This window comes from Vipera berus (genome assembly GCF_964194415.1).
Source record: "Vipera berus genome assembly, chromosome: 5".
Taxonomy (NCBI): Eukaryota; Metazoa; Chordata; class Lepidosauria; order Squamata; family Viperidae; genus Vipera; species Vipera berus.
This window is the reverse complement of record NC_138207.1, coordinates 59,957,428-60,101,606: the sequence shown is the minus strand read 5'-3', so window position 1 is coordinate 60,101,606 and position 144,179 is coordinate 59,957,428. Positions and strand designations below refer to the sequence as shown.

Genomic DNA, 144,179 nt, shown 5'->3' with positions numbered 1-144,179 from the left:
AAACCAGAGTTAAAGGCACAACTTTTGTTTTCTACAAATTCAAAATGAGTGGAGTCCCACTAAATAGTGTGCACTTATAATGAAATGAAATTTTAATTAACAACTGCGATGATTCTTCAGAAATGTATTTTTCTTCATGTGGTACCTAAGAATTTTATCATTGATATGTCCACTGCATTGCCTGGCCTATCTGAAAAATAAAGAAGTTAAAGTGTCTTTGAAGAAGAGTTGAGCTTGATGAGCAAGTTAATATCTAAGGCATAAAATGTTAATAATCACTAGTTGATTGCATGCTATTAATATTTACTATTGCCCAAAGATGTTAGATTCTGTTTTCCTGGTATACTGCCTTTGTTTGCCCTATGTCTCACCCATGCCATGAATGATAGTTCAATATTTGTTGAATAAAGTATTTTTTTCCACAGTATTTCTTAGTAAACAAGTTTTTTGCTTTATTTTTAAAAAATGTCTAGTACAGCAGCTGGGAAATAACAACTGTGTATTATTTCATCTCTGCAGCCACTGCTGTTAACGTTATATCCTTATGTGCTCCTTAAAAGACCTTGCTCTCTAACTTGACAGAATGATATATTGGGCCAGCCTGATAGACTGGTCATTTTTCAAGAAAGAAAACTTCAGGGACATAAACCACATTATAATTAAAGACCAATGACATCTAATAATGAATTTATAAAACAATTGCTTTAATAACCACCAGAGGAAGGAAGGAAAGAGTTTGAACTAAATGGGAACCATTTGTGGGGAATAAATAATTTTAATGAATATGTTTTATTGGAGAAGACAGTATGAGTACGCTTTGAAAAATATTTCCAAAGTACATGATGTGAAGCAAAGTTTAACGCATCATGTGCAGTCAAACCTTTTATAAACAAAAGTGTAGCCTAAACTAAATCTTCATTTATTTTCAATGCAGGTTTATTTCCTTTAAATAATGCTTCGTTTTATGCCTAGCTTTTGATGAGGTATATCAGACATGAAACACAACCAGATAAGGTGATTCTATTTTATAGTGAAGCTACATTAACAGAATCTTGCAAGTCTGAAAGTAAAATTGTCTCCCCATGACCTTTTCAGCCTGAGAAACTAAGTAGGGTCTCTTCTGGGCCTCTTCCCTTGCCCACTATCCAAATGGAGCTGTTAATTATCTGAGCATTCTCTAGCTAGCAGCAGGTCTTCTGCCCTTCTCCTAAGGACCTTTCACATACTATTGCAGACAAAGACGACCTATTTCATCAGCAATGTCCCACTACCTAGAAAAAAGGGGGCAGGGGTTAAACGGGTGGAAGCAGGGAGAGTAGCATTTAAGATACATCAGCAACAATCACATTTCATATCTTGCTAATTTATAATATTGTTGTATTCTGCAGTGAAGTGGAGGACTTTATCAAGTTGGAGAAAGTTCAAAGGATTTTTTTAAAAAAAATGGCAATATGCCACAATGGATTTCAAGAAATTGTTACATTAAATTTAATCAAGATTAATTAGGGAGTATGTTGACCATTTCAAATATGGAAATGTATTTTCAAAAACACCTTTTCAATTGCTATTCTAAGTTTGCACAATATTTTGTTTTTGGAAAAATGTAGGTGAAAAATTTCCTTTAAGACTTGATATGTCATTTTGAGGGAGATTGATGGTTTACTCCAAATTACATCAACTAGAGTATATGTGCTTAAGCTTATCCCACTAACATCAAAGGGAAAAAAATCAATATGCAGAGCAAGGTACCATTTTAATCCATCTTGAGCCTGCCTTCCAAGCTTTATGAATGCAAGTGATTTCAAATTTTCAAATACCTGATCTTATTATAGGTTCATTTGAAGTCAGAAGCCAAGATTATTTCAGTGTCAAGCTTGTCAGGTTATGTCAACTTACCATCACCTTTTGAGTTACAATCAATGGAAGCTGTAGTTGTTCATTAACTCCACAGTATAAGCTTGAAAAATCAAAGTTTTTCAAACAATGGACTTTTAAAAAATCATTTTAAGAACAGTAAGGACTAAAAATTTCTATCCCAGGGTAATTGCATTGTGTTCTAATTCCTGATGAAGAGATCTGCCATACTGTTTTAGATCAAGGTAACATGATGGCTACCAGATCTGGACGGCTAACATTGAGACTATTATTAGATGGCAGCAGAAATGCAAACCTTTCTTGCCATCTGCTGGATAAGTAGTTGTTTGGGTTTTGGCAATCCAAATATGAAAAGCAAAAAGAAATAAATGTGCACTGCTAAAGACTCCATTATGTGTTGCATTAATTCATTCTATAGTAGATTCCCTTAACTTTTTCTTTAATACTTTAATATATCTTTGCTCTGAAGATGTACTTTAAAATACATTTTCCTATTAATAAACTGCTTTACCTATTATCCACAAAAAATTTAACATCTCTGAAATAGTTTAAATTTGTCCAACCTTATCTAAATTGTGTTGCATTACTCTTCCAACATTTTAACTCTCAACACAAACATTTACTTAGTAATCCATGCTTATATCTATTTCTGTTATTGTAAATATATTGCAAATAATTTTCCTATTTTAGTATATTACCCCAGATTAAGGGATTATAGGGTCATAAAAAGGGAGGTTTTTAAATTTTACTATCACAGAGATTGTGTGTACTTGCTTTTAATATGCATTTTGTATGCATATTTTTATTCAGAAGTTGAAGAAAACTAAATTTTGAAGTAAAACTGTGCTTCCGTTTAAAATAGGTCATGTTGTAAACTTCCCCTGCATTCCTGTTGATTGTGTGCAAATCAAAGTGCACTGTTTGCCAGCTTAGATCCCCATGTCAGTAAAATGTTGTTTTGGAGCAGGGGCAGAAATCTGTGAAACAACTTTGTATAATCACAGTAATTTTTAAAAGAGAGGAGGAAAGTAATATTCATTATTGGTCACAAGAAAAATCAATGTTTTATGTTAGTCTTCTCAAAGGTCAAAAAGTATTAGGCAAGTTCTGTGTTCTAAGAAGCTGAAAAATTTATGTGAATTCAGAATTGATGAAACAAATGTAGAATTTGAGGGTTTTTTAAAAGCTTATTCTAAAGACAAAATTAAGGTCAAATGAGAGATAATGATTCACAAGGACAATATAAACAGAAATTATTTTTCCAACTAAGGCAGTTGAATAGCATCTTTTTAAATTATTGTCAAAATGTCTTCCAGTTAAAAATGTGTAGTGACACTGAGGTTTATCAGTTTCCTAGGTTTTATTAAAGCCAAATAATCATATTCAGATACTAATGGAGTTAGAAAAACACATCTAGAAAATGTATGATTCCCAAGATTCTGGAGACTTCATTACCATAGGTTATTTCAACCCTCAGTTTGCTGAAAAGAGTGACCAGAACAATTGGAAAGAAATCTAGATAACCTGGTTCCAATTTAATTCCAGAGAGAGGATTCAGCTTCTGAGACTAGCCATGTGGTAGTACTGTAATGGCCAAAGAGGGTCTTAATCCAAAGGTCCTATGTATGTGATATGCAATGTGTAGCCACACCACACATCTTAGTTAGACTGCTGCAATATATTCTTCATGCAACAGCTTTATGATAAGCTTTTGGAAACTTTAATTCTTCAAAGTATGGCAGCCAGTGGCGTAGCGTGGGGGGTGCAGGGAGGGCCAGCCGCACCGGGCGCAACATCTGGGGGGGCGCGCTCGCACTCGCAGCTCTCTGCCCCTGCCTGGCTCACTCACTCTCTCTCACTGCAGTGCTGGCTGTGCGAATCCGATCCGAGCCGCCAGGTTGCCGCCCACTGTGGAGGGGGTGTGTGCCAGGCGTGCGGTGCGGGTTAGGGAGCGCAAATTACTTGCCTTGCCCCGGGTGCTGACAACCCACGCTACGCCACTGATGGCAGCTAGGCTCTTAGCTAGTGTACAGGATTGGGATCACATTGTTCCTATGATCACCAGCTACTTTCCAGGTAAAATTTAGGCTCCTTCAACTTTAAAGTGTTTAGACAGTGATTAAATGAAAAAAAACACTCATGTCAGCATGAAAATTTATGAATGTCTAAACCTGTTTCTGTTTCCATCTACTTGACAAGTGGGAAAGGATGTTTTCCTATGTGTCTCCCAAGCTGTAGAACACATTTTCATAGAAGGTCCTTTGATTACATTCATTCAACGTTTATAAAACAAATCAAGTCTTCCTCTTCACCCACACCTTCTGAATTAGTGATATTTTAACTGCAATTTCAATTGGATTTGTTAAAATTGTTTTGCACTTATTTTGTTTCTTAGTCTCCTTGACTACTAAGGGGATGGAAAAGTGCAATACAAACTATTAAATATATTCTATGAAAATCCAATAATAAAATAAAGAGTGCTCTTTCTGATGAATTACACAAGCAAGTTTACAATATTGTTTAGAACCAAGTTCCTAAAATTGACCATAGAGTCCCACAGTGTAGTTTCCACAGATCAGATTAATTACTTGGAAGAAAACCATCAAAATTGCAACAAGATATAAAAGTTCATTACCCTGATGTGATCTTGTGAGTTAATGGTTGAAAGGCTTTACCCTGTAGAGATGTGTACTGTATTTTCTTCTTAGAACAAGTCAATAGTAATCTGTAAATCTATATTTGTTTGTCTGTATAAAGTTATGGGGGGGGGGTGTCTGAGGCACAGAAATGTTATTACTGGGTCAGTACTTCAAATGTAGCATACATTGACTGCATGAAAATCATTACCATTTAATGTGGATCTTTGTGGAAACCTAGTTTGAGATGGTGGGAGGCAGAATTTGCTGGCATTGATAGGTGCCTGAAGACATAGGTGAAATGTCACAGCCATAAGGATCTTGGAATAGAAGCCTGAGGTCCAACCATCTTATTCCTCAATGGAAACTTTAATCCTCAGAAAGTAATCAAGAGCAATATGCTTTCTTTAGAATTTCAAGCCCACTTTTTTTTTTGAGAAAAACTCTCTTAAAAGTAGAGGTAATTCACATATTAACTTCTGTAAGTTATCAATTTTCTGATGGAAGATTAAAAATTCTGAAAGGTACTAAGCTGGGGCACATCATTACAATTCCATCATCAACAGCTGAAGAGATATATAGTAATGGCCTTTTATTTATCTTTTTGTAACTGTATTTTAGTCTAAAATCAGTTATATCTGGAGTTAGAAAAATATTTTTGAGGTTCTTGACATTTTCAAATGAGGACTCTTATCAGTTCAAAACCAGTTCCAGATCTTGAGGGTCCCAGATTGTTGGAACTGCCCTTAATCGCATTCAGGAAATTTAATTAATTCAAGATACGGTCGTCCGTGTTCTTATGGGTGAGATCCATTACTGTAATGTCACACTGGTACTATGGGACGGTTTTTGAATGCAATTCAAAATTTTGGTTATTACTTAAAAATCCTATACAGTTAAGCACCTAGCTATTTTTGAGACTCCCTTGCTGGGAGAAAGTTCCTGTTCAACATCCACAATGAGAGAGCTCCTGCTGAGTGTCCCTGCCTATTAAGATGTTCAGTGGAAGGAGAGGCATGAAAGTCAGCTTCCTCTTTGGGACAATGCTATGGAGATTCTCAACCATCCAGGTCATATTTGTGCCATAGGTGCTTTTCCAAAAGGCCATTGGACTTTCTTGGTATTTTCCCTTGAAAATGTTTTGCTTTTCCTCAGTTCTGAAGTCTGTGGGACTTCCCTTCTTATAGAACAGCTTGCCCTAGAGGCAACCATGTCCCTTTTCTTAAAGCCTTCCAAAATAGGTGAAGGTCTAGATATTTAGTAAGGCGTGGTAAAGCTGATGTAATCAGCAGTGGGATTCAAATATGTGAACAACCCATTCTCTGTGTGGATGCCACTTCCGGAAGTCCATTCTGGGCCTGAGCAACAAAAAATTAGCTACCGGTCCTGCCAAACTTGTGTGAACTGGCTGAATCCCACCACTAAATGTTTTTAGTTTAGTTTATTAATATTTCTATACCGCCCTTCTCCTGAAGGACTCAGGGCGGTGAACAGGGCAAGAATAAAATGCAAAGTTACAAATATTAAAAGAAGATTAAATAGTTGCCCATTAAAAAAAACAATTGATACAATACATTTATAAAAACCCCAAAAATACAGCAATAAAAACCCCACCAATCCCCCATCAGGCCAGGCCGGCTTGTTCGAATAAAAATGTTTTTAGATCGCGGCGAAAGGAGCGAAGATCGGGCGCCATCCGGAGCTCTACCGGTAACTGATTCCATGTAATGCCTTGAACATCAGACCAGTATTTAATGAAATTACAATTATTTATTGGGGTCATTTTATAGCATATTATTTTATTATGAATTGTGAAGTGTGTATGGCTGGCTGTAAACTGTTAAGGGTCAAAAGGAATTGAAGCAATAAAAGTTGCATAAATGCTACAAACTCTCAGCTTTTTTTTTAACTAAATGAGCAAACAATACACATAACATATAGGGAAGCCTGGAGGAAGGAATGAGCAATTTAATTCATTTCCTTTTTGTGTAATTTTTGGAGATGAGGGATTATTTCTTGCTCCATATCTGGCACTGATTAAATTATGCTTTCTGCAAGGTCCAATTGGTAGCAGGGAATGCTAATTAGGTCACAGTGCTCATAATGTTTCAAGATGATCCAGGGTTTAGAGTTCAATCTGATTTGGATAGACTGGAAATGGTCTGTCTGTCTTTGTGTGTGTGTGTCTGTGTCTGTGTGTGTGTGTGTGTGTGTGAGAGAGAGAGACAGACAGACAGACAGACAGACAGACAGACAGACAGACAGACAGACAGAGACAGACAGACAGACAGATAGATATGGAAACAAAATGTATATGCTGCTAATCTCATTGGAGAAACTCTAGGCAGGAATGACTTTTGTGCATGTTATATCAGATGTGAAAAAGTAAGATAATCAGCTGGCAATGGCTAAACACAGCTGCTTGTCTCTCACCTGCTTTATTTCTTGCTGAGGGGCAAAAATAATTTAGAAACCAGTCCAAATCTCCATGAAATCCAAACAAGATTGTACAACCTTTCTCTGTTCCTTCCTCCTTTTCCAAGAATCTGTTATTAATCCACATAGACTTCATCCTCATGTGCAAACAAGCTGAAATGAATTCTAATACATTTGCTCACATTTATTATTGTTTTTTACAACTGCCTTTCCCTTTCCTCTTGATAACCTCTTACTCAAGATAGGGATCTGTCAGTTGCATTCAGACTGGAAATGTCTACAGAAATCCTGTACATCAATGGGGAAATGCTCCGCAGAAAAAAGACATTTCAAAAATTTGGACTCTGTCTTGTTTCATTTGATAAGTCAGTACTGGGATGGGTGTGGTGAGATGTTGATATGCATTCAAAACAATGTAAATAGTTTAGGTGTAACTTAATGAAAGCTGAGTTAAATTTAATCAAAGGGTGGGAATTGGCATGCTTTTTTTAAAAAAAATGGCACATCAGGGGATGTTAAACCATCAGCCAATAAGCTTAATTTATTTTGGCAACCTAACCTTGTCACATTTTGTTTCTGCCATTTGGGCAAACAATAACTCTGGATTGTACTGCCAAATAAGAGATTTAAGGTGTTACATTTTGCCACTCTGTGTATAACTGGGCTTCAAGTTTCAAACAGTACACACAGACAAAGGCAGACATATACCAAGGCAGAGATGACAAGTACGGCATAAGGCAAACCCTCTGTTTCTTCAGGATAAGTCTCCTGATGACATGAAGCTTTAATTGCCATTCAACTAGACCAGTGTTTCTGAATCTCAGAAATTTTAACATGTGTGGATTTTCCCAGCCTTTTCACTCTTGGTTTTTACTACTGAAAATGAAAGCAATAGTATGTTAAATCATTTTAAAATTTCAAAAGACTTCTCATGGAGGCCATATATTTGCATTTGAATAAAAGCTTTCTATTCTTGCTTTTGGGCTGTTGTATGTGATTTGCAGGAGAATATACTGTACCCCGTACCAAAGGCTCTTTTCAATCCTCATAGTGACAATAGTCTCAAGTTGTCCACAAAAGCTTTTGTGATTGGCAGCAATGATTGACTAAAACTTGAATTATGAGATTTCATATTTTAGAAGAGGCTACACTATTTCAACTGCACCTTGAAGTAATTGATTATATTTGTCTGGAATTTGCTCTTTGATGAATAAGGAGAACAGGTCTGCCTTATTTGGTGAGTACGTAAATTTGGACAAAGAACTATGAATATCTGAGGCTTAAAGCAAGAATGAAATCAGAGATACTAAATCAGCAAGCTAATCGGGAGTTAGCGTGGAGTTAGACTTCACTGCAATCAGGATCTAACTTAGTCTTCACCTTCCTCCAGATTTTTAATAGAAAAATCATAATAGAAATGAAAGCAAGGGAAAGCAAACATTATTTTATCCTTTTTTATACCCCACATACACAAAGGTAGAACCAGCCTTCTTCAAGAACCAGCCTGATTAAATCACTTTGGAACTGTCATGCCTTTTAGGAGGGACAAAATGACAAAAGTTGTGGTTCTAAAGAAAAGAATCCTTTTAACCACTGTGCTGTGCAACATGATATGTTCGCTTGCAGTTGTTCTGAACAGACAAAGTAGGCACAGTTTTGTGTTGGATTTCATGTCTATGTGTGCCTTTAACAAATTTTACAGAATTGACCAAAACTCTCAAACCATCAGAAACTTGGATAAATAGCATTGATTAGATAGTATGAGATTAGGCTGTTATGAATAGATGCAATCAACACCTCAACATTATATGATTTTAATAAGTTTTAGTTTATATTCTTTGGTATTTTCAAGTCCCTAGCTGCTTTTAAGCTGCAGGAAAGTGCTTTCAGGGCAAGTTTCAACTGAGACCACTATAGTTGGTGATCTATCCTGAAAGCAAAACAAAACACTGACTCTTTGTATTGTATTTCTTACACCTTTTGCCCTGAGCAACACATTATCTATCCAGACTGCAGTAATGTTTTGGCACTGTCCTCCCACCAGTTGATTTAGTACTCTAAGATGTTAATAATTAAACTGCTGGTTTTATATTAACGGAGGCCCTGGCTTGGTCTTTCAGCTTTATTAAATGCCTCTTTTTTTGAATAGCTTCATAAAAGTGATAGATGCCCTTTCTTTGCATGCCAACCACCAAGTAGCGTTATGTTTTATATTTCTTGGGCAAGACAAAGCTCTCTCTGTTTAAATATAGAAGTATAACACTGATAAGGCTAAGTAAGATGATTTCTATGAAATCACCCAGACCGGACTCTGTTAAGATAAGCAAGCTAAAGGAGTAAGAGAAAGAATGCAGAACCAGACTCTTCTGTCTTCATTACCTTATGATGAACAGGGCAGAGAACATGAAAATAAATAGGCTTGAGGCCAAAGATATAAACGGTCAGGCCTATTCATGATAACAAGATGAGAAGCTGCCGGCATTCGGCAAAGTGGTTTAATAGTGTTGTGAATTAATGGCTGAGTATGAACTTTGCTTTTAAAACCTGGGGGGGGGGGGAAAGACTTTCTTCTTGGGCAGAGATTTTTAAAACAATGCATACACAGATTCATAAAGAGCTTTGGTGTCAATCATAATTCTTCTGCTAAAGGGAAGACTGACCCTGTCTAGTGAGCATAACTGCTGAACAATTATGAGGTGGGAGAAAAAGAAAAAACACACACACACAAACTTGTATTCTGCTCTGCAACACTTGCTTTAATGACCTTTATCATTCTTCAAATCTTTTCTTATATCTCAGCGGCCTTTCAGCCAAAGTGTAAAGAAGCAAACACAGAGCTGAAATACTATTGTGGCATTTCTTTGTGGCACAGATATGCTCCTTTACAGATCTTGCATAGAATTTGAGAGCAGGCTTGTTTTGTCAAGTTCTTATTAACTGTTGGATTATCAACTGGCAGCCTGGACTTGAATTCCAGACCTTCGGCATCCAATCCTTCTACTCTTCTCCACCCTTCCTCACAGATTCCATTTCTCCTATTGCTGAGCTGTCATCTTTGATCAGCTGAGCAGTGGTAAAAGTTGTAAGGAGAGAGATGAAAAGGAAAAAATATGTCTCCCTTTCTCGTGCTCCTCTTCCGCTAGTCAACAATTTTACCGCTATAAAACGTGAAACTTGCAGTATATGGAAACTGTATATGCTGTTGTTGTTTTTTTCAAAAGCCAACTTCCTATGCCACAAAATTAAAAGTCCAAATAAATGATGTACAAAGTGCCAGCAAAAAAAGTTTCTTCCTTCAAGGCAGCATTTATATACCGATATATGAGTAAGCATCAGAGGAAATGATGTATGGGAAAACCTGTTTTAGTGGAGCCAATGATTTCCTAGGGCCTAAATATTACTCATTACCCCTCAATATTAACAAAGGCCAGAAATATAGTATTTTTCTAGTAATTAAAGTGTCGATCAAGGTTCAACAGCTTTGGAGGAATCGTGACATTTTCAAAAGTAAGCTAAAATAGATTAATGAAAATAGTTTCTTTACTGAGAAATATTCAGGAAATATTTGGGAGCATTAACTATCATATAACCCATGCAGTGTGACTTTTCTGTTGCAATGAGGTCCCACTTGAGATCTAAATGGTTTTCACTTTGATGCCTGCTCAGAAGGTCTTGAAAATTTGTCTCTTTCTTCTGCCAGGCCTTGGGGTGCAATGGATGTTTCAGATTGAAGATTGCTATCTTCAAAATGTTTGTAATTTTTTGATTATTTGTTATTGAATTTTTATTTATTTTATTTATTTGTCATTTTTATCTTTTTTTTTATTACTATGCAAGCCACCCAGAGTTGGTTGGAGTTGGGCAGCATCTAACATTGACTAAAGATGGTTACTAAACATGAATTGTTGACTTACTCTGATATATCAAGGAGAAAGTAGAATAAAAACAAGAGAACAACTAGCAGTAGAAGGCTATTGGACTCAGCTACATACAACAATACAAAAGATTTTAAAGACTCACATACAATTGAAACCAGAGACTTTTCTCTTCAGATTGATGGATAAGCAACTGTAAAAAAATTGCGGAACTTTGTTTTCATATATGATGACTGCAGAGAGATTATTATATGCATAAAGATGAAAATATTTGACTTTACCCACAAGGAATAATGGATAGTGAAAATGATGGAACTTGCTGGGATGGCTAATTAGAGATAGGACATTATCTCAATGTAATGATGATTGAAAACACCATATTGTCTTTTTGCAGAAAACAGAAAAAATCCTGTTATTATATATAGTTTGGAAAATTACAATAAGTATAACAAATTATAAAGAAAGTATAAGCAATACTATAACCAGCATGTATGCTTATAACTGCTGTAAAAGAAAATCGGAAATAATTTCTTTATAATTCCTTTTTATTTTTCTTGATTTCTGCATCTTTATTATTGGTCTTTACTTCTTTCATTTATCCTCTTTTTTATTCTAAATATTAGTTCTTGTTAGTTTTTATGTATATATTAAAAGTTTTTAATAAAAAATAAAAATTGACTAAAATAACTAAAGAAATAGTCCTGTATAGCACATGTAAAGGTAAACATTAATATAATATATAATATATTCAATTCAATACAATGCAATATAAATAGGTTGGAAGGCATTATATCTAAAATGCATTTAAATACTAACTAAATTCCATGAATGCAGTGGGATTTTTTTTTTACTAAAGAGGCATAGTATAGGATGTTCTGTAAATCTGTCCACTCAGAGTTTGAAATCCAGATAATAGTATAATAAGCTCCATGCTGACAAGTGTGACTAAATTATTATGCTGAAATATTACACCGCATGTAACACATTGGCACATGAGATTTTGCTGCTGTGGAATGAGTTAACTCACACATTCTTTTCCTGAAAGGTTACTTCTATTTATAATAGAAGCATTATATACAACTTCAGGTTAACATTTCATTTCATTTTATCTTATTTTCTGTCAATTTTAAATATGTTCAGACCGGTTCCAAGAATTAAAACTTTTCATCCATTAAATATTTATTTTTAAAAAGCCTATACTATATTAAGTACATTTTCCTTTCTCCTCAAAGGAATAACACTTTATAATATTTACATGAAGTTATATTAATTGAAAGAACACGTCATATTCAGTTTTCTTAGCCTAATACTAAACTAATACTAATACTAAACTCATACAGGCAGTCCTTGACTTATAACAGTTCACTTTGTGACCGTTCAAACTTAAAATGGCACTGAAAAAAGTGACTTATGACCGTTTTTCACACTTACAAATGATGCAGCATCCCGATATTCACGTGACCAAAATTCAGAGGCTTGGCGACTGTCTCATACTTACAATGGTTGCAAAGTGCCAGGCTAATGTGATCCCCTTTTGTGATCAATGTGGAAGCCACATTCACTGATCAGCCATGTAATTAACAATGATTCACTTAACAATTGTGGCAAAAAAGGTCATAAAATGGGACAAAATTCACTTAGCAACTGTCTTACTTAGCAACAGAAATTTGGGCACAACAGTAGTGATAAGTCAAGAACTACTTGTAGTTGTTTCACAAGTAGGTACAACTTCTTGCTTTCCATGAGATCCTCATGACTCAATCTTTTCCTTACTCATTCAATTTTATTTTCTATTGTTTTCACTTCCTGGTTATTTTCTCTTCCAAGCAAGTATATTTACTAATATAATTAAAGACTTTATCATTCTCAGAGTCAGGTGAGATACATTTGTTTGAAAAATGTTCATTTTTTTCCTTCCTACATAAAGTATATTTCTTTCTTCAACCATCCAGTGTTTATAACCATTCTAACATCAAGATTTTGAAATTGCATCTTCTCTGGGAGTCGTCCTCCTCTGGGACTGGTCTTCCCCCCATGTTTCTCCATGTCACCACAATATTTCAGTCTGGTATGATGTTCCTTTGCTCACCTGTCCATTCAATTATCTAGATCCCAAAGAACTTGTGTTTTTTTAAAATAATAAGAATAATGTGGGAAGCAAACTCTTATTAAGTCTTTGTTGTGTCTTTGTGTGAAGGGTGTCACTTTATACTCTTAGCAAATACAACAGGGAAGACAGGAAGCTGCAAATGTGAAGCAAGGACTGTTGTTGGTTTGGCATTCTTCATCCACTAAAATGGCCAGAGTTGGTGGCACAGAGTTCAGAAAATGAGTTGAAATACATTGAAATCAATAAAAGAGAATATTGTAGCTTAGGGCTGAACCGTCCTTGGTGCTCTCTGAGCTTGATGATTTTCTTGCAGATGTTTCATTACTAGTGCATTGATGATATTACCTAGTTTGGTAATGAAACATCTGCAAGAAAACCACCAATCTCAGACAGCACCAAGAACCCGACACACATTGAAATAGCACACTGACTTTATAGATTCTTGAAAGAGTGCACAGAATAGCAACAAAAATGATTAGGAGACTGAACACTAAAACAGATACAGAACGGTTGCTGGAATTGGGTATATCTAGCTTAATGAAAAGAAAAACTAAAGGTGTGAGGACTTCCCTGGATGCTTCCCCAGAGACTAGTCCAGATGTCAGCTCAGAGGAAGATGAACCAGTTCCAGGCATGTCTGGAAGGGAATTGGTCAATAGTTCCAAGCAGCATCTGAGAGGGTATTGGTTGAAGCAGAGTTGCAGCAGGATAGCCCTGAGGCTTCAGGTGGGGAAAGCATGCAGCTGCAGCCATCAATGAGGAAGAGGAACTGCCTTCTGCACCTGATCCAAGAACACATAGGCAGGAGCAGAGAAGATCAGCCAGATTACTCGTGAGAAGAAAGCCTCGCCATTCTTGATGGGCTGAACCAGAAGCTGGCTATTTAGCACAGCAAACAGATGAAAGCAATGCTGGGAACAACGTGTTCATTTCCTAGCTGTGTGTTTTCTTATCGTTGTGATTCTTGCCTTGCTTTGGATTGACACTGTGACTTAACTTGGATTGTGCCTTATGAACTCTGGACTTTTCTTGCCTCATGAACCCTTTTGTATTGTGGATTTAATTTTTCCTGGTGGGTTTGTTTTGGTTGGGAAACTTTCAAGTGCCTTGTGGACTCACTGGCCATTGCTCAGTGGACTAGCATTGGTCTGCTTTGGCTGGACATAATTGGGATTTTGGGTGAAGGGAGTTGCAGAGGGAATATTAATAAACCCACTACACTACAGTTACATGAATGTGTGAACAGGACAGCACAAGGAATGGCATGATAGCAGTGTTCTAATATCTAAGGTGTTGCCACAAAGAAAAAGGGGGTCAACTTATTATCCAAAGCACCTGAAGGCAGGACAGGAAGCAATGTATGGAAACTAATCAAGGAGAGTAACAGCCTAGAACTAAGGAGAAATTTTCTGACAGTTAAAACAATCAATGGAACAACCTGCCTCCAGAAGTTGTGAATGCTCCAACACTGGAAGTTTTTAAGAAGCGATTGGACAACTATTTGCCTGAAATGGTATATATCTTCCTGTTGAGCAGAGGGTAGACTAGAAGATCTCCAAGGTGCCTTCCAAACTTTGTTATTTTGTTATTTCAATTAATATTTCAAAGACTTAGATTATAGATGAGCTGATTGACAAGATATATCTGGCATTTCCTTGCTAGCCAAATGTAGGAAAGGGAATATATTAATAACGAAGGCGTTACTTAAGCTAAATAACAAGCATTAAAGCACTACCAAAGAATACAAATAATAGTAGGCACCTGCCATATCATTTTAGGATCTAAATCATGAAGGGAGAGGCAGAATTTAAACCATAAAATGGTTCCCTTCATAAAACAAATTATTTGGAGGAAGCATTATTTAATTAGCACTGTTTTAGGATTAGTTAATTTTAGTTTTTAACTTTTAACTATTAAAAGATTTTGCCATTTGTTTTCGATATAAAGTTTTAAATTATTGGTTGTATTTGAACACAGTTATATTGCAATATATTGTACAACAGTATTATTACTTTATAATTACTATGTATTGTAAATATAGTTAAAACTACATGATTGCTAGGAAGTAGATGATATATATAATTTGCTCTTTTGAGATTCTGTGTATGAACATGACCAATTCCTCCCCTCTCTTTTTCAGAAGTTTAATTATGCAAGGATACAATTCTAATTACAGAATTAGGCATTTTCCAAGATGGCACTTGTCAATGACATATGTGAACTGGAAGACTGCTAGCAATAAAATTTTCCTGTAATAGTTAACAACATTTATATATTACTGGTGTATATGTGTAATGAAATAGAGGAAGAAGAATATTATAAATAGATTTTGAAGTTATAATGCTATGGGAATATAACCATTTTACTTACAAAAAGGGGAAATCATTAGAGTGACTTATCCTCAGAGGGAAAATGTGGCCCTGCTTCCAGTTAATTGAGATGCAAGCCAAAAATCAAATAATTTTAGCTTCCTAGTTCTAAGAGATCACTTCTATGGCTTCTGAGAATTTGGCAAGAATAGAAATAGGGGGCCAGAGGTTTATCATAAATCATTATGATGAAATTTAAATTGAATGTACTTAAAGAAATAAAATTTACAGTAAATCTTGATTTTATGGATAAATAAAGGGGACCCTGTTAAAGTCAAATGTCATTAAAGCTATTTTCTTATAATTTTACATATTTTGCATGCATGAAATGCAGGAATATTATACTGTACAGTCTAATTTGGATAAAGACCACTTTGTAACAAAGAAGTACAAATTCAGATATTGTTTGCTGCATCTGAAGTCCTCCAAATAGTGGTGTACAAATCACGTTTTTTCTGCATTGATAAAAATTGTGAACTAGGCCAAATTCCTGAAGTTGATAGAAATGGTTCAAAATATATTGTCCATCAAATTTATTTACTTCCTTGAAATTAGAACTACACATTTCAAGTGTTATGCAATGTGAAAAATTAACTGAAAAAGAAAATACACACACGTTTCTTAAAATCATTTCTGAAATTGTAGTGTATTTGGCATACAATACCTTTATATGAGTTCAATGTACCCAATCAATGTGAAGTAAGGTAACACAGGAAACAACACATGATTGAAACCACCATTCACCAAGTAGGATTCTTTCCTTACTTTCCATCAATACAAAAATAAACATTTTTCATACATGGTCAGATAATAGAACACATATTTCTTTTAGTGTTGGAGACAAGAAATATATTGTTTTAGAAAATTCATCAATTAAAATATCAAAGGAGAGAACCAACAATGTTTGAAGTTTTATTCTAATCATTCCATTCCTACTATTATTGTCCCCAGCGAAAAGTTTGTATCAAATAATCATAATCCAATATGTCTTCTCCCAAAACTATCTGCCTGCCTCACATGTTCCCACAGGAAAGGCATGTTCCAGGTTCTTTCTTTTAAAACTTATCATCTTAGGGAACCTAAGAAGAGTTCCTTTACCATGGGTGCTCCTGTCTTCTGGAATATGCCTCCTCTCTTGTGTCCTTTCAATATATGACAGGCTGCAACTCTTCTTCTCTTTAGGACAGGGGTCTTCAAACTTGGTCCTTTTACGACTTGTGGACTTCAACTCCCAGAATTCCTCAGCCAGGCATGCTGGCTGAGGAATTCTGGGAGTTGAAGTCCACAAGTCATAAAAGGACCAAGTTTGAAGACCCCTGCTCTAGGAAAACTGTTAAGACCTGGCTTTCCCCCCAGGTTTAATTAATTTTCCCCAAACTTAATTGAATGGGATTTCCCCTTGTGATTGGGGTCACAACAAGACCATTCCAGAAAGCAACAAAAGAGAGGTATGGGGGGGCAATGAGTTAGCTGCATCAAACTACCTCAAATTGACATCTGCATGCCAAGACTACATTCATTTGTCTGAACAAATAACAAAGAGGTAATGAGAAGGAAGGACTCACTGGAGAAGAGCCTAATGCTGGGAAAGGTTGAGGGCAAGAGAAGAAGGGGACGACAGAGAATGAGGTGGCTGGATGGAGTCACTGAAGCAGTAGGCGTGAGCTTAAATGGACTCCAGAAGATGGTAGAGGACAGGAAGGCCTGGGGGAACGTTGTCCATGGGGTCGCGATGGGTCGGACACGACTTCGCAAGTAACAACAAAAGCAGCACAGAAAACAGGAACAAATGTAAAACCCAAAATCAACAAACAGCCCTGAAAAGAAATACAAAATCTCTCATGCATCTCTTTATATTGGTGGTTGCAGTTGTCCTAGGGTTTTTTTTTATAGGCCTCTTGAGTTCTGGTCTGATAGACGAAATCTGTTTATTAACCCCCTTTTTTTCTCTGATTAAATCCAGTCATAACTCCCTGGAGATAGAAACATCTAACTTACCACATTTTATCTGCTATTACCACATTCCCATCTAATGCATTTATCCTATTACCTAGCCTAGTAATGGAATGTCTGCTAAAAAGAAAAAAACCAAATTCATCAACACCAAATACCAAATATATCTTAAACCTAAAAAAAAGGTTGAACATGCAGAGAACATATCATAAACCTTTTGAAAAGGTCACCAAGCCTATTTGCACTTAAAGCTTCAGGCCTGGTGTGGGGGTGGGTGGACTGGGGAGAAATAGATTAACATGCCAAGGATATCAGCATGCACATTATGTGCAAATGCAATAATATGAAAAGTTCCAAGTTGGCTTTTCCAGATGGTTCCTTTACGTCTTCCCTAAATCTAATTTGGCTTATGATCAGACTGGCAATATATAAATGAATCAAATAATAGCAGTGACTGATTGATGGGAGATGCTGATGTTCAAATACTTTACCGCTGAATATTTCTAACTCTTGATTGTAGTTATTTTGCATTTCACATCCCCTGAGGTATATGAGCAATATTTTTTCCAACAATCATGATGCATTATGCTAAAGTAGAACCTCAGAAATAGGGAAAGGGTAATTTATATGCAATCTATTGGCAGTTGAGTACCCACCCCTTATATAAATCATACCTAACTTTCTGGAACAGATCTCATGCTAATCTTCAGCCACCATAATATTCTTTTATTCTCCTACCAATATTTTTTTTCTTTCCTCTCAAGTAAAGGCAAATAATAATTTGGACGGAAACTATAGTAGAACCAAAACAGATATAGCAAGACACAAATGTTCAGTTGTCAAAGCCCATTTTAAAAAGCTAAGATATGTTTCTACAAATTTCTCTGCAAATTCTGTGACTCCAAAATATCTGGTTCATAACAAGTATGGGGGAAGTTGGTATAGAGACCTCTGGTGGGTTAGTCTCAGCGAATTACTTGCATTATTGCATTAAAGGGATTCCAATTTGAAAGCTGAGGGTTAAAACAGTGCGACAACTGCAATATATCTCCTACAAACAATTTGTGTTTTCTTCCTCATATTAGCTTCTGAGTGATTTAAATAGTTTTTAACTTTCCTGGAACCTTTAAAGTTTAACTTGGAAGTCTCTTGTGGAGAAAGAATACGGCTAAGCACATAACATATAAATATGACACTTAAGAGAAAACTAGAGAAATGGGGACATAGGCAGTGATTTACTAATGGGCACCATTTGGAAAAAGAAAAGATATTTAAATAAAGTAATTAATTTCACAATGCATCTGATGATTGTGGACTGAGGTGATAGTGGGTAACGAGAAGCAAAATAAAATTTTGGTTGAACTAGGTTGCCAAGCAGGAAATAAGGGGCACTCCTATCAAATGAACTGAAAACAATGTGGGATCTGGAACATGCCCACGGTAAGGATGTGAGTCACAATTACATGAGAGATATTTGTTTTTATTATACAATCTTGTGTTGAATATGGAAGTGATTTTCTGTCATTTTTCCCTCCGCTTTTTTGTGCTACTTGTCTTGAAAGAGTGCACACTAATGGAAATAACAAACTAAATCATTTCTCATCTCTCTGGCTATACACATTGGAAATAAAGATTAAAAAATTGGATAAAATCTTAAACTATTTATACCATCAATATCATAGATATAGGCAACATCTTCCCATCGTCCTGTGCGCTCCCACAGGGAGGGCCTTCTCAGGGTACCGCCGGTTAATGAATGCCGATGGGTTATTCCCAGGGGAAGGGCGTTCTCTGTGGGTGCGCCTGCCCTATGGAACCAACTACCTACAGAACTTAGGACTGTCCCCGACCTTCGCTCATTTCGCCGGGACCTGAAAACTTGGCTCTTCGAGCTGTTTGGCCCAGACTGAGGGGTTTTTAATTTTAATTGGGTTTTAGATTTACTTGGGGCTTGAATTTAATTAATTGTTTTAATTGATTTTAATTTTTGTATTTTATGGTTTTAATTATTATTTATTTATTTATTTTATTTATTTGATTTATATACCGCCTTTCTCCTGAAGGACTCAGGGCGGTGTACAGGGCAATAAAATAAGAATACATTAGTTAAATAATTTTAAAACCCAAATCCATCAGGCCAGGCCGGCTTGTTCGAATAGATAAGTTTTTAGATCACGCCGGAAGGAGCGGAGGGTGGGGGCCATCTGGAGTTCAGCTGGTAAGCGGTTCCAAAGGATTGGTGCACCCACCGAGAATGCTCTCCCCCTGGGGGTCACCAGCCGACATTCTCTGACCGGTGGTACCCTGAGGAGGCCCTCTCTGTGGGAACGTACAGGACGGAGGGACGTTGATGCCGGCAGTAGGTGCTCCCATAGGTAATCCGGACCCATGCCATGTAGGGCTTTGTATGTCATCACCAGCACCTTGAATTTCACTCGGAAGGCAACTGGAAGCCAGTGCAGCTCACGGAGCAGTGGTGTAATATGGGAGTATCGGGAGACCCCCAAAAGAACTTGTGCAGCTGCACTCTGTACCAGCTGAAGCTTCCGAGATGTTCTCAAGTTCAGCCCCATGTAAAGAGCGTTGCAGTAGTCTAGACGAGAGGTCACAAGTGCATGGGTGACTGTACGCAAGGCATCCAGGTCCAGATAGGGTCGCAACTGGCGCACCAGACGAACCTGGGCGAAGGCCCCTCTAGTCACAGCTCCTATATGATCTTCTAAGGAGAGCTGTGAATCTAAGAGGACACCCAGATTGCGAGCCTTATCTACGGGGGGTAATAACTCGCCCCCAATATTGAGAGATGGAATAATCTGAATTTCCTGACATGCCGGTATGTACAGCCATTCAGTCTTGTCCGGGTTGAGTTGAAGCCTGTTCCTCCCCATCCAGACCCGGACCGCTTCCAGGCAACGGGACATCACATCGAGGGCATCACTGGTGTGGTTTGGGGTCGAGATGAAAAGCTGGGTGTAAACCGCCCTGAGTCCTATGGGAATAGGGTGGTATACAAATTCAATAAATAAATAATAAATAAATAAACATGGTAAACATTTGTCACAAATCCCTCCAAGAAATCAAATGGTGCATCAGTGAGAGCTACTAATTGAATATCAGTTAGAATTAAACTGCAAGTCTACAGCTAATTATAAAAAGCTAAATGTCATACAGCATTGAAAAGAAAGAGCAAATATTAATGTATGGAGAGAAGAATTGAAATCTGGCTTGTATCATAAATTTGAATATTATTCTAATGTGCTGTTAGGTCATTTCAAAATAACCCTCCCAGTATTTTCTATTTTACTGATTTTGTCTATATTTTTCCATAATTAATACATTTTTCTATTCAATTATAAGACTACTTAAAACACTTTTTCCCTGTGCAACTATATCTAAAAATACTTCCTATTTTTGCTTATTTCCCTTCATGCACTCAAATCCCAGCATTTAAAAGAAAGTTTTAAAAGGTTATGTAGACTTCTTGGCATAGCTTCCAAACTATCATTTTCATCTAAATTTCTTTTTTTTAAAAAAAGAATGATGCGCACTTCTTGCTTCCATTCAATGTTAAGATTTTGCCATATTTATAGGGCTAAATGAAACTGATCTGTATTAAAACTTTTTATTATATGACTCTTGCTTGATTGGGATCATTTGGAGCACAAGAAGGAACCTGACATACCAGCATTCAGGATAAGAAATGGGCATTTTAAAGAAAAGGATAACAGTTTTTTAAAAAATAAAAGATTTCAACACCCCTTTCAATTGAAAAAAGTAAAGATATAAAAATCAATCGAAACCTATCTCTGAAATAGAGGTTGTTGTTGTTTTTAGTTGCGAAGTCGTGTCCGACCCATCGCGACCCCAAGGACAATGTTCCTCCAGGCCTTCCTGTCCTCTACCATCTTCTGGAGTCCATTTAAGCTCACGACTACTGCTTCAGTGACTCCATCCAGCCACCTCATTCTCTGTCGTCCCCTTCTTCTCTTGCCCTCAACCTTTCCCAGCATTAGGCTCTTCTCCAGTGAGTCCTTCCTTCTCATTAGGTGGCCAAAGTATTTGACTTTCAGCTTCAGGATCTGGCCTTCTAAAGAGCAGTCAGGGTTGATCTCCTCTAGGATTGACTAGTTTGAATGCCTTGCAGTCCAAGGGACTCGCAGGAGTCTTCTCCAGCACCATAGTTCAAAGGCCTCAATTCTTTGGCACTCAGCCTTTCTTATGGTCCAACTTTCGCTGCCATACATTGCAACTGGGAAGACCATAGCCTTGACTATACACACTTTTGTTGACAGGGTGATGTCTCTGCTTTTTAGTGTGCTGTCTAGATTTGCCATGGCTTTCCTCCTCAGGAGCAAGCGTCTTTTAATTTCTTGGCTGCAGTCTCCATCTGCAGTGATCTTGGAGTCCAGGAAAATAAAATCTGTCACTACCTCCATTTCTTCCAAATCTATTTGCCAGGAATTGAGAGGACCAGATGCCATGATCTTGGTTTTCTTAATGTTAAGTTTCAAGCCAACTTTTGCACCAAGCTAGTTCAACTGAATACACATTTATTTCATGCTCTCTACAATAATCTGAATTACTAATGGTCAAAGCAAATCAACAGTAGATAAGAGTCAATGGAATTCAAGGTGAGCTGGGCTTAGATCTCTTGTGGGTGCAAAGGGACTCGAGACTGATGACATGCTTTATCCCTACCTCAGGTTCAGCCTAATCCTCTCTTACCTCAGGGCTTTCAGCAATCTCAGCTGGCTGCTACCATCCCCAGGGGGGATGGATCACATGACCACGGATACATTGCAACAGCTGTAACTCTGGAAGCTGGGCATAAGTATTACTTGTTCAGCCTTGTCGTAATTTCAAATTGTCACTGAATAAATGTTAATTATCTGCAAACATAACATGTAAGCTTTAGTCTCACCTTAGGCATGAAATCCAGCTAGGTGAAAGAACCATGGTGGCACAATGGTAAGAATGCAGTATTGCAGGATAACTCACTGCTCACTGTCAGGAGTTTGATTCTGACCGGCTCAGGGTTGACTCAGTCTTCCATCTTTCCAAGGTCAGTAAAATGTGGACCCAGATTGTTGAGGGCAATAGGCTGACTCTGAAAACCGCTTAGAGAGTGCTGTAAAACACTATGAAGCGGTATATAAGTCTAAGTGCTATGGCTAGGTGACTTTGGGCCAAGTTATTCAATCTCAGTCCAACCCCCTCACAATATTGTTGTTGTGGAGAAAATAGGAGGAGAAAGGGGTGTTATGTATGTTCACTCCCTTAAGTTATTTAGAAACTAATAAAGGTGGGATAAAAAACCTAATGGATAAATAAATAAATAAGATTGATGCATTTGTTGCTCAAAATTAACTTCATTGCCATGAATCAAAGTATGCAATCATTAATTATCCTTCATTTTCTAAATCCAATATAAACAGAACTACCAAGTGTAGGAAACAGTTTTCTAATGCCACATATTCTTACCTAAAAATCGTAAAAAAATTACTTAAATAACTGTCTGAGGAAGACAAAATATCAATATATTTATAATGCTGGAACCCTACACACATATACACACAGTTGCAACACTTGTGTTGATTGGGAGAGTGTCTTTGTCTTGTCAGTTAACTACATGTAACCTAAGTGCTGTACTGTAATTTAAAAATATTTTAATTGTTCATTCCCTGTGTGAAAACTATTTTTGAAAGCAAGGATTCATCCCCATCCCCTGCCTCAGTAATGATGAGCTTATTTTGTAATATCAGCATAAACATGTAGTGGTTTCTGTGTAAATCTCCACAGGGAAATAAAATTACTGTACATTGAATTCTAACCCCAGTGAAAATTCCCTAAGAGACAGAGAGACAGGAAGTATTGTAGCAGAGACGCATTTACAGTATAATTAAGGATTCATTGGGTTTTAGCTATAGTAGTTCATAAAATGAGCAAAAAGTATTATATCACACCAGGTGGATTGGGAATTCTAAAGGAACAAAGTAGAATTGTACATAGGAATGATGTAATGTAGAAGCTGTAGTTTCTGAGGACACAATACACAGAAAAGAAATACTCCCAGTTCCTAACAGACAAAGTCAAGTCATATTTTTAAGCTTTGTTTCCCTCTGAAGTGTAAGATCTTACTTGGCATCTGACTAAGAATCATGATAACAGGTTTTAATGAAGAATTATTTTCAGATCATCAGACACCCAGTTGGTCTTGTGCAATGGTGGGATTCAAATATGTGAACAACTGGTTCTATGTGTGGATGCCACTTCCGGAAGTCCATTCTGGCCTGGGCAACCAAAAACTAGCTACCAGTTCTGCTGAAGTGGTGCGAACTGGCTGAATCCCACTACTGGTCTTGTGGTTAAGGCACCAGGCTAGAAATTGGAAGCTCTAGTCCTCCTTAAGCATGAAAGCTCCTGTGTGACTCTCTCTCTCTCTCTCAGCCCACTAAGTTGATCCAAAAAAAGTACACCTTGCACTTGTGCAAAAAGCACCAGGAAAAAAAGTCAGATCTTCCTTCAAACATCATTCATAATTAATGTTTATTTGATTTTATGCTAAGTAAGGCAAGGGTTTAAAAATGTTATTAAATAACAAGCTGCTTCACTATGCCCAGTCTTCCCAATCCAATCAATAAGTTATTAATAAACTCAATAAATAGGATGTATCTCTGAGGATGTAATTGCAGTAGCCGATCAATAAAGCCAATCTAAAATAACCTAAAAAAAAGCATAACCCCCCAAGACTGAAACAGTCCGTGTGAAAGTGCTGCTTCTATTGGATACCCACCCAATGTCTGTCATGAAGGAAATTCCTGACTTCTTAAAAAAATTGCTTTTGTTAGAAACCAAGAAAACTAGACCATCCCAAAGAAAGCAGCTTATCTTAATCCTTTTCAGCCAGAATTCAGATATGGGCATGGGATGGAGATGGCACTGGTTGATCTTGTAGTTTTGGTCATGATGTGGAGAGAGCTAGCATATTTGTTTTGCTCCTCTTAGATTCCACAGTATCCTTCTAAATTCCGTACAAGTTAGGGATCAGGGGCACTATGTTTTCCTGAGTTATTTCAGAAGGAGGAAGGAGAGAAGAGCAGACGAGAGGGGAGGGGATGCACAACTCCAACAGTTTGTGGTAAGTGGCTTCCATTTGCTGCCATTTTAGATGTTCTTTGGATACCACTGAAGATTAGCCTTTCTTGAAGATTGCGTAGGAAAAAAGGATGTCCATCACCACAAATATAGAGGCTGTTTTTGTGGTAGAAGCCATAATAGTTCCTTCAGTGCTATGAACAGTTTAACTTTTCAAATAACTTTCCAAACACTGAAACACAAGATAGTAGCTATTTTATTTATTTTAAATTAAAAAAGGCTCAAAATCAGGCTTCATACCGCTAAAAAGCTGGAAGCTATCTGAGTAAACATAGTTCTAACTTTTTCTGAAAATATATCTGCTCTTTTTTTTACTGCACAAAGATTATTCATTAATAAACACACTAATAACAACTTGCCTTATTGTCCCTCATGAAAATCTGTATCTCTCTCTACTTTATAACAATCATTGCTGTTTTTTTCTTTTAAACTGTTATTTAGTTTTATTGCATTTTGTTTTATTTAGGGATTTGTTGTGATGTATCTCGCCTGCGGTTAGTAACAATTGCAACAAATAAATCAGAAAATACTATTTCTGCTACTGCTAGTGTCCCCATTATTATTTTTGTGGGTGCTGGAATTCTTAGGTATACTTTTCTTCATCAGGTTCCTCTTCTTAAATAACTTTTTATATTTTAAAAAATTAAATTAATAGGATGCTTTTCCCAGCAAGGCTTTAATTCCAATTTTCTATTTCTAGAAAGTAAAATAGTGATTAATTGTAACTCAATGGTTTCTTTGCCAGTCTGCCCAACAACAAAGATAATGAGGTGTGCTAAGAAACATCTTGAAGATAATGTGATAGAAAGCAGAATTCTGATCACATGTAATTTATATCTCACCTTTCATTCATGAACTCAGGCAGTATACACAGTACTGCTTCCTACAATTTATTCCCACAACAACCTAGTGAAGAAGACTGGGCTGAGTCAAAGTGGCCTGGTGGGCTTAAATGACTCATGGTGCACTAGCATTTGTGTATTCATAGTCCAACAATTTAACTGTTAAATCACACTGGATCTGATTAGTGCTTTGTAAATAATCGTAATTTCCCATGTCAACCATTTTGTGAATGGGCAAAGGCAGCCACGGTTTGAGAAGACCTACAGCACATCAAAATTTCAAATAGGCTCACCACCTCAAAAGCTTGGGGACCATTGTACTACTGGATCATCATGGCCTATCCAGAGAAAGTTCAGTCATCTCCAAATGCAATCATTGTTGAGCATGTGCTATAACATGCTCTTGAATTATTCTGCTGAAACTGCAGTTTGCCAAAAATTGCCAGCTAGAACAGTAAGAATTCATTTGATATGATATGCAGATAATTTATTGTCTGCAAATCATTTAAGATATAGACACAAATCTGCAATGTTTTCTATATGTAATTTTCTATAATATAAGCAAGCTGTGGAAAGCTGTGAAGTACTCCTCTGAAATTGTCTTTTGAAGGAAAGGAATTTAGTCTCTATATTTAAAAAGGTCCACATTATTTGTTCTTTGCTTGTTAGATTTATCTGAATGCCTGAAACCAAATTCTGTGAGGATGCTTCTGTAAGCCTCCAGAGGGCTTACATAATTTACATAATAAACCATGAATCAGAATAAAATGAATTTAAGTAGGCACCGGGAAAAATGACTAAAATATGGAATTATAGAAAATGGTGTTGCTGTATACTAGTGTTTCTCAGCTTTGGCAGATTCAAGATGTATGCTGGCTGGTGAATTCTGGGTCTTAAAATCCACATCTTAAACTTGCTGGGATTGAGAAACACTACTGTATACAATTAATCTCCAATGATCCTTTGGTAGAGCAATGTTTTCACCTCTTCCAGAGTGCTGTGAACTTGTGTGCTGCTCTTAAATCTCACCATAAAATCATAGGACACTCCTGTGCTTGTGGAAATGTTAGGAGGGCCTCAAGCAAACTAACATGTCTTGACAAGGAAAACTGCACTGTTCTCTTTACCTCTATCAAAAGAACTGTGTTGCTTCACAGAGATCTAAAACTGCTTGCTATTTTTTACATATGGTACTTTTACTGTCTATAATCTTCCTTCCTTCCTTCCTCCCTTCCTTCCTTCCTTCCTTCCTTCCTTCCTCCCTTCCTTCCTTCCTTCCTCCCTCCCTCCCTCCCTCCCTTCCTTTCTTCCTTCCTTCCTTCTCTTTCTCCTTTCCCTTCCTTTTTGCAAATCTCTAATTTCTTTTACTGATGATTCGCATAAAATGATTATTTTACAACTATCATGTCATCTCTAACTTCTCCTTTTTATGGGAAGTTACTGAAACTGTAGATAGGATACAACTATGGACCACCCTAGAAAAAGCAGATTATTTGAATCTTTTTCAGTCAGAATTCAGATTCAGCCATGAAATGAAAATGGCCTTGGTTATTTTTGTGAGTTATTTTTGTCATGATCTGGAGGGAAGTAGTACGTTTGTCTTGCTCCTCTTAGACTACAGCAGCGGTCCTTAAAATTGGCCACAGTAACTTCTGCGTTACCTAATGGTTAGAGATCAGAGGCATTATGTTACCCTGAATTATTTCAGAGAGTTTTGACAGATGACATGATACAGTCAGATTTATTGATTGATAATTGTGTAGATAATTTGGTTTAAATAAATTGTTTTTATGTTATTATTTTTTACAATATTTCAATTGATGTATGTGACCCACCAAAAGTCCTTTTGATAGTAGTAGAGTTTATCAATCAAATACATGGACCATTGTGATGGAGGGAGATGGAAGAGAAATTAAAGACAAAGTTCCCCTAACTCAAGCAGAAACAAAAAAGGAAGATTTCTAAACCATGAACTTGCTTCTTTATGGAAAGCACAATCCTGTCCAAAACCACATCTGGAATCAATGTTTCAGAGAGGCCAAGATATTAATGGATGAATAGCAACTCTGTCTTGCTAGAGTTTAATATGAGATTGCTACTCCCAGTCCAAACCTTTACCGCTCCAGTCATTGTTATAGTATTTCCACAACATCTCCAATCTAGTCTGGGGTGGATATATACAATGATATCTCACATCAAGCCAACACACTATTAAATAATATGGACAGTACTCTATAATATAGAGATTACAATTCATTGGAATAACCATGAGTAACTTGCTCTTCTCTTTGTTACCAACTGGAACCATTCATTCAATACAACACTTCATCATAAATCATAAGGTGCAACACTAAGTCATAGAGTACTAACTAAACAAACAACATAAATCATACTAGGATACTAAAAAAATAATATAAATTGTAAGATACAAGCAGCAAAGCTATAGTCATAAGAAGATAAGGATAGGTAATAGGAAAGATGAGGAGTATCATAGTAATACAGCTTTACTAATTATTTTGACAGTGTTGTAGGAATTAGTTGTTAAGCAGAGTGACAGCATGGGGGGAAAAACCAACCTTGACTGGATCCTGTCAAGTATGGCTCAGTTGTGAGATATAGCCTTTTCAAGAGAGGACACAGGCTTTTTTCACTCCTTCAAAGAAGCAAAGGAAATTTCTACTAACAAAAAATTAATAAGCCCCAGTTATCACTCCACTTAGCTCTGTTGGCTGTGCTCAATTGGCCTCTGACTCTTAGCAAGCTTGGTGACTTTATCTATAAAGAATGGCTTAAAAAAAATCAGAGGACCCTGCAGGATTCTTATCCTCCTTTGGGTCAATATAACAGAGAACATAGGAGGAACATAGACTTTTTACCATGTAGCTATGAATATGAAGATAGGCAAATGCCAGTCATGTTCATTTCTGGTTTTGCACAGTGCTGCTTTTGGAGTCTTTCCATACACTTCATCCTCTCTGCTCCTCTAAAAACCAGGCAGTCACTTGGAATTTTTTCTTAGTAACTCCATACCCATGCAGTGGTTCAAAAATTTGCAATCTGGTTAGAAAATAATCTGACCATCCAAAGGACAGATGATGACATTCTCCATTTCCAGATTATATTCCAATCACTGTGCAGATCTGAAATAACCACAGAATAATTAAAAATAAAAGAATTCCTCTGTTTATGTAACTAAGGTTATACATAGCCTTCTAAATAGCTGTTCCACAAAAATCTTGCAAGCTAAAATACCAGTTTACTTATGGATTTAGCCTGTCATTCCTAAATTTCACAGAAAAGCTTATTCTGCAGAGATACATGTGGAATATAGTGTGCTTCAAATTTTGTAAATAATATTTCTGCTTCAGGACCAAAAAATACCCTATGACCAATTTTCTGTCACATGCCCAGTATCAAAAATCATTCTTTCTAGTGCTACTTGCATTTTGGATCCCTTTTAGTACCATACACCTTAATTTTTAATCTGAACAAAGAATACAATACTTCTATCTTAAAATATATCTAAGTAGTAGTTACGCGGTGGCTCAGTGGGTTAGGACGCTGACCTTGTCGATCAGAAGGTCGGCAGTTTGGCAGGTCGAATCCCGAGTGCCGCGTAGCAGAGTGAGCGACTGTTACTCGTCCCAGCTTCTGCCAACCTAGCAGTTCGAAAGCACGTAAAAATGCAAGTAGAAAAATAGGGACCACTACAGTGGGAAGGTAACAGCGTTCCGTGCGCCTTTGGCATCTACCGTAGTCATGCCGGCCACATGACCACGGAGACGTCCTCGGACAAGTGCTGGCTCTTTGGCTTTGAAACGGAGATGAGCACCGGCCCCTAGAGTCGGAAACGACTAGCACACATGTGCGGGGGAAACTTTACCTTTACTTTTTAGTAGTTACTACTTTCTAGTAGTTCCACTAGCATCAGTTGAAATTGTACTTTCTTTTCATTTATCTTCAAGTGGTGAGTGAAAAGAGAGAGCATACTACTATTTCATATCTACACATAGCTTCAGTAAATAAAATAACAAAATGGCTCCAATGGTTAATGTTTTCCTTGCTATCTAGCTGTGTAACATTTTCATTCAGATTGTCAGCAGATGGAGTTTTGAAATGTGCTTCTGATTTTGAAAATTCAAAAGCAGCTTTGGAAGCTTCTTTTTAAAATGTGCTTTCTCTCACTTAGCTCTCATTTAGGAAAAATACTAAATGCTCACATGGTATTGAGGGGGAAAAGGTACGAATGCTGTACAATAAAAGTTAGCAAAATGTGCTATATATGGTGGGAACCTTTAAGGTGTTGTTGCTGCCTTGAAAATTTTCTCTATATCCTGCTACATGTCAGGACAATGTTTAATCCAACATGCTGAATCAAAAATTATATGTAGAAACTAAAGTCTGGGGGAGCCATTTTGGATTCTCCTTCAAGATAGCTTTCTACAGCCAAAAATAAAATGCTTAACAAGTTATGTAAGTGCTGGCAGTATTAAAACAGCTGGGTTGTTGAAATGATGATTTATTAAACCAATATATCTCCCAGCAGTAATTGGTCTCTTTCACCTGAGATGACTTGGACTTTTACCGTGTCATAGCTTACTGAAAACATTTAATCAGGTGCTTCAAGCAACAATTTACGTAAACTGAAGGAAAGAAAATATATACATTCTGGTGGAAAAGTAAATTTATTCTTATATGTCTCTGAAAACCTGGACTCCCCAAATCCTTGCTGTTATGGATTTTCATTACTTCTTTTCCTCTATTGGAAAGGTTGTGCAAACTGACATACACAATACAGATGTTCCATCCTTGATCAGTTCTTTAAGTGTGACTGGCATTGCTTTGAAGAAGTTTGTTGTTGAAGGTAGAATCAAGTCCTCACTTTTCAGTGGACAATGGACAGTGTTTTCTGTTTTCTGAAGTTGAGGTAATGTGAGAATCTGACAAGATTTATTATTGAAGTCTCATGAAAAATATTCCTCACTATCAGCAGAGATCAACTTGCTTTGGGGAAAAAATGTTATCTTTATTCTGCTGTAAAAAGCATCCAAAATGACATTTGGGGGAAAAAAATGTATAAAACAAAAGTTTGGTGAAAAGCCTAGAAAAAAAGAAAACAAAACCAGAAATCTTTATAACAGTGTTTGTCAACTTTAGCATGCTGGCTAGGGAATTCTGGGAGCTGAAGTCCAGACTTCTTAACGTGACCAAAATTGAGAAACATTGCCTTATAGTGAAATAGATGGCTACCATACTTTGGGCTTGAACTAGCAGCAGCCCCAATAGCATGACACATGGTGTAGGGCAGGGGTAGGCAACCTTGGCTCTTTTATGACTCATGGACTTCAACTCCCAGAATTCCTGAGTCAGCTGACTCAGGAATTCTGGGAGTTGAAGTCCATGAGTCATAAAAGAGCCAAGGTTGCCTATCCCTGGTGTAGGGTTTTGGGAGTTCTGGCTTCTCTACAACTGGAAGATGAGCAATTCCCTTGTTGCTTAAAGAGAAAAGGGTCCTGCTCAGGGCTGCCTAGAAACACTGGGGTGGATATGGGGCTTGTCTCTTTTCTCCCCTTTCTTGGGCCCATTATTTGTTAATGGCCTGGGAAGCTATATGTCTTTAGTTCAACGTGAAATAATTTAACTGAACCATGTCAGTTGTTTCCTTCATTTAAAAGAAATTTAAAATTTCATTTCTCTTTTTCCCATCTTCTTTTCTTGCTTGACTGTCTGAAACTAGGAAAATATGAATGGCTTTCATGGCAATAAGAATGAAGTTTTATAAAAACAGAAAAGAAAAAGAAAACCAAATAGGTATAGTGGCGAAGTTGCTGTGCTAACATTTAGCAGAGTGCATTTATTACTATTGCTTGCCCTCTGCTGCCCTCTGCTGGATTCTATATGCAAGAATTCTGTGATTATGTTTAAAAATCAATTTTTATTATTATAGAGATTAGGGGATTTCAATAAATGATTCACACAAATACAATAAAATTATGGTTAAAAGAAAAAGAGCAATATTTGTTTTCTACATACATTATTAAGAAGCTAATAAAAGACCAGTGCTATGCTAGTATCAGTTTGTTATGGAAATGTGGAATCTTTTAAAAATATCTTTACTAAGTAATATTGATTCAACTTTAAGTGTAATATTTTAACTACATTTTGGATTAAAACTGCCTACATAATTCTTATCTCTTTATTACTCTTTTATATGTGCAAACAAATCCAAAAGTTTCTTTCAGAACCAAGTTTGCAGTAGCAAGATCTATTAAAGTTTAACAGACGTTTTCCCCAATTTCTAGCTAGACTCATTTAATTTAATGGACTTTTTAAAATATAAAACCTATGAATCAGAAATTTGGTAGATTTGATTTTCATGAAAGAAACTACTATATCTGCAAATTTCATTTAATGCTACAGAAAAAGAAGGGAGGAGGGGAACCACCATTATTCTCCATTTTCTTTTTTAACAATTTTTTATATTATTTATTATTAGGGGGAAAAAGCAAAAAAACCAAAGTATATTCTTTGTATGTTCTATAAAGTGTAGCTTTCTTATGAACTAAGCAAGTCTAGCATATGTATGTATGCTGTACTATACAATTAATATTTAAGTTTATTTATCAAAGAAAATTAAGCATTTAAACATTTCTTAAATTTATTATTTAGCATGCATTAAAAAGCATTTAAAGTCTATTCCAAATTTCTAATTTCTAAAATAAAATTTTAAGTAACATGAAATGAACTAATTTTACTTTATAGTGAAGCCACATTAACAGAATCTTGCAAGTGTGAAAGTACAATTCTCCCCTCACCTTCTTTTAAAGCCCAAGAAAGTAGGGCTTTATCCTTAGTGTAAAGGATACTTATCCTTATCCTTATTCTTAGTAGAAGCCAGCCTTACTATTGTATAAGGTAGTTCTACTGACATAACGTCTAGGGTTGCTCGCCAAAACTGGAAAATAAAATGCTGCTTTTTTACTGAAGCAAATCATCAAAACAGCATGTCCTTAATGCAGTTAATTGATTTAGATTTCTCTTTGCTCATCTATTGATCAGGAAGGACAAGTTGTGATTGCCTACTTTTTTTATTGAAAAGTTTTACATTTTTTTAAAAAAAAACAAAACCCCTCCCAACCCCCTCCCCTCTCCCCAACCCTCCCCAACACCTCCCTCCCTTCCCCCTCCCCCCTCCCCGACTTCCCAGAGCTCAATACAGGGTATAAAAATACAAGCAATCATAGTCTACCTTATGCAAACAACAATAAGATATTAAATCTATCACACTTTAACTCTTATAAAATAACTACAAGCAATTTAAATATCACATCAATACTTATTCAAATGCTAGATGAAACTTTTTAGTCCCATATTTATTCTGGATATAATCAATCCATCTTCTCCACTCCACAATATATCTCTGTTGCGACTGGTCTTTCAAGTACGCTGAGATCTTTGCCATTTCCACCAGATTGGAAACTTTTAAAGTCCATTCTTCTATAGTCGGCAGTTCTTCCTTCTTCCAATATTGCGCTACTAAAAGTCTCGCTGCCGTAATTAAGTTCAACATCAGCTTAGTGTCCACAACAGTAGTATCAGTAATAATGCCCAGTAAAAACAGTTGCGGACAAAACTTTATCCTTTTCTTGAATATCTTTTGCATGTTCCACCAAATTTTAATCCAAAAAGCTTTAACCTTTTTACAGGTCCACCATATATGAAAATATGTTGCATCTTCACCGCCACACCTCCAACATTTGGGCTGGAAGTTCAGATACATACTTGCTAATTTTTTAGGATCTAAATGCCACCTATAAAACATTTTATAAAAGTTCTCTCTTAAGTTTTGAGCCTGCGTAAATTTTACATTTCTCACCCAAATCTTTTCCCAAGTATCCATTGTAATGACTTCTTAAAAATTCTGAGCCCACTTTATCATACAGTCTTTAACAAGTTCTGTCTCTGAATCAATTTCTATCAATGCAAGATATATCCTTTTAATATGTGCTTGACCTTGATCTCTAATTTGCTTTACCAGATTTTCATCAATCATTGAAAAACCAATTTTCTGGTCTTCCTTCCACCTGGCCTGTAATTGCCCATACTGAAACCAGGTTTGTACAATCTTTTCTTCTCTTAAAATATTATATGGCTTTAATTGCCATACATTCCTTTCCAAACTTAAAATTTCCTTATATGTAGTCACATCATGTTTAAACCCAACACTTATATTTTTTATTGCATGTTTCGGTATTGCCCATATAGGTATCTTATAATTTAACTTGTGTCTATACTTTTTCCAAACTCGCAACAGAGCATGCCTTAAAATATGTACCTTGAACACATTAGTCCTTCATTTCAAAAAAAGATTTAGGCAGTTTAGCATGACTTGGAGTACTTTTTAAAAAAAACCCTTTGTCCATTTGTACATCCAAAACACTGTTCCAGTCCCCCATAAAAATATAAGATTTATAATCCCACTGAGTAATCTTGCTGTGTAATAAACTATAAAAGTCTGCTTGTTGTTGATTAGGAGCATATAATCCAACCAGAAGCGTTTTCTTGCCTTCTATTAACAGTTCAATTATAACATATCTTCCTTGTTTATCTGCTTCAATTAACGCCGCTGTCAAGGTATTCTTAACATAAACAACCACTCCATTTTTCTTATCCATTGCGGAAGCAATAAATTGCGTACCCAGTCTTGAGTTTAACAAATACTTTTGATCCATAATTCTAATATGTGTTTCTTGTAAACAAATAACATCATTCTTAAATTGTTTTAAATATTGAAAAACTTTCTTTCTCTTCTGTGGTGAATTTAAGCCATTAACATTCCAGGTTAGAAACTTTGTCGCCATCTTTCACGACCTGAAGCTTTTGGAGCGTTTCTTCCAAAATCACCTGCACTCTCTTAGGTCGCGCTCCTCCCACAGCTTCACTATAAGTAAGTTTTGGAGGTGCCATCATGACTTTCTGCTGTTCTTGTTCTTGCTCTCATCTCATTCGTCTCGAAGCAGCACGTGTCATTCTCTGATCTCTAACCTCCTCCGATGATACTGAAATTTGATCCACTCCTGTAGCTTTCTTTCATCTGCGTTGTTCCTTCAGCACCTTGTAAATTCGCACTGCGTGATTGAGACTCTCCCTCACCATTCTTGTTTGTAGATTCCAAAAGTGGTATGGGGACTGCTTTTAAAACATTGCTATAAAAATCACGTGCCTGCAGCACTGTAATAAGACGATGTCTCGTGCCTTCATGCATCACCACCATACCCACTGGTATCTCCCATCTGAACTTAATATCACGTCGTCTTAATTCTTGTGCCAAAAAGGCAAATTCCTTTCTTCTCCTTAGGATTCTTGGAGGGATCTCTTTTAAAATCAAAACTTCTTGTTCAGCAATTGCAAATTTATTATTGTAAAAGGCTTGAATAACCTCATTTCTAATTGCTCTCTTTGTAAAATAAACCACCACATCTCTGGGTAATTTCCTTTGTCTTGCAATCCACGAGTTAACACGGAAAATTTTGTCTATATCCTCCATAATTGCGTCTGCTGATCGCCCCAAAACACCTTCCAAAGCCTCAGAAACTATTTTTTTCAAATTTTCTTTAGGATCCTCTTTTAAGCCTCTGATTCTCACAGCGAACTCCATCTCGTGGTACTGTACCAAGGTCAAATCGTCGTCAATTTTATCCACCACATTTTCAGTCTCTGTCATTTTTGCATCTAATCTGATATTATTTTGGCTGAGATCTTCCACTCTCTCGTCCAAGCGCTCTATACATACAGCCATGCCTTGAAATGCAAGTAAGATGTCTGCCCTTATTTCTGTTAACTTCTTATCCATAGGTTCTGTAAGCTTCTCATCCATAAGCTCAACTAATTGTTGCGATTGCTTTTTCATAGCCTCTTGCAAAACATCCTGCAAGTCTTTAACTGTAAAAGTTGGTACAGATGCAGGTGCAGGTGCAGAGGGGGGGCATTAAGGCTTGTAACGAAGATTGCTGCACCAGAGAAGCCCCCACACTTCTAGGAACTTTTGAAGATTTGGCAGCCATTTTCACCCACTATTGCCTGCTACGCACTTTCACTTTCATCAAACTCCACAAAATCCACCGAGTTAAAGATCATAAATTCACTTTCACCTGATTCTCCTGTATCGCTCTGCCTGCATCCAAGTTCTCTAAAGTTCTCTCTTGCTGGCAGGGATATTCTCAAAAGCCCGGAGCAGAGGCGCCCCGCAGTCCGGAGCAAACTCAGGCTTCGGGGGGGCTCAATCCTTCAGCCGCCAGAATTTTAGCTCTGGCGGCCCTGGAGAGCTCTACCCCTACCTGGGCGCTCACCCCCTCTTCTCCCGAGGAGCGGGCTTTCGAGCCGTCAAAACAGCTGATCGGCGCTGTTTTCGGCAGCTCTACGGAGGCAACAGGGCTGACAGCCAGAATGGCTGCCTGCGGCGAAGCCTTGCCACCCAGAAGCCGTGATTGCCTGCTTTATATCACCTCTATAAACTAGCAAATAAGGGAACATGCTTGTTCCAGTAGCTTCTTGGCAATTTAGAAAGCAGAACACTTATTTGGCATACATACAGCCATCCTGGAGTTATATTAGACTTGTAGCAGTTTAATTGTCATTCATCTTCAATGAATTTGAGAAGGAACAGCTATGCCACCAAGCAGGACTTTGGCAAAGATCTTCATCCTCTTTCAGTTAAATGACCATGAGGGCCCTAAATACAGCGGTACTTATTGATAACTTTTGGAATCAAGTAATCTACAAATGAGGGATAGAGAGTAAGGAAGATGAACCTGACAAAGATATGCAGGAACCATTACCTACTGTAGGTTAATAGAGCTGAACTCCAGAACATAGAGATAGATAGACATTGTGGGCTGTCCCCTGACACCACTGGATGACATTGCCAGGACTCATTGCCTTGGAAGAGTGAGGAAAATTCTCAGGGATGACTCACACCCTGGACGGTATCTCTTTACTCTCCTACCATCGGGTAGGAGATATAGGAGTATAGCCAGCCGCACCAACAGGCTGAAAAACAGCTTTTATCCGTGGGCTGTTAGGCTTTTGAATGAGAAATAACTTTTGTGAATTTTATGCAGAATTGACTTGGGAGGCCGGTGTGTGGTGTAGTTGGTTCACATGGTGTAGTAAGATGGAGGGTTTGTTGTCACTGTGTGTTGAGGGGTGGGAGCACAAAGGGAGGCTCAGCTAATCTCAATGTACACATAGTTGTACTTTGACAATAAAGGTTCATTTCATTTCATTTCAGATAGCATTTAGAAGCAGTTCAGACAGATGTTTCCATAGAATAGAATAGAATAGAATAGAATAGAATAGAATAGAATAGAATAGAATAGAATAGAATAGAATAGAATAGAGTAGAGTAGAGTAGAGTAGAGTAGAGTAGAGTAGAGTAGAGTAGAGTAGAGTAGAATAGAATAGAATAGAATAGAATAGAATAGAATGGAATGGAATGGAATGGAATGGAATGGAATGGAATGGAGGAGGGGAGGGGGGAGAGGAGAAGAGAAGAGAAGAGAAGAGAAGAGAGGAGGGGAGGGGAGGGGAGGGGAGGAGAAGAGAAGAGAAGAGAAGAGAAGAGAAGAGAAGAGAAGAGAAGAGAAGAGAAGAGAAGAGAAGAGAAGAGAAGAGAAGAGAAGAGAAGAGAAGAGAACCTTGGAGGTCTTCTAGTCCAACCTCCTGCACAGGAGACCCTATACCATTTCGGACAAATGGCTGTCCAGTATCTTCTTGAAAACCTCCAGTGATTAAGCACCCACAATTTCTGGAGGCAAGCTGTTCCATTGGTTAATTGTTCTCACTGTTAGGAAGTTTCTCCTTAATTTCAGGTTGCTTCTCTCCTTGATTAGTTTCCATCCATTGTTTCTTGTTGTGCCCTCTGATGCTTTGGAAAACAAATTGATCCCTTCCTCTTTTTTATATCAGCCCCTCAAATACTGGAATACAGCTATCAAATCACCCCCTACTCCTTTTTTTCCTAGACTGGACATAGCCAAATCCTGTAACAGTACTTCATAAGTTTTAGTCTCCAGACCTTTAATTGTCTTAGTTGCTCTTCTCTGCACATTTTACAAAGTCTCACAATCTTTTTTATAATGTTTTCTAATCACTGAACAGTAAGATGGAAGAGGAGAGAACAGAACAAGCAGCTTTGCAAGATTCTGATGTTCTAGAACAGGGCTATTCAACTGTTGGTACACATACCACCTGTGGTACATTAGCATGTGGCAGATGGTATGCAGCCCTGCCCAGCCAAGTGTAGTGGGGGACGGAACGAGCCAGTGCAGCACAGGACTTAATGTGAGAGAGTCCTCTGGAGTTGCAGAGTGGCTGGGGCGAGGCAAAGGGCCCAGGATCACCCGGAAGAGGGAAGAGGAGGAGGAGCGCAGAGACAGGAGAGGCTATAAAAGGAGGCAGTTTGGGCAGGAGAGGGAGAGAGAAAAAAAGAGGCAGCCTCGGGAGGAGGTGGAGTCAGCTGTAGCTACACTGAAGGGAAAGAAGGAGGAAGGTGGGGGGAGAGAAGAAAGGAGATCAAGCAGGCTGGCCATGAGCTGATCTACACCTTCTGTGGCTGCCATTTGTGCTGGCAGCAACAAACAGGCAAGAAACACAGCAGGGAAGTGTTGCCCTCCACGAGGAATGAAGAAAGGCAGCATCAGCTGGAGGGGAATGAGGGAGGGAGATGAAACTAAAAATAATGCAGATGAGATAAAAGAACAATTTTCTAAGCTAAATACAAATCCAGACAATGGCTACAAAGAAGAAACTAGTAACCCAGAAAACAGAAGGAAAATTAGAAGAAACAGATCCAAAGATGGAGGACCTAAGGGAAGGAAATAACAGACAGATACAGACAAATTAAAAATTAGAAGATGCAGTGATAACACGGGAAATGGGAAAGATATCTTACTTGTCAAGATCTCAGAACACATTTGAGGATAGGGAAGAAGAGCTGATCGAACGAATGATAAAGCTGTTAGGAGAAATGCTGAATATTGACAAACAAGAAATGAAAATTAAAACTGAAAGAGAAGGATGGAGGCTGTTTAATGAATATAAATGAGTTGAGTGTTCTTCCAAAAAGACTTCAATGAAATTTTCTTCCTCATTCTAAACAATATATACAAAAACAGAGGAAGAATTACTTGATGATTCAAATGTACTGACTTGGAAAAGTTATTTGGCAAAGGAAGAAAGCTAGAGTAATACTGAAGAAAATAGTTTTGACATATTAGATGTGATAGTATACTATTAAATAGATGTTTGAATATGGTTAAGAAAACAGATAACTGTTAGAAATAAAAGTATTATTATAATTAGAAGGGTGGGATTTGTAACTAGAATATTATAATTTGTTATGAGATGGGAAATATGAAAAATCTAAAAGAGTTTAAATAAGGAAAGCTTTTGGTTATCCAAATATAATTTATTATGAGAAAATTATATGTGATAGAGATATTTTGAACATTGATGGGAAATTATTTTTTTTAAAGCGGAAAAACAGGATATTGATTGAAGAAATGGATTTTAAGTGCAAATGCAATTGAGATATGTTCTGGCTAGAAAAGATATTATAAACTGACACTATCAATATTATGTATTATATCAGAAAAATGTGATGAAGATTTCTATATTTAATTGTATATGTAATAGTAGTAACAAGAATTGTATTTGCCCAGTGTGGAAAAATGCATACCACTGGAAGAAGAGAGGCTCAAGGAAGCACTGGATGGTGTAGTATTGGAACTAGACTGGGATGATTGTAAAATTAGAAAATCAAAAAAATATGCATAAAAAAAGACAGGAATTTAGGAAAAATGAACATGGCAAAAAAGTGAAGAAATGAATAAAAATACAATGATCCAGAAAGAGAAAATACAAGATTTCTCTCTCTGTGTGTGTTCTGTTTCAGCCTACGACTGGCCCTGTTTGTGTGTCAGGGACAACCTCTTTTTCCTTTTTATAGTCAATAGGCTGGAAAAACCCAACCCAAATTTATTTACAGTTCAAACAAAAAAGCAACAGAATATTTCCTTCAATAAATGAATCAAAATATCAAACAAGAGTCAACAAACAAGAGTTAAACAGAAGTAGCAAGAACAGACCAGGATTCTCTTTGAATGTCTCCAAATGGTTGCATTCAGCAACCAGCCCTGCCCATTCCTTCCCCTTTTATTATCAGTCCCAAGGCGTGGCTTCTCACTGCCTTCTCCTCCTCTCACTGAGTTGCCTCATTGATTTTCTCTGCTCTGCTCTGCTGGATTGCCTTCTGCTTCTAGCATTTCTGAACAGATTCAGCTGTGACTCTTCTGAGTCCAACACCTCGTACTCACACAGCTGAGCCTCATGAGGAACATGACTGGAGGGGCCAGGCTGAGAGTCCTGCAGTGCATCAGAGCCTCCCTCTGACACCAAAGGCTCTCCAACCCCCCCTCCTCCGCAGATTCATCGGACTCAGCTGCTGGGAGCACAGGCTGACACTGAATCACAACAGTGTGTGTGTCTGTGTGTGTGTGTGTGTGTGTGTGTGACAGATAAATTTAATCTAAAAAAGTGAAAGGTCCAATTGAAAGAAATCACAAAATATATCACATATCATTTTTTTCTCATACCCAGCAAGTGGTACATCTTGATAATCTTGTTTGGACTTGAACAAAAGCAAAATCAGGCCTGTTTACTTCTTGGATAGGAAATTTCTCAAGAACTATGAGGATTGTATGCCACAAGAGAGCTCAGTTTACTTCCATAATGATATGACATTCATTATTTCACCAAGAAACAAATTCTATCCAAGAAGACTTGTGACTTTACTCACTGAGAATTTTAATTTTAATTTTAATTGGGGTTTTTACTTTTTTTTCAGGGATTGATGTAATTTTTTAAATTGTTTTTAACTTTTGTATTTCTTGTTTTAAATACCCTGTAAACCGCCCTGAGTCCTTCGGGAAAGGGCAGTATATAAATCTAATAAAATAAATAAATAAATATTTACCAATAATAAGTTTAGGGCGTATCTATGTTGGCCGATTGCCTTGTAATGAATTATCGGCTACCAGCCATTTCTGGAGGGCAGAAACAAACTGAAATGGTCTTCTGCTCAACCACAGCTCACTGTGAATGTGAAATCAAAGCAGTTCATTAGCTGCCGGAGAAGTTAATGAGCCAAATCTTGGAAAATACAAGAAAGGGATTATTAATTTTAAAATTGCCTGCTGTACCTGAATATACGTTTAACTTGGTAAGGAACCCTTTTTGTTTCTTCAAAATGTACATACTGTATGTCTGGTAAGTCACAACCAAAGAAAAGAAAGCAATCAGCAATGACTTTTACGGCATGGAAAGTTGGAGGGCACAACAGCAGAGAAACTTTCTGTCAGAAAGTTATGGAAGCAAACAGTAAAAAGATGGGGAACGATAGACCCATGCTGCTCAGGAATTCAGGAAATTAAGTCCACAAGTCATAAAAGGGTGATCGTTCCCCATCCCTGGTCTAGACTGAACTTCTGAAACAGGCCAATCTGGATAGAATTTGCTGAAATTGATTTAGATCCAGTAGGCAACAGCACAGGAGGGAGCTATCTAAAGTGCAGTTCTGAAGCATCCACATGCTCCATCCATAACCGGCTGTCCTCCAGATACCTTGTGCATCAAATTTTATAATCTCTTAACAGTTCGACCAAATATTTGTAAATATTGCAGTCATGGTTATAGTTGAAGGTTTTGCCTACAAAACTGTATAAAAACCATTGTGGACAGTGATCATATTCTGTCTAGAATGCAGCTGGCAATGAGATGGTTTCTTTTTAGACTTTAAAAAAAACCCCACAATTCTTCATTAGAGGAATCATTGTATTTATAAAGGGAAAGATTCTGCTAAAGTCTGCACACGATTATCTTTCCTGAATTATGTTCTGTTTCCAGATTTTTCCCCTGTACATCCTTTCATTATCACGTTACACTCAAATTAACTGTAATTGGTTTTTTTAAAGGCTGTTGCTCCTATTTTCTGAAACCACATGCATCCTTCTTAAGGAGGAAGCTAAACCATTCATCAAGAAGTCAAAATATACCTTATTAGCTACATTCATTTATCCATACTGCTTGAATACACAATATACATGTGGTGTGTGTGTGTGTGTATAGAGAGAGAGAGAGAGAAAGAGAGAAAGAGAGTTTTCCAAACACAGGTTAGTACTTTGTTCTTTTTGCTTCTTTTCATCTTCCCTTTTCAGTCTGTTGTTGTGTTTTTCCAAACATTATATGTTACAGTTATTAGAGAGGCAAAACAAAGTTTTTTCTTGTTTGGATCATTTGTGTTGGCTTCCTTGAACTGAATACTGGCCTACACAATCTAAAGATGTATGAAGTTGCAAGGCATAATATATTGGGTATATACTAATTTGGCCGGCTTCCCACATCTTTCATGCATCTTCCACCATACAGCAGCTTCGTGCTTTAAACCAAAGCTTTATGTACTCTGATCTATATCAAAGGCTTTTATTCATTGAGAACATGGAGTGCAGTGTATATAGAAAGTTTCCTTATCATTCAGATAATTTTTATTTATGAAATTTATATGCTGCCCATCTTACCTGGATGCTGCATCTAATAAACATTGTTGTCGAAATTAAATGTAACATGTAAATGATACTGAGAAAGAATAACAAGGTGTCATTCCTGGTAGATTCTGACACCTTCTGTTTTATGAAGTCTGGATCACCAAAATGGTTTCCTGAATTATAAACTTAAAAAACAAGAGATGCAGATGAAAGTTTTTATTTTTTACCTCCTGAAAAATTTCCATCAAAGCATAGGATTCACTATAGATACTGATTTCAAGCAAATGCATACCATTCTAAAATAATTTTTCTTAGGCTAGGCCAGGGGTCGGCAACCTAAAAAAGAAAAAGAGCCACTGGGAACTGGTTCCATCACAAATTAAAAAAAGAGGGAGCCGCGTGCGTGTGTCCATGCACGCGCATGCGCAAAAAGGTTTTTTGCGCATGCGCGGACGCACGCGGCTGCCATTTTTTAAAAAATGAGATGGAACCGGTTCCCGGTTGCCCGACGGCGCCGCTCTTTGAGGAAGCTGCCGCGGCCCGTCTGCTAAGCTGCCGCTTTCGGCAGCTTCAGAGACGGGCCGCGGCAGCTTCCTGAAAGAGCGGCACCGCTGCCCCTTCGCGCGGAGGTACGCGCGCACCTCCCCAAAGGTTTGGGGAGGTGCGCGCGCAACTCCGGTCGTTCGGAGAGGTGCGCGCGCACCTCTCGGAATGGGCAGGGGCGCCGCTCTTTGAGGAAGCTGCCGCGGCCCGTCTGCTAAGCTGCCGCTTTCGGCAGCTTCAGAGACGGGCCGCGGCAGCTTCCTGAAAGAGCGGCACCGCTGCCCCTTCGCACGGAGGTACGCGCGCACCTCCCCCCATTCGGGGAGGTGCGCGTGCACCTCTCCAAACGGGCGGTGCCACTCTCCATTTGGAGAGGTGCGCGCGCACCACTGCCCGTTGGAAGAGGTGCGCGCGCACCGGGCGGCTGGGAGCCGCAAGAGACGGCTCAAAGAGCCGCATGCGGCTCCGGAGCCGCAGGTTGCCGACCTGTGGGCTAGGCAATATACAGTACATCTCCCACAAGAAACATATATATATATATATAGTTACCCAAAAAATTCTTTTTATTCTTCCCCCTTATCTTTCCTATACTACAGTAAATTAGGGGGGCAGCAACCTGAGATTCTCCCAAATGTTATGTTGTGTCGGCAGATTAGATGGGGAGTGGTTTTCCATCGGCGGGAAAACCCTGAGCCTGTTCTGTACCAGCCTGCTACCGGCCTTGCAGAAAGGCAACCCCTGTACAAACGGCAGAGGCTGGAATTCGTCTGCCAAATTTATTGCACAAACAAACAACAAAACATGAAACAAGATACCGGAGCTTTGATCCTCTATCGGAGCGGTTGCTTTCAGCAAACCAGCCCTTCCCCAAACACTCCCTTTATAAGAGTTCAGGGCGTGGCCTCTCTTTGCCTCCTTCCGAGAAGTCCCACAGCCTTTCTCTGCTTGCTCCTACTTGACTGCCTCCTGCGTCGGGCGTCCTTGAACAGGGCCAGCTGTGGGTCATCTTCATCCACACTGTCGGGCTCACACAGCTGGGTCTCCACCAAGTAAGAGGGGCCTGGCTGGGGGCTCTGCGGAGCCTCCAAGCCATCATCAGCAAGTTCTTCTTCAACACCCCCCTCCTCCCCCTCGTCTGAGACATCCGAGTCATCCGACCCAGCTGCCGAACCCACAGGCTGACCCTGAATCACAACACTATCCCGCACCGCAGGGCCCTTCCCCCGGGGCTGCCGATCCGGATGCGGTCGGGATGGGAATTGTTCATGAAAAGCAGTCACCAACGCAGGGGCATGAACGGCGGTCGCGTCTTCCCAGGTGAAGTCCTCTGGTCCGTAACCTTTCCACTCGATCAGGTACTGGAAACGACCTTTCAGCCAACGGGAATCCCTGATGCTGGCGACCTCGTACTCAGGGGTGCTGCCTCCATCACGAGGTCCTGATGGGGGAGGCTCCGCCCGGCGGAGTGGACAAGCCGGTTGCTCGGGGACCAACAGAGACCGATGAAAGACTGGGTGCACGCGCAGGGAACGTGGCAGAGTTAAGCGATAGGCGACCGGATTGATGACAGCCTCGACTGGGAACGGTCCTAAATATCGGTGATCTAACTTTCTCACCGGCCGTGTTGACGGTAGGTTCCTGGTGGACAGCCAGACCCGATCCCCCACCGATAGTGGAGGCGTATCCCGTCTTGACCGATCAGCAAACCTTTTGTAATCAGCCTTGGCCTTCTCTAACTGACGTCGCACCAATCGATGGATCGCCTGTAACTCTGCCATGAAGTCGTTCGCTGCCGGCTCCGGTGAGTCCACGGGAGAAAGGGGGAAAAACCAGGGGTGATAACCCACATTGGCCAAGAACGGTGTCATCTGTGTGGAGGTGTGCTGCGAATTGTTAAATGCAAACTCAGCTATGGCCAGATAGTCCACCCAATTGTTCTGCTGCAGATTGACGTAGCAGCGCAGATATTGTTCCAGGATACCGATGACCTTCTCGGTTCCCCCGTCAGTTTGAGGATGATGCGCGGACGAGAGGCAAATCTTGATATCCAACGCATGCATCAACTCCTGCCAGAAGCGGGCTGTAAACTGGGCCCCCCTATCGGAGACGACTCTATCAGGGAGGCCGTGCAGCCGATACACCTGCTGAATGAACATACGACTAGTGGCGCGGGCTGACGGTAAGCCGCGACAGGGGATGAAGTGCGCCATCTTGGTCAGCATGTCCACCACCACAAACACTGTCGTAAAACCAGAGGATGGGGGTAAATCCGTCAGAAAGTCCATGGACACAGCCCCCCAGGGTCTTTTGGGTGTTGGCAAGGGCTGCAGTAATCCAGGCGGGGCCCCTGTCGCTGACTTGGCCTGCCTGCATGGGATGCAGGAGGTGACATAGGACTGGACGTCGTGTCGGACTCGGGGCCACCAGAAGGTACGGGAGACCAGGTTCAGGGTCTTGAACAGGCCAAAATGCCCCGCTGCCGGGTTATCGTGACACTGGCTGAGGATGAGTCCCCTGAGTGGCCCTCCCGGAACATAGAGCCGGTCACGATAATACAAGAGTCCATCCGTGACTGTGCAAGGAGAACCTGGCCCCACCTCCTCCTTCCGCTGAGCCACCCACGCCTCCTGCTGCTGTGCCTCCCGGATCCGAGCCCGTATATCAACCGGCTCCCGTACCGCAGCAAAAGACTCGACGGGGATCACTGTCCTGGGCAGAAGCTTGTCTTCCACTCGGGAATATTCGGGCTTCCTGGACAGAGCATCCGCTCTTTGATTGTGCCCGCTTGGTATGTACCGAACCCGGAAGTCAAACCTCGCAAAGAAAAGAGACCACCGGATCTGGCGTTGGTTCAAATTCCGAGCGGTCTGCAGGCTTTCCAGATTCTTATGGTCCGTCCGGACCTCGATTTGATGCCGCGCTCCCTCCAGATGATGCCTCCAGGCCTCGAACGCCGCTTTGATGGCCAGTAGCTCCTTCTCCCAGATCGTATAATTGCGCTCCGAAGGGTTCAGTTTTCGTGAATGATACGCGCAAGGGAAAAGGGTACCGCTGGGCGTCGTTGCCTGGAGTAACACTGCCCCAATGGCAATGTCGGAGGCGTCCGCCTCCACGACAAACGGCCGTTGCGGGTCAGGATGCTTCAAGATGGGCTCCTTCATGAAGGCTTCCTTCAAAGCCTGGAAAGCCTGTTGTTCTGGTGCGTTCCACTGGAACCGAGTCTTCTTCTGCAGGAGCCGGGTGAGGGGGGCTGTCAAGGCAGCAAACCCAGGGATGAAAGTTCGGTAATAGTTGGCAAATCCAAGAAGTCGCTGAACATCCTTCACGCGACGCGGGGGTTGCCAACTCTGCAAAGACTCAACCTTACTCGGCTCCATGGCGATGCCCTCAGGAGAAATGCGGTGACCCAGGAAATCGATGGTCACCCGGTAGAACTGGCACTTCTCCAACTTGGCAAACAGCCGATGTTCTCGGAGTCGCTGCAGGACCTGATGGAGATGCTGATGGTGCACTTCACGCGACGGGGAGTAGATCAGGATGTCGTCCAAGTAGATCACGACAAACTGGTCCAACAAATCCCGGAAAATGTCATTCATGAAATGCTGAAACACAGCGGGGGCGTTGGTCAGGCCAAACGGCATCACCGTGTACTCAAAATGTCCATAGCGAGTACCAAACGCCGTCTTCCACTCATCACCCGGCCGAAACCTGACGAGGTTGTAAGCTCCACGCAGGTCCAGTTTCGTGAAGATCTTAGCCTCCCGGAGTCAGTCCAAGAGCTCGGGGATGAGGGGCAGCGGGTAACGGTTGCGCACCGTGATGGCGTTGAGTTTCCGGTAATCGCAGCAAAGCCGTAATTCGCCCGACTTCTTTTTGACGAAGAGCACGGGTGCAGACACTGGCGAGGACGAGGGCCGGATGAAACCGCGAGCCAAATTCTTCTCCAGAAAGTCCCGCAATGCAGCCAACTCGGGCTCCGACATGGAATACAAACGCCCCACTGGGAGAGGCGCATCAGGGACTAAATCAATGGGGCAGTCATAGGGCCTGTGCGGGGGTAATTGATCCGCCTCTGACTCGCTGAACACATCAGCAAAGTCGGACAGTTCGGGAGGCAAGGAAACCCCTGGGGAACCCTCCACCTGGCCGGCACAGATATGGCGGGAGTGGTCCACGCACTGCAAGCTTGGGAAGGTGACCAAGTTCTGTGACCAATAGATCTGTGGGTCATGCGCCCGGAGCCACGCCAGTCCCAAGACCACGGGGAAGTGCAGATCTGAGGTGATATAGAACTGGATGGCCTCCACATGGGAACTGATGGTCATACATAATGGTTGCGTGGCGGCCGTAATAGGCCCAGACAGGAGCACTCGACCATCGATAGTCTCTACTAACATGGGCGGATCCACCGGGCACTGGGGAACAGCCCATTTGGCCACAAATGCTGAGTCCATAAAGTTTGTGGTGGCCCCAGAGTCAATTAAGGCATGGACTGGAATCCCCTCTGGCTTGCCAGGAAGGATCAGACGTGCCTCCAAAATCAAATGCCGTGGAGGTCCACAGGCAGCATCGGAAAGACGTCGCTCAGTGTTGTTGTGGGACGCCCGATCTATCACACCGTCTAGATCGGGCTCGGGGCGTTTCCCGACAGCAAAGTAGGGGACTTTCTCAGGGCAGGCTCGGTCACTGATGCCCGCTGACGCTTCTTTGGGCAAAAAGCAGCCAAATGTCCAGGGTCCCCACAGTAAAAACACAACCCCCCCGATCGTCGTCTGTTCATTTCAGTCACCGATAGACGAGACCTGGCGGCACCCAGCTCCATTGGCTCCTCCCTTTGAACTGGGGGCTCACGCACAACAGGGGCGGCAGGGGTCTGTGGGGTGGCACGGCGACTCCTTCGCTGCTGCAACCGAGCATCGATCCGCAGGCAGAGATGGATCAGCCCATTCAGGTCTGAGGGAATATCCACACGGGCCAGCTCATCCAACATCTCCTCCGACAATCCATCCTGGAAGGCATCCACGAGCGCAGCCTCATTCCAGGCGGAATCCTGGCTAAGCAGCCGGAAATCGCTGATATAGCCCTGTAGGGGGCGTTGACCCTGCCTCAGAGCTTTCAGGCGTCGAGTGGCAGTCTGCGTCTTAATAGGGTCCTCATACATCAGACGCATATGGTCACAAAACCCCACAAAGTTGTCCAACAATGGGCTAGGTTGAGCCAGCAGAGGCGTGCCCCAATGAGCTGCATCACCCGAAAGAAGGCTTAACACAAACCCCACCTTATCCCGGTCAGTGGGGAAATCAGCTGCTCTCACATATTGTCCAGTACGTCAACTGTCACACACTTCATTGAGAACAAACCAATCTATCTTGCCTGCGATGCCTCACCTTATGGGGTGGGAGCAGTTATAAGCCACATTGATGCCCAGGGGCAACAGCGACCTATCGCATACTATTCCAGAACCTTAACCAAAGCTGAACGGAATTATGCGCAAATTGACAGGGAAGCACTAGCCATAGTGGCGGGTGTTAAAAAATTTCATGATTACCTTTATGGTAGGGACTTCATGATATATACAGATCATAAACCCCTGTTAGGCCTGTTCACTACAGATAAACAGACACCCCAAATCATGTCCCCTAGGATGCTCAGATGGTATATTTTTTTAGCAGCATACACATTTACCATCAAACATAGGCCTGGGAAGGAGATGGGTCATGCTGATGCCCTAAGCAGACTGCCACTATCTGATACAGGACCAGACCCAGCACCTGCAGGGCAAATCCTTTCATTACAGGAACTGCCTGAATGCCCACTGACAGCTAAGGACATCGCATTAGCCACTAGTAAGGACCACATTCTTAGTAGAATAGCAGCATGGGTCCAAGGGGGGTGGCCCAATAAGAATCCTGACCCCAAATTTACACCATACTTCAGGAGGAAAGACGAAATGTCGTCACACCAGGGCTGCCTCTTGTGGGGCAATAGGGTTGTCATACCAGAAGGACATAGGAAGGCAGTCATCAGGGAACTGCATGAGGGGCACCCGGGGATTGTGCGAATGAAGGCCCTAGCCAGAAGTCATTTATGGTGGCCTGGGTTGGACACGGCCATCGAAGAAAGAATAGCTGGTTGTTACCAGTGCCAGAGGTCTAGGCCTGAACAGGCACACAACCCCGTACACAAGTGGGAGGTGGCTCGCAACCCATGGTCCCGCATACATATAGATTTCGCGGGACCATTTCAAGGCCTAATATTCTTGGTTGTCGTGGACAGCTACTCTCAGTGGTTGGAGGTCGTGCCTGTCAAGTCCATAACTTCCGCCAAAACCATACAGGTTTTGAGGGGACTCTTTGCCACCCATGGGTTACCTGATGTGCTTGTCTCTGATAATGGGCCCCAATTCACGTCTAATGAATTTCAGGATTTCCTCAAGGCCAACTGGATTAGGCATGCGACGTCGGCACCCTTCCACCCCTCCTCCAACGGATTGGCAGAGAGAAACGTCAGGACAACAAAAGACGCACTGAAAAGAATCATCCAAGGTGATTGGCACCAGAGACTGGCCCAGTTCCTGTTGGCTCAACATACGACACCCTGCACGGCCACGGGGAAAAGCCCAGCAGAGATGAGGTGGGGCAGACGGTTGACTACTAAATTAGACAGACTCCACCCGGACAGGCTACCCATGGAACCTGAACTGGACAGTTCAACCAGGTCTCTCAACATCGGAGACTTAGTATGGGCCAGGAAGTATGGGCAGGGGGATAAGTGGACACAAGGGGTAGTCATCGACAAAACGGGGCCTCTATCTTACATCATAGAGGGGGAAGGGGACCGGCTGATTAGGAGACACATTGATCAACTGAGGAAAAGGTCTCCTGAAATTTTGCAAGAAGGGAATAACACGAATGTCCAAACACACAACGACTTTAACAGACAAGACCAGTGGGTTATAGCACCCGGTGGGGGGGGAACAGAGACACAACCCAGAGGGGTGGAATCATTCCCTCAGGAAAACTCTACCCCACAGTCATTGGCACTCAGAGTAACACAACAGGCCACAGGTGCTCCAACAACAACTACACCCATACAGACTGCAGGGCCTGATGGGGAAACAAACAACAGAGTGGGTAATACTCCAGGGAGATACCCAGCCAGAGTTCATAAGCCACCAAAATACTTAAAGGACTATGTTAAATGATAACACTCATCTGGGGGGGAAGGGGTGTTGTGTCGGCAGATTAGATGGGGAGTGGTTTTCCATCGGCGGGAAAACCCTGAGCCGGGGTTGGATGTTGTTTTCTCGGCGGGAGATTCCAGGCCGGGGATTGGTTAGTGTCAATATATATATAAGGCCACCCGGACGGGAATTCCCCAGTTGACTACATGTGTATTGAATAAACGTTATTGTTGATTAACCTCGCTGTGTGTGCTCGTCAATCCGAACATAACATGTTATCTCTTTGTTCTGCACTTTAAAAAAAAGTCATTTTGCCTTGGTAATTGTTCCTACGTACCTGTATTTCCATCAGTAATTTTTCTTATTGTCCATAAGATATAAAAAATGGTTGGATGATTTCTCAAAATTTTTGCGATAAAGGGAAAATCTCCATGTGTAGGAAAGCCTCTGCTACTGAAAGACTTCGTGATAGATTTTTTTTCATCATACTTTCCTGGGAATTTTATTGAAGCAGACATTAAAGCTGAAAACTAGTAGACAGGCTCAAGTAATGAAGCTCTGAGCCTTTGCATATGCCTCTTGACCCACAGATAGCTGAATGAGTATAAGGACATCAGACTGTGAAAGAAATCTCAAAAGTAAATCCTTCATCAACTTGAATTAATACTGGTGTGAAAAATTAAAGGGAACTTTTTCTGCCCTGTGTTAGTTAAAATATTATATAGAAGAAAAGCAGTCTTGGGTCTCATAAAAGGACTCACAATGACAAAATGATTTATCTTACAAATTGCATATGTGAGAAAAGGCGAGTGAAAGAAGTTATGATCATTTCAAATTAAAAAAAATAATTTAAAATTTAGGAAAATATAATAAGATAGCTTGGTGAAGTAAATGTACAAGGAAATTATTTTAATAGCAGCTTTTTGAAAAAATAAGTTGATGGCCTGATTTAGCGTTGGCTGAATGTGCAAATCAAAACAAAATAAAAGACCTGGGCACTGGGCTACTATATATAGCCGATTTTATAATACTCTTCTGTCTATAGTTCACTTCTTGTGCAGATAGTTCATAGCAAAACATAGCCATTTGCAGACTTTCAATTATTACAGAAATAGAGAGAATAAAATTATAGGTTGCAATTTATGATTTGTTCAATAATATTTTATACTTTAGTTTTTAAAGAAATGCCATGCCACCAGCATTGTCACCTGTGATATTAAGGGTGAAAAGTAGGGTTTCAGGCTACTTCAGGAATTCATCCCTAAATATTGTTTTGTCCTTACAATAAGAAACAATGGGTTTTAATAATTATAATTTTTAATAAAATCTATACGGATTTTATACCTGTCACATTAGTTTTGCCCTTACTCTTAAAATGGAAAAAATATCGTGATTTTTTTTAAAAAAAGGTTTGCTGTCCATAAATTTCAGACCCTTCTTCTCCTACCTATGTATTCCTAATTTTTAGTCTACTAAGAACAAATTATTCCCAATTCTAAGCAAAAATTGTGTTTGCTAATTAATTATCTCTGCTATTTTAAGAGTTTGTAACTAACAAAGAGAAAGTTGGGTTTTTTGTCCAATAATAGCAAAATTTGCTTAAAGATAGGATCAAGATAGCTCAAGACGCAATGATGTAAATGTTAATATTTAAAATATTAAGTCAAAACAAGATTCAGAGGTGGCAACTGTTTGCCTAGAGTTCAATGTCCCCAGACTGGAGATATGCTCATTTATATACAATTATATTATCTGTTTTCTTTTAAGCACTTTTAGAGATTTTTGTTTGGATTGTATCTTATCAGAAAAATGTACCACCGTATAAATTCACTTACTTCCATGTCGGAAGCACCAAAGGGCTTCCATGGTGAAAGGATCAGCCGGTGACAAGACTGTTGTCAGGTGGATTCCCAGTTCAGGACTCCTTTCATGTCCCCATTAAAGAGCCCACCAAAGTGGTACCTATTTATCTACTCACATTTGCACGCTTTCGAACTGCTAGTTAGGCAGGAGCTGGAGTGAATGATGGGAGTTCACCCCAACACACAGCAGCACCTGGGCTTTGAATGAAGGCTTGCAAATTGTCACTCCAGTGTCCTAACCACATGAGCCACACTGAATACACTGAAATGGAGGAAAGTGTTTGTGCAGCACACACAGCAACAATAGTGGACAAAATCACCCTATTGGCAAGATTGAGATTTTCTCTATTCTTCGCCTGAGAATTTTAAAAGGACTTTCTTGTGAAAATAATATACAGAAATTCTATAATCCACCTAAGTTAATCATCCTTAAATTAGTTTTTAATAAACTAATTCTAGATATTAAAAAAAGGTTGAAGATAACAGTTTTGAGCTTTTTTTTCAGCCCCAGAGTTCAAAAGGAGTTAATATGATAGCCATTGGTTGGTATTTTCACCTTGCCCTCATTTGATCAACATTTCATATGAAGAGAAGAAAATCTATAAATTCCTTTTCCAACCAAAATATCTAGTTCCAGAAAGGCAACTTCAATGCTTGCACATTCCAACTCGGCAATTAGCATTTTGATAAAAAGAATTCATCATACAATTTATAATCTCCTTTTCCTTGTCACCAAGAGCACTAAATGTGAATATTCTCAAAGCTATTGTGCTAAATGGCTACTGGAAATGGTATTTTATTGGTTTCACAGAGTTCTGATGGTAATCCTGTAATGTGAATTGGTTTGCCTTTTCCCAGCATTTTGCGATTTAAATTCTGGCCTTGCCATTTGATTCAAGGTGATTGGAGCCTATAACAATAGCATAGATTGCTCTGATAGCTTTGCAAATACAGATTGCTGGGGGGGGGGGGGAGAGAAGGAATGAAATAGTGTGATCCCACAATAAGCAGCAGTCACATTCTGATAATGGCTTCTTATCACATTTCAGACTGAAGTGGTTAGAAATATTGCTTTCTCATATTTTACAGGAAAGTAAAGGGTAATTTTATTTTTCTATTTTATTCTTGTCAAAATATCCTGTTGGAATGATAAATTGTCAAAAGTGAGATTACACTGAAAGAAGAGAGAACTATTAACCTTAACCAATACACTTTTAGAAAAATCTTTGTATTTCATAATGATAGGTGCTTTTTTCTTTCACAAATTTGCAGGAAATTGGAAGATATCTGCACTTGTCAGCATCTCATCTTTTTACAGAAAGCAAAGTATAAGGCATTTAGCACAGAAAAGATTACAGGTAGTCCTCAACTTACAACCAAAATCGAGCCCCAAATATATGTTACTAAATGAGACATTTGTTAGTGACTTTTATCATTTTTCTTGCCACATTTGTTACGGTATTTTCCGGCATGTAAGACAACTGGCCGTATAAGACAACCCCCGACTTTTGAGAAGATTTTCATGGGTTAAAAAGTTGTCTTATACGCCGGAAACCCTATACCATTTCAGATAAATGACGGTCCAGTCTCTTCTTAAAAACTTCCAGTGCTGGAGCATTCACCACTTCTGGAGGCAGGTTGTTCCACTGGTTAATTGTTTTAACAGTCAGGAAGTTTCTCCTTAGTTGTAGGTTGCTTCTCTCCTTGATTAGTTTCCATCGATTCCTTGTCTTGCCCTCAGGTGCTTTGGAAAATAGCTTCACTCCCTCTTCTTTGGGGCAGCCCCTGAGATATTGGAACACGACTATGTGGACTTCAACTCCCAGAATTCCTGGCTGGCTCAGGAATTCTGGGAGTTGAAGTCCACGATCCATAAAAGAACCAAGGTTGTCTAACCTTGACTAGACATACCCAATTCCAGCAACTGTTCTTTGTATGTTTCATCCTCCGGCTAAATCCGGCTGCAACACAAGCCCGATTCAGCCCCGTCTGATGCAGATGGTGCAAAGCCGCCCTTTGAAGCCCAAAGGGGCTTTTCCTTCCACCCACCCTTTGGAATACACGCAAGAGCTGCGTTCACACAATGCGCTCTTGCAGGCCAGACTCTGCAAATGGCATGCCAGAAGGCGCAACCACCGCAGGAACTCCGAGTCCCTGCCTTTCGGCAGCCTGCACGGCCAAGCATGAGAGCGCATTTGCAGACGGAGCAGCCGCCGCGTCTGGAGCCAAGCCCCGCCTGGGAGGCGGTCGGCCAGGCGGACCTGAAAGACGTGCTGGAGAGCCGGGCTTGGGGTGGCCATGCCAAGGCCGGCTGGCGAGGGCCGCTGCGTGGTCTGCGGGTGAGAGGGGCACCAGGCTGCCAAGTACCACTGTCCGGGCTGCCGGGAGAGATAGTGGGTAGCAGAGCGCGCTCTGCTTATGCTCAGATGCTGCTTGGGCGAGGGGGAGGGGCTTCCTGCCGCTCCCGGGGTCTGGCATTTGCAAGGGGGAGGGGAAGGGGCTTAGAGGCTCTTGAGGGTGGGAAGGGAGGGTCACATTGGAGGGGGGACTGGACTAAGGAGGCTTGAAGTTGCTTTGCAAGAACGGGGGCACTTGATTGATTTATGTACCTGTATTTTTCGGCATATAAGACGACAGGGCGTATAAGACGACCCCTGACTTTTGAGAAGATTTTCATGGGTTAAAAAGTCGTCTTATACACCAGAAAATACGGTAAGTAAATCACTGCAGTTGTTAAGCTAGTAACACAGTTGTTAAGTGAATCTGGCTTCCCTATTGACCTTTTTTGTCAGGAGGTTGCAAAAGGTGATCATATGATCCTAGGACACTCCAACCGTCATAAATATGAGTCAGTTCCCAAGCGTCTGAATTTTGATCACATGACCATGGGGATGCTACAATGGTCATAAGTGTGAAAAATAAGTCATAAGTCATTTTTTTTTCAGTGGCATTGTAACGTTGGTCACTAAACAAACTGTTGTAAGTCAAACACTACCTGTATTTAGAAATGCCATGTTCATTGCTGAATGAACCAAATTCAGCAGCTCAGTAACTGGATGGTTAAAGGACTTTTTCTACTAATATTCTAATGGAATGGCACCAGAATCAGGAAACAGAAAGGATTTTGATATGAGCAGCATATAATGTTATATAAGGCAATGAGAAATACTACAGTATTTCCCAAAAGTAAGACCTACCCCCAAAATAAGCCCTAGCTTGATTTTTGGGAGTGGGCCCAATATAAGCCCTACCCCCAACATAAGCCCTAATTTTGGGGCAAGGCACCTAAAAATCAAGCTAGGGCAGGGGTGGAGCTTACCAGCCAGGCCTCCCATGGATCGACACTTGCCTCGCTGATCCACTTCCTCTGCAACCAAAGAAACAGTTTCATTTTGCAGCTGAGAATGGAGCTCCAGCCTGCATTTTGTAGTCAAGAGGCCTTTCCGGAAGGTCTCTGCAGCTGAGAACGAAGCTATGGATTCAATCCGTAACTTGGTTCTTGGCTACAGAGGCCTTCTGGAAAGGCCTGTGAAATGCAGGCTAGAGCTCTATTTTCAATGCAGAATGAAGCTGCTCCTTTGGCCGCAGAAGTGGGCTGTCTGGGTGGGGCTGTTGGTGCTGCCACCATGAGGTGAGTGGAAGAGACACCCCCGACAATAAGAACTGGTGCCTCTTTTGGAAGGGAAAGAAAAAATAAGACCGGGTCTTTCCCTTCCAAAAGAGGGTCTTATTTTTGGGAAAACATGGTATATTGTACTGCCATAGTGTTTTCAATTGTTAATCTGTTCATTTTACATGGATGTAAAATGATCCCTTATTTTCACCATTGGCAATGTTTGTAATGACCAACAGCAAGAAGGAAATATACTTTCAGTTGACCGTATTTTATTTCAATTAGTTAATTATAATCATTTGGATGCTGCTTACTCTTTGCAATCAATTACTAAGTGACTTATAGTAATAATCAAGATCTGAAAATTCAAGTCGAAAGATAAGAGTATAAACAAAGTGTGCTAATCCCGGTGGTTAAAAAAAATGGCAGTTGGAAAATCACATTTAGTGCTTGGATCTGCACATGTACTATGCTAACACATTATGAAATTTTCTTGGGAAGAACTTGATCTGGGCGTAGAAACTATTCCAGATTGAGGTAGCAAGATTGAGGCGATTCTCCTGGCCCTCACCGCAGTTTCCTTCTTCTGGAAGTTGGGACTTTGATGGCGGATAAGCAGATTCCACCATCATGTGGTTCCACATATATTAAAAAGATCAATGAAGCTGGTTAACAGGTTGCCATGTGAACAGAAGTGCTTATCCATCCTACTCCACATATTTTCTACCTATATTTTACCCCAGTACTGAAATAGCTGTGGAATCTGGGTCCTTATGTGTGTGGGGGAAAAGTAAACAAGCAGAACAGAGTCCCAAAGTTCTGAATACATTGATTTTTTAAAATTACAATTTGTTTAGAATTTTTGTAATTCCTGCTTTGTATTAGAGCACAGATGCAAGATTTTATTGCAAAATACTGTAAAGTAATTCAAGAAAGATAAACTGTAAACAAGGAAAGTGCAAATATATTGGCTTAATAGTTTGTTTAGAAAATATTATGTTTAGTATATTTTTAAAGGACTAAGAAAATATTAAGATAACATTCTGCCCATCACTTGACTCCTTGACCCAAAATCTTTAAGGGAATTGAAGCTGATTCTCCACTCTGTCCTAGTCCTTGACTCCTAATTGTCAAACCCTTTTGACTTCCTCAGTGAAGTCTTCAATAATGTGACTATTTTTTATATTTGTTCTATTATACCAATTCTTTAATGGTGAGACATTCACAATCAGCTGCAATCGTTATGGCATAAGCTCCTTGACAAATTCAACCTCAGTTCTGTGAATTATTCCAGAGATACCATGCTATTGTTAATTCAGATTCCACTATTACATTGTATTTAATTTGACATGGGTGACCACATTTAAGATGATAAGATCAAAAGTATTATCATTACGTAATACTGTAAACCTGGAAAAAAACCTGCATAAAATGATAACTAACGGGATGGAACAATTCTGAGGAAGACTTACATTTGTTGGGCCATTTTATTTTGGACAAACAGTGACGTGGTAGTATATAAATATTCATATTTTAGAGAAAATGCATGATATTCTAGCAAGATAAAAGAAAATGCTTATTCGTATAGCTATAGAACTAGTCAACTAATGATGATATGTTAAATTACTTCAAAAAAGAATTAAAATAAGTTCATCTAAGGATAAAACTGTTAATGACTAGTAGCCACAGTGGTACTATATGATCTTTGAGATGCAATATGCACTTGTTTTGGCCACTATGGGAACAATTTCCAGGTGTGATTCAAGGTATGCTAATTACCAAATCCGTACACGGCACAGAATCTTGTTATTTGAGTCATCATCTAGCAGGAAATACGAATTGACAGGATTGGCATGCTTTCTCAATTAAACAGTATCATTTCTTGGGACGGAGGAGGTAGGCCTTTTCTCATGACATCTGTCCTCTGGAATTAAATTACCCCTTTAATCAGAGAGAGGCTCTTTCCGCAGGCTTGGACTAGGGCACGGGTGTCAAACTTCTGGCCTACAGGCCAGATGTCTCATGCTGAAACCATGCCCACCCCATTGCCGGCAACGGAAAAAAGTGATACGTCACAACACGTAACTTGACGTTGCGAGTTTGACACCCCTGGACTAGGGTGAATAGAGACCCTATGAGTTTTGTTGTTAGTCGAAGTCTCCATCTTGATCATTATCTCCTTACTGTATTTGTTTTGTTGGTTTGGTTTTGTAGTATTTTTGTTTTTGTTACTCTGTGAGCTGCCCAGAATAATTTTGAATTGAGTAGCACTTAAATTGAATAAATCAAATTAAATTAGACATGCTCTTTTTATGGTAAGTCAGTATCACAGGAAAATATAATTTTAAAAATTGATTTTAATTTTAATTTTGCAACATAACAAAACATTTAATAATATTTTTCATTTTGGAACAAGATTTTAATGGAAACAATTTCCAACTTGTACAAAATATATAAATAGTGCAATAAGGCTGCATTCCTACACACATGTACTTGCAAATATATCCATTATATCCAGTTGGACCTACTTCTGCATATCTGCACTTGTAGTGACATATGAAAAGATACATGTAATACAAGGCTTATCTTAAACATCACAGTACCAATTAAAAGAGCTAATGTCATCATATAGGTTTTAAGAATGACAATTATGTCTAATTAAAAATTCTGTAATTAACATTTAGCTAATTTCATTAGCTCCACTTCACAGTAAAACAAATACTATTCAAAATACAGCTAGGAATGTTACTTACACTTATTTTATGTGTACCTTTTTCATCTAAAACCTAGGTCTTTTGTGTATTTCCTAAAGACATTGATTATTAGGGCTAATAATAATAATAGACCTCAAGACCTTGATTATTAGGGCTATTTAGACTTGCATTGACAAGTTTCCCCCCCCCCACCCTCCAAGTAAACAGTTCCTTGGAACTGGCCAAAATGCTCCAAAGTTGGACAGCATCAATGAAAGTGGTGGAATTCAGCACATTCTGATTCTATCCATCCTGGAAGAGCTTTGGTACACACCAGGAAGACCTCTGGTAGGTTGCTTTGGTGTATCAGCAGTATTTAATAGTATTTAATGAAAGTACACTACAAGCTCTGCAGGAGAAGCCTATGAGGGGCTGCAAAGAAAAATAATGCAAAACAGTAAGTGTTAGAAAAGAACTGGCTATGTTGCTTCATGAGAGATGCTTTATCTGAACATTCATTGAAACTAAGGCATTCATTCAAATATTTAATTATATGGTTATTGTTAAAGGCCTACTTAACATTGTATGCAGTTTGTCTGTATATAATATTTACCTTCTTATCAAGTTACATAGAAACAGCTGTGATGTAATATTCAGAACTGAAAATTGAGCTCCAACACCAATTCACTGTAGCTCGTAGAAGGCAGGCAAGGGAATACTAATGTCATTTAATAGCAATATATACAGCTTTACTAGCTGATGTCAGGAAAATGTGGTTAATACCCCTGAATTATCTAGTTAGCATTTGCATGTAATTATCCAGATTTTTAGCATGACTAGGCAGTTCAAGGCTTCACAGTAGGTAGTGATGGTGATGGCCTGATTTAGAAGAGAGTAGTTAAATTCATCTGCTTTTCTCCAAATGAAGTGAAATCTGTTCTTAATTCCCTATTGCAGGGGTGTCAAGCTCGCAATGCCACGTGATGTGTCATGACATAGCGTGACTTTTTTGCCATTGCCGGCAACGGGGTGGGCATGGTTTTGCTATGATGCATCCGGCCTGTGGGCCGGCAGTTTGACACCCCTGCCCTATTGCATTGACTCCTGTTTCTAGTAGCCAGTAGTTACAGGATTATGTCTGTCTGCAAGTACATTTATTTATCTGAACAATTTATATGGCTCCCCATCTCACAGCAATGATTGGCAACATACAAATGTGCAACAACTTAAAATTTTAATTATCTGATTAAAAATGCTGTAATGGCAGCATTATATGCACATAGACATTTCACATTATAATAACTATGGCTCAACTGTTCAAATAATGCCCACTCTGACTACTAAATATTCCCCCATGATGTTGTGCTAGGAAAATAATGAATTAAGTCTTGTAAAATTGAAAAGAATTTTATGCTGAATTTTCCTAAATCACTGCATTGGAAATATTATATAAATGGACCCAGGTACCACAAATAACCACTGAATAGTTATTTTCAGCCATGCTTTATATAAATCCAGTTACCTTTAGTTTCATGTGATTAATAGCTATTTTAATTCAATCATGCTCATTACACACTATCACTAACTAACCCATTCAATCTATCTTGTTATTGAAGGAACATGAAATAGTAAAAAGTCCCGTGATTCAAATAGTGTACAGATCAGGATTAAAGTGTTCTCAACCTTAAATGCCAGTGCTCTTTTAATCAAGAGTTAAATGACAAGGAAAGTATAAAAAAAATACACTACTGATCTGTGAAATGCTTTGTATGATATACAGAGTGATGAGATTTCAAATGCTAAAATGAATTCTCAGTCTTATATGCATTTATATCACACCCAGAACTGATTACCTAGTTTACAGAAAGTATTTTACAGATCCAGGTATAAAAGTATTTCTCTTTGAAAACTTATAAGGATTACTGGGTTTTTTCCTTTCCTTTTCACTCCTTCTTCACTGCTCCAAATGTACCACTATTAAGCAGTGTAACTGAGATTGTGGTGATCCAAGTAAAAACTTGGTTTCATAATACTCCTTCAATACAGCACTACTAATTGACTGATTTTTCTAGTTGAACAAGCTTCCTATTGTCAGGTGTGCAGAGCTTCTATTCTAGTGCAAATTTGAAATCTGAAAAATATGAAATGCAAAAATAGCCTAACAACAACCACATTCTGCTAAATATTGTAGAGAAGTTTAAAGATCAAATATGCCTGCCATGTTTTAATGTACTCTCTATTAATACAGGATCATACAAGTAGGTTTATTTCATAGGGCTTTGGAAGCAGAATGTATTAATTTTTATATTGGTTCATTCTTACCAACACAGATTCAAATGATGCCCTTATGGAATGGCTTATTAGGATGAATACAGCTATAGTAATCTTTCTCTGCTCTAAAGACCGAGTATATTCTGATACCTAGATTTATACCATATTAATTTATTTCATAAGATAATAATCAAAAACAGTAGATGGCTTTGACAACCTCAGCAAACAAAAAGGGACAGTTTATAGTTAGAATTTATCTCTGAAGTGTCTAATTAAACACAAACAATGAAATGAAAACAAATACAAAGGTCTGGTATTAAAAAGCTAAAAAAAGAAAGGTTTATTAAGCAGCTATTAAGAGTAAAACTAAATGGAATTAAGTCAAAACCATCTGAATCTGGTTTTATTTTATTATAGCCACTATTTAGATTGCTTTAAAAGAGATAAAACAAGTTCATGGAAAACTAAATGATCAGAAATCACTTTCTGTGATGTTGATAAGTTAACTCCAGAAGCAGAAGCACCCTGCTTCTAAATAATAGGACTGGAGAGTGCTACGTCCCTCAGGATTCGGGCAGTCCATTGAGAGAAACACGATGAGGAACTAGATAGGTATTTTTTACATTATTATTGAAAAGCATAACCGATGCCTTGAAATTTCATACATGACATTTCCTTAATTCCCTAGTTTACAGTATTTCTTTTACTATTAAAACACAAGTTGAAGTGTATGGACAAAATCTACAAGTTTAAAGTTTATCTCGGTTGGGAATAAAACAGCGGGTTCAGTTAGGTTTTGTTGTGATTCAGGGTCAGCCTGTGGGTTCGGCAGTTGGGTCGGATGACTCAGAGGAGGAGGGGGGTGTTGAAGAGCTTGCTGATGAGAGCCCTCAGCCAGGCCCCTCCCATCTGGTCACGATGGAGACCCAGCTGTGTGAGCCTGACAGCGTGGATGAAGATGACCCACAGCTGGCCCTGTTCAAGGACGCCCGACGCAGGAGGCAGTCAATCAGGAGTAAACAGAGGAAGGCAATGGGGCACCTCGGAAGGAAGCAGAGAGAAGCCACGCCCTGAACTGTATAAAAGGGGAATGCGTGGAAGGGCTGGTTTGCTGAAGGCAACCGCTTGATTAGTTCCTGTTTCATAGCTCCTGTTTCATGGTTGGTGTCTTGTTTTGCTGTTTTATGTTAATAAATTTGGCAGGCTTAATTCCAGCCTCTTGCCGTTTGTAAAGGGGTTGTCCCTGCCTTTTCTGCAGGGCTGGTACAGAACAGGTTTGGGCATTACAAAATGGCCTTACAGTATTGTGTACAAGTTGCCTTTGAACAACTTTATGTATATGTTTAACCTGTGACTAGTCTCCAGGATCGTTTGAGAAGCCTTCTGAGTTTTATGCAACTTGTTTAACTTTGGGGCAAGAGAAATTTTTTGCATATGCACATTTCACAGTGAAACATCAGTATAGCTGTATGTTGACTACCATAAGTAGTTTGGATCAGCAGTGAATTTACTCACTTTGGTAAACCAATAAAGATAAGCAAGATGCCATGGTTTCAAAGAATGACAGAATACAAATGTGGAACTTGTGCTATGGAGGTTTTTTTCAGTATCATTTGTATAACTTCAGGGCACACATGGAGGCAATCTTAAATCATGAGGAGCAGAAAAATGTTGGGCTGAGCCTAGTTCACAAATTTTAAACCATGCTTGAAGATAAATATCCAGTTGCTGAAAGCTTTTACAAACAGAGTTGTTAGTCAAAGACAAATATAGCATTGCTTAATACCAAAACGTGTCTCTACCAACATTAAAACAAAATACCAGATCTTCTTTAATTATAGTTCTATTGTGACAAGATAGTTTTTTTAAAAAAAACACCCTTTTTTGTTGCTGAAGTATTATTGCACCACCAATGACTTATCCCATGAGACATCACAACTTCTAGCTGTCTTCTACAAAGTTCTCATTCTTTGACTTCTTCCTTCTGTTGTTCAAGTTCACTCAACAGATTTTTGCCCGGTACTCCTGCTTTTGTGGCAAACAAAATAGCAGCCTGCTTAAACCCTAGAGACTTCAGACTTCTGGCATAATCGGCAAATATTGCATGGATTAACTTCTGTGAAAGGCAGGTTAAGGAATACAAAAATGAGCAATCAGGTATCAGATTTCTGGATTACAATGGTTCAAGATGGCACCATGTTTAATCCTGCTGTTAGATCTGAAAATATTTAACACTGAAATGTTTCCAATTTAACACACTGCCTGATATCACTTAGATACTACAGACATAAAGGTTATCCTTTTTTTTTTCGTCTTTTAGACTGGAAAAAAAAGGTTTACAGGGCTTCCGGTTCTGCGCAGGTAGCGCACTGGCCGAGGTATCGAGATGATCTGATCCCTTATTTCTCTCTGTTTGGGGACCCTAAATGGGCCCAAAGCCACCCCAGAGAGGTGGCAAGAAAGGAGGGAAGCCCTGCCGATCCTGGGGAGATGGTGGTCAATCCAGGCGTCTGGGGAAAGCTCTCCAAAAACTGACAGAAGAAAGGCTAGCATCATTCGTGAGTCTAGCCCAAGCTACATGCAGCCGAAGTCAAAAAGTACTAAACTAAGCGTGATTGTAAACAGCGTGATTGTAAACTTACTGAACTGGGTAAGAATATTGATTTTCTCCCTTCTACCTGATTGATTTCCTGAGAAAAAAAAGAAAAAACCCCTGAAGCAAAAATCCTCCAAAAGTGAGGGGTGTGTGTATGTCTTTGTTCCACCCTCCTCTAAACGGAAGAGGCAAATTAGAGAAGCCAGTTGTCGTGACCTTGTAGACAATGTAGACTATCTACAAAGTGAGAACTACAAAACTTAGAAAAGATTGACCTTCCTGGATTATAAATACTTTTTAAATTGCGACTTTAAAGTGATTGGCAGAGAAAGGCCTTTCGGTCATTATGTAACATCAGAGATCTGCAGAAAGAACATACAAAAAAAAAATACTTACCAGGAGGAAATGTTCGTGCTATTACAATAAATGCAAATGACATTAACGTCAAACAATGAGGAAATTAAAAATGAATCTGAAAATTTAAATGAATGCATTCTCAATTTAATATAACAACAATCAAATAATCAGAAAACAAAAAAGGGAGAGATCATGTAAAGCAGACAACTGAATATAAGCTAGTGGAAACTCAAGCGGAGAAGGACTTAAGAAACATTGAACATTGAAAAGATAACTCTAAGATCACAAAGTAAATTTGAGGATAAGGAAAAGGTTTTGACAAAATGGATTGCTGAGCCATTGGGAGTACCACAAGAAATGGGGAGACAAGGGATGATGAGAGAAATCTTCAATGAAGATGAAGGGGCAAAATCTTTTTACAAAGACATGATGTTTGATTTGCCTACTATATCCACAACAACATTTACAAGATTATGGAAAGACTCTTTGATGCAACAGAATATATTGAATGGGAGAGATGCTGGGATAAAGTGAGAATTGAGGAATTAGATGATGGGGTGTATCAGAGGGAATATTTTAAAATTAAACACTTGTTTGAATATGGCTGAAGAAATTGATGAACTCTCTAAGTAAGATAGTATCTTTCCCCCCCCCCCCGATATGAGAACTATAAAAATGTGTGGGATTAACATAAAGGATGTTTTACATATTTAAATGTAATTGATTTTAGGAAAATTCAAATGGATAACTAAAAATGGGAAAAAATGTTTTGAATAGAGTTAAAAGATTAGATGATTGGATTTATTAAATGGAACATTTAAAGATTAAACATAGGTTTAATTATAGGTAAAAAGAATAGAAAGAATTTGGAAATAAGTGTATACTAGTTCAAGAGGGATACATATTTTAAATAGTGTATTGTTTTCTTTTTTTCTTCTCCTTTCTTCTCTTTTTTTTCTTTCTCTCTCTCACCTCTTTTCTTTTTCTATGTCTTTCATTTGTGTCTTTTTCTTACTTATTTTTTTAAGATATGAAAATAGATTTAAATACTTTAAGGTAATTAGTTTTGGGAAAATTTTAACCAGTAGAAATGTTTTGAACATTGCAGGGAAAATAAATTTAAATAAGAAGTGTAAACAGGATTTGTGACAAGGCAACCAAGATGACCAGATAGAAAAGAAGCATGATATTGATGAGATTATGATTGGTAGAAATTTCAGAAAAATCTTTATATTTAATTGTTACCTATCAAATTAATAAGAATTGTATTAATTTAGGTTGCAAAGAGAATATTATTGAAAGAAGAGAAAAGCAAGAAAAGTTATTATGTGGATTTTGGAATACAGAAATTAACCGTTAAATCCAGACAACATGCTGTTTACCAAATATCAAGATATTTATATTAAAAAAATCAATAAAATATATTTTAAAAAAATAAAAATAAAAAAACTTTACAGGCACAACACCTAATAAAGAATGCCACTATTGGTACATTTCAATGCTTGAATTTATGCATAATTTAAAAAAAGGATATTTGCATCTTCATTAACTTCAATAGTGCCATAATTAAGACAGGCCTCAATAAACAGTGCAGCTCGATCAAAATGCCTCATGCTATTGAAAACAAGAATAAATTATTGTGGAATAACACAAAAATTTTGTTATACAATTTTTTTTCACTATGCAGAAAGACTTTTTTCAGATATATACAACAGACACAATGGTACCTTTGATGCAAAATCACAAGTTCAGTCACAAAAATCTAAATAAGAATCAATAAAATATATGTGTTTCTATTCATAAAAGCCAATATATTACTACTTGAATATATTACGTATTTACTTGGAAAAATGTATGGTGAGAGACACAAAAGTTGGATCTCTTCCATTTTTTTTTCCCCCGGCTCCAAAGATGGCGGACGTGCTGGGGAGAGCTCCGTAAGCCCCCAACGGTAAGGCGCCCCCCCAGGAGCCCCCAGGGATGTCTCTGGACCCCTGTGGTGGGGTCAGAGACTTGGGCTATTGAGTTGGGCAATGTGCCGCCCGCTGCCCCCCCAGACCAGCTGTAGGGGCGCCGGGCCATCTCCGGCCCGCCCCCTGGGCCGTTGGCGGCCGTTGTGAGTGGGTACCAGCGTCCCCTCGGCCTGCCCTTGAAGAATCGCCGCAGCGGAACCGGCCCCTGAACAAATTGCCGCAGATCAGCTGTGCGGCGGAATCGGCCCCCTGAACAAAGCGCCGATCAGCTGTGCGGCGGAATTGGCCCTTGAACAGATCGCCGCAGATCAGCTGTGCGGCGGAATCGGCCCCTGAACAAAGCGCCAATCAGCTGTGCGGCGGAATCGGCCCTTGAACAGATCGCCGCAGATCAGCTGTGCGGCGGAATCGGCCCCCTGAACAAAGCGCCGATCAGCTGTGCGGCGGAATCGGCCCCTGAACAAAGCGCCGATCAGCTGTGCAGTGGAATCGGCCCTTGAACGTATCGCCGCGGATCAGCTGTGCGGCGGAATCGGCCATTAACAATTCGCCGCAGATCAGCTGTGCGGCGGAATCGATCTTGAACATATTGCCGCGGATCAGCTGCGCGGAGGAAGCGGCCCTTAACAAATCGCCGCAGATCAGCTGGGAATCGGCCCTAACAATTCACCGCAGATCAGCTGTGCAGCTGAATCGGCGCGGATCAGCTGTATGGCGGAAACGGCGGCAGCGAGGGCAAAGGCGTCGGTGACAGCTTCTCCGGCCCCCGATCGAGCCGCAGGCCAGCTGATCAGTGAAGACACCATCGACGATGATGGCGACGGCGGCAACATCGACAACAGCATCCCCGAGCTCCTGGGACGCGGCATGGTCCGCCTTCTTCGAGGCGCGTGGAACGGAGGCAGCGACATGGGACTCCGTACCTCTGGGAGGCCGAGCTCTGGACGGTCCCCAACCAACAGGGGCCTATGGAGCTGCGGCCCCGGTCGACCACTTTTTACCACGAACCTTCGACGGTAGCATTAATAGACGCGGCATGGCCTCTCCGGCCCGCACCCTGGGAGCCGACGGTGTCTCCGTGCCGATCCTCAACCAAAAAGACGCCACGATCCAGCTGATCAGTGGAGACAGCGGCGACTGGACCACCGAAGCCGTCATCACCTTGCCTCTACCAACTCTCAACCTCCCTGCCCACCCTCTCCCCACAGGACATGATGGGCCTGGGTGCAAGCCACGGTGGCAGAGTGGCTTGACCTTACACCTGCAGCCCCATAGAGGTGAGAGCTCTATGGGGTATGCTTCACCCAGAGTGGGTTCTGGACCACCCCCGGAAACAGAGTCACAACCCATCGTGAGAGGATGGGGAGTGGCCTGCTTCTGGGGTTCACCCAGCCAAGTGGCAGTGGCTGGGTGACGGTCAGATACCCACCCACCCGACTCGACCCTCCTGCCAATTCTCCATCCAGGGGGCTGCCTTCCCAAAAACCCTTGTAACTCTATGCTACTCCAATATTCCAGCACAGACCTACACGCCCTCAGGGGTTCCCCCCTCTCCTGGGTGCGACCCACCTATACTACATCCAATCTCGATGACGGGCCAGACCATTGGGCCTCTGAGAGATGGCCGGGCAGGGTCAGGGGCCTCCAGCATAAGTCCAACAAGAGGCCCCTGGTTAAGTTCCTAGTTAAGTTCTTTGTCGGGTTAGGGAGGGGGGCGGGAAAAGACTATGGTTGTTCGGTGAAGGGGGGCCTTCCAACTACCATAGCGCAGGCCGGGCCTACGACCGTTCACGAAGGTGAGGAACGTGGGCCAGTCGCCGACAAAGCCCAGTGGCGAGCTGACGAACAACCAATTCCCAGGATGGTGGGGAACGGCAGAAGGTGCACAAGCAGAGGGCCGTATCGACACCGGGAGGGTCATCTCCGCTCTGTACAAGCGGTGAGACGCTCCGACCCTCTGTACTTCCCCCGAGGACCCGGGAGCGAAGATGTGCAGCCTCCTAAGCTCAGGCTGGTCTACCTAAATGCCAGGTCCGTTGCTAACAAGGCTCACCTTGTTCGTGACCTAGTGGAGAGCGAGCATGCGGACCTGGCTTGCATCACGGAAACCTGGCTGGGCCCAGAGGGTGGTGTTCCTCTGGTTGACCTTTGCCCGCCAGGTTTCCAGGTGCTGCACCAGCCTCGGGCTCATGGGAGGGGCGGGGGAGTGGCAGTTATCATCAGGGAATCCCTTAGCCCGCGAGAGACCACCGTCCCTCAGATGGTCGGATGTGAGTCTCTCCTACTGAGATACGGCCCAGGGGCGCAGTTGGGCCTGCTGCTGGCGTACCTACCACCTAATCGTGCAGCGGCGGCCCTGCCCGAGCTACTCGATGCCCTCTCAGGGTTGGTGGTTGAATTCCCAAGACTCATGGTCTTGGGCGACTTTAATCTACCGTCCCTGGGAGGATCGTCCGAACTGGCTCGGGAGTTCATGGCTTCCATGGCGGCCATGGACCTGTCGCAAATAATTTCTGGACCGACTCATGAGAGAGGCCACACCCCAGACTTGGTGTTCTTGTCTGGACGGTGGCGTGATGATATCGGTGGGGGTACCACAACTGTTACACCCCTGTCATGGACCGATCACCACCTCCTGCGGCTAGACTTCCCCCTTGCCACCCCCCACCGTGGGTGCACGGTGCCAGTCAGATGGTACCGCCCTAGGCGCCTAATGGACCCTGATAAGTTCCAGGCAGCGCTTAGGGACACGCATGCACTCCCTGCTCACAGCTCGGCGGATGCCTTAGTGGAAGCCTGGGAAAAGGCAGCCACGGAGGCTCTGGACCGAGTTGTACCCTTGCGGCCTCTGACCCGGCGCAGATCCCAGCGAGCCCCATGGTTCACCGAGGAGCTCCGGGAGATGAAGCGTCGGAGACGGGGCCTAGAGAGCCGTTGGAGATCCAGTCGATCCGAATCCGACCGATTGCGACTAAGAATCCTCACCAGGTCTTATCTCGCTGCGATAAGGGTGGCAAAATCCAACTATTTTTCCACCCTCATCGCGTCCGCAGATAATCGCCCGGCTGCCTTGTTCAGGGTGACTCGCTCCCTATTAAACCAAGAGGTGAGGGAGGAACCCTTGCAGGGTCGAGCCGAGGAATTCGGTCAATATCTGCTGGATAAAATTGCTCGGATTCGAACTGGCCTGGACTCCAACTGGGCTGAGATGGAAGAACAAGACATGGACAGTCTTGTCGACGTCATCTGGGAAGAATTTGATCCTGTAACTCCTAAGGAAGTGGACAGGATTATGAGAAGGTTGAGCTCCTCCACATGCTTACTGGACCCGTGCCCTTCCTGGCTGGCCTATGCAGCTCGAGAGGGGACACGAGGCTGGTTCCTAGCGGTCATCTCTGCTTCTCTGAGTGAGGAGGGTCACTTCCCCACCGCCTTGAAGGAGGCGGTGGTGAGACCTCTCCTCAAGAAGCCCACCTTGGACCCATCCTCTTTGAATAACTTTCGTCCAGTCTCCAATCTTCGCTTCCTTGCGAAGGTTGTTGAGAGCGTGGTGGCGCACCAACTTCCTCAGATCCTGGATGAAGCGGTTTATCTAGACCCGTACCAATCGGGTTTCAGGCCGGGCTACAGCACGGAGACGGCATTGGTCGCTCTGATGAATGATCTCTGGAGAGCCCGGGACAGGGGCCATTCCTCTGTCCTAGTCTTATTAGACCTCTCGGCGGCTTTCGATACCATCGACCATGGTATCTTGCTGCGACGCCTCAGGGGACTGGGAGTGGGAGGCACGGTTCTGCGTTGGTTCTCCTCCTTTCTCCAGGGTCGCTCGCAGTCGGTGCTGACAGGGGGACAGAGGTCGACCCCGAGGCCTCTCGCTTGCGGAGTCCCTCAGGGGTCGATCCTCTCGCCTCTCCTGTTCAACATCTACATGAAACCGCTGGGTGAGATCATTCGCAGTTTTGGAGTAGGGTACCATCAGTATGCTGATGACACCCAGCTTTTTATCTCAACTCCAAACAATATCAGTGATGCCCTAGACATGATGTCCCGCTGCCTGAAAGCGGTCCGGGAATGGATGGGGAGGAACAGGCTTCAACTGAACCCGGACAAGACTGAATGGCTGTACGTTCCGGCAAGCCAGGATATTCAGAACGTCCCATTGCTTAACATCGGGGACAAGTTACTACCCCCTGTTGATAGGGCCCGCAACCTGGGTGTCCTCCTAGACTCGCAGCTCTCCCTAGAAGACCACATAGGAGCTGTGACCAAGGGGGCCTTCTCCCGGGTTCGACTAGTTCGCCAACTACGGCCTTATCTGGACCTGGATTCCTTACGTACAGTCACCCATGCCCTTGTGACCTCTCGCCTAGACTATTGTAACGCTCTCTACATGGGGCTGCCCTTGAGATCCACTCGGAAGCTTCAACTGGTGCAAAGTGCAGCGGCACGGACACTCTTGGGAGCCTCCCGATACTCCCATATCACACCTCTCCTCTGTGCGCTGCACTGGCTTCCGGTTGCCTTCCGTGTGAAGTTCAAGGTGCTAACAATGACATACAAAGCCCTACATGGCATGGGTCCGGACTACCTACGGGAGCACCTTCTGCCAATGTCAGCACCCCACCGTCCTGTGCGCTCCCACAGAGAGGGCCTCCTCAGGGTGCCACCGCTCAAGGAATGTCGGCTGGTGGCCCCCAGGGGGAGGGCATTCTCAGTGGGTGCGCCAGCCCTCTGGAACAGCTTACCAACCGAAATCCGGATGGCCCCCGACCTCCGTACCTTCCGACGCGACTTAAAAACTTTCTTGTTCCAGCAGTCCGGCCTGGCATGATAGCGTTAATTGGGGACCCAGTTTGTTTTCACTATTGTTTTTTATTATTTTTATTGTTCATCTGTATACCTTCCTTCCTCTGTACACCGCCCCGAGTCCCTCGGGAGAAGGGCGGTTTATAAAAACTAATAAATAAATAAAATAAATAAATAAATTTTATGTCATTTGATTTCATTTTCAGGCTTTTTCAACTTGTATATATTTATGTAAATTCTTTACAGAAAAATAACTGTCACCTGGAAAGTATACTACAAGCCTCTATAAAAACAGAGTTCCTAGTAAGGAATTTTTATTTACATTTACATTTTTCTTTATATATTTCTGCACTAGACTTTCAGTCAGAATAAAACTTGAAAAAGGCAATACTAGAGACTCATTCCACTTACTTAATGATGTAACAATTATTTTTGTTGTATAGCAACATAAACTAGGTTTCACTTTTGATACTGTAACCAAACACTTAATGTCATACTCATACAATGAATTCACTGAGACTACTTCACAGATAGTTGGGCATCCTAAATCAGATTCTTTATAGAATATACTTTTTCTCTGAAAACATACATATTTGAATTAACAAACAGGCATCTTTATTCAGACTGACCTTTTAAATGACTTCTGCTTTGACTTTCAAGAGGTTCTATCTAGTTGATATTGTATTTTTTTAATGTTTTTTTTTTTAAAAAATGCAAAGGACACAGAGAAGTGGCTCATGTTTTTAAGTAAACAGAATATATGTACTGACCTATGTAACATCTCAGCCACTCTCATGAAACAACCCAGGGAAAGTAGAACAAGGATTGCCTTGGATTTCTGATTGACTTGTGGGGAACAAAGGTGATCCACCCAACGCTTCAAAACATCAGCACATTCTTCTGCAGTAAGGCGAACCTATAAAAGATTCAAAATATCTGAATCCATTCTAGAAGCCAAGTCACGTGTGCCAGTAAGGCACATAAATGTAACAAATCTTAATTTATATCACTTGCTTTAAATTAGTTTCTCATTATTTAGAGAATAATGAGAAACAGTCTGAATTGCTTTGGAAAATAACACTGATAAATATCCACCAGCATTCTTGCTTATTCATGGTTTATGGCTATTTGTAAACACTTCCCATGAGTACACCAGCTACTATTTTTCTCAGCTTTTTAATTAGTTATTATACATGTCACTATTTCTTAAAAAGAAGCAAAGCATATAGGATAAGAAAAACATTGATAAACATCCTACCTTTGCAAGCCACGCTGCTCGGTTCCATTCACCATAGGTTTGTAAGTAACGACAGGCATCAGCAGCTTTATCTATTAAACACAGTAACTGGACACCCTCTGGGGGAGGGGGGGAAATACCGAATCTTAATGAGTCACAGTTCAAATTAAAAAAAAAGATTATCACATCTTTTCCAGTTAAAAATGATAGAATACTGCTTTTATAGAGCATAAAGTATAAACAGCTAATTTATAACCTTCTGATTCAATTTTAGTGTATTCACAACCATTTAATACTATTTTGGTCTTCAAACACATGACAAAAAACCCCCAAAGTGATATATAAAAATTTCAAAGCAGAATTCATTTAGTCACAGTATTTGACTGTTGACAGTATTTGCCTCTATTTCACGTCCATTCTTTTTAATGCACTAATAAAACAAAGACCTGTATAAATAAGAGCCTTGGTGGAGCAGTGGGCTAATGCCTCCTTAAGTAACACCAGCTGCCTGCAATTAGTGCAGGTTCGAGTCCCACCAGGCTCAAGGTTGACTCAGCCTTCCATCCTTCCGAGGTAGGTAAAATGAGGACCCAGATCGTTGGGGGCAATAAGCTGACTTTGTAAAAATGCCGCTTGGGGGGGGGGCTGAAAGCCCTAATAAGCAGGCATATACATAGAATGAAGGCTATTGCTAAGCACATTGATTTGTGCTTCTTAGATTGTAAGCCGCCCTGAGTCTTCGGAGAAGAGCGGGATATAAATGGGATTAAAAAAAAATGTGTATCAATCTTTATCTGAGGAAGGAGAAAACAGGACTCCACCACACATTATTAGACTAAATTTAACTAAATATAAAGAGAGAATTGATAATGTACAATTGTTCCTATATACATAAAGCCATATAGGTAATGTAATGAAATGTAATGCACGTGTCCCTTTTTTTGCCACTTGTACTTTAAAAGGACAATGTGAGGTCTAGCATTTCCCTCTTAGCTAAATAATAACATGCTGCATTTATTTTAATAGCTGTATGCTCAAATGTTTGAAGCATTCTTATGTGAACTCAATAAGGAGAATGGAAATTATACCTGCCAGCTTTCCATTTGCAATCATGTTTGTTGCTACCAATTTAATAGTACTTTGAGAAGGGCCGGAGGAAGTAACTGTGGTGACAAGACATGCCTTAAGTGAATCACAATAATAATAAGGGTTCTCGGCATTGGTTTCCAAAAGCAACTGCACAGCTCTGTCAGTCTGGAAAGAGGACAAAGGTAACTGTCAGAATGTAATAATTTATATCACCAATACCACTTAATTTTCTCCTACGTTTCTAATAAAACACATGTATCAAAGAAAATTAAATCAACACGAAACTGGCAACACAAACCTGGCCCAAAAGTAAGAGTTGATCTGTGCATTTCCTTGTGTGATCATAATTTGATCTTTTAACTTCTTGAATGTTGACTCTTTCAAGCTGGAATTTCTGCAGGAATCATAGAAAAATTACATTTTTTTGATAAAGGATAAAATCAACAGTAAATTGACATTGAGGCATAGAACAGAAGCTGCATCAATTTACCCTGATGCTTCAGTACCTTACTTATTTTATTTATTTATTTATTTTATTACATTTATATACCGCCCTTTCCCGAAGGACTCAGGGCGGTTTACAGGGTGATTAAAAACAAAAATACAAAAGTTAAAAACAAATTTAAAAAATTATATTCGTCCCTGAATAAGTAAAACCCATTAAAATTAAAATTAAAACTAAATTAAAATTCTCAGCCTGGGCCAGAGAGCTCGAAGAGCCAGGTCTTCAGGTCCCGGCGGAATGAACGGAGGTCGGGGGCAGTTCTCAGCTCCACCGGCAGCTGGTTCCAGAGGGCAGGCGCTCCCACTGAGAAGGCCCTATCCCTGGGTGTCACCCGCCGGCAATCTCTTACCGGTGGCACCCTGAGAAGACCCTCCCTCTGGGAGCGCACTGGACGAAGGGAAGTTGATGCTGGCAGCAGGTGTTCCCTCAGATATCCCGGACCCAAGCCATGTAGGGCTTTATAGGTCATCACCAGCACCTTGAATCTCACCCGGAGGGCAACCGGGAGCCAATGCAGCTCGCGGAGTAGAGGTGTTACATGGGAGTATCGGGAGATACTTATGTATGTAAGTAAAAAAATGTGGCCATCAAAACGTACGAAAAGCTTTGGAGAAAAGTTAAAATGCAAAAGTTAAAGAAAAGAAAGTAAGCTAAAAGAAAGTGGGAAGCAAATGGAACAAACCTGGTGTCGGAATTAAGCAAATAGTAACAGAGGCACAAAAGGAACTAGGAGAAAGAATGAATGAAATATTAAATGAACAATTACAAGGCCCTAAGGCTTTGTCCAGGATTATGGCTGTGGGTACAAGCAGATAAAAATGCTTCTAAGAGTAAGCTTTTCTTAACAATCCAATTATGCTGCCTCCTTTTGCTATGAAGAAAAATGAAGATGTCTGCTTGTTACGGAACTTAAATAACTGTTTACTTCTTACATGTTAGTAAGCAGAAATCACGATGGAAAAGCTCTATATCAGGGCTTTTCAACCTTTTCACCCATTGTACCACTTTTAGGATAAGGCAATATCTGAGTACCACCAGTCACCCAGCAAGGTGTCAAAAACTTGACCAAAAAAAAGGAAAAAAAATGATAAAGTACAGGTAGTCCTTGACTTACAACAATTCACTTAGTGACTGTTCAAAGTTACAACGGCACTGAAAAAAGTGACTTATGACCATTTTTCACACTTATGACTGTTGCAGCATCCCCAGGGTCAAGCGAAGTCAATGGCCGAGGGGGGCGTGGCAAGCTCATCGCTCAGGTTGTGGGGTGCCCGTGGGGGGGGATCCATGGGTCTCTGGTTTCCACCAGAGACTGGGGTGGGTGCCTTCCTTCCCTCCCTCTCTCCCATTGTCCCTTCCTTCTCCCTTCTGCACTTCTTTTCTTGTAGTGGGGTGCCCCAGGGCTCTGTTCTGGGCCCAGGGCTCTTCGACATCTTCATCAACGATTTGGACAAGGAGATAGATGGGGAACTCATCAAATTTGCAGACGACACCAAGCTGTTATGTACATATCTCTTGTGTGTGTGTGTATGTGTGTGTGTGTGTGTGTCTTGACCAGGTAGCCTAGGGAGGAAGGTTGTGTGCCATGTGTGATATTTATTCCTTTGGCCTGTCTGAATCCATATAAAGTGTACAATGCATTGCACTGTGCTTCATATTCCAATGACATGGTATGTATACATGTTGTCAAAAATGTTAATTGTATTTAAGAGAATGGGAAGAAGTAAGTGAAAATTACAAAAGCTACAGCAGTGTCTGATGAATGCAAAAGCACACATAAACATACAGGCATTTTCTTTTGTTACTGTTGAAAATACATGGTTTTTATAATATGTTGAAAAAAATATGTGCAGTAAGGGCAGTTACCCATCAATCCTTTTAAATGGTGCTGTGTCTTGCTGAACCTCCGATGGAACAACAAATGTTTCCATGCAAGATAAAAATAAAGCATATGTGTGCTTGCTCATGCATGCACACACGTTGTGACAATAAAGTCTGAGCCTGCATAAATGGTTAACAACCTGTTGTTATTTGTGTACAAATACAGGTATGAAAAGGAACTGACGAGGAATAAAATAGGGTGAAAAGAACAGAGAGGCAGAAAGGAAATTTGGTGACAGATGAAAAAAGGGAGGGAGGAAAAAGGATAATGTGGCATTCACAAAAGAAGGAACATTGTGGAGATAATTTTGCGAATGCTATGGAGATACAGCATGTTACAAGAATGGAAGAGGTTATGTTGGGATAGAAAGAGTAAAAAAAAAAGGATATACTCCCTCCCTCTTCCCCAAATCATTTTTTTTGCTAACCTGCTTTCCAGCTCTGGCGTGTTTCTCTTCTGCTGCAGGGAAACAAAGAGTTTGTGGGATGAAAAAAAAGTTCAGTCAGACCTTCCAACTCCTTGTGAGATCTTTTTTTTTTCTCGCAAGAAGTTGTGGAAGGTCTGATTGAACTTTTTTTTAGTTCCACAAACTCCATTGAAAAAAAGGTGCCGGAACCCCAGCCCTTTTTTCAGCAAATGGTATGGCCGCTGTTTGGAAGCCCAGCTCAAACAAGATGAGCGCTTTCCACGCCGATAGGCAAAAAAAAAAAAAAGGTCCAACAGGCCTCACTTGCTTGCAGAAAATAGGTTGCTTGTTAAGTGAGCTGGGCAAAAGCCATTCGCTCGATAGCCCTTCCCCACCCCCAAACATACCACTTGCTCACTCACCCTTCCTGCCTTACTGCTCCAATCGCTGTTCCTCTGAAAACAGGCCGGGTCTGCCCCTTTTATACCTTTTTTTCTCCCCACCCTCCTCCTCTTCTCTTCCGGGTGCACCGGAAGCTCCAATTAGCATGTCGCCACAGATCCTGAGGATTCAGGCAAGCTCTGCAGCTCCAGCTGATCTCCAGGTCTGTGTGGCTCCGTTTTGACTCATTCCCTCCCCCACTGTAATTAGCTAGGCTGGGCTCGCGTGCCACCAGCCAGGGGCTCGCGTACCGCTGGTGGTACGCGTACTACCGGTTGAAAAGCCCTGCTCTATATAAGCTTCTGAAATTCATCATAGCCAAACTAATTAGGACGATGATTTTGCATAAAAAGTGTAATTGAGTCTCAGGTTTAGGATAGTGTGATTATAAGTATAAAATTGCCTCCACTTCTTCCAGACAGAACTGCTGTAAATTCAATGGATCCTGCACTGTATAAATTGCAATAAGCAAATATTAATATATATGCAAATATGTGAGTTCTACTCAATTAAAAAATAATAACCATGATGTCTGTACCTCTGAAAGCTTCAAATGAAATGAGAAGAGGCTTGTGGAAACTGTTAAAGAATATTTTGTGGATTTGAATGGACTCACTATTTTAAAAAAAACAAGCAATACCTGGAAATAGGAATTTTCACAGAGAATATCGTAACATATATCTAGCGGACTGATCCAGTTTTCTTGAGAAACAAGTACATCTTCTGCCTTTACGATTAATGATTTGTTACAGGAATAAGTATGCAAATAATGGGCAGCAACAGTCCAAAAGTGTAGTTCAGATTCATCCCCATACAGCCTGAGGAAAAAAAACACCTAAATTAATGGTTCAGATTTAAAGTCAATGAGTGCATTCACACATCCTGTGAAACCAGGATACACTCTCATATGTATTTTATTTCTTTTACATTTATTTACAGACTTTCTATTCTTAGGAACCTATTATTTTAATACAATAAAATAAAATATGAAAATCAGGAAAAATACTAAAACTATCATTGATATAATATAAAAGGCTTGCCTGAAGAGAATGCTCTAAACCAGAGGTGTCAAATTGCCAGCCCACGGGCCAGATGCGGCATGTAGTAGCCGTGCCCACCCCAGCTCCAGCAAGGGGAAAAAGTCATGATACATCGTGACACGTCACGTGACACGGCGAGTTTGACACCCCTGCTCTAAACTATTTTCCTGAAATCAGGAAGATTCAGAACTAAATATAACTCTTGATGGTATATTCCACAGCTGGAATAACTTAAAGCTACAACTCCCATCACCTCTGAGTATTTAACATGCAGAGATGGAGTTAAGGAAGCTGTAAGAAACAAAAGCTGGGAAAAAAGGTCCATGTCTGCTTTCCTCCTTCTAGGAGGTCAAAGAGAAAAATCAGGAAGGATCTCACTAGTGACAGTTTGTCATTGTGCCCATATTTAAATTATGAAACTCTGAATGATTCTAAAGCAGAAATAAAATCAATCGAAACTTCTGACTTTTTTTTGTCCTTGGTTCATTTGGACAGTAAACTTACAATCTACAAGATTCTCAGCATATTGTCCAAAATGTTCTCTAAGCTGTCTGGGAAATTCTGAGAATAGAAATCCATACATCTGGAAACTTGGGAAACACTATTTCTAATGTTGTACATTATTATGAAATAGTATCACACTTAAAACACATTATTCTAAACTCTGTTCCCCATTTAACTATCTCAGTATACAAGATAGGGTAGAGTTCACCCAACATGCAAGATCTTAAATCCAGTTTAAGAAAACACATTTGTTACACGGAATCAATATACTCTAGTTCTCTCCAAATAAGCCATCTCATGGTTCATCCCCAAAGTGGTTTTTCAAAAAACAACTGGACTTTGGTTGTTGTTTTTTTCCTTGAAGACATTTCACTTCTCATCCAAGAAGTTTCTTCAGCTCTGACCTGAAGAGCTGAAGAAGCTTCTTGGATGAGAAGCAAAACGTGTTCAAGGGGAAAAAAAAAACAAAGTCCAATTGCCTTTTGAAAAAGCCCTTTTGGATAAACCATGATCTGGATGACTGAGAATCTCCACAGACATCTCGTGGTTTAGTGTCATGATTAGGTTTACATTAAATGCTAACACTGGATTTCCAAGACATGCTGTTCCAAAAACCTGTACAATTGAGCATTCTGCAGAAATCCAGCCAAGATACTTCAGAGATATCAAAATAGCAATATCCCACGGCATGCCAGCAACCGTTCTGCACAAACAAGCAAAGCCCCATCTGCAGGATGCAGGCAGCACACAAAACCACACACCCTCCAGTCTGCAGAAAAACCTCTCTCCACATAACTGGTCCCTGGTGCCCAAAAGGTTGGGGACCTCTGCAATAAATGTTATACATGTGCCTATCCATCTACAATAGTAAAAAAATAGTGGATTGTTAACCAATGTTATATTACCTTAGAATGAATAGGCTAAATGGGAAGCGTTTCTTGCATAATAGTTATTGCACTTAATTTTACAATGGTTAGGGTAAATAATTTATAACTAAACAAACCAATATATGACCCTAATGAAATTTTCCTTACATTTTTCATTTCTGTACAAAAATTAACGCAGCAGTTACACATAGTGTACCAATTCTGAAACAGAAAATATTCAGGCTTAGCACTATATAAGAGCTATTTCTAAAATAAACTTTTGGAGGTTATTTAGGAAATGTTATATTACCTTGAGACCAATAAGCATCGCTGCAAAAGAGTGAACTCTGGATCAAGCAAAAGTTTCTTGACATCACTGTAAAGAGTTAAACCATTTCAGGCATATATTATGAGTCCCTCCCCTTATACCAAAGATAGTTTTGAAAAGAACAAAATCACACAGCTGTTTGCTGAGAAGCAAACTATTCTCATTTCAACAGAATGAAAATAATAAATAAAAAATACAACTGAACTGTACCTTACTAACTTTACATGATACTAAAGATATAGGTATTGTACTACTGTATCAAGCCTCTTGCACCTTAAAAATGTCTGTGCAAAAAGGAATTTATTTCTCCATATCCTAGACATAGCTATAAACATTAAATACATACAGACACACAATTATATACACTGTTCAACTAATGTTTCATTAGTTTTATGAAATGGATAGCTATCATTATGAAAAAACATCTATCAACTCTGTAACCATAGAATAATTTGGCCTAGTTGGTATGAAAGAATAGTATATAGCGAAATGTTTACATATTACATATGTTTACATGTTTACATATTAAAAATGTTTACATGCTAAGCTTGTAAGCCGCCCTGAGTCTTCGGAGAAGGGCGGGATATAAATGGAATAAAAATAAAAATAAAATAAAATATTGTAGAGTCTTGACTTTTCTACTGGTATATTTTTCTAGTCTTTTATTAGCAATAGAAAGACAAGAATTTTGTGTTCAATATCCTGAAATTCATCAATATTAATTAGCAACAATTTTTGCTAAAGGCACAAACCCGTAATACATTAATTTCATCCAAGTCTTGCCTTAACAAATGTTATCAAATTCTCATTAGATGTGATTATATAGTGGCTCCACAGATATTCCAGTATTTTTAAATATTGTTATAAATATGTTACTCTACTGAACAAAATGGGAAATAATACAGCAATCACATCAATATGACATGTATTAACATCTATCCAAGAAAAACTGATGTTGGGAACCAAGACAGCTACTTTAATGAATATGTCAAATTACTGAATCAGACTATTAAAAAATAAAAAACTAATGCAGCTTGGTAGTATAATAAAAGCAAGCAAAGACACTTTTATTAGTCCATTTTTAAAATATAAGAAACTCAAATATGCTTACTTGGACAATGAATATAACTGCTCTTGCAACATATTTTTAATATTTTCATTCTCCACATAATTTCTGTAAAACAAATGAACAAAGATTTAAAAGTGAAATATTGATTGCCTATGTGACATCTAGTTGTTTCAACTCCTAGTGACCACAGAAATCAAGTACTGACAATCTGAAATTAAATTTACATGCTGAGTTCCCATTTGGATCAGACTCAAAAGGAGAACCTTTACCTTTATATAAAAAGGTAAAGGTTTCCTCTACCAGTTGTGTCCGAATCTAGGGGGAATTGATCATCTCCGATTCACAGCTGAAAAGCCAGCATTTTAAAAAGATGTTTCTCTATGTGACTGGCATGACTATACAATGAAGGCACAAAGAACACTGTAGCCTTCCCATAAAAGTGGTACCTATTTATCTACTTGCATTTACATGCTAGGCTGGCAGGAGCTGGGGCAAGTAACAGAAACTCACTATGTCATGTAGCACTTAGATCTTGAACTGCCCAGCGTCTTAACCAATCCGCCGCTGAAACCAATCCTTATAACACGTTGCTATTTTCTAAAATAGCCTCCATACTAAAAGTAAGTCTTACATGTATGATATATCCAACGAATACTTATTATCCCAAGGCTGGTGAAGTAAGAAAGCTTTTAAAGCTAAGGATGCTCTTGGAGGAAGAAGATATGGACACCATACGGGTTCTAGAAATAAAAATAAGGAAAAAAATTAACTAAAATCAATATGAAAATCAATCTGATGATAAGGCTAACATTTATTCTACCCTTGACTAATAACTTCCTTTACTGATTTTTTTTTGTGAAAAATGAAATACAAAACATATTGCCATAGCAAGACCAAATGATTACAGCAGGGGTGGCTGGGAAATTCTGGGAGTTGAAGTCTATGAGTTTTAAAGTTGTCAAGGTTGGACACGCCTGATTAGCACAAATGAGTAAGTTCTTATGGGATTTGTGTGTACTACTTAGCTATTCAGAATAAGAAAAACAAAAATGGCAACTAAGGGCAAGTAATATTCATTGAACATCTTGAAAACTGAATATACATTTTACTTTATTGTTTGGAGGGAAGAAATTTTGTGTATTAATAGTATTTCTTCAGGATAAGGGTTTGGCATTATGTTTAGATTTTAGAACTGATTTTCCTTTACAGACATTCATATAGTATTTAGTTTTATAGAAATGTTACCTGTACAAGCTTCTCGGAGCCATAACAACAGAAATATGATACATAACAATAAAGAAATTTATTTTTAAAATCATTAAGAGCTATCAGAATTTGTTTAATGGGCTTTAGAAGAAATTTATATAAAAGCTTCTTTTTAGTGGTTAAGCTCCTAAAATAATTCTTACCATTGAAAGTCTGTAAATGTTGAAGGCATCTGAATTTTGCTAATAGGAAAGAAGACTAGACACGATCACAGACCTTTTAGCACATATGGTACATTATTTTGTGTGGTGTGGATCACTTCATTTTTCAGATATCCCTAAAGAACAGGGAGATCTGAAGGCTGTAAAAAAATTCCAGCCCAACTTCCAACTCCTGAGTGATCTAGACGGATTGGTTTAACTCTGCATTATGGTCTTTGGTCTCTCAACTGTGCAGACAATTGGACTGATTATTATTGGAAATGTTTGTTTGTATCACAATGGATATTCCTATAGTTAGCTAGACAGATAATCCTCAACTTACAACCATAATTGAGCCCAAAATTTATGTTGTTAAGTGAGACATTTGTTAAGTCAGATTTGCCCCATTTTACAACTTTTCTTGCCACAGTTATTAAGTGAATCACTGAAGTTGTTAAGTTAGTAACCCAGTTGTTAAATAAACTTGGCTTCCCCATTTACTTTGCTTGTGAGAAGGTCACAAAAGATGATCACATGCTCCAAGGACACTCCAACCATCATAAATATGAACTAGTTGCATCTGAATTTTGATCACATGATCATGGGGATGCTGCAAAGGTCGTAACTGTGAAAAACTGTCATAAGTCACATGTAACTTTGAACAGTCACTACACAAACTGTTGTAAGTTGAGGACGACCTGTACAAATACCAAGTTGGGATTAAAGAATTTCAAATTTTCCCACTGAGGATTATATAAAATATTTTAATATTCAGAAGACAATTTTAAATTTCAGGTAGGTTTTGAGGTTCTCCTTTTGACCTAGTTCTAGCCCTAGATCTAGAGACTCTCGTGGCTTATCTATTTTTGTTTGTTTGTTTAAATCAGTACAGCACATTTAATTGCATAGATCTTTTCTGTTCTATTATTATTGACTTGAGATTAGAAGGGATGATGTGGGAAGATGCTGGGAAAAGAAATGGTTACTAAACACATAATTAGGACTGAAAAGCCAATGCAGGTTATGTTTAGTTGCTGCATTTGTACTGACAGAAAAATACTGCCTGCCAGGTATGCAAATTACTGCTTTCAAAAAAGGAACAAAAAATCACGCATCTATTATTAGGAATAAAGCATTTGCAAACAGCATGAATCTATATTTCGCAGCAGTTAAACAACAGTGGGAGTATGTTATTCATGCAGGAGCACAATTGTTTCCTACGTGGGTTTTAACAAATTTGAAAAAAAAAAACATTTACAGATCACCCCCCTGGGCAATTTTTCTGCAAAGTTCATGCCTCAGTCAGCATGGAATGCCAACTCATTCTTTTGAACATGGGGTGAAAATCAAGGAAAAAAAGGGTGATTTCTTTTTCAGAGATCCTATTGTTTTGTATACAGTACTTATTCTTTCAATTTTTTGCCCCATCAAAACACAGAAGACTAAAATCATTTGGTTGGAAAGCAAATTATCAGAAATCTTCCAATGGAAAAATTCTCAGTGGATCTCTTGTCACAGCGTGAAAAAAAATGTTTTCTTTTTAGTGCACCCTACTATTTTAGGTAAGCAGTCAGTGCTATAACAAAATTCTAGACAGATGTGAAGTAGGTTATATATCTACAAGCCATTGGATTTCCTCTCCTGTTCTTTTCAGCAGTAAAGATAAAAGTCAATCATACAGTCATATGGTAAAGCAGTGCTAGAGATTTTATCACACGGAAGGGGAAAATCCTTCCTACATAGATAATGTAACGTTTCACAAAAAATATCTTGCATTAAATGAAACATTTAGTATTACTCACTGTACATGAGCAAGCCTATGAACAATAGATGTAATTTATGTATTCAACACTAGTAACCAAATGGCTTAGTAAAAAGCAGAAAGCAATATTTTAGATTTTGCAGAAATTATAAATCATATTACACCTTTCTATACTAAATACAAAACTAGAGTTTATTTTAAACTGGGACATTAGATACACTTTTGTAATTTGCATATAATATGAGAATAAAAAAATGAATATGACTTCATTGATAAAAAATATTACAATTAGAAGTAAAAAGAATAAAAACATTTTATGCACTCTATTTTCCAGGAAGTAAATGTTGAACGTAATGGATGTGAAACAAGAGAAGTTATTATCAGTGTATATGCATAAGGAGTTGTCCCCTAAATTTTGTTTTCATTTTTGTAAAGTGTTTAGATCTTTTTGTATTGAACAACACATTAATTGTACATTCTCATTCAAATTAAATTGAAAAGCGAATGTTCACGTGTTAGGGAATGATACTTCCTTGCTTTTATTAAATAAAAAAAATGTGATCTTTGGGTCTTCCTCAAAGATTCAGGCAAACAATTTGATGGTTAACTGTACATTCAGGGGTTTTTTTTCCTGTGACCAGTATATTATGCACAATGACTTATGACTTTATTAATTGCCCAGCTGAAGCACAACCCATAAGGGGTTGCACTGAATTACACAAGATATTCTAGCCTTCTTTTCCAACTGCAAAACTAATGAATTCTGCAGAATAGCATGCAAGGTATTGCAAAGAATGCAACCAGCATAGAGAGAACTGTGACTTAGAAAGCTGAACTACCACCTGAGGCATCCATTACCATTATCAGTCATGCTAATGGGGATGCTGAAAGCAGGAATATAGCAGTATCAGGCAGAATGTGAGTTCCCCAAGAGTTCAGAGAAAGGAAAAAAAGATCAAAAGTATATACAGCATGATTTTGCATTTGCAAATTGGAATCTTTGGATACGATTCAACATATGAATATATAATATAAATTATTATTTTTTTTGCAGTCAATATTTTGTGAGCAAGAGCTGGCAACAAATAAACCCTTTGAAATGATGACTTATTTACTTGTGAGCCTGGGGACTGGATAAAAGACCTCCCTCTCCTACACTAAAAGTAGAGTTTAAAAACCAGGCTTAACTTCTTTGCTTTTTGACAATTCATTTACTCTACATCTAAAATTCTGAGTTTTCTTTGTAATTCCACATTGTTCTTATGGTGTAGGTCAGTGGTGGCGAACCTATGGCACGTGTGCCAGAGGTGGCACTCAGAGCCCTCTCTGTGGACACGCGCACTGCCACTACAGCTCGCGCAGGTCCATTAGGCCGCCACCTGGAGCAGCAGCCCCGCCCAGCACAAAGCAGGCAAAATGGCTGGCTAGTAAGCTCCAGTAGAGGTGTTAGAGCATCAAGATGGCCACGCCTACCTGGCCACACCACCCAGTCTGCTGTGACCACCCTGGCCATGCCCACCCAGTGGGCCACACACCCCGCTCTCCCTGAGGGAACCACAATGCTGATGCGGCCCTGGCACTTTGCAATAAATAAGTGGGTTTTGGTTTGCAGTTTGGACACTCAGTCTCTAAAAGGTTCGCCATCACTGGTGTAGGTTAAAAATCACCTCAGTTCTTACACCTACAACTTGAAATTTATGCCGTATCTATAAATAAAATATCTCTGCCTCACTGCAATGCTGGCTGAAACATTCCTGTTTTACTACAGCAATACTGTACAATTCCACCAAAAAAAAAAAGAAGGGGGGAGGAGATAGACTGGACCTTTACCTTACCTGACAATTCCTGTTCATCCATTCTAAAGCATGCAGGCTTCATTGTCATTTCTAGCACTCTGATACAACCATCATCTGAAGCTAAGATCACTTTATCTGATGTACACCAGTCAACATCAAGTACACGAAAATTGACATTTCTGCCACTTCTTAAGCTGCTTACCATCTGGATCTAAAGGATATGGCAAATCTTAGCTTTAAAACCTAAAAGAATTTTGTGGATTACTGATATTAATTTCTGCTTTATAATTTAGGGAAATATATGTCATCTCTACCACTCAGCTTACCTTTTAGAGACATCGACTATTTCCTGAACTAAAAAAAAATTCACAAAAGAAGATCTTTCATTTCAAATCGTGATGTGGTTATTTCGTTTATTACCTTTTTTAAAAACGCATGTTGTAATCAATATTATTGCATGGGTGTTCTTCCCTTTTATAACAATTCCCATTTTTAAAAATGCAATAATCTTAAATATCAAAATATATTTGAAAAATATTAACTAATTTTAATTGCAAAAATACAATAGAGTCGGGACACACTATGCCAGAACTGAGGCAAAGCTCTTTAAGTGGGGAATGGCTGAGAGCTCGCAATGCGACTATGGTGATCTGGAACTAACTAATGCATATAATTCAAGAATTTCTCCTCAGGAAATTTCAAGACATCTGGGATGATCTCATCGCAGCCACACCAGAAGTGTTAGATATTAAATTATAACCTATCCCATTGCAATTCTATGGTTCCATATTAATTTAAATAGTCAGCAAATACATATATTGCATGACCTCTGCAGATGCCATATGCTAAATAAATCAAATTTGCAAAAATCAATCACATTTTTTTTGTGATTGATTTATTTCATTGGTTTATTCCGCAGTTCAAAAAAGCTTACAATGGTTCATTTTATTTTTCTCCACAATAACCCTTTAACTGCAGACTGAACTTGGGTCTCTAGCACTTTATCCACTGGAAAAATGCTATAATAATCTGAATATTAATATACTATACCTAATTTGATTTCTACATACAATCAAGAGGTTTACTGAATTAAAGGCCTTAATTATCTAAGTGATATCTATGTCTATCAGTTAATTAAAAATTATATACAACAAATATATAATATTATATATTATATAGAACAAATTCAGATGGGTGAAAAAAAATCAACCAAGATGATACCTTACCTCCTTTGTATCCCAAACTTCAGCCCCATCATTGTATATTGCTATCAGCTTTTGGTTTCCTTTCCCAGGAGCAAAGCGTATCTTCCTCACCCAGCCTCGGTGGGTGGGAATGCCCCTGGCAAAATATGAACAAGGAAAAGATGGGAAAACTGCTTATATCTGGGATGGGTAATTCATTTTCTCAAGAAAGTGGGAATAATGTGGAGGCTGCAGTCTATTCCCACCCCCACACCTCCGTTGGAGGCCAGACAGGGATAACCAAGATGATGGATATGGCCCACAGGCTATAAAACCCTAACCATCTAGATGAGCATTAACCCATCTTTTATAACCCTAACCATCTAGATGGGCATAACTGATTAAAAATTCTCCCAGACTTTGTTTGTCAGGGCTGGCTGGGAATGTTGCAAATGATGATGATGTGACCCTAGAACACTGCAACTGCATAAATATATGCCAGTTGACAAGCACCCAAATTTTGTTCACACAAACGTGGGGATATCTTGATGGTCATAAGTGGGAGGACTGGTAATTAGGGTTTTGGGTTTTTTTAGTGCCGTTGTAACTTTGAATGAACAATAAACAAATAGCTGTAAGTCGAGGAGACGTTTACTGTGTAGATCACCATCAAGAAGTCAGCCACAAGATACAAATCATTCATTACCTGGAAACCCTAGCTTTTAAATCCCAGAAGTTCAAATTGCCATCAACATCTCCCAGAACTAAGGTATCACCTTTCCATGCAATGCATGTAATACTGCCCATACTTCCCTACACAAATTTAAAAAGCAAAGATTAAAAATCAGCTCAGTAGCAATTTGAAATATACATAAACCTAGGTGAGGTAATTGCCTCTTACACACCCCAACCCCATCACTAATTAAACATATGTTAATTAGATAATCATTTAATAACATAAATATAACCTCAACAATGGAATTTTAATCCATTAATATACATATTAACCAGAGGGAATGTAGGGGCAAGCAACTGCAGTTTTAAGAGCAGCATGAGGCAGTAATTTAAGTTAAATACTATCTATGAATTTCAGATGCATTTGATACAACACAAATACATGCTAGAGTACTGTAGTAAGATTCTAAAGGTATCCAACTCTAGGCACAGTGCTCATCTTTGTTTCTTGGCTAAGGGAGCTAGTGTGGTCCGAAGACATTTTCCGTGGTCATGTGGCCAGCATGGCTATATGCCATAGGTGCATGGAATGCTGTTATCTTCCCATCAAAGTGGTATCTATTAATCTACTTGTATCTGTATGCTTTCGAACTGCTAGGTGGGCAGGAGCTGGAGCTGGAGCACAAACAGGAGCTCACCCCATTGCACGGGGTTTGGGTCTCAAACCTAGGCTGTCAGCTTTCCAGCTGACAAGCTCAGCATCTTTAACCGCTAAGCCACTCCACTCAGTAAGATTCTACCAACTTGGAACTGACAAGAAAAAAAAAGTGTAACTGATGCAATAAAGTGGCAAATGTACCGCACAGTATCAGGTTGTCCAATGATGCACCCTTTCTGGATTACTTAGAGCAGAAATTCAGATTTACTTTCAAGATCTTGCAACTGGCTTTGGAACCGCACTCTGTAACATAACTATAATGGGCAAACTAAAGCAAATTCATGGAAGGCTGAATTATTTTTATTTGTATGTCAAAAATGAGATACTGCAGAACTTTCATTTTTTTAATTTCATCTGTAGATAGACAAATCATAAAGAAAATAGAAACTTTTATTATATCTACTGATCTATAACTATTGAAAACAGACATTCAGTGATGAACTTACATCAGGGGGAATTCTCGCACTGTCTTTGACAGAATTCCCTTCCACTGTCAAGTGATAAACTTGTCCATCAGTATCTGTAAAAACAAAGTGCTCCCGAGCAGAAATGTTCTGACTTAATTCAGATTTACTCTCTGCTTCCTGCAACAAGCTTTAAAAGAGAAAGCAGTGTGTTTCAGTCTATATCTGTATGTGCATACACACAAATGCTTAAAACATACATCACAAAAAAGTAATCATGAATTAAGCAATTTACTATAAAGAAATGACATAATACCATTGCTGTAAGCCACCTAGGACTATTATGTGTAAGATAGGCAGCCATATTTATTTGAAAGAAATAAGTTAAAATCTATCAAATACAATCTGTAATATTTTTTCTTTAAAAAAGTAGATTGATAAAATTGTATTTCAATATTAAATTATCCCCTTATAATATATGAAATAGACAAATGATGTATTTTACTGTACAACACATTTTAACATTTAATTCTTTCTGTTGCTATCCAAATGCTGCAATATTATCAAGTTGGTAGCTGATTTAAATTACAATCCAGCTAAACTTTTTATTTTCATAGTCCAGAACTAGTGACAGAAATGCTAATGGGGAATAATCTTGGGCAGATGACCTCTCTAAGAAATATTTAACATGAATTTTCACTTAGACTGGTATTGATACCTGATCATTGAAGACTCCAGACTGCTCTGCTCTGTATCTGATACCACTGTTTGCCTCGCCATTGCCTCACGGGCTGCAAGCTGCTTCTTTCTTAAACTCTTCAGATTATGAGAAGGGGACCATTCCTAAGAGAAGAAAACCCAGAACTTTCCACATATAAAGATTTCTCACTAGAAATTTCACTCAAATGTATTTGGAGAAAAAAATGAATAATACACAAATCACTACTGTAGTTTTTCTATTAATCTGAATTTAAAAAGGGAAATAATATATGGATTTATCCCAATGGATTTTAAGAATACTTCAAGCAAACTTCATGCAAGAACAGGTAATGTTTATAGATAAAATTTGTATCTTACCAAAGCAGTAATTGTAGGGAAGTTTTTAGACATTTCTCTGAGAAGAGTACATGTCCTGATATCCCATAATTCCAAAGGTTTATCTTTGAATACAACTGCCAAATACTGCCTAAATTTGGAAAAAAAAACCTAAGGTAAAAAAATACATAAGAAAATTTCATAGCAAATACGACTGTACTTCTTGTTTTATTTACTGACCTAGAATATCTATTTAATGGCTTTATAGAGCTCCTTATATAAATAATTTTAATAATGTCTGATTTGGAGCTGCCCAGATTTAGTTTTAAGTTGGTTGTAAGATAAGTAAGATGAATAATTTATCCATACAACATTGCTCCTAATAACCTTATGATACTGCTGGTAAAGGCCTAAAGAAGCTTAAATTTACTTCTTTAAAGAGATGAAATTAAGAATAACATAGTGTTTATGAAAAACAATTTATGAACCTTACATCTAATACATGTTAACATGGGAAATGAAGAAAACAAGGCATAGATTTGTAGATCAATTCTAGTATTACTTTGAAATACAATATTTTTAGTGTTGTATTATTGCAGAAAGCAATAGGAAATGGTTCTAAAGGAGAACAAAAGAATGAGAGTAATCCCATCTGCTTCTTCACCTGCATACCACTCATTTGAATGATAGACAGCACTAAGAAATGCTGTCTATCATTTAACTAAATATTCAAATTTATTTGCTTGAATTTTCAAAGATGGTTAAACAACATTCTGTATAAACTTGTAAATAATTAGAGTAACTTTCTAAAGGACTCGTAATATAACCCACTACAGAGATTTGCTTACTTCAAGTGAGACACCTTTATCATTTCAATTGCTGGTTCATCATTGCCTCGCTCCCCACGAAAGGCAAGACTCCTACCTAAAAAGATGAAACACAACATATGTAAACTATCTAACACAAACAAACTGTCGTGGCTGATATTTCAAATTCTTACTTTAATCCCATTTAGATTTTCGTTTTTAAAATTAGTTTCCAAGTCCCATTATATTACATTTTCTGTATTAGAAATAAACTCCAAACTGAGATAGTAAACATGAGATATTGCTAAACTTTTGGCTACAAGCCATCTCATTTTCACATTTTTTTCTAGTTTTAATAAGGGCCAAAGATCAGTATAAATTTTAGTACCGCGTATAAGACTACTTTTTAACACATGAAAATCTTCTCAAAAGTCAGGGGTCGTCTTATACCCCGGGTGCTGAAACTTTAGGGACAGGGCTGGCTGGAAAACCTGGACCGGATCTTCCATTTAGTCTGCGCAGGGAAAGCGGGACCAATTGGAGTAGAAGCTGCAGTCTGTGATTTTTTACAGGCTGGGGTCTGGGCTTTTTTCCTTCTAAAGTTGAAGAGCAGTTGTAGGCAGGTGGGGAATGCAAGAACAACTTGAAAGGCAGGTGGGGAATGCATAGCCAGAGTAGCAGCTTAGCTCTAAGGACACATTTGAATCAGGAACTGGGCGGGCTGGCTGGAAAACCTGGAGCGGATCTCCCATTTGGTCTTTTTTTTTAATCCCATTTATATCCCACCCTTCTCCGAAGATTCAGGGCGGCTTACAATTTAAAGCACAAATCAATGTGCTTAGCAATAGCCTTCATTCTATGTATATGCCTGCCTATTAGAGCTTTCACCCCCCCACACAAGCAGCATTATTACAAAGTCAGCTTATTGCTCCCAACAATCTGAGTCCTCATTTTACCTACCTCGGAATGATGGAAGGCTGAGTCAACCTTGAGCCTGGTGGGATGAGAACCTGCACTAATTGCAGGCAGCTGGGGTTACTTAAGGCTCTGCGCAGGGAAAGCTTTAGAGTGAATTAGGAAAAGTGAAAAAGTGAATTAGGAAAATAGGAAAAGGGTTGCTGGAATTGGGTATGTGTAGTTTAATGAAGAGAAGGGTGAGGGGTGACACGATAGCAGTGATCCAATATCTCAGGGGCTGCCACAAAGAAGAGGGAGCCAAGCTATTCTCCAAAGCACCTGAAAGCAGGACAAGAAGCAATGGATGGAAACTAGTCAAGGAGAGAAGCAACCTAGAACTAAGGAGAAACTTCCTGACAGTTAGAGCAATTAACCAGTGGAACAACCTGCCTCCAGAAGTGGTGAATGCTCCAACACTGGAAGTTTTTAAGAAGAGACTGGACAGCCATTTGTCTGAAATGGTATAGGGTTTCCTGCCTTAGCAGGGGGCTGGACTAGATGACCTCCAAGGTCCCTTCCAACTTATTATTATTTTATTATTTTATTATTTTATTATTATTATTATTATTATTATTATTATTATTATTATTATTATTATTATTATTATTATTATTATTATTATTAAGTTTAATCCACTTGCACTGTTTTATGTTTACATGTTTGATGACAAACAGCCTTATGTTTATAAGTGACAGTTTTCCTACTAAGTACCTGCATGTCATAAGCATTTGAATTAAAATTACCATATTAAAATCAAATCTGATGTTTTTTAATTTTTATTTGGTGTGCGTTGGAAGAGGGGTAGTCTTATACGGCGAGTATAGCCCAAACCCTATAATTTAACAGGAAATGTAGGGGGTCGTCTTATACGCCCAGTCGTCTTATACGCCGGAAAATACGGTAAATGCAAACAATTTCTCTGTGATCTTGGACTAATCCTATCTGTTCAATCCTATGCTGAAAGTCTATTAAGTGTCTTATTCACACAAGCTACTTTTTTTTACAGATTCACGATATAATAACTCCTGCAAGAAATAATGTATTATCTAAAGCTGTCCCAAAGAGCTAACAGTGGTTCTCTTCATATAAATGTTGCTGCATCCATTTACATTCATTATACTGAAGAGCAACCACTTGGTCTCATTGATATTTATCTATCCCAATTTACAATCAGTTTTGATCATTTCCATGGAGGCCAGTTCTTTCAGAATGTTCTGCAGAGAATTCAGTAATTTCATACATAGATAACTATATTGACTCTCCCATACTTATGGATACACCAAACTACGATTGTTCTTTTTGTGGTCATTCTTTCTTCCCCACTAGTATTACATAATATAAAACTGTTTAGAATATTGTGGAAGAGATATATCAGAAAACATAATGCCATTTTCTATTTCTTCACCTGTTTCCAAAACTGTACTTTCTTTTGGTAGCAGTTTCCTTTACTTAGTGAGATCATCATACAAAACAGCAGTTACACACTATGGAGGGAAATCAAATTCCAGCCAAACAAATTTAACACTCACCCAAATGAATTTAAAACTTAATCCATTTGAAAACTTTGCTGAATATGTGACATTTCTTAGTATTTGCTTCTTTTGCTTATTAAAAATAAAAATACAAAATAAATATGAAAGGCACTATACCAATGTAATCCGAATCCGACCGGTTGCGACTAAGAACCCATATTAGGTCTTATCTCGCAGCGATAAGAGCGTCGAGATCCAGTTACTTCTCCGCCCTCATCGCGTCCGCAGAGAATCGCCCGGCTGCCCTGTTTAGAGTGACCCGCTCCCTTCTCAATCAGGAGGTGAGAGAGGAGCCCTTGCAGGGTCGAGCTGAGGAATTTGGTCAATATCTGTTGGATAAAATCGCTCGGATTCGAACCGGCCTGGACTCCAACTGGGCAGAGTCTGACGAACAGGACACAGGCGGTCTTGTCGACGTTATCTGGGAGGAGTTTGATTCTGTGACTCCGAAGGAAGTGGACAGGATTATGAGGAGGTTGAGCTCCACCACATGCTTATTGGACCCGTGCCCTTCCTGGCTGGTTTATGCAGCTCGGGAGGGGACACGAGGCTGGTTCCAGGCGGTCATATCTGCTTCTTTGAGTGAGGGTAACTTCCCCGCCGCCTTGAAGGAGGCGGTGGTGAGACCTCTCCTCAAGAAACCCACCTTGGACCCAGCCACATTAAATAACTTTCGTCCGGTCTCCAACCTTCGCTTTCTTGCAAAGGTTGTTGAGAGTGTGGTGGCACATCAGCTCCCTCTGGTCCTGGATGAAGCGGATTATCTAAACCCATGCCAATCGGGTTTCAGGCCTGGCTACAGCACGGAGACGGCATTGGTCGCTCTGATGAATGATCTCTGGAGGGCCCGGGACAGGGGATATTCCTCTGTCCTAGTCTTATTAGACCTCTCGGCGGCTTTCGATACCATCGACCATGGTATCCTGCTGCGGCGCCTCAGGGGACTGGGAGTGGGAGGCACAGTTCTTCGGTGGTTCTCCTCCTATCTCCTGGGACGCTCGCAGTCGGTGTTGGCAGGGGGGCAAAGGTCGACCCCAAGATCTCTCGTTTGTGGAGTCCCTCAGGGGTCGGTCCTCTCACCTCTCCTGTTCAACATCTACATGAAACCGCTGGGTGAGATCATTCATGGTTTTGGAGTGGGTTACCATCAGTATGCTGATGACACCCAGCTTTTCATCTCGACCCCAAACCACATCAGTGCTGCCCTCGACGTGATGTCCCGTTGCCTGGAAGCAGTCCGGGAATGGATGGGGAGGAACAGGCTTCAACTCAACCCGGACAAGACTGAATGGCTGTACATACCGGCATGTCAGGATATTCAGAGTATTCCATCCCTTAATATTGGGGGCGAGTTATTGCCCCCCGTAGATAGGGCTCGCAACCTGGGTGTCCTCCTAGATTCACAGCTCTCCTTAGAAGATCACATAGGAGCTGTGACTAGGGGGGCTTTCACTCAGGTTCGCCTGGTGCGCCAACTACGACCCTATCTGGACCTGGATGCCTTGCGTACAGTCACCCATGCACTTGTGACCTCTCGTCTTGACTGCTGCAACGCTCTTTACATGGGGCTGCCCTTGAGAACCACTCGGAAGCTTCAGCTGGTACAGAGTGCAGCTGCACGAACACTTTTGGGGGCCTCCCGATACTCCCATATTACACCTCTGCTCCGTGAGCTGCACTGGCTTCCAGTTGCCTTCCGAGTGAAATTCAAGGTGCTAGTGATGACATACAAAGCCCTACATGGCATGGGTCCGGATTACCTACGGGAGCACCTACTGCCAGCGTCAATACTCCTACGTCCTGTGCGCTCCCACAGAGAGGGCCTCCTCAGGGTGCCACCGGTCAGAGAATGCCGGCTGGTGGCCCCCAGGGGTAGAGCATTCTCGGTGGGTGCGCCAATCCTTTGGAACTGCTTGCCAGCCGAAATCCGGATGGCCCCCGACCTTCACACCTTCCGACGTGACTTAAAAACCTATCTATTCCAGCAAGCCGGCCTGGCCTGATAGATTTGGGGTTTTATTTGTTTTATTATTGCTTTATTGTATACTTACTTTGCTCTGTACACCGCCCTGAGTCCTCCGGGAGAAGGGCGGTATATTAAATAAATAAATAAATAAATAAATAAATAAATAAATAAATAAATAAATAAATAAATAAATGTAGGGCTAAGTTATATGAAAACCATTGTGGCATAGTGTAAAACACAGATCGTTTAATCATAAGATCAAGGTCTGAATCCTAATTCAGATGCAAAGACCAGTGGTGAAGTGATGAATACACCAAGCAAATCAAACATTTCAAAATTAGATCACTGATCTTTCTACTGTTAAGGTCCAAGCAATTATGCATTTTCATGTTTGCATCCACATATGGAAACATCTTTATATCTGATAACATCTGTTATCAGTGGGAAATAAAGCTGAGCAGAAGCTACAGCATCAATGCTAATATGTACAAAAAAGACTTGGATGTTAAAAATTTAATAATGTTGTAACAATACATTTATTAAGTCTAAGAAGTACTGAACTAGCAATCTTTTAAAATTAGTTTTGAATTTGTATTCTCAGAAAAAGCCAAAATGCTTTTCATGTAACAGTGTTCAATTGTTTTGCAGAAAATGGCAAAATCTACCTATTTACGTCTTGACAAAATTTGAATTTAAAATATACTAAATTTGCTGAGCTATAGTCATCTAAAATTTTTAATGTTTTTTTAAAAAATGCATTAACTCACTTATTTCAATTCATCAGACAGAATTCAGTACAAATTCACTCTGTACAGATAGTCATTCCTCTATTTTATCATCAGGTATTATATTGTGCAAAGAATTTACCTGTGGGAAGATCAACCATTTGCAATTCGTTTCTCACTAATCCCAAATTATTAGGAGTAGATGTAGCAAATGAAAGGAAGCCATTCAAGCCTGTCCATTCAATACCCCTATCAAGGAATAATATTGAAATATATTATACAAGCATTTCAAATTATAGGAAACATATAGCTTAATGGGACAAGGAACAAAAATACTCAATATTTTTGTCAAATACACTTTACAATATCCAATGTTTCTCTTTAAATGAAATAAACCTGTCATCCTATCATGCCACGGGCCACAGTAGATTCACCATACAAAAATATTAACATATATAAAAGTTATGTGAATAACAGTAATAAAGAATATTTACAACAGTTTAATTCCAAAAAGACATAAAAAATTAGACCAAAATTCCAATTAAAAAAGGAACTCCCATTCTTTAAAATTGTTCTACATAAAATGAGAATAGAGAATGATATTATATTATTTTTCAAACAATGGGATTGTTATTGAATAATTACACTATTTTACTTTAAATAAGCTGCATTATTAGTAGCAGCAACACAGCAAGCAGCAATATTTCAAAGAATATGGTACTATAAGAAGACATAAGGCAAAGATTATTGTTACTTTACATTCAGTACTGTAGTAGATATTTTCTATTAAAAATATGAAGTCTCAGTAATATAAATCTACAGATAAATACATGGATGGAAGCAAACTACTATTTGCATATGAATAATTTTCTTGCAAAAATAAATGCTATAATTCATTACAATTTTGAAAACAATGATTATTTCTAGTAGTATTTCTAGTAAATTAAAAAAAATAATCTGCAGACTTATTCAAGATATCCTGAAAGCTACAGTATAAATAAAGCAAGCTCTGAATTCTCTAGCTCTGTTGTGCGTACCATTTATTTCAGAGGCCTATAGATCTAATCTGATTAAAAGCTAAACATGCAGCATGTACCGTTGAACAAAAACCTGTATTTTTATGTAAATGGAGAATGCAAACTAAATTTGAAGCTTTTTTATCAGTATAGGTATTCCAATTATATTGGAAGTGTTCAAAAGCAGTCAATTTTCAATTTCCAAATTTCAAGTACACTGGCATAAAAACTCACATTTAATGCAATTAAGGGTCACACTACACTTGTTTTATAGATTACAGCTCTGTGTTTAAAATGTAACACTTATGAACTTTATTAATAGTCTCTGCAGTGGATTTATAGAACAGAAAAATGTAGCCTCAGAGCTTTAAAATCTCTGAATAATTCAAGGCAATCTATTTCACGAGTTCCTTTCTAGCAGTAAAGAAACGGTGAAGAAACCAAATTCCTTTGTTATATTCACCCAGCAGCCCCGGTAATTTTAGTATAGGTAGTCCTCAACTAGGACAATAACTGAGTCTGAAATCATGGTTGTAAGTCATTGCAGTTGTTAAGTGTCACCACATGACAATCCCCAATTTTACTTTTTTTTTCCTGCAGTCATTAAGCAAATGCAGTGGTTTTTAAATGTGGTAATCACCTGTTTTATCGAATGGGCATTTTTTTGCCAGAAACCAAAAGTAAATACCAGAAACAGGCAAAAACATTAAAAATCAGTCATGTGACTATGGGATGCTTCAAACAGCATCTGAATATACCCGACATACAACACCAGTAACAATTAGAAGATGGCAGAGAGTAGAAATTATGTAAAACTTAAAAGCAACACACAATGGCTACTTTCCCCATTGACTGCTATGAACAATGCAAACCCTTCTATATGTTTATTTCTGAGCTTGGTTGTTTCATTACCCAGCTAGGTAATATCATCAGTGAGAATAAGTGTGGGATTTGTTCCCTGTTTAGGTAGCTTTCTCTGCCAGTTTTGGTGAGGGTGTGGTTTTCACTTTGGCAGTTTCTTGATTATGGAATTGTTTTCAGCCTGATAATTTTGCCTGGTGTTAAATCTCTGCTTATCTGGATGTGGCCTCTTGGAGAAGTTGTGTTCTAGTCTCTTTTTTTCCACTTCTTAGCCCTGAGATCACAAACGACTCAACTTAAAACATAAGGTACACACATAGGACTCTTCTGTATGTTTTTGGCAATGAAGTACATATTAAGTTTTCATCTACTTCTTGCATTTTTCTCATCCTTAGTACTTAGTACTTAAGTACCGAGATGCCCTACGCACAGTCACCCATGCGCTCATGACCTCCCGGCTAGACTACTGCAATGCTCTCTACATGGGGCTGCCCCTGAGGACCACTCGGAGGCTTCAGCTGGTGCAGAATGCAGCTGCGCGAGTTGTGATGGGAGTCTCCCGATACTCCCATGTAACACCTCTTCTCCGCGAGCTGCATTGGCTTCCAGTTGCCCTCCGGGTGAGATTCAAGGTGCTGGTGATGACCTATAAAGCCCTAAATGGCATGGGCCCGGATTATCTGAGGGAGCACCTGCTGCAAGCATCAATTTCCCATCGTCCTGTGCGCTCCCACAGGGAGGGCCTCCTCAGGGTACCGCCGGTCAAGGATTGCCGATGGGCGATCCCCAGGGGGAGGGTGTTCTCTGTGGGCACACCTGCCCTATGGAATCAACTGCCAATGGAACTCCGGACTGCCCCGACCTTCGTTCATTTCGCCGGGACCTAAAAACCTGGCTCTTTGAGCTATCTGGTCTGAACTGAGGGGTTTAATGTTTTAAATTGTGATTATAATTTTTTGCGGCTAGACTTAATTTAATTTAATTTTAATTTTATATTGTATTGTTTTTAAATTTTGCCTTGTAAACCGCCCTGAGTCCTTTGGGAGTAGGGCGGTATATAAACCGAATAAATAAATAAATAAATAAATAAATAAATAAATAAATAAATAAATAAGGCAAACTCTGATTTGATCTGCCAGATGCTACAGATAAGTGTCATGTACTATATGAAATGATTTTAGACAGACTTAAAGCTTTAAAAATCTTGGAACAAACTACAGTATCTCTGCAGTGGCACAGATGTCCAAATTAATATTTTGGCTAAAACATATAAGAAACAGTTGCTGGAATTGGGTATGCCTAGTTTAATAAAGAGAAGGATGAGGGGGAATATGATAGCAGTGTTCCAATATCTCAGGGGTTGCCACAAGGAAAAGGGAGTCAAGCTATTCGCCAAAGCACCTGAAGGCAGGACAAGAAACAATGGATGGAAACTAGTCAAGGAGAGAAGCAACCTAGAACTAAGGAGAAACTTCCTGACAGTTAGAACAAATAATCAGTGGAACAACCTGCCTCCAGAAGCTGTGAATGCTCCAACACTGGAAGTTTTTAAGAAGAGACTGGACAGCCATTTGTCTGAAATGGTATAGGGTTTCCTGCCCTAGCAAGGGGTTGGACTAGATGACCTCCAAGGTCCCTTCCAACTTTATTATTATTATTATTATTATTATTATTATTATTATTATTATTATTATTATTATTATTATTATTATTATTATTATTATTATTATTATTTATTATTATCATCATCATCATCATCATCATCATCATCATCATCATAATATAACATAAAACTAAAAGATTATTGTGAGTCCCAAGTCAAATAAGCAATTCACTGGGGGGGAAAAGTGATTCAAATAATTTTGCATGGCTTTAAAGGATTTTAGGCTGCTTATCTGACATTGTTCTAGGAACAAAAACATGCAGTAAGATTTTGCACAGTACAATTAATGCACAAATCAAGAAAGGATTATGAAGGATGGAAAGCAGGAAGGAAAAAATTAAATCTTATTTAAGTTGTAACATTTATTATTATGGTCAAATAATTTGGGAGGAACCAAATGGGAAAAGAGGAAAATAAATGCCTGATTCCTTCATAAAACCAACAACTTGGTTTTCTCCTCTCATATTAGCTGACCCAATCCTGAAGATGGCAAAGAGGCAAATTTATATTCAAGATCACATTGCTGTTTATGTATCTAAAGTGTTTCTTAGTTCAAGTATTTTTAAAGATTTGTAGTTTGACAGATGGTGAGACTGCATTTTCTTAATTAAAACTAGCTACCATCTAAGACATAACAGCAGAAACTTCTAAAAAAGAAATCTAATAAAGAAAATAATTTTGAATGAAACAGACTTTTGGGAACACAGCCAAGCTTATGTAATTTCCTTATTCTAGCTGATGCTTTTAAAAACATGAATAAATAAAGAATATCAAAAACCTCAAACAGAATTAGAAAGTTATCACCTCAGTTTGTCAGTTTGATGTATTGCATAGTCCTGATCTATCCTTTTACATGAAAAAAATAGTCACTATATTTTCTCCTATAGGAAAAACAGATTGATTTTGAGCAAACAAATATAGGGGAACGTTAAGCAGTCTTTTTCCTCCCAGCTACTGAATGTTCCTCTATTCAGGACCCCAAGCTCTGCTAGCTATTGGGAATAAGACATTTTTTAAATGAGGAACAACTAAAAAAAACCTCTCATAAATGGTTTGAATCTTATTTGATTTGGGTAGGTCTGTCTATATTGCAATGTACTAAAAAAAGCAAATTTTATGTTTAGGTTCAATATGTATATTAGTTACAAATTCAAATATTTACTATGCAAAATCATTATTTACAATGAATCAATCATGATTTTATTTAAGGAAGTAAAATTATTTTATTGAAGAAATGTCATCTCAGAAAAAGTCAATTGTTTGCATTAAATATTTTATTTTCTTTCCCCATCCCCTTCCAGGATCAACATCAATTAAAAGTAACTCACTTGACTTCACAGGAATGAATGCTTAATTCTTTATATAGGTATCCACTAGTCAGATTATACACCAAGACTGACCCATTGCTTGTTCCTGTAAAGAATAATTTTCATTATGTATAAAGATGACAATTTATATTAATGTTTTACATTCAACTTTGCAAATAAAAATAAGTCTGTTGAATTAATCTTCCTGATTCTTCTACCGCAACAATAGCAAATTAGCAATGTAAGTTTACAAACTTGATGTGAACCCTCTATAGCAGAGGTCCCCAACATTTTGAGCACCAGGGACAGGTTCCGTGGAGAGAGGTTTTTCTGCGGACCGGAGGGGATGAGGTTTCATGTACTGCCTAATGGGGTTTTGCTGGTTTGCGTGGACCAGGTTTTGGCATGCTAGAGCCTGGTGTCAGTCCACAGACCAGGGGTTGGGGACCCTGCTCTATATAGACACACAGATGGGAGCTGAAGAAAGAAACATCCTTAACGCTCCTAATTTCTACTTAATCAAGGATCAAGAAAGTATTCAAAGATAAAGACTGTCTCTAACCTCCCAGGAACATGTATAATTTAATCGGCAATTGGTAGGTACTGAACTTTCTGACACGCTATTGCAGAACATAAATTGTTCTTATTTATAAACAGAGGCTTCCTTAACATGATACAGAGCAATCAGAGTAAATGTTTTCTTTAACCTGGATAAGAAGAAAATTCACTGTAGGGTCAATGGACAGGGATCATAGTAATCAGATGGTAAGATAATACTGGAAAGATAATCAGCTCCTCATCATACAGCTTTAAATAACCCCTTTTAGCACTGACTCTTAATTCTGAAGTGCCACTTGAGAGAATTTCACCTGGCATTAATAATTATCATGGTTGGTTTTTTTAATTATGCAGTCAGTCAAATTTTTATATCATATCTTATATTTTATTATGATCTGTCGCAGTCATACAGATGATTAGATTGGATTTGGCATTTTAATTCACTTGTCAAGTCCTTCCCAAGGACTTGGGATACACAGATATTGTTTGAATTATTATTATGGTTCCTTACACAGTCAGCCAGATTTTAGATAGATTTGGCATTTTTATCTACCTATCAAATTCTTTCATATAGCCAGCCAGTTCTTTAGACCGGATTTGCCAATTTTATCCATCTATTGAGTCCTTCCCAAGGTCCTGGGATAGGCAGATATTGTTCTTTGATAGTGTGAAAGGTATCATCTCAGGATGTAAGCAATTCCAAGTAAAGCTGTCTTTTACAATTGACTGATAGTGATTTTGTCAATGCCATAGTATTCAAGTGGTGTTCTATATGTTTTGGAATTGCACTAAGGATGACTATTATTCTTGGTACTATCTTTGCTTTCTTCTCTGGGAGTTATTACACTTATGTTTGGGGGTATTTGTAGTTTTCTCCAGTTCTATTCTGCTGTGTGCAGATACGGCAATGTTCAATTTACAGGCTTCTCTTTTTTCTTATTACTCAATATTCTTGCCTCTTATTTTCCCTACATTCCCCTGAGGGATGTTCACACAGTTCCTTTAAATTATGTTACTTTATAAATTGTTATACTGGTTTTTAAGTTTGTATAGAATTCTTCTTAGGAATTTGAATTTTAGTAGGCTATTTTAATATTTGTTCAATTATATAAAATTTTATCTATGACAACAATTCTGTAGTATTTAAGTCTATATATGTGACCTAGAGAATTCTACTTGGGTGACAAATAATATTTTTAAAGGAAAATACAGTCAAACATAAGCCCATCTTTCTGAGACAGTGTTTTATAGCAAAAATTAAAGAGACAATTGGTCAGATTCATTTTAGAACATTACATTTTTAGAGGTTTATAGTCTGAAAAAATGTTACTAATTGCAATTTCTAAAATATGAAGCATAAAAACCTACTTAGTTCAAGAAGTAAAATTATATTTTCATGAAATTCTGAAAGCAGCTTTCACTTAAAAAATTTTTTACAATTACAGCAGCTTAGTGATAAGCTATTTCCTATAGAAATATTTTCTGAAACTGCACTGAGTATTACACAAACCTATTATTTCATAGTTGAACTGAACAATATATTGGGCTTTACTCTTTAAACAATACTTACCCACAGCAAGCAGTGGATGATATTGCTTAATATTTTTGGTGGTAAGAGGTGGACACATGCGAATAGCAAATGGAGGCAAAGGAAGTCCTGAAAGTAGTCCTGTTAAAATGAACTTCAAATGTACTTCTTGCAAACAATAACCTTTTGCTTGCTCTTCGGTAGATAGTGCACCTTTATTGTAGGACACAAAAGAAAAAAGCTGTTTCTGGCAATATGCAACTCTCTCTCTCTCTCTCTGTGTGCGTGTATGTAATTAATGTATGTGTGTATGTATATTTATAAATGATATATATCAGGTAGGCAACCTTGGCTCTTTTATGACTCGTGGACTTCAACTCCCAGAATTCCTGAGCCAGCTGGGAGTGGAAGTTCACGAGTCATAAAAGAGCCAAGGTTGCCCACCCCTGATATATATTATAATATTGCAGAAAAAAAATATTTCCATTACAGTAATGTTTTTAATAGGTAATTGCTTATGATTAAGCATGAATCCACTTGAACTTAAAGGTTACTTTTACATATTAGCATTATCTAAGAACAACCTGAATTAATTTCTGTGGGAATTGTGCATTCTTCTATTTAATAATACACATATTTAATCAAAACCAAAGTCACCCACACAGTATAATTCATGTTTCATTTCCTGACAATTTAACCTTGAATATATCCAACTTTTAATTCTCTCACAGCTTTTTTATTGTATTGCCATGACCCAACATTTTGTTATTAAAGAATGAGAGGAAAAGAGACCAAAATATATTAGAGAGAACTAAATGAAAATACAGAAAAATCCTTAGAAAATCCAAGAGAAGCAACACCTTTCAATAGTCTTGACACTGTAAATATATACGAAAATATTTACTGTGGGTAGGTTTTTGTAGATTTATCATTCTGAATATTTATGTATGGGTGTCACCCTGCATTTTATTATTATCCAGATGTAATATTCTTGCTTTTGTCCTTGTGGGCTTTATCCATAAAGGATTTTGCAATGAAGGATGCCACAAAAGTCTTTGTAATTATGATTGCTTAATAATAAATGGAAATATTCCAAAGTTGCAATTTCCTAAAATAATACTTTCAATAGTTTATTTGTGAGCAAAGTTAAAAGTACGCACACGTATGCATGTGTATCAAAAATGTATTCATAGTTCTATATTTTTTTCCTCCACTTACTTATCATATTATCCAGTGACAAGTCTGGAAGCTTATTCTGCAAGGTTCCAGCAGGAATTCCACAGAATGAGATAGGCGAATACAAGGGTGATATGTTGGAATGGCTAAAAATAGCAACAAGAAAACTTCAGCATGCAGCATTGAATTATCTTCTAGTATAAACAACAAATAGAACCCAGATAGAACTGTATACGAAGATTGGTACCAAGCAGGATAAGGGAACCTTGATTTTCACTGGTTACAATGAAAGCATCAGAGAGTAGATTTAATCTCTTCTCGAACAGTTCCTGCATGTATTTGTTTTTAATTTCCCCATAAAAGTATCTGAATTACTATTATTTATGGCTGGGATAAATAGTTTATTTTCATGAACTCTTAAAAAGTAATACTTTTCTAATCAAGTGACTAAAATTCATGTATATTTCAGATGTTATCTACTCCAATATGTGCCAAGAGTAACAGCGTTTTAGCTAGAGTTAATTACTTGTCAACAGCGAAATATATTGAGGAGATAAAACAAAATCCAATGAAATTTGATCAAATTTGCCATTTAATATATTTACTCCATAAATTTGCAGATACAAATTCCTTTCTGGTGCGTTAAATTTAATATGTGCTAGCTAAAACAATAGATTGCTAGGATATGGCTGAAGCTACCAGCTTATTAATGCTAAAACAATTCACTCTCTTTTGATGACTAGTTATCTGAATATAAGTTTATAACATTATTACTCTAAAAGTTATGCCTACAATCATAGACATTATAGAATTTTTGGCAAAATTTATGTTTTACTTTATTAATATCTTATTAGATTTGGGTAGCATTTCAAACTACTTTGGGGATTACAAGCTCAGCATTGAACGACTGATTGACTGCTTACATGCCATCAAGTTGCTGTCAACTCTTAATGACTACATAGATTCTCAGCATGCAGCAAGCCAAATCCAAAACGCTGCCAGTAGCTTTATTTATACGATTTGTTTAATGTTTCTTATATTATATTTGGCTCAAAGTATCTGCCATCTGACATAACCTAAAACCCAATATAGCAAAAATTTCTGCTTCAAGTATTAAGAATTTTCCTGAAGTTGAAGCACAAAGACAAACAGCTCTGATTTGGGGAAGTGGGAGTGCAAACATTTAGAATGATGACCGTCTTTATCCATAGAAAGTATGGTTCCTTAAAGAATAAAGTACTGGGATTCATGGAGCATCAAATGGCAATGGAACTATTAATTTTGGTATAATACAGTTCATATAAATCACATGCAAGTTTTATTATGCATTATCTTCATGTGGTTATTAGCTGCAAACTGTGGTTCATATTAGTTTTTGAAGATTGTGTTTGTATTAAATTTCATTCTTGCTGACTCTAGAAAGGTGGTACCACAAACAGGCTATGATTTTTGGTTATTTGTGCCAGAAATACAGTGTAATAATTATTCTCAAGCATTCCCTATATACATATGTATACATATCTATGGAATAAAAATGACACTAAGTTACCTGGTACGTATACCTTGGCCTGAAATGGTGGATTTCAGCTCCCATATCATTACTCTTCCATCACTGACTATAAGAGCTACAGAATTTTCATTCACTGGGCAGCTCACCATACTAAATGGACGAACAGTCTTAGTAACCCTAATGGCATCACACTGACTTCGTAAGTCATAGATAAGTTCCTGAATGGGCTCAGGATCTGTAAATGTTAAAATGTAAAATATCACACATTTGCAGCTATTACTCCTAAGAATTAAATGTTTTCCACTGTAAAATTAATGTGATATGAACTCAAGCTATTGTGCAACATTGAGGTTTAAAAAGCTGAATACTTTCTAGCAGAGGAAGTTAATTTGCCATACACCACATTACGGACAATATGTGAACATAATAAAAGACTCAGTAAATGATTGCTAGAGCCTTAAGTATAGGAACATACTACCGGTATGTACATTATCACAGCATATATAGACTGTGCCCTTTGATTACTGTCCATCTATTTCTATATCTGTACTCACACACAAAGCTTTATTGTACTGGATTATCAGCATGTTATCTGCATTAAATAATGAAATATCATCACGCTAAAATTGTACTTATTTTTAATTCTAGCTGCAATCTAAACAATCATGTAATCTGAATAACAATGAAACGGTCAGTTAAAACATAAATTTATATGAATTTATGGTGACAGGCATATGAGTGGTGATTTACCTGCTGACTCTTCATTTGGGACAACACTTGAATTACTGGTAGATCTGCGAACTCTCAGAGTTATACAGCCATTTTCATGCAGGCAGAACAATCCATCACGCTGACAACAAGGAATTACCTAGACAAAGATATAAAAAAGTGACTAAGAATAACACTTTTAATATAAATTTCATGGGCATTAATGAGTAGGAATTGTCACAGCTGTATGAAGTGTTTCTATATTGAATCTTAAAACAGAATTTAGCTATCCTAAACCTCACCAGTTTCATTTTAAAGTCTTAACTTTGCAGCTTAAAGAATGCCCAGCCTACTTTTCCAATAGTTCCAATTGTTCTTATATATTTCTTGAACAATACTTTTCATGTTATTTGTAAATAAAAAATAAAGAATGAACAGTGAGTTATAAATATTTTAAAATAGCACACTGTATTTGAATTTTATATTGTTTACCATCAATGCTAAAATGAAAAGGTATCAAGCAATACCATTTTATCAGGTTAGCATATTTCCCTTAATGGCAGGAACACAATATACATGGGTCAGGAGATGGCAAAGGGGGAAAATCCTTTTAATGTGAATGATATATTACAGGTAGTCCTTGACTTACAACTGCAATTGGGACTGGAATCTCAGACACTGAGCGAAGTGGTCATTAAACAAGACACCTATGTGACTGCTTTGTTCCAACAACTACAATCCCATTCCTCCTGATTACATTTGTTAAGAGATCTCCTGGGTCATTAAGCGGACACAGTGAAGGGGGATGCCTGCTGAATTCCCTTTGGTTTGGAGAAGGGAACTGCTCCAGCGGGTTGCAGGAACGGAGCTGGATTTTTCAGGATCCAAGTTCTTTTTTTCCACTCCCGGAAAGGAGATGAACTCCTCCAATAGGGTAGAGAGATGGATCTCCAGTCTTGAAGTTTCCAGCTCTGTTCCTGTAGCCCACTGGAATTTGCCTCCCTTCTGTGCACAGACAACACCTTCAAAGGTTGCAGAAATGAAGTTCAGATCTTTGGGATCTGACCTCCATTTCTGCAGCTCCTTGGGGGAGTTGCTTTCCCCCCTATATGTAAGAGGGGGCTCCTTTGGCGTTCTGCAGTAATGGAAGTCAAATCTTCAGGATCTGAGATCCGTTCTGCAGCCCTTCTGAGGAATTCTGCTTCATCTGTGGAGAAGGGATGCAGAAATGGAGCTCACATCCCAGATCTCCAAGGGCTGCCTGCAGGGGTAGGAGAACCTCAACTCCATGTGAAACTGAAATTCCCACCCAGCTGAAATTCTATCTAGGCAGGCAGCCCTTTCACACTCAGTGAGCTGCCTGCCTAGATCAGCTCTGCAGCAAGCAGCAGTAGCTTGCAAAACTGACTTTCTGGGGAAGCCAAGAGGAGAAGACTGCAAATGGTAATGACATCATTGCAGACAGCTCTGCAATTGATATTAAGTGTGAAGAGATCACTAAGCATCCAAGATTGCAATCATGTGACCACAGAGAGGGTTTGGGATTTTACGAAGGGCAGAAGTAGTAACGCATTCTTTCTGAGGCTGTCATAACTTTGAACAGTTCTTAAACAATCAGTTGCAACTTAAAATGCTAACAATAACGCACATTAACATTAAATTATGTATTCATTTAAACAGTAAGAATATTTAGTGTGATAAAATTCTATATTATACAGTACTGGTAGACTCACTCAGTTCACTTCTATGAAAATATATCCAACTTTTTTCTCATTATAGGAAACAATACAACCAAAGCAGAAAACATACTGTATATAGTCATGCTTTAGGCACTAAGCCAGCAGTGTAACCTTGGACCTTGGGCCAGCCACTGTCTCTCATTCCTAAGAAAAAAGCAATGGCAAACCACTTCTGAAAATTTTACCAGGAAAACTACAGGCAGCTGCCAGGAATCAATACTGACTCAAAGGCATGTACTTTCCATAGAAAATACAAAGCAAACAACATGGTATGTTTTTGGAAGCAGCTTTCTGAAAAAAAGTTAGATTGTACTTAATATATCAAACCAAAACCAGATAATGAAGTCAGATTTCTTTTTATTTAGAATTGTTGTGTGTTAAAGAAAGAAGAGAGTGAAATGTATAACTTTTTTTTCTAAAGTATGCTAAACAGTAAGTTGTATTTGTTACCTGCAGAAAAGGCACTCCTGTTCTTTCAATTGCTATTACACCTACTGTCTGATTGACTTCAAGATCCAGAACCAAGATTTCTCTTGGGTACAGTAATAACATGTAATTTCGCTTGGACGGTAGGTAGGATAGCTGAAGGCAGTCATTCAATGTTACTGATTCAGCACTAAACAGACCACAAATACACTTATTACATGCTTTTAATTGAAAGTGGGCTATTAAGCAATTAATAATCAAATAATTAAAATTAAATCCACAAACAAATTACATCTGCATTTCAGGTCCTGGCTACCTGAGACCATCTCTCCCCAGTGAAACAAGCCCCGCCCCTCTCGTGCCAGCAGAAGAGGTCTGCTATGGATCCTGTCAACTAAGGCACTGAAGCAGGTAGAATCAAGGAGAAGAGCCTTTTCTGCTGTGGCTCCATCCCTGTGGAACATTCTTCCACTGGAGCTGAGAACTGCCCCCTCACTTTTGGGTTTCAAAAGCTGGCTTTGCTTGTTAGCCTGGGACTCCGAAGATGGTGCTCATCACTTGGGGTGGCTGACAGGGTAGAAGATCTCATCCCTATCCGTCTCTTGGCTCGTAAGCCTGGTTTAAGCAGTTTCTAATAATATTTCAACATTGATTTATTTTAATTATTTTTCACCTGTTTGGATAATTTGTAAGCTGCTCAGGAATCATTTTGCAGGAGAGATCAGTGGCATAAAAATTTAATAAATAAAATAGCAAATATATGATAGCATATGTATATAACATTGCATAGCAGACACTACAATGACTGTTTTTCATTCCTGCTCTTTTGCTAATTGATAGTTCAAGTAGTGAAGATTTTATTAACATATACGGCAATTCATTTCTGAACTGATGAAAGGAATTTTATATTTCACTTTGTTCATGAGTTCTGACTAGGCCAAAATGAATCTATTGTTTGATGTATTGACTTCTGGCTAGTGATATTCATTTTATAAAGTCCAGGTAAAGTATACATCTCACTTATCAATTAATGTGACAGTAAATATGGGCTAATATAGGATTGTAGATTTTATCCAAGTAACCGCTATTTTGACTGATTGCCTTGCATTAGTGCCTTAGTAGTTGAAAGGGGACAACTTCCTTATTTCCCAATGCTTTCCAGCAATACATAATTTTTCCCCACTTTAACCTATCCAAAATGGATTTGGTAATTCAACTGGAGTATACAGACTAAGAGAAATACTGAAAGCTTAGAGTTTAAATTTTAAAATACCACAAAAAATCATCTGTACCACTTATTAAGCTACAAAGAATGCACTGACAGCCCCAGTTTCATTTTTGACAATTCTGTAATTATAATCACTAGAATTTAAATAGACATAAAAAGTTGAAATTGCCATCAAAGCTACTGAAAAATGAAGCAACGTTGTAACTATTTAATTCTACTTCAGAATTAATGTTTGCTTGTTAAGATCACATTACAATATAAACTGATACATTTGATTAAGTATTTGAAGAAAACATATGGAATGAGAAAGAAATAAAAGATATATTTCAATGTTTGCCAGGGGGAAAATGCAATGATCAAGTTTATGGTTGTTAAAGGCATGATTATTAAGTAAGGCAGTTTGAAAAGAATAATTCTTGAGAACATTAGGAGAAATTATAGTTAAAACATACCTTGGTTTTTCATTAGTGATGAGAATTTTTACTTTGTCCAGAGCCTTTTTAGCTCCTGTGGCAGATACCAACTTATTATGAACAGGACTAGAATGAGGGCTGGAAATGTAGACTTTTTTTCCTGAACTGATAGGGGCTTTAGAAGGAGAGAAGTCTGAAATAAACACTATTCCTTCACTTGTAAGCACTGCATGAAAAAAGATAATAGTAGTAAATACACAAAGTAGTTAAATCATATACAGTACTTTCATGGTTACTATACTAATAGAGTTCAAATGCAAATGATTTCATGCAATACTGAAGTAGATGGCAGACAAGTCAAAGGAATGTTCTTGGCAAAAAAAACCAGAAGACTATTTTGTTTTCATTGATTATAGGCCAAACAGTCTCAATAGTTAAATTTATATGGTTTTTATGTATATGAGTACTGTACTTCAGTACATTGTCTTTGTTACTTCAAAATGAAGCAGTGTAAACAAAGCATTATCTTCTCAAAACCTTCAGGTGTTCTTAACTGCTTAACTGGCAGTACACTTATCTGTAAGAACACTATATACTTGAAACTGAGTACCAATGGATTTATGTGGAGTAAACATACTAAATAATGATTCTTCTGCGTTTCCTTTTGTCTTTTTATATATATATGTATTTCTATGCAACTGGCAGTTATATACAGTAACAAATATCTGATAAATAGCAATAGTCATACATATGGACTAGAAGACCACTAGTTCTCTGGCATCAAACTTACATGTTAAATTTGAAGGATCAAAAGGATCAAACGAAAAGGAAAGAATGTTTTCCGCATAACTTTTCTTCCACAATTTGGTGCCAGTATCAGCGTTCCATAACACAATATAATTGGGAGGATGAACGGCAAGGAGCAAGTCTCGAGATGCATCCTGATTCCATAACCACTGCATGTCTATCAAAAAGGCAGATTTATCAGTCCTTAAATTAAAAAAAAAACTTTCTCAGATTTTAAAGTAAATCGTATCAATAAATTTTATTTCTCTCTCCCACAGCCTAGACAACGCCCTCAAACTACATGGCGAAATACAGTCATAGAAGACTTAAGGACTCTAAACATCACATGGGAAGACACTGAAGTACTCACCAAAGAGCGAAAATGCTAGAGATCCTGGCTGCCTGATATAGCCATAGCAACAGCACTTAAGACTTATATACCATTTCCCATGCTTTACAGCAGGGGTGTCAAACTCAATTTCATTGAGGGCCGCATCAGCATTGCGGTTGCCCTCAGGGGGCCGGGTGGGCGTGGGCTGCTGGCTGGGCGTGGCTAGAGTGCGTATGGCCTGCTGGGTGGGCGTGGCCAGCTCTACATCGTTCGCATCAAGGGTGCCTATGGGGGCCTGGGCAGGAGTGGGACAGATCTGAGGGTCTCTGGCAGAAGGAGGGTCTCTGGGCCAGGGCCAAGGCAGTGGGGGCCGTTCCCTCACTGTTTCCAGGATGGCTTCGCAGGCCACATGAAACCACTTCATGGGCCGGATGCGGCCCCCGGGCCTTGTGTTTGACATGTCTGCTTTATAGCACTCTCTAAGCAGTATACAGAGTCAGCATATTGCCCCCAACAATCTGGGTCCTCATTTTACCAACCTCGGAAGGATATAAGGCTGAATCAACCTTGAGCTGGTTAGTCAAACTACCACACTGCAGGCAGCCGGCAGGCAGCAGAAGTTGCCTGCAGTACTGCATTCTAACCACTACGCCACTACGGCTCATATTACCTAGCATGGGAGGATCTAATGCTAATGCTAATACTATCTTTAATATTTTTATAAATATCTCAAGGCAGCCAACGTACCTGATAATCTTTATTTCTCCTGGTTTCCCCACAGCAACAACCCTGTGAGGTAAATAGGGCTAAGAGAATGACTGGCCCAAAGACACCAACCTGGCTTTCATACTTAAGGCGGGGCTAGAATTCAGTGATCTGTTTTTTAGCCTTATGCCTTAATCACTAGAGCAAACTAGGGAATCTATAGTTCACCATTTCTATTAATAAAGCAAAGTTTCACTTAAATAAAAAATATAATGAATTCTTTAACATCACTGATTACAATACACGATAAACATTATTTTTATTCTTTGAATAAGCCTTGTAATGACAAGTCCGCCAAACCATCTTTGCAATGTTGCCAGCATCGTTTATACGCAAACCCCCAAATTTGCAGAGCTCTACAATATTTTGCTAATACGCCTTGATGATACATATTGCACAAAGATAATTCCAAATATTCCAGGCAGCAATGTAAAAGGTTCTGTGTCATCTTGGAGACATATGAAGTGAGGTCCCTTGGCAGTTCTGTCTTTGGGTAACTATTATCCAATATCTTTATTAATGACAAAGGGAATGGAGTAGAAGGAGCACCTATCAATTTTGCAGATGATAGCCAAATAGGGAGTCTGGCTAATATTTCAGAAGACAAAAATTACATTATGAACCGAAGCCAAACATTGGACCAAATCAAGTACCGTAAGTTTGAATGGTCAAATGTGATCATAGCAAGGTCTTCCTCATGAATAGGACAAATCAAATACATACTGTAGGTACAGGAATGATTAGACTTGGTGGTACTTAGTGAGAAGGATTTCAAAATGCTAGATTACCAGCCGAAAAAGCTACAATCATCCATTTCAAACTTTAGCCTTCTCACTCTAGTCTACAGTTAGAACTACCACTTAGTATTCGTCCTTAGTTATTAAGATTCCATTTCCTATACATTTCCATTTTGTTTCTCTGTGTCATTTTCATTAGGATAGTTCTGCCTCTGGTTTCAGGAATTCATTTTTCATTCTCTGCCAGGTGTAGTCTTCAACTTGTTTATCAACTCCTGCCTGAAAAATCTGTCTTCCTCAAACTATAGATAATTGGAAGAAAACACCTTTATATGTCATTAAATGCAGTGTGTGTGTGCGTGTGTGCGTGTGTGCATGTGAGGGGGAATAGAGAGAGAGAGAGCAACAGTATAATGAACCCTAGTTTAAAAACCTGACATCCAATATCTCAGTATGTTATATTTAAGTTATGAATTGTAACCATCTCATTTCCGTTTTATCATAGGGAAAAATCAAGATCAATTTCAAAATGCAATTACAGCATCTTATGCAATGTCATTAAAGGAAAAAATTCCTGGGTCATTCTAGGCCATTAAAAGTTTCTTAACAAGCAAATTATCAATTATTCATGAAGCTCATCTTGAAAATTTCATTTCACCCGGATGCTGTGAATTTTACTTCAGGAATAAAACACATTTATAACTGTGAAACTAATGAGGAATGGGGATAGCACTGAAAGCAGCAGGAGAAGCACAGTTTGCAGTAAGAAAAAACTGTCACAAGAGAGCTGACAAATATTAGAGGGCATTAACGTGAAAAATGTACCTTTAAAGAAAAAAGGTACAATCCAATTCTTTATTTTTATTTAAGTTTATTTAAGTTGCTATCAACTGGAATGGCTGCGGCTGCATTGGCTCTTGAAGGCAAATAGTTTTGGGAGGGATAGTAAGGGCTATAGGCCACATGATCAGGAAGATTTTAATGTGTTTGAGCAACATGGTGGAACTAAGGTAACATACGACATACGACCGACAATCTTTGCTGGCATGGGCTGTTTCCAGAGGAGGCAGAGGAGGAGAGGACCTGGAGCTTATGGAGCAAAGGAACTGGATGAGGCTGTCGGCAGGCCCAGAGGAAGAGAGGCTTTTGGAGGAGTTGGTGGTGGCGGCAGCGTGCTCCAGGGGCGAAAAGAAGCAAGGCCTCTTTAAGGAAAAGGTGGAAGAGTCAGGATCAGAAAAAGGAAAGAAGGCGAGGTTGTCAGAATACAAGCAAATTTGAGGGCTAATCCACATGGAGCCCCATTTCCATCTGTCCTGTGTGCCATCGTTCACTCCCTAGAGACTAAAATGGACAATGTGAAATTTGAGCGGGCCACGAACAAGAAGTATATATTGGAGGTGGTGACCCTTTGAGAGCTGTATGCAACGAAATTTCATTTTGATGTATGCCTATTGGTGTACATTCAAAGTGACAATAAAGTTATCATCATCATCATCATCACCTCTGCTTTACAAGAGAATTCCAATATATCATCTTTTACCTAAAGACATTTAAGCTGAGTAGTTGTTAATCAGTTGATTAAAAACATCTAAAGTCATGATTATTACTAGCAACTCACTTCAAAAGATCTGGCTGAAAATAAATATCTTCATTCTATTCCTGAGTGTAGAAGAAAGATTTAGCTTAGAACACATTCCATAACTTCTCTTGGATGCTAGACAATGATGCTTTGGTATCTTTATGAGAAGTGTTAGATACAAAAATGCAGCTATTTTCCATATGTTCTGTTGCTAACCTAGAGTTCCATCTAATCACTGTTTTCAATAATTAATCTTACTAATTCAATAATGAAGTGGCTGAATCTACATTTGGGAATAACAAATATAATAAAAAATGAAGTAATGTTTTAAATGTATCAATTACATTTCAGATTACTTGAATCTTCCTTCATACATCATGTATTTTTAGAATAGCCCAATCAAGAGGCAAGCAAGCATATGAAATCATCATTAAATGAAGAGATTACCATAATTGTAAGCATGCATGCATGCACTTTAATTTATATTCCACCCTTTATTCATCAGTCAATGGCATCTATAGTATTTCATCTCTCAATTTTCCACCACAAATTATAGCCATATAAGGTACATTTGACTGGGGGGAATTAACTAATGAGCTTCTGGGTCTGATGGTAGATTAAAAGATGTATCTCAGTATTCCTAGTCCAGCAGTTTAATCACTAAACTGTAACTCTTTTTTTTGTACAATTTACAAATGACTCTCATCAGATCCAGTTCCCATTCTTTCAAGACTGAAATTATCTAAGCAACCCTATAAGGTATACCAGACTAAGAAATGAATATCAGAATGTAAGACACACAAGGGTTGGTTATTGATGTCAATCTCCACACACTACTTATAAAATCAAATATTCACCTTAGTATTCAGGTAATTCACTGTTATCTCAAAACTAAGCAGCCTTATGGAAACAGTAACATGTTTAGCTTGCCCAAAACAATGTGACATTACTTGCCATATAAATAAGACTAAAGCTCATTATAATCTCACAATTTTATGTCTCTTTCCTTAAAGTGGAGAACACTGGGTCATTTAACTTATTTACTAAAATATATTACAAAGGCAATAAATCCTAGATAGCTTACCCATGTTATATTGTCCAGAATTTGAATTATTTAAGACCATAACAGGTTATGAGAACACAGCTAAGACTGATATTAGAAGAAGAGGAAGATTAAGTGTAGAGGTAATAGGTTTAAAATTCACTCATAACCTTGATCCTAATCTACTTATTATGCAAGCATAACAATTTCTTTTTAGAAAATAGCATTTTGTCTACATACATTTTCAGTAGGTTTAATAATTTCAAAATTATAAATTATACAAGTATAATTTCAGAAGTTAATCCTGTTTATTTCAGCAGGTATTACTTCCAGATAAGAGTGTTCAAGATTGCAAATTGAGGATAATTATCTTCCCACTATATTTTATATAAAGTTTTAAAAACCTTTTACAATATGAAATAAAGCACAAAAAGTATGATAAGTGAGTGGTCTTAAATTTTTTTTAAAAGATTCTAGAACAAAAATTAAACATTAAAAATAGAGGTCTCATACCAAGTATATCTCCTACACTAGAAAGAACTTGCATATGTAACATTTTGATGAAAATGAGTGTTTAAAAATCAACTAGTATTATATTATATATATTATATATTATGTTATATTTTTCTAACTAGTACAATTATTTATTACTGGATTATGATGCAGTATGGAAATTTTCTTACCTTGAATTGGTTTTGTATGCTCTTGGATTTCACAGCGAGCAGTTCCTGTAGCTACATCCCAAACAATTATCTTTCCACTGGCATCAGCAGTAGCCAGACGTAAAACATAAGGTGATCCAATATTGTGATGGTAGTTTTCCTTAGCCCATTTAACCTTAAGATAGGTAAGTGAAGTTAGTAGTCATTTAAAACACTTAAAAGCATTAAATAGTTTTGGGATCTCAGATAGTGAAGTTCTTTAGAAATTGAAACAGACTGATTTATGGCATTTATAAATTTATAATACAGAAAATATAATATACTGAAAAATAAAACAAATTTAATATAAAAAATATTGCTTTCTTAAAATATCAGCTAGCCACAAATCTGATCTATATCAGACCCTCAAGTCAGAAGATCGATGCCTGCTGAAACTGAAATTTATATAATTTATATAATTTTTCTCTTTGTCAAATAGTCCACAAAGGATTAGGTATATTGTAAAACTACATGTTTATCTGTTGGAAAACAGAAATCTAAAGAGAGGAAATAAAGTATCTTGTCTGAATGGAATAGCTGACTAGAATCAAGAATACTCCTCTAAAGAAGTCAGACTGCAAAATACAATTTATTAAAAGTCACTTGTTAAAGAGTGCAAGGCAAGTGTGGTTAAAACATCATACATCATTTTTATGAAGAATCTTGCTGGTATAACAACAAGCATTCTAATGATTCTTTTCAATGTACCTTGACTACAGTAGTCTTGTGCTTTTCCAAAACCTGTAAAGTCTGAGCTGTTTTGGAGTCAATCACCAGAATGAGGGAATGGCATCCATATGCAATGAGTCCTTGCCAGCCCCTACATAAATAGTAATTGTAATATTAAATATACAAAAAAATCATTTTGCTGAATTTTCATGTTGCTAAAATGATAGAAAAGACAAAGAAAAAATGTACTTGTTATTATGCACCAGAAATAAATTTCTTGTGTATCCAATGAAGAATATTGTACAGTGTTGTATTTAGTTCTTGGATAACTCTTAATGTGTTTCAATTTACATTTTTTCCAGTCTCAGAAAATATCTTGATAAAATAACTGGAAAAGGATATTAGCCATAGTTCTTACTTATCAACATTCTTCTTATGCCACTTACTTCATGGTAATTGAACAGAATCTTCCTTTTCCGCCACCTTACTATGTACTTTTAACCAAGGGTTATCATTTTTGCCAAATTTCATAACTGGTCTCATCAAACATAATCCCAACTATTTTAGAGATCCCAAATCAGTTCTTGCCATATCCTATCCAAAAATTTCCTTCCCTATTTCACTTTTAATTTCAGGACTTACAAACTTAAAGCTACAGTTGTTCTTATAAAGTCATGTTTATTTTTAAGGTATCTTCTGGAGCAAATGCAGGCTTATACATGAAACAAACTAAAACAATGACTATAAAATATACATATGTGCATATGTAATAAAGCTGTTCATCAATATTAAGAATGGACCTATATGATAACAATGTAATTGTTTTGAATTGAGATGTTTAGTTTTTTTCTTTTGTTCTTATCCTTTGTTAATATGCAGTACTCAAAGTTTGGATTTGGGATAATATACAATATTGGAAATAAATAAGCAAATATCGTGCATTATCATTATCAAATGCCATGCATCATCCTCATTACCATTATCATTTTCATTACACTAGTTTTCACCAAGAATTTCAAGCCCACCTCATGGCCTTCATTATTAGACAGTGATATACATATGATGCCAAAATAAAATGAAATCTTCACAGTTTCCGCCCCCAAAAAATTCTACCAGAAAATAATTACACATAATACTGAAAATAACAAAACTTTGGTGAGAGGCAATATTATCCTCCCTTAGATTTTGATCTCTCAGCTGCCATTCCACACTTCTCTTGTTTTCACTCCAACTTAAGACATACGATGCTTTTTCTTTTTTTCCTAAATATGGAAAGCTTCTACAGGACTAATGTACACGTCTATGGTGTTTCCCAGTCTTCCCATATCGTAGCGCAGAACATTGTGCTGTGCTGTTTAAGCACGTCTCACATGAAACCTTCAAATAGGCCGCGCGAGTTGTGATGGGGGCCTCACGATACTCCCATGTAACACCTCTACTCCGTGAGCTGCATTGGCTTCCGGTTGCCCTTCGGGTGAGATTCAAGGTGCTGGTGATGACCTATAAAGCCCTAAATGGCTTGGGTCCGGGATATTTGAGGGAACACCTCCTGCCAGTATCAAACTCCCTTCGTCCAGTGCGCTCACACAGGGTGAGCGCAGGGTCTTCTCAGGGTGCCGCCGGTAAAAGATTGCCGGCAGATAACACCCAGGGGGAGGGCCTTCTCTGTGGGTGCGCCTGCCCTCTGGAACCAGCTGCCCGTGGAGCTTAGGACCGCCCCTGACCCCTGACCTTCGTTCATTCCGCCGGGACCTGAAGACCTGGCTCTTTGAGCTCTCCAGCCCAGGCTGAGAATTTTTAACTGAGGTTTTTAGTTAAGGGATAATTTAATCTGTTTTAATTGTTTTTTAACTTTTGTATTTTGTACTGTTTGATTTTACATACCCTGTAAACCGCCCTCAGTCCTTCGGGAAAGGGCGGTATATAAATTTAATTAAATTATGAAATCATTCAGGTGGCTTCCTTCCTTTTAGCATAAAAAAGTCGCCCTCACACAGTAACCATAATACTCAACCTCTTGGTCCCATTTTTTTTCAACACCTCATGCCTCCACTATATTACAGGTACAATAATTTCTAAACGCAGGCAGATCCTTGCAAGTAGATCCCACTAAGCTTTATAGAACTTCTACGATGATAATGATAACTCACAATCTGCCTTTTAACTCTCCAAAGCATGATCTTCTACCCAGAGCGGCTCACAGCCCGTTCACATGCATATCTAAAATTACTGTCCCCCCCCCCGACGTCCCCTATTTTTTTCTACTTACCAGTCTGCCGCCCCTCTATTCTGGGGGTTAAGTGCCCCAGTGAGGGTCCGAGCCGACAGTTTGATGTTTACCATGTAAGGTTGCATGGCCGAGAAGAAAACAAAAGGACGAGCGAACTAAAACGGCCGACGAGTGAAACCCAGGAAACACTCTCCTCGGTTGGAGCGCCACTAATCCTTCTCCCTAATTGGTCCGACTTGTCCTGCAGGCTCCAGAACTTTGGTTCCGCCGACGCTTACCAAAACGAAACGAAACGAAACGAAACCAGCGAGAGGTAGGTGGGGGCGCTTGAATCGATTCTTTTGCGCATGCTCAGCAAAAGAGCAGCTAGCCCAAGGCTTCAGCTCGTGTTTCTCCGATTTCTGTTCGTGGGTTGAGCTTGTGCAGTCAATGGATAAACTTTGCTTTCCGTTATTCAAGGGGAAAAGAAAGGAATACATGATTTGCAACACTTGTACAATTAAGATTGCTGTTGTCTCTGTGTTGGGAGAATCCAGGCAGGCAAACTCGGGCTGAGATCATATGCACGAATTAGAATAAATCCCATTGAACCGATTTTAAAGTTAATTACAAGAACTGTGTTGTTAATTCTTTACCTGAGAGAAAAGCAGTGAATTTGCTAGCTATTTTACTAATCCAAGCTAATAAACACAAATTGTCTGCAACAAGTTTATATAAATAGATGCATTTATTGTATTTCAGCTTTTTTTTTCCTCTCAAAGGAGAAATATTACGTTATTTGAAAGTCACATTTTCCCCCGAAAAGGAGTGTAGTTATCTACCAACTGAAAGTTCTGGGTCTGATGGAATTCTTAATATAACAAGTGGTTATTTCTCTGCTGTTCAATGTGTTTTATTTGCTGTGGTTTCATATTTTTGTATGTATGCATACTATGTATACTATTTTGTATGCATGTATGCATACTATAGGGACGCGGTGGCTGAGTGGGTTAGGATGCTGAGCTTGTCGATCAGAAGGTTGGCAGTTTGGCCGGTTGAATCCTGAGTGCCACGTAACAGAGTGAGTGCCTGTTACTCGTCCCAGCTTCTGTCAACCTAGCAGTTCGAAAGCACGTAAAAATGCAAGTAGAAAAATAGGGACCACTACGGTGGGAAGGTAACAGCGTTCCGTGTGCCTTTGGCGTCTAGTCATGCCGGCCACATGACCACGGAAACGTCCTCGGACAAGCACTGGCTCTTCAGCTTTGCAATGGAGATGAGCACCGGCCCCTAGAGTTGGAAACGACTAGCACACATGTGCGGGGAAACCTTTACCTTTATGCATACTATGCATACTATTACATTTTAACACATATTTTACAAAAGAAAGTATGAAATAAATAAGTATAATGCAGCAGGAGGAAAAAAGCACAGACTCCAAGAATTTCCCTGACAGTGAAAAGAGAGAGGTCTTCACATTAAGACTATTATGCAAATGGCTGAAAATTTAAGCCCCTGAAATGATTGCTTGCTGAAGCAAATGTTGACAAAAAAGCTTGTAAATTCCCAATAGCTTCAAAGGCCGCTTAAGATACTGGAGGTTATCTATGTTGCCAAGACAGATTTTGCAAAGCATGAAAACAAAAATGTTGGTGTGGGCTAAATGATATTCATCTTTTTTAAACAGAAAAGATGTGTCAAAAATCTGTTCTTCCATAAGAAGGATATGCAACTTGCAGCCTCAAGACCACACACAATTCATTTTCACATCTTAATATCCTTGATTATGCCATCCAACTTTGATGATATATTTTAATGTCATGAAAATTGTCATGAGAACAATATTAATGGTACTTTTTATATTAAAATGAATGCTTTTATTAGTTGAAAATGTCTTTTTTTAAAGAATTTAATGTCATGAACATTTCTGTATGGTATGCTTAAGATGCACAGTTCAGCTCACTGTTGAATATTATTATCTTTACTCTGAACTGACACCTTTTTACATATTTATCATTTTTCTGTAATCGTCATTGAAGGATTGAATGATTATCCACAATGGTCTGTCAGCTGCCATTATTATCACTTCTCAGCCTTTAGACCAGGGGTGTCAAACTGCCAGCCTGTGGGCCATTTCATCATACCGAAGCCACACCTACCCGATTGCTGGCAATGCAAAAAGTCACGATATGTCACGATACGGCATGTGACGTGGCGAGTTTGACACCTATGCTTTAGACCAGACATGTCAAACACAAGGCCCGGGGGCCAGATCTGGCCCGTAAAGTGGTTTCATGTGGCCCACGAAGCCATCCTGGAAACAGTGAGGGAATGGCCCCCACTGCCTTGGCCCTGGCCCAGAGACCCTCCTTCTGCCAGAGACCCTCAGATCTGTCCCACTCCTGCCCAGGCCCCCATAGGCACCCTTGATGCGAACGTTGTAGAGCTGGCCATGCCCACCCAGTAGGCCATACACACTCTAGCCACACCCACCCAGTAGGCCACGCCCACCCTGGCCATACCCCCCCGCCCCCCCCGAGGGCAACCGCAATGCTGATGCGGCCCTCAATGAAATTGAGTTTGACACCCCTGCTTTAAACTAAGATCAAGTATAGTGTGAATGTAGCTGCTATTATTAATTTTGTGTTTGATAGAAAAAAATAAGAAACATATATAAACTGTAAAAAAAATCTGTTTAGTCTCTGCCAGCATTTTTGTAACTTCAGGTTTGTTTGATTTGAAAGCGAATTCAAAACTAACATTAGGTCCTCTCTTCCTAATAGGAAAAGGCTGGTTTGAACTTTGATTGAAATTATGAAAAGATCAGACAGATGAAAAGTATAGTAACTTTATGGAAGAAGTCTCCTGCTTCTGTGTAATTCTTAGCACTCTATGGCCAGTGGTTTGAAAAATTAGTGGAAAGCCAGAGTCTGGTCTTCTGTGTATGGCCTTGTTTTAATAAACTGTTTACAGAGGTGACTGGTCTGTTTTATTGAGCATCAACAGACTAGTGTAAAACAAGGTGACAGCAATTTTGTAAAATTTAGACATTTGGGAAATAATACTGCACTGCTGTAATTGGCAGATTTAATCCTTTAGATGAAAAGAAACAAACACATTTTCAAAATGCAGTTTTGGGAAAAAATATAGGATTATTCTGTTTCCTAGACAACATGTTATTGTCTAGAGATACACAGCCCTTTGTGTTGACTTTGTTACATAAGCTTCTGAAAAGTGTTATAGGCAGTATGCACCTAGACATTTGTTTTGTGCAAGGTGATTTTCTTCTTTTAACACAGGTATACAACCATAGCAATGAAAGGCAATTCAAAAAGAAAGTAATCCATGTTAATTTAAAATCCTTCTTCAAAGGTATGAATTTGGTTTCTCCATGAAAAGCTATTAAACAGAAGGCTTCCAAAAAAGCAAAAGATAGCTTTACAGAAAGATTTTTCAAGTTATTCCAACTACAAGGAAGAAAATGTTGCTGACATTCACAGGACAATAAGTAAATGTAACACAGAACTAGCTTCATATGGAGAAACTGTTATATGGTCACATCATTTTTAAATACGGAAACTCAGACTATGAAATATGATAAGATACCAATACATCAGTTGGCATGATGGCTTGTGTTTTGCTCAGATTTTCTTTTGATGCAGCATACAGGTAATATTATGGTTTATGATCTGTCACTTAGCAATCATTTAAAGTTACAATGGACCTCCCTGGGGTACTTATGTCCTGGATTCAAAGTTCTCATGTGACCAGCTCACATGGCCATATGACTGCACTTTTTGCTCAGCAAATAAGCCATTTTCAGCGTCTCACAGTCACATAACCATATTTTATTATGTTACTGAAAACCAGCATTTACTTCCAGTTTTTGTCAAAATTGCACCCATAGAGCAACATTGGTTTAACAACAATCACTGCTGCAAAAATGATTGTAAAATCAGGTTGGTGGGTGACCTGATTTATGGCCATCACAAGCTACAACCATGATGGGCAGGCTCTGTTGCAGTTGTAAGTCAAGGACTACCTATACACCAATTCCATGTGTCATTAATAAACTGATAGTCACATGCATGGAATTTGCATGTTGTGGCAAGAGATTTTCACTTTGTTGCACAATTCTACAGTTAAGTCTTCCTTAACTCAGTCCAGATATACAAAAGATTTTCTGGATCACGTTAAAAAGGACAGAACCCCCTGTAAAGCCACATAGTTCAAGTTCACCATAGTATCACTGTAGAACTGACAAAATGTCTTATGTTCATTTCTTATTCTTAAGTTAAATTCAGAAAAGTTGCAGATACAGTTACCATCAAGTATTCAGAACCATGACAAAGAAAGGAAGTAGCACAAGGTGGAAGTGCTGGATTTCCTGCTAAAAACTCCTGGAAATAAGGAGGTTACAAATATAACAAATTAAAAAATGGCTCATATCCATTTCTGGAAAAAGGTAATCTCTAACAATAATTAAATATTCACTAAAATTCTTGTATCGTTTTTAAAGTTACATTTTCAAAAAAAGAATCGCCTTGTATAAATTGAGCCACTTTATCATTAGTCCAGCCCTAACAATATATTAAAGTGAATTATGTGCAAATAAATTAGTTGGTAATTTTTTATTTCCTTGCAAGAATTTATAACCTTATGGTGCAACTTCCAATTTGTCTATTTTCTTTATCTTTCAGGAATCAATCACATGTTTGGAATCCCATTAACAAAATAAAACTGACCTTCAATTGTGGTAGGGTTCCCCCCCCAACATGAGAAGTGATTTATGATATTGCTAATAGCATGCCATCTAGTAATAGCAGCATTTAAGATGAGAATGACTACAAAATTGATCACAGGAGTGAAAAAATAATTTGTAGTTGTTTCTGGTAGATGGCTTAAAGCCATGTTTATTGCCTAGTAAAAAAAAGTGTTTCCAGCACAATTTCCAACACATTGCAAGAGCTAGCTTAAAGTAGGCCAGCTAAAACAAATGCTTCTTTACTTTGAATCCTATGCTCCCCTAACAATAACAAGGCAAAATGGAAGTTCTATTCCAAAAAGCCAATATTTTCATGTATATAAGACCCACATAAGACCTGAGGATGGCCTCATGAAATGAAGGAAAGCCTTCCATGATATAGTATAAGAAGGTTCCTTCTGAAGAGAACAAGCAGCCCAGAAACCTAGGATGAACGATCATGAATGGCAGCTATCAACAGTTGTAGAAAAGGAATTATGCCTGCAACAGTGTACAGTAGCTAATTAGGATGGATAAATTGCCTGCAATAAAATGAAGCACTGCAAACAGATTACATACTTGCCAAAATTGGCAAAAAAAATATCTCTTTTGACATGGATGAAATTAAGAGTAGATTTATTTACTTATTTATTTATGAAAATTTATATGGCCAATCAATTCACTCACGATGACTCTGGGAAGATTACAGAAATAAAAACCTAATACAAAATCTAATAATCTCCACCCTCCCAATAGTCAAAAGAGATACTTGATGGGCTGCATATTATTCTGGGTTCTCCAGGCCCATTGGCAAAATCATGTCTTCAAGGCCTTTTAAAACAGTATCAAGATGGGGACCAATCTTATTTCCGCAGGGATGATGTTCCACAGGAAGGGAGCTACTACAAGGAAGGCCCTTGAGGTCCACCCGGAGACTCCAGCTGGTGCAGAATGCAGCCGCGCGAGTTGTCTTGGGAGTTTCCCGATACTCCCATGTTACACCTCTGCTCCACGAGCTGCATTGGCTACCGGTTGCTCTCCGGGTGAGGTTCAAGGTGTTAGTTATGACGTACAAAGCCCTTCATGGCATGGGTCCGGATTACCTACGGCAACACCTGCGACCGGCGTCAACGTCCCTCCGTCCAGTGCGCTCCCACAGAGAGGGCCTCCTCAGGGTGCCGCCGATCAAAGAATGCCGATTGGCGACCCCCAGGGGGAGAGCGTTCTCTGTGGGCGCGCCAGACCTTTGGAACAGCTTACCGGTTGAGCTCCGGACGGCCCCCGACCTTCGCTCCTTCCGGTGCGATCTTAAAACATTCTTTTTCGAACAAGCTGGCCTGGTCTGACGGGGTGGGGTTGGGTTTTTTAAAATTAGTTTTTAACTTAATATGTATTGATTTTATGGGCATGATGTTTAATTGGTTTTTAATGGTTTTTTAATTTTTGTATCTGATTTTTATTGTGCCCTGTTCACCGCCCTGAGTCCTTCGGGAGAAGGGCGGTATAGAAATCAAATTATTAAATTAAATTAAATTACTTCTTGATCCCAACAGATGGATCTCCTTAGAGGGATTCTGTAACATCCCCTGCTTCTCTGCACAAGGGGGGAGGTAGATGTAACTGGGAAGACAGTCCTTCAGATAACCTGGCACACCTCCAACTGGGTGGGTGGATGGAAAAACTGAAAAATATCATGTGCTCAAGTCCTTGCCAAAAGATGAATGTGCTGCAAGCAGGTTATGGAAATGAGCTTAGAAATATCAGTTCAATGCCTTTGTAAATTGCATAATAATTCAGGTTTTCTTCTGGGTAGAAGTCACAGGTAGGAGACAAAAGTGATAATTGAACAGGAAAGAAGTTATTGTTTTCTTCATCTTCATTATCCTTATCATCACCAGTAGATCATCCCTGTAGAAATTTCAACCTGATGCAATAGGTTTTTATTTATTTCTTGTCGGGCTACATGATATTTGGAGATAGCAGTAGGTGTAGCCTCATTTGTTGGTAGAAATAAAGTAGAATGGACAAATATGGTAAGAAATAGGAAGGCACATATAACCCTTAACATCATTGGAAATATATCAATTGATCAGATTGTATTTTTGACACCTCTCTGACTCCTTAAACAAACTCTGGCCTCATAATCAATCTGCAAGTAAGGATGGATTTTTAATCTATGGAGGGACAGGGAATTAGTTGGAAAGGAGCATGTTCCAAAAGAAACAAAAGGTACTTGCACTTGATCAGCAGAGGGAGCAGAAAGATTGTTTTGTCCTGTCGAAAAATAATTTACAGAGCTACAGTAATACAATCAGTATAAGTGCAGGAACATCTATTATACACATAGACCACTCTCACTTTCCAAACGCATTAGCTTCCATCCTACACAGTGTACGACAAGCAAAAGTGCAAGACTCAGCAAGGCTCCTACAAGCCCAGAAATTAAAATAATTGCTTTAAAGAAAGCAGCAAGCCTGCAACTGAATGCTTCAATGTTATGTTCCTGGAAAGAACTGATATCTTAAATCCAAATGTGGCCATTGCCAGCATCCAGCCCTGTCTACAGAATCTAACCAACATGCTTTTTTGTAGAAGTGTGTATCTGTATGCTTGTGTATATATATGTATATGCGCACACGTACATCTATATTTGGTGTCAAGGGAAACTGAGTTGTTCCCTGCAAACACATTTTTTAAAATACATCACAAGTTTTTTTTTCCTGGCTATAACTGGACATAGCAAAGGATAGACCCTTGCTTCTTACCCTAAGAAATCCTGTCCAAGATGTTGATTTATCCCACATTGTCTGTAAACTTTCACACTTATCTTGACTGCCCTGATCTGTGTTCAATTCAAAGGCCTCCCTTTGATCTTTAAAGCCTTTCACAGTATAAAATAAGGGTACTTGAAAGACCAGCTGACTTCATTGTATTCAATAAGATGAGAGATCTTGCTGCCCCAACTTTCTGAGGTAAGAAAGGTGGCTGGCAGAGAGGCAGGTTTCTTTGCACTGATGGACAAGTTATGAACAACCTTTCTTTAGAAAAAATTTGCCTGCCACTGGGTAACTTCTTTCACATTTGTGACATCTTCTAACATCACATTCTAATTTTGTTTTATGCTGCTTTTATAATTTTGCTTGCGTCATTTTTGTAGACTGGCTGAGCGTCAATATAAAAAGATTAATAGACAGAAGGCATTTCCCCTTAAAAAATCATAAGAAGTTGAAATTATCTGTTTATTAAATTCAGCATATGGCCCTTGACTCTATGTAAATATAAGCTAGAAAAGCTATGGTTAGGAAAGGGTGGAACTGAATTGTCTTAGTGTTGGGGGTGAATTTGTAGTTATAGTTTATATTTCTATATAGAAGACACTTTGCTTCATAATATACCGGTAATATACTTGCCTAATATAATAATATAATATAATTAATATAATATAATATAATATAATATAATATAATATAATATAATATAATATAATATAATATAATATAATATAATATAATATAATATAATATAATATAATATAGTATTGTAATGTAATGTAATATAATATAATATAATATAATATAATATAATATAATATAATATAATATAATATAATATAATATAATAATATAATATAATATAATAATATAATACAATATAATATAATATAATATAATATAATATAATATAATATAATATAATATAATATAATATAATAATATAATAATATAATATAATCATTTTGCTTCGCCCAAGGAACAACTGCCCATTTTGCATAAACAGATTAGTTTCTGAATTATCTTGAAGGTTTCAGTCATCCCATGTGCAATGTGGAGTCTATATGGAGTCTAGGCTAGCTAGCGACCAGTTACCTCAGACTAGAAATAATTGCTGCTGGTATGGGAAGGAATCTGAGACAACTTAGTTTCCTAGAGATAAAGTTGAATATATAGGAATCTCTCTCCCTTATTTTTACAGAGTATGCAAATATATCTAGAATGCATTGATAAAAATATTCCATTACATCAAGATAAAATTTCAATTTATTGAGATTTATTCTGTCTACCTAAACCAGATATAAAAGACATGCTTCTGAATGCCATCAGTTTATACCAAATTCCCAAATCATAAGTGACCTCAATGAATCAGAAAGTATTGCATCAATATTAGAAAGGACAAAATAAAGTTACATCTTGAAATACCATATATTATACGTAATAAAATCTGGAATCATTAGGTTTATAACAAATATAAAATGAAGGTTTAACTCTTATAGTATCAAATTAGTAAATTGTATCCGTTCCTGAACAGAATAGCATTACCATCTGCTGAATTTAACAGACCTCTTTGTAAAGAAGTTTAGACAGAATCAAAAAAGAAAAAAACAGAACTTCAGCAATTATTCCATCAACCTATCAGTTATCATTAGAACAATACAAAATTTCTGCTTGTTACTTCTCAATGCAGCCTTCTTCCCCTAAACATAAAAAAAACTAGAAGCAATGCTTTTCTTTCAAAAACAAATGAGGGGAAAATGGGAAATAAACCATAGATAATTTACAAATGTACAACGGACTTTTGCTTCTAGCATATGTAATAGCCTTAGGGCAGATCAGGCTCATTTGTAGAATGTTATTCAGTTCTTACAAAATAAACATCCTGCTGTTCAGGTTGCATTAGCTACAATTTTCTCCTGGACTAATCGTGTCCCAGTTGGCTGGTCTGTGAATAGTCATGTCTAGCTGTTATCTGTTGTGAAGCAGACAGAAATTCAAGAACAACAGAGCTTTAGGGACCATATCTGGCAAAATCTAGGGCTGAAACAACCACTTTGAAAATATGATAATAATCCAAAAAATAAAGTTTGACTAAATTATAAAATACAACTAAACTGCTGTCCATGTAATTGTCAAACAGTATTCATTTACATACAGTGTGCATTAGATTCAGTGGATTCAGTGAACCATTAATGAAACCAACTTGTGATACAATGCACGGCCACACCAATTGTTTGGAGATACATTCACCCAGTCAGATTGTTCTTCAGAAAAGATTTATCAGGAGGATATGGACAAAGATATCCTGGACAGATAGGAAATATCTCTACAGCTAATGCGGTAGAAATTGGAAAACTATGATTTCCTTGTATGTTATTCACTTTAAATAGAGTTAAAAAGTATTAATAAAGAAACCTGTAGTGAAAAACTACATCAAGAAACCTTACAAACCTTGAAGTAAGCCAGATTGGTTAGCATTGATATTTCTTGCTGGTGAAGTTGAAACATGAATAAAGGAAGCTCCTGAAAATCCGGCATCTCGGATTAACCAGTCTATTCCATCGTTAATTATGGGGGGGTGAGGTGTTACCCCGCGTACATAGGGCCCGCAACTTGGGCGTCCTCCTGGACTCACGGCTCAGTTTGGAAGATCATATAGGAGCCGTGGCCAGGGGGGCTTTTGCCCAGGTTCGCCTGGTGCACCAGTTGCGGCCCTATCTGGACCGAGACGCCCTATGTACAGTCACTCATGTTCTTGTGACCTCCCAGATAGACTACTGCAATGCTCTCTACATGGGGCTGCCCTTGAGGACCACTCAGAGGCTTCAGCTGGTGCAGAATGCGGCCGCGCGAGTGGTGATGGGGGTTTCCCGATACTCCCATGTAATGCCTCTTCTCCGTGAGCTACATTGGCTTCCGGTTGCACTCCGGGTGAGATTCAAGGTGCTGGTGATGACCTATAGAGCCCTAAATGGCACGGGTCTGGACTATCTTCGGGAGCACCTGTTGCCAGCATCAACTTCCCATCATCCTGTGCGCTCCCACAGGGAAGGCCTCCTCAGGATGCCGCCGGTCAGGGAGTGCCGGCTGGCGGCCCCCAAGGGAAGAGCATGCTCGGTGGGCGCGCCTGCCCTTTGGAATCAGCTGCCTGTAGAACTCCGGATGGCCCCCGACCTTTGCTCATTTCGCCGGGACCTAAAGACTTGGCTATTCGAGCTTGCCGGCCTGGACTGAGGGTTTTGGGTTAAGGTTTTAATTTTAATTATTTTGGGGCTATTTAATTTAATTTTATTTTAACCTGTATATATTGTACTGTTTTAATTTGCCCTGTAAACCGCCCTGAGTCCTTTGGGAAAAGGGCGGTATATAAATCGAAATAAATATTTATTAATTTATTTATTTATTAATTTAATTTGTATACCGCCCTTCTCCTGAAGGACTCAGGGCGGTGAACAGGGCAATACATAAAAACAAGATACAAAAATTAAAATTATTAAAAAGTAATTAAACAGTGCCCATAATAAATTAATACAGATTAACAGTTAAAATCCCTTTATAAAATCCAACCCCATCCCATCAGGCCAGGCCAGCTTGTTCAAAGAGATGGGTTTTAAGATCGCGCCGGAAGGAGCGGAGATCGGGCGCCATCCGGAGCTCGACTGGAAGATGGTTCCAAAGATCCGGTGCACCCACAGAGAACGCCCTCCCCCTGGGGGCCACCAGTCGGCATTCTTTGACCGGTGGCACCCTGAGGAGGCCCTCTCTGTGGGAGCGTACTGGGTGGAGGGAAGTTGACGCCAGCCGCAGGTGCTCCCCAAGGTATTCCGGACCCATGCCATGTAGGGCTTTGTAGGTCATTACTAACACCTTGAACCTCACCCGGAAGACAACTGGTAGCCAATGCAGCTCGTGGAGCAAAGGTGTGACATGGGAGTGTCGGGAAACTCCCAACACAACTCTCGCGGCTGCATTCTGTACCAGTTGGAGCCTCCGAGTGGTCTTCAAGGGTAGCCCCATGTAGAGAGCATTGCAGTAGTCAAGACGAGAGGTCACGAGCGCATGAGTGACCGTACGTAAGGCATCCTGGTCTAGATAGGGCCGCAACTGGCGAACCTGGGCGAAGGCCCCCCTAGTCACAGCTACTATATGGTCTTCTAAGGAAAGCTGTGAATCTAGGAGGACTCCCAAGTTGCGAGCCCTATCTACAGGGGGTAATAACTCACCCCCCATAGTGAGGGGTAGGATATCCTGAATATCCCGAGATGCCGGTACGCACAGCCACTCAGTCTTGTCAGGGTTGAGTCGAAGCCTGTTCCTCCCCATCCAGACCCGGACCGCCTCCAGGCATCGGGACATCACGTCGAGGGCATCACTGGGGTGGTTTGGGGTCGAAATGAAAAGCTGGGTATCATCAGCATACTGATGATACCCAACTCCAAAGCCACGAATGATCTCACCCAGCGGTTTCATGTAGATGTTGAACAGGAGAGGCGAGAGGACCGACCCCTGAGGAACTCCACAAACGAGAGGCCTCGCGGTCAACCTCTGCCCCCCTGCCAACAACGACTGCGAGCGTCCCAGGAGATAGGAGGAGAACCACTGAAGAACCGTGCCTCCCACTCCCAATCCCCTGAGGCGCCGCAGCAGGATACCATGGTCGATGGTATCGAAAGCCGCTGAGAGGTCTAATAGGACTAGGACAGAGGAATATCCCCTGTCCCGAGCCCTCCAGAGATCATTCACCAGCGCGACCAATGCCGTCTCCGTGCTGTACCTGGGCCTGAAACCCGATTGGTACGGGTCTAGATAATCCACTTCATCCAGGGCCAGAGGGAGCTGATGCGCCACCACACTCTCAACAACCTTCGCAAGGAAGCGAATGTTGGAGACCGGACGAAAGTTATTTAGCACAGCCGGGTCCAAGGCAGGCCTCTTGAGGAGAGGTCTTACCACCGCCTCTTTCAAGGCGGCGGGAAAACTACCCTCACTCAAAGAGGCAGATATAACCACCTGGAACCAGCCTCGTGTCCCCTCCCGGGCTGCATAAACCAGCCAGGAAGGGCACGGGTCCAATAAACATGTGGTGGAGCTCAGCCTTCCCATGATCCTGTCCACTTCCTCCGGAGTTACAGGATCGAACATTGACAAGACCGCTCGTGTCCTGAATAAATAAATAAATAAAATACCTCAGATCCTCCTGCCGTGTATTCACTTTTTCTTTAGGCCTGGATGGAGGAATCTGGTCTGTAAATTGGAAAATTCCCATCCTTATTCTAGCTGCAATTCATACAACAGCCCTAGTACACCATCAATATGTATCATTTTACCAATTCTGATACACATTCTCATTCCAATGCCCAGTGATGAGGAGAGAACAGTGCAAACCTGTGATGTCTCTCTTGGATGACTCCCCAGATTCTTCCTCGGAGGATAAGCTCATTCCTGACATGTTAGGAACTCAGTTAATTAATGATTCTGACAAAGAGTATCAGAGGACACTTCAGCTAGGGAAAGCCTGCAGGGGCAGACGGCCAGTGAAGAAGAGGAGGAATTGCATCTGATCCAGAGAAAAGACAGCAGCAATGGAAGTCAGCCAGACTACTTGGGAGGAGAGGGCCCACCCAGTGGTGGGATTCAAACATGTGAACAACCGGTTCTCTGTGTGGATGCCACTTCCGGATGTCCATTCTGGGCCTGGGCAACAAAAAAATTACTCTCCCTTCCCAATGTTAAGTATGGTAACAATACTCACCACTGAATTGATTAAGGAACAGAACTGCCTTCTTCTTCCCTAAACCATGGCTTCTTGCAGAATTTTTTATTATCTGAAAAACTAGGCATAAATTTAGCAAAAATGTAGACATCAAAGCTGTTTAGAAAAGCAAGAATGTTGCATAATCTTCATTCTAAATAGAGAAAAGACGTTTTGCTGGTTAGAAGCCTCCATGTGATTGCAGCATATTCTTAGTCACAGAAGAGACTTTTAACATGCAGCTGATGAATAGAAATAAGCCCACCATCTCCACCTGTTCCTCCTCCTCCTGCTGCTCCTCCGGTCTCTTTTTCCTCTACATGATGTTTACCCTCGCAAAAGCAAGTGAGCACCTGGTTAGGACTACATCTTATAGATTGAGATATAGTAATTGCACATGAATCAGACATTTTGCTCCTTGAGATGATGGATAAGATGATGTCTCTCAATTTCATATGCAGAGGTGTTGGAGGGAAAGTGGTTAGCATAAGATATCAGGATTTTTCATGGAATCCTGTGATGGCTTGAATTGTTTGTGGTCTAGAGAAAAGAAACCTTATCTGCAAGAGTTCCCCTACCCCTTCCTCTCCTTTCCCCCTTGTTGTTGTTAGTTGCGAAGTCGTGTCCGACCCATCGCGACCCTATGGACAGTGTTCCTCCAGGCCTTCCTGTCCTCTACCATCTTCTGGAGTCCATTTAAGCTCACGCCTACTGCTTCAGTGACTCCATCCAGCCACCTCATTCTCTGTCGTCCCCTTCTTCTATTGCCCTCAATCTTTCCCAGCATTAGGCTCTTCTCCAGTGAGTCCTTCCTTCTCATTAGGTGGCCAAAGTATTTGAGTTTTAGCTTCAGGATCTGGCCTTCTAAAGAGCAGTCAGGGTTGATCTCCTCTAGGACTGACCGGTTTGATCGCCTTGCAGTCCAAGGGACTCGCAGGAGTCTTCTCCAGCACCATAATTCAAAGGCATCAATTCTTTGGCGCTCAGCCTTTCGTATGGTCCAGCTTTCACTGCCATACATTGCAACTGGGAAGACCATAGCCTTGACTATACACACTTTTGTTGACAGGGTGATGTCTCTGCTTTTTAGTGTGCTGTCTAGATTTGCCATGGCTTTCCTCCCCAGGAGCAAGCGTCTTTTAATTTCTTGGCTACAGTCCCCATCTGCAGTGATCTTGGAGCCCAGGAAAATAAAATCTGTCACTACCTCCATTTCTTCCCCATCTATATGCCAGGAATTGAGAGGGCCGGATGCCATGATCTTGGTTTTCTTAATGTTTAGTTTCAACCCAAGTTTTGCACTCTCCTTCTTCACTCGCAACAAGAGGCTCTTTAGTTCCTCTTCACTTTCTGCCATTAGAGTGGTATCATCTGCATATCTTAGGTTGTTGATGTTTCTTCCGGCAATCTTAATTCCAACTTTTGATTCATCTAGCCCTGCCTTTCTCATGATGTGCTCTGCATATAAGTTAAATAGGCAAGGTGACAGTATACAGCCTTGCCGGACTCCTTTCCCAATTTTGAACCAATCAGTGGTTCCGTGTCCAGTTCTCACTGTTGCTTCTTGGCCCACATATAGGTTTCTCAAGAGACAAATAAGATGGTCTGGTATACCCATCTCTTTAAGGACTTGCCACAGTTTGTTATGATCCACACAATCAAAGGCTTTAGCATAGTCAATGAAGCAGAAGTAGATGTTTTTCTGGAACTCTCTAGCTTTCTCCATGATCCAGCGTATGTTAGCAATTTGATCTCTAGTTCCTCTGCCTCTTCGAAATCCTGCCTGTACTTCTGGTAGTTCTCGATCCACATACTGCTGGAGTCTAGCTTGTAGAATTTTAAGCATAACTTTACTAGCATGAGAAATGAGTGCAATGGTGCGATAGTTTGAACATTCTTTGGCACTGCCTTTCTTTGGAATTGGAATGTAAACTGATCTTTTCCAGTCCTGTGGCCACTGTTGAGTTTTCCAAATTTGCTGGCAAATTGAGTGTAGCACTTTCCCCCTTAGTCACTTAGAAAAATTGCCGTGGATGTTACCTGAAAGGTGGAACTGGAGCTAATGCCTGAATGCATTCAACTTTTTTCCCTTTAGTCTCTTGACTTGTCAGCTAACATTCAGAAGCCTCACCTTCTTGATCAGGAAGTCTAGGAAGTTGGTGTGGGGTTACAAACAGCTTCTGAGACTTGAAAAAGCTTGAATACCTCTGCTATCTAGCACATAATATAACCTCCAATGCCTTGCTTCTCCCTCCTCTGTCAATCTATGCCCATGGTGGTAAACCCTCTCTGTGGGCACGCGCACAATTGCCCCAGTCCTAGGTCTTCAGCTGGATTTTATAAAACCTTTTTGCGTTAGGCCTCTGCCACCATGTTCAATCAAACAATCAATTTCAACTTAGCGCAGGCAAAAAAAAAGATCTCGCAAAGTTGGAATTGATTGAACTTTATAGTCCCAGTCTGCCGTTATCACTGCAGCCACACCCACCCAATGGGCCATGCCCACCCAATGGGCCACACCCACCCAATGGGCCACACCCGCCTGGCACCCGGCGATACATAAGTGGGTTTTGGGTTGCAGTTTGGCACTCAGTCTCTAAAAGGTTCACCATCACTGTCCCACTCCATCTAATGGTAGGATTATCCATGATTCTGAAACCATAAGGACAATGACAGAGATTTGCCATATATAATTAGTGTTAGTATTGCTATTGTGGTTCCAAAATTGCTATTTTTTAAAGCCACTCTGAAGAGTAAAAATGCCATGGGGCAAAATAAATGCTATAATGATCCCATTTCTATCCATTTTTAATGGGTTAGATAGTTAACATTATGGTGTCTCTGAGATTAGGACTGCCCTAGATATGCTTTGTCTCACTTTTTATCTCAAATGTTCCTGTCTTAAATCAGCCGTGTCTCAAGTTCATGGAAGCTTTTCACCCTAAAATAGGACAACTTTTGAGGTAACCAATTCCTCAGAGCTAGTCAACACCAACAACTTTTAAAACAGGGGTGTCAAACTGCCGGTCCATGAGCCGGTTGCATCATATGGAGGCCGTGTCCACCCCCAGCTCCGGCAATGCAAAAAAAGTCGTGATTCGTCACAACATGTCACGTGACATGGTGAGTTTGGCACCCGTGTTTTAAAAGGATGTTTTTCCAACTTGCAAACTCCGGAGTTTTAATCTGGGACAAATTAAGAAAAGCAACTAATAGATTTGTCCACTTCATTTATCCTCCCACCAAACCTACTATAGCTAATGGAGAAAGATCCTTTAGTCATGGCAGCAGCTGTATACTATGTCTGCTTATACTTCCTGGGAATTCTGTGAATTGTACTTTAATAGTTTCTGAAGTGGATAGAATAGCTATGTATCATATTATGGATATGTAGCAATTAAATCACATGAACACATGGCTCTCTCAGCTGTTCCAACACTTTTTCTGAAACTTTTAGGTGTCAGCTCTTCCATCCGTATTATAGAAATGGAAGCTGACTTCCTGGTTGCAGCCAACCACACTTCCTCTGCCTCTGTATTTTTCCACATCTCTGAACAATGGAGGGAAAAGAGCATAGAAGATTTGGAATGTCACTTTAACCTTATTTCCTTTGGTTCTCCACCCTAATTCTTTTCCCTAATAGTGCAATACCTTCAAAAACCTTGTTGCTTGTGGAACATGTTTTAGCAGCTACTGAATAGGAAAACTAAACCTAACCAAATAAAAAGTTTTTACTTGATTTAATTATTAGGTATAAGCTTAGGGTTATGTTTCTCTGCCTCATTTCTCTTCTGCTTATCTTTTTCTTTTGTACCTAGAAAACTCTCATCTGACCACAGTGGGTGAAACTGTCTTCTGATTTCCTCCTTTTTCTCAGGCAGATTTTTTCTTCCTTATGAGCTGAAGTGTTATTATTTCTCCAAGCTTTTAGTAGAGTACAAAACTACCGTATATACTTGAGTATAAGCCGAATTTTTCAGCCCACTTTTTGGGCTGAAAAATTCCACTTCGGCTTATACTCCAGTCAACAAAAAAAACTTACCGAGGACTTGTGCGCGGCCGAGGCTTTGGTGCTTCCGGGATCGCCCGCACCTCTCCCAAGCCACCGCCGTCCGAGACCTGCCGAAGTTTGGGGAGGTTTGGGGAGGTGCGCGCGCACCTCCCCAAACTCCGCGCCTTGCCTGCCTGCTTCTTTCCGCAGCGGAAAGAAGCAGGCAGGCAGGGCGCGGAGGAACGGAGACTTGCCGACGTTTGGGGAGGTTTGGGCGCCTCCCCAAACCTCGGCAGGTCTCCGTTCCTCCGCGCAGACCTGCCGACGTTTGGGGAGGTTTGGGCGCCTCCCCAAACCTCCCCAAACGTCGGCAGGTCTCCGTTCCTCCTGCCGACCTTTGGGGAGGTTTGGGCGCCTCCCCAAACCTCCCCAAACCTCGGCAGGTCTCCGTTCCTCCTGCCGACCTTTGGGGAGGTTTGGGCGCCTCCCCAAACCTCGGCAGGTCTCCGTTCCTCCTGCCGACCTTTGGGGAGGTTTGGGCGCCTCCCCAAACCTCGGCAGGTCTCCGTTCCTCCTGCCGACCTTTGGGGAGGTTTGGGCGCCTCCCCAAACCTCCCCAGGTCTCCGTTCCTCCTGCCGACCTTTGGGGAGGTTTGGGCGCCTCCCCAAACCTCCCCAGGTCTCCGTTCCTCCTGCCGACCTTTGGGGAGGTTTGGGCGCCTCCCCAAACCTCGGCAGGTCTCCGTTCCTGTTTGGGGAGGTTTGGGCGCCTCCCCAAACCTCCCCAAACCTCGGCAGGTCTCCGTTCCTCCGCGCAGACCTGCCGACCTTTGGGGAGGTTTGGGCGCCTCCCCAAACGTCCCCAAACCTCGGCAGGTCTCCGTTCCTGTTTGGGGAGGTTTGGGCGCCTCCCCAAACCTCCCCAAACCTCGGCAGGTCTCCGTTCCTCCGCGCAGACCTGCCGACCTTTGGGGAGGTTTGGGCGCCTCCCCAAACCTCGGCAGGTCTCCGTTCCTGTTTGGGGAGGTTTGGGCGCCTCCCCAAACCTCGGCAGGTCTCCGTTCCTCCGCGCAGACCTGCCGACCTTTGGGGAGGTTTGGGCGCCTCCCCAAACGTCCCCAAACCTCGGCAGGTCTCCGTTCCTGTTTGGGGAGGTTTGGGCGCCTCCCCAAACCTCCCCAAACCTCGGCAGGTCTCCGTTCCTCCGCGCAGACCTGCCGACCTTTGGGGAGGTTTGGGCGCCTCCCCAAACGTCCCCAAACCTCGGCAGGTCTCCGTTCCTGTTTGGGGAGGTTTGGGCGCCTCCCCAAACGTCCCCAAACCTCGGCAGGTCTCCGTTCCTCCGCGCAGACCTGCCGACCTTTGGGGAGGTTTGGGCGCCTCCCCAAACCTCCCCAAACCTCGGCAGGTCTCCGTTCCTGTTTGGGGAGGTTTGGGCGCCTCCCCAAACCTCCCCAAACCTCGGCAGGTCTCCGTTCCTCCGCGCAGACCTGCCGACCTTTGGGGAGGTTTGGGCGCCTCCCCAAACGTCCCCAAACCTCGGCAGGTCTCCGTTCCTGTTTGGGGAGGTTTGGGCGCCTCCCCAAACCTCCCCAAACCTCGGCAGGTCTCCGTTCCTCCGCGCAGACCTGCCGACCTTTGGGGAGGTTTGGGCGCCTCCCCAAACGTCCCCAAACCTCGGCAGGTCTCCGTTCCTGTTTGGGGAGATTTGGGCGCCTCCCCAAACGTCCACAAACCTCGACAGGTCTCCGTTCCTCCGCGCAGACCTGCCGACCTTTGGGGAGGTTTGGGCGCCTCCCCAAACCTCCCCAAACCTCGGCAGGTCTCCGTTCTTCCTGCCGACCTTTGGGGAGGTTTGGGCGCCTCCCCAAACCTCCCCAAACGTCGGCAGGTCTGCGCGGAGGAACGGAGACCTGCCGAGGTTTGGGGAGGTTTGGGGAGGCGCCCAAACCTCCCCAAACAGGAACGGAGACCTGCCGAGGTTTGGGGACGTTTGGGGAGGCGCCCAAACCTCCCCAAAGGTCGGCAGGTCTGCGCGGAGGAACGGAGACCTGCCGAGGTTTGGGGAGGTTTGGGGAGGCGCCCAAACCTCCCCAAACAGGAACGGAGACCTGCCGAGGTTTGGGGAGGTTTGGGGAGGCGCCCAAACCTCCCCAAAGGTCGGCAGGTCTGCGCGGAGGAACGGAGACCTGCCGAGGTTTGGGGAGGTTTGGGGAGGCGCCCAAACCTCCCCAAACAGGAACGGAGACCTGCCGAGGTTTGGGGACGTTTGGGGAGGCGCCCAAACCTCCCCAAAGGTCGGCAGGTCTGCGCGGAGGAACGGAGACCTGCCGAGGTTTGGGGAGGTTTGGGGAGGCGCCCAAACCTCCCCAAACAGGAACGGAGACCTGCCGAGGTTTGGGGACGTTTGGGGAGGCGCCCAAACCTCCCCAAAGGTCGGCAGGTCTGCGCGGAGGAACGGAGACCTGCCGAGGTTTGGGGAGGTTTGGGGAGGCGCCCAAACCTCCCCAAACAGGAACGGAGACCTGCCGAGGTTTGGGGACGTTTGGGGAGGCGCCCAAACCTCCCCAAAGGTCGGCAGGTCTGCGCGGAGGAACGGAGACCTGCCGAGGTTTGGGGAGGTTTGGGGAGGCGCCCAAACCTCCCCAAACAGGAACGGAGACCTGCCGAGGTTTGGGGAGGTTTGGGGAGGCGCCCAAACCTCCCCAAACGTCGGCAGGTCTGCGCGGAGGAACGGAGACCTGCCGAGGTTTGGGGAGGTTTGGGGAGGCGCCCAAACCTCCCCAAACAGGAACGGAGACCTGCCGAGGTTTGGGGACGTTTGGGGAGGCGCCCAAACCTCCCCAAAGGTCGGCAGGTCTGCGCGGAGGAACGGAGACCTGCCGAGGTTTGGGGAGGCGCCCAAACCTCCCCAAAGGTCGGCAGGAGGAACGGAGACTTGCCGAGGTTTGGGGAGGTTTGGGGAGGCGCCCAAACCTCCCCAAAGGTCGGCAGGAGGAACGGAGACCTGCCGAGGTTTGGGGAGGTTTGGGGAGGCGCCCAAACCTCCCCAAAGGTCGGCAGGAGGAACGGAGACCTGCCGACGTTTGGGGAGGTTTGGGGAGGCGCCCAAACCTCCCCAAAGGTCGGCAGGAGGAACGGAGACCTGCCGACGAGCCGCGGCCACACAGGGTATTCCTGTGTATTCAGGCTTGCAGAACGGCGGATCGGCTTATACTCGAGTCAATAACTTTTTCCAGTTTTGGGGGGTGAAATTGGGGGTCTCGGCTTATACTCGAGTCGGCTTATACTCAAGTATATACGGTAATGTGGATGTTAATTACATTGTAAGCCACCAGCTGAGATGCATTAGCAAACCGCTCAAGGGAAAAAGGAAAGATTGTGTGTGTGACAGAGTATGAATGTGTGAGAGTGAAATCTAGAGCACCATCCCTGGCCAATCTAATTAAAAACTTGCAAATATTAAATAGTCCATATCTCAGTGAAGGCAAAACAATTGCTTTCATTCAGCCCTCATTCAGAATGGCTCCATCTAAGCTGCTGGATAACTAGCTGAATATTCCAGAGCCTTTTGGTTGGTGAAACATGGTCAGTTCTGAGTGGACCCTCTATAGCAAATTCAAGAGCTCAGCCTTTGGCTCTCAGTATCCAGCCTGGCCTCTTGTTGCTTTTTTTTTGGAAACAGACTACAGCACGGGTGTCAAACTTGCCACATCACGTGACATGTTGCGACGTATTGCAACTTTGTTTGCATTGCTGGAACTGGGGTGGCACGGTCTCCACATGATGCAACCGGCCCGCGAGCCAGCAGTTTGACAACCCTGGACTAGAGGGTATTTGCTCTAATAAGGCTCACCTTGCTTTTCAAGATATATGCATAGCCTCATTACCAGCCTAGAGCAAACAAGCTCAGCTAATTCTGCTCTGTGCAGGTTCTCCAGGCCATATGATCTGTTGATAACAAAAAGTGAGATTTTTTCTGCATCTTTTTTGCTATCTTGCAGTATTATCCAGACTTTTGAGACCCAAATCTATAGCCCTAGCCATGACCAAAGAAATAACCATGTCATTTAGCTGAGAAACAGTAAAGGAATGCAGTTTTAATTACCGTACTTTTTAAAATCAGCCAAGTCCAAGCCAACTTTGCATTCAACCAAATGCCAAAGAAATGATCAGTGGCTGGGGCAGCTCTGTATGAAAGGATAAAATTTGGCTCTGCAAAAGCAGGTTTTAAAAGAATTCACGCTTGCCTGCTGATCAGTTTTCTGTCAGGCTTCTGGGCATTTCCAGTACAGTGGTACTGGCATTCAGTGGTCTGAAGCCCAGATTAAAAAAGGAACAGCAACAACCAAGAGTTCATTGGAAGCAAGGGAGGGGCATAGTTCACCTGAAGTGATCCATTAGTATCAGGATGACAGGACAATCATCAAAGGATTTCAAATGTTATATACTCTGAAAGAATCAGAGTTTGTAGCTTATTCACAGTAAAACTAATCTTAAAATCAAAATAGTTAAGGGGGAATTTAACTCTTTTTACATAATATGAGGAGACGAGACAAAAACCATAACAAAAGGATATGGAGCAAAAAACTATCAAGAATGTTTGTCCTATAGTTATGGATTAGTGGGGAAAGATGCTGAGTAAAAGGTCAGTTTACATGTACCAAGGCTTTAGTTTAAAAACAAAAACAGGGTTGAATCTGGAAGCCTGATTTTTGAAAATATCTGGATAAACATTCCAAAAGCAGAGCATAATAATACTGATTGCTTCCAGTAGTTACCTAATTGTGCAAACAGAGGTCTACTATTAAAGGTAATACATAAGAAAATATGCAGTATGATTTAGAATTATGACTTCAGTGTAGTGTTGATAATACAATTTTTTAGTTGGGTATTCCTTTTCTGAAAGCATATATTATCATTGCTGGGAATTTTGGGAGTTGAAGTCCACATGTCTTAAAATACTCCTAGAATGTTTGTGAATCACAACTAACTTTTAATCATAAGTACTTCATAGTATTGAGATACTCTCAGCATATACAGCAGTATCAATGATCTAAGACAGGGGTCCCCAACCCCCGGTCTGTGGACCGGTACCGGGTCGTGGCATGCCACCAGTAGTCCACAGAAACAAGCAAAGCCCCATCCTTGGGATGCAGGCAGCACACAAAAACATGCACTCTCTGGTCCGTGGAAAAACCTTTATCCATGGAGCCAGTCCCTGGTGCCCAAAAAGTTGGAGACTTCAGATCTACCGTATTTTCCGGCGTATAAGACGACTCGGCGTATAAGACGACCCCCCAACTTTTGAGGTGATTTTAAAGACTTTTCGTCTTATACACCGGAAAATCGCAGGGCAGGCTGGCGGGAGCCGGCAGGGCAGTCCTGCGCACGCGCGCACTCCCCGGCTGCTCCTTAGCAGCTGGGGAGTGCGCGCATGTGCAGGACTGCCCTGCCGGCTCCCGCCAGACGCCCTTCCCTCTTGAGGCAGCATCGCTCCTTGGCTCCTAAGGAGTCCTTGGGGATGCTGCCTCAAGAGGGAAAAGCGTCGGACGGGAGCCGGCAGGGAAGTCCTGCGAGGGTTTGCGAGACAACCAGCAGCTGCCGACCCAAATTATTTCCTGATGAAGACAGAACAAACCCCCGAAGCAGCAACAATGGGCGTTTCTCTTGAAACGACCATAATACAACGGCCAATACCAAGTATGCGCGGGGGGAGGAGAAGAGAGGAGAGATAAAGAACGGAAGCCGAGCGTTTGTCTAGAGCTTAAAGCTTCTTAGGAAAAGAGGGGAGAGCCTCTCGCCGAGGACACAACAGCAGCGCCCTCTCACCTTCCAGCGTACAGGCATGACTCTTCGCCTGCCTGGAACTAGACGTGGACAGCGAAAATGTGCAAGTCTTCTAAGGGGAGAGAAAAGAAGGCGGTTGCGGTGGAAGCAGAGAAGGACGCAACAACTGTAAACAGAGGTGTTTCCTTGACAAAAAGCCCCACGGCCTACTTGGCTCCGGCCTTCGGGCGCCTGCGCGAGAAGTCACCAATCAGAGCCTGCACGCGTGTTTGCCTTCGACGCCCCTCTGACTCTTCCCTTTCCAACTGCCGGCAGGCTTACTTGAGCAGGAGCGCTTTCTTTGCTAGCAGGGGAAGAGTAGTCGTGCGTCCGAGGGGGGGGGAAGGGAGGGGTTAATGTTGCTCTCTTCCCTCTTGGAGAGATCTCTATAATCGTTGTTGAATTCCTCCTTTGGGTGCTTGTAACTGCTGTAGGATAAGGTGGGTTTATGTTTATACGCAGATTCGTGTCCAAATAAACCATTGGTGAATGGGATGACCTTTCGATACTAACCCCTCCCCCCCAAACAGATTGTTGAAATAAAATGAGGCAGAGACGAGCATCACTCCAGGTGCCTTAATGTGTAATTAATACCGCTTCCCTTCCACGTTGCTTAGCCTTAATTCATGAAGCAAAGGAGGATTTGGAGAATTGGAAAGGAGGACGAATGGGGGCAATGCAGGACAGTTGAGGCAGCATCCCCGAGGACTCCTTAGGAGCCAGGGAGCGATGCTGCCTCAAGAGGGAAGGGCGTCAGGCGGGAGCCGGCAGGGCAGTCCTGCACACGCGCGCACTCCCCAGCTGCTAAGGAGCAGCCAGGGAGTGCACGCGTGCGCAGGACTGCCCTGCCGGCTCCTGCCAGACGCCAGATGCTGATTTTCTGGCGTATAAGGCGACTGGGCGTATAAGACGACCCCCCAACTTTTGAGAAGATTTTCAGGGGTTCAAAAGTCGTCTTATACGCCGGAAAATACGGTAAGAAACAAAGATACAATTTACCACTGGATTCCTTTATAAAATGTAACAAACATAATATTTCCAAGAAATTTCAAGAATTTTAAAGTTGAAGCCACAATTGTCAAGCATAGCAAGATACTCGATGATGAAAATATCTGATATGCTTATTACAAGAAGTTTTTTAAAAAGACATGAAAGAATTCCAGTAACTGTTCATATCCAAATTTGACTAAAGCTGCACAAAGACTTTGAACTGTTAATTGTACTATATCATTTTCAAAGTGTATACCTAGGAAATGTTGTGGTTTTAAAACTACAAGCAGCAAGCAGCTAGGCACTTCATGAACAGCAGCTTATTATGTGAGATAGTGTTGCAATAAATCTATCAACCTCATCTTGTGGTTTTATCACCAGTCCAAGTTCAGAACACAAAAGCAAGGTCACTGGAAAAATAGCATCCACAGGAGTAAATAAACTTAAAAGACAAGCCAGAGTAAAACACCAGATATTTATTTGCAGTAAAGATTCACTTGAATTGGAATTTTGAGCTAACCTCCATGGAACAGCTTCAGCTGTTTATTAGCACAGGCAAGCACTTCTACATGTGTCTTCTGACTTTTGATGCTCAGATACTGGGAACTTGAACATAGGTGGACTTGACTTCTAGAGACTGTGTCAAAATTTATTGGGTCACAAAGGACAATGGGTTTTGCTGTTGGCTCAGCATAGTTGCTCTGGAAGTGCGGTGAATGGAACTTGGGATGCTTCCTTTGTAAGACTAGGCTGAAGCTGTCATATCTAGATGAAGCAAGCACATAAGCAGGATGGACAAAAGGGATCTTGTCTAAAAGATCCGTTCAGGAGACGGAGCTAAATAAACAAAGAAAAAATGTAACCTAAACCAGACAAAAGAAGTTGAGCCTGAGCACATGGGAAACTCCTCCCCAAATCCCATCAAATCAAGAAGGAAAGAGTAGTTGCCAGTCTTGTGAATCAACAAAGCAAGGACTTTGGAGGATAAAAGGGGACTTGAAGTCTGCCCACCCTTTGAGTTGTCTTTGGACCTAGAGTTGGTGGCCCCTTGCCCCTTTTGCTAGTGCCTAGCCAAGGACAGGGGTATGAGCTTTTCCTAAACTGAGGAAACCTGATCTTGAGGTATGACATGTTTTCAGTTTCTCTCTTAGCCAAAACGATTAATAGCTAATGGAGTGCCCTCCTAAATCTGTGAAATTTTAGGGTACAGTTTCCTAAGTACCACTGGTAATAGTTAATGTAATAACTGGCAATGAGGATAATCCGGCTAATAATAAAAGAGAAAGCAAATTTGCTCAGAAAACATAGTCCACAGTCACTAACCATTTGTTACATGCATATCTTATGTAGCAACTCAGTCCTGCATACTTGCAGGTGGATCTGAGTTCAATAGGATTTACAATTGTAATCTTCAGATCAGCTTATCGATTACAAGGATTGGAACAGAAACATGATTAGAGATGAAAAGGTTAAGCAATCTACCATTTCTTTTTCTTACGTTCAGCTGCAGTATCTCCAAGTCAAGCTCAACCTCTGGCTATTTCACAGCCATGACCAGGCACTTGTCTCGGTGTTGGCGTGAAGATAGCGTATAATTGTCATCTTTTTAGACTGTTATTCAGGGTTCCAGCACTATTATTCTCTGGTGGCTTCTGGTATTAATCAGATCTCACCCTTCTTGGTGTTTAATTTAAAAAGAAAGGGAAAGCATCAGAAAATATGCAAAATTTTTATTCTTTAATTAAAGAATTGCTTTTCCATATCATTTGATATTGTTTTTAAGAATTTTATCTCAACAGTTCTGCCTAGCTCAAAGATTTTTCCACTCTGTAAACAATAATTCATTCTCTATTTTCTGCTTTCTTTTTTTTACAGTTATCACAATTCGCTATAAAAAGTAGGCACTTCCATGGAACTGTTAGTGGTGCTAACCAAAAGATACCATTCCTGCCTAATGAATGGGCAATCAAGCATACTTTTCACTTTCATGGTCAGCCAACTGTATCTGAGTTTCAATCTCACGACACAGAGCAGGATGTTACTGAAGGAATCCATCTTCCAACACCTCTGATTGAAATTATATCAAGCCTGGGATAGTCTAGAGGTGGATTTCCAGTGAGCACAGCAAAGTAGATATTTCTGAAGAGACAAGGACAGTATTGCAGTTAGATTGGCAGCCAGACTGATTTCTGCTGGTCAAGTCTCTCTGCATAAAAGAGAGATCGTAGGATTTCCCCCACTTTCACTCTGCTCTTTCCCCCAGTTTACTCTGCTCTTAAGTAAACTGTAGAAATTGAGGTTTCTATGGTCAGCTTGTGGGTTGAGTGTCCAAAAGTCAAGGCATTTCCAGCAAATTCACAGTAAAGTTTAAGAACATTAAAAAAACAACCCTCTTTTTGGATTAAAGAGCAAAAGGATAATTGCAACACTGATTTTAGAAATGTATAAATACACTAAAAGTCCAGATGGATTTCCATGGGAAAATGATGCTTGAATTCTAAAAAGAGAACATTATGGGATGGGAATGGGAATGTTTGATGCTATAGGAAACCAGAATAACTAAAGTCTACAATTAAAGGAGAACGCACTTAAATTTGACTTACTACCAGTAACATAAAATGAAGCAACTGAAACTGGTTGATATCTTAATAATTAAAAGGAATATGCAAGTAGCAAACTAAAAGAGGTGATGTGGATAATATCCTTATATTTGATTTTAAAAAGATCTGTTAAAATACTGAAAGATTTTGTGAGAAGTGACAAAGAAAAAAAATGAAAACAAGACAAACTCTAGGATGGTATTTGAAGGGGTTAAACATTAAGATTGTTAAAAGTAAAAGGAAAGAATATAAAGTAGATTTACTTAATCAAGGTTAAAACAATTATATTGCTCTTTCTGGAATTTTAATAGACTTTTGATGACCAGGACTGAATCCTGAGTTTAAAGGATCTGTTTATAGATAAGAGATGAGATATTGTATGTAGAGATTTTTTGTTGTATTTAAGAGGTGATAAGCTGCTAAATTGTTATACTGGTTTCCATTTATTTACTACTAATCAAATTGATA

The 144,179-nt window shown here is 39.9% G+C and overlaps 1 protein-coding gene across 2 annotated transcripts; it reads right to left on the bottom strand.

Moving 5' to 3' along the window:
* Positions 1-57,392: 57,392 nt before the first annotated feature.
* WDR11 (WD repeat domain 11) lies at positions 57,393-117,224 on the bottom strand. Of its 2 annotated transcripts, XM_081329388.1 has the most exons (30): positions 117,095-117,224; positions 114,865-114,976; positions 114,139-114,292; positions 109,006-109,179; positions 108,255-108,441; positions 106,599-106,764; positions 104,452-104,569; positions 103,741-103,936; positions 102,234-102,337; positions 101,058-101,228; positions 98,951-99,035; positions 94,225-94,331; positions 88,945-89,020; positions 88,139-88,247; positions 87,780-87,904; positions 87,104-87,251; positions 85,971-86,077; positions 85,307-85,421; positions 84,120-84,291; positions 79,748-79,856; positions 79,159-79,221; positions 78,030-78,095; positions 75,950-76,127; positions 72,374-72,469; positions 72,075-72,240; positions 71,008-71,105; positions 70,520-70,665; positions 64,505-64,584; positions 61,896-62,135; positions 57,393-58,178 (listed from the first exon to the last, which is right to left on the bottom strand). In XM_081329388.1, exons 1-29 carry the CDS (start codon positions 117,178-117,180, stop codon positions 61,981-61,983), a joined length of 3,669 nt encoding a protein of 1,222 aa, XP_081185514.1. In that variant the 5' UTR covers positions 117,181-117,224; the 3' UTR covers positions 57,393-58,178; positions 61,896-61,980. The 2 variants fall into 2 exon arrangements, with proteins under 2 accessions (XP_081185514.1, XP_081185515.1); XM_081329389.1 differs by lacking the exons at positions 61,896-62,135; positions 64,505-64,584.
* Between the last annotated feature and the right edge of the window lie 26,955 nt (positions 117,225-144,179).

Bases quoted from the DNA above. Each gene is read 5' to 3' on its own strand.
- WDR11 (XM_081329388.1), bottom strand. From the start codon at position 117,180: ATGCAACCTTACATGGTAAACATCAAACTGTCGGCTCGGACCCTCACT. The intron at 102,338-103,740 runs GTAACTTAGTGT...TGCTATTTTTAG, and splicing joins GGCCAAGGTATACGTACCAG to CCATTCCAACATATCACCCT. The intron at 99,036-101,057 runs GTAAGTATTGTT...TATTCTTTACAG, and splicing joins TCATCCACTGCTTGCTGTGG to GAACAAGCAATGGGTCAGTC.